Below are 143006 nucleotides of genomic sequence, written 5' to 3'. Positions count from 1 at the left end.
AACTCAGTGTCACAAGGACAGATGGCAAATTACAAAAAGAATGGACTGTAAGATGTTATTATAAGACATTTTCGCTCTATCTGGATATTATTAGGGACACAGCCAAAGAAGTACGATGGCATATCAGGGGCCAACTTGGCTTTGGTATTGTCTTTAAGTTAATACGTGAACTCGTCTAAAAAGAGTGCCTAATTATGTTAATACTGCATTTTTTAAAGAACATAGACGCATACATGGATGATGGACATATCATAGTTATGTTAAATTGTTACTTACTCTTCTTCGATCGGGTAATCAATGGATTCCATTGAGAGATTCTTTTTTGCCTGTAAAGTACGTTGATAAACAAAACGTTATTACACTGGAAGCAACTACCATATAGTTATAACAGTAAAATGAAAGTGTGGAAACGAAATAGACAAACGTCAGAATGACACATCTAGAAGCATCTATATCAGCCAATTTATGAAAAATGACATAAAGCAACCAATACATGACAATTCTAGACAAGTACTAGTAATTGGAAGTACTTACAGGTGTACGCCCCAAAACAGTTGGGCGCCTAATTACAGGCACAGATTCATTTGAGTTATTAGGAGAGTTTGTACTGGGTGAAGGCAAACTATAATCAGTTGGCTTAAGTGATAAACTTGCTGAAGCTGCTGCCAAAGGTACAAGAGACTTGCGAGTATGAACTGCTGAACTACTATTCTTCTGATTTTTCAAATTGCCATTACTTTGTATTTTAGCATTCTGCGATAGTGAACCTTGAGTTCCACTTGAGCTATTATGACTCTTCTTATTTTCTTCACGATTAAAAGGGGCTTCAGAAGATCTAAACTCTGCAGCTGAACCTTTAGAAATCTGCATTTTTGAAGTGTTTGCACAAGTATGTTAGCAAAAAAGGTAAGAACTGATGCAGAAATGCGATCACTCTCTAGAAGTAAACTCGTATCATGACATATAAAACCATTCGATAACGACAGAAGGTATTGAACTGGCTGAAACCAATGGATCACAGTCATCTTGGTGTTAGATTAAGGCAAGCCTGTCAGCACGGCGATTCGGGTAGCTATCCTAGTGTGAGTTGCCTTTGTTTTTAGCTGGGGCTGTACCCTTATCTTGTTAATTTCAAAGTAATCATTCTTTGCCTCCGAAAATACTAATATAACTTGCCTTTTCAAAGAAACAGAAAACTTAGTCTATATACCTGGATAACGAGTTTCTTTTACATCATATAGGTCATAACCATAAACATGTGATGTGTTTGTCATAAAAACGAAAGAGAAACACATGCGAACCCTGACTAATTTCATAGACCAATTTTTACTACCACCTGCGAATATGCGCATAAAACATGATGATTAAATGTATAAGTAGTTAAGTACCATTACCAACCTTATTATTATAAGAATCATCCTCCTCGTTGTCACTGCTTTCACTCACTGTTCCACTTAGTACATCTTCAGCATCAAGGTCATGTTGTGAATCATGGAAACTATCATCTTCGAGCATCTCATCATCAGAATTTTCCTCATCTTCACTGCCACTCCCGTCTGTTTCTGAATACTCTTCTGGAGAAAGAGAACCATCGAGACTATCCTCCTGTGGATGCTTAATGAGTTTCATATTTTAACCAAAAAAGAAAAACAATGAAGCACTTCCCTCAAAATAAAAAACCTAGTCTTTTTAGATGCCAAATTGCCAATAGTACAGGAGAAGTAGAAAACATTGTGAATAGAAACTTCACTTAATCACCCCCACCTTGATTGCTAATCACTAAGGCATTCATAAGGAGAGCTTACCCCAAATATGTCTTCATACTCCTCCAACAAAGTAATAACAATGGCCTGAGCATGGTTAGCTGCTGCAGCAGCTTGCAAAAGTTGAAAGGAACCGTCTCCTCCAAGAGTAAAATCATTCTCAAGCTCACAGTCACCAGCCAAAAGAGGGCGCAAAAGTAACGGTGCCATGCAAGCAGCTACAGCTGATGAGCTCATCCGATTCTCAGATTTGTGCGAAGCTACTGCTTGCATCATCTTAAGTATTCTAAAGTTAAATTTCACATAAATAAAAGAAAGTTAGACAAGGATCCGGCGAGAAGCAATGCTTGATGAATTAATCAAAGTAAACCAGAGAATGAGATGATATCCTAAAAATCAATGTCAAATAGAACACGAACAATTTTATTTATGACCGACGTGGCTAACTGAAGTTCTTAAAATGAACAGACATCTCATGGACATGGAAGATCCTCCACAATAGGGCGAAAAAGTATGTGATCTGTAAGAACTCATACCTCTGCAATAAACGTCGATTAGGCTCCGGGAATGATTCAGATATTGCAGTACGCATAGCATTGATTCTACCTCCATGGCTGGCTCCTAATGAAAGCTTAATAGGTCCATAATGAGTAACAAATAGCGTGAAATTGCTCGATAATCAAGTACAAAACAGTATACATTTGCAACTTCAACAATATATAGTGAAGACATCCAACTCAGTACGCACGAGATAAATCATTCCCATACAAAACAACCGCAAATGCCATGAGAAACTAGCTTTTTGCTAAGGAAAACAACCACTATCAATTGTGCCACACTTGAAAAGAAAAGTATCTCATAAATTAATGCCAACACTCAATTCCTTAAGGTGACGAAAGTAAACCACAATGTGCCAATAGGAATATACACACATCCAAACCATAAATATCTTTCTTATGAGCCTAATGCAAACTATAAGCAAGAAGATATTGTTAATTTTGTGGTCACCCAACTCAAAACCAATTGGCAATGAGTGGAGAGTGACCTAAACATTATATTCTTGGGTGCTAGATCGCCCTACTCGGCTACTCCCGTGTGGGACTATTCTCACAGATATCATATTATTTCTCCTGTCAATAGGAATATTATGGTGAAGATATAGTTTGAAAGCAAAATTTGATTAACCTAGTTTGAACATAATATTTAGCAAGCTATGATGTTTCATATCTGTGCTCGACATTATTATTATGTAGCAATTCTCCTGCTTAAATGAATGTTCTAAAAAAAAGAGATACTTACTACATGCTTCTAACAGTGCATTGCAACAAGATGCAGGTACAGGGGACGATGGTAACTCCCGAAGGACATGCTGGAAAAGTAGCAACAAGCAAATATATTAGAGAGACAAGTTAACTTGAAGAAACTTAGTTTTTTGAATTGCTTGACAGTGAGAGATGAAAACCTTGATGCAGTCAGCAATGACATGTGCGTCTTCCTCTGGTAAAAACTCAGTTTTCCCTAAAAGTATACAACACAAAGGGATAGCTTAATATGTGAATTTACTATCCGAGTATAAAACATGTCGGCCACCTAAGTTCTTTCCTATTCATAAGATGTTATGAAACATATGCAATCAGAAGTACAACCACTGGAAGCTCACCCAGTTCATATTCCTTAACTCGATGTTCAACATCATCAACGTCAGCTGCTTGCCGCAAGATGCCTTCTACTTTGACCCCTGCTTGAGGAGACCTTCAACAGTTAGAGCCGTAAACGACTTAAAGTTTAAACATCAAAAGCACAATCCTTCCATTGCATTTGACAAAACAAAATAAAATGCGTCTGTGTAAATACTATGAACATGATTACAAGATATTTTACAATGTAAGATGAACTCCAAAATTCATAGATCTTCTGATATCTCTTCTCAATGTATTAAAATTTCAGTTTTTCTGTGTATCTAGTAAATGCACACTCAAATAGTTCACAACCTTAGAAACTAAATCATGTATTTCCTAGAAAGTCAGCCACACAAACAAAAGAGAAAAAGAAACTAAAAGAGTTGAAGAAAGGTTCTTTATACAAGGCTTAAGCTTATAATCACCTCCCACGCCGTACCAAAATTAAACAAAGGATGCATTCGTATCGTCATTCTCTCATTTTACATCAACAATTCGCAATTACTACGTATATGTTATTCTTTTCTTAATTTACCTATATAGGCATACAAATATCAAGAATGAAAACCTTGACCACTCTCGATCAGGAAACTCCACAAAATTCCGAACCAGTTACAGAAAATGTCAAAATAAAGATGTCTTACCATACTGCTCTATAAATTGTAGTGCTTTCTCCAAAAATGACGGTGTTCCATCAACATCTTCCAGAGCAAGTAAAATAGGCCTACCAACAACCAAGGACTTCACAGGCTGCTTATCCCTCTCCCCTACTCACACAAATAAAGACACAACAATTAACTTATATTATTCTATCAAATAAGATTATGAATGTTAGATGGAACAGGTAAGATTGTGGTTTCACTTCTCCAAGTAAAGTTAGCTGTCAAGAGGACCAAAATGTTTTCTGAAACTTTGAATCGACTGATATGTTACAGTTATCTGTCAAGAGGAGCAAATCGGCAAGTCGAAAAATAGAGAAGCAGAAAATGTCATAAATTCATAAACCAATGTTTAGCAACAAATATCAGCAAGAGATATGAGGTTATATTTTACACTTAGGTAATTAGTATAGACAGGCAGTCAGCTTTTGACAAATCGTATAGTGGCATCAAAGTGTTCTACTGAATCTTATGAATGTTGCACACTTTAAGCAAATGACATAAGTCTTAACATTGCTAGCCTACCAAATTATGCAAAAGTAGCCAAACACCTTTGCCAATGGTAGCCACAAGTTTCACATATAAATTTTAGTGCTCTAATGTTATGCAGAGAGTCCTAATGACTACATTTCATATGATAAAATAATGGCACATGAGCCATCTAAAACATGCTAAGACTTAATGAAAAGGAGCGCACATTGTTCAAAGCCTCCATCAACTGCATCGGCTTGGTCACTGCGGAATATCGCATTTTGTCCCATAACAAGAGCTGCACTCGGTGCCTGTGCCAAAGCAGACTCAAGTGCAGTCTTCCATTCATAAAGATCCTCTGAAGTTTCAGCCTGCAACACCATAAGGAAAAAAGTTATAAACATCTGAAGAGTTGGTGCATGAACTACTACTACTTTTATGGGCATTTTAGTTACAAAATATTAATAAAGCACCTTGAGAGTGAAAGCTCTCCCATCACGACCAGCAGGAAAAAGCACTGTCAAGAGCTTTTTATCTTCTCTGACAACAACACTGCAAATTTCACCAGAGAATAGCATTAACCCACTGGAAGTTGACAGGCTTCAAGTTTCACCATTCAAATGGTAATCCAATTCAAAACTTAACGAAGCGTGCCAACCTGCCTGAGTTGTTAAGATCAATACCACCGAGGGTCAAATTCACCTCACCTCCTTTTTGAGTAACACTCTGAAGAAAATAGACAATAATTAATTCAACCTCACTTTAAGAAGCAACTGAATATGCTTGTGCACCGGCGTCCACGATAAAACAAAAAATATGGATCCAAGATGAGGAAAAGCTCTGATCATCAACAAGTAGTATTCCTTGGTTATTAAGATTTTGCCAAGAATTGCACAAAAAAGCCATATTTTCAGTTAATAATTATAATCTTGTCGCCGTTGGCTGTTTTAGTTCATGAAGCCACCATCCAGAATCACAACAAGATGGTTATTATAAGGAAACTATAAAACGACGAGCCACATAAACCATTCTTCCTTCATATGCACTAGACACCATGTATTTCATATTTAATTTGCCCCCAATAATGTTTTTACTCTCTAGCAGATAAGATTTAGTTCGGATTGCTTCCTGTTAGTGTTGACATTACTTGCACATTTACTAGTAAAAAAAAGAACAACGTGATCTAAGTTTTCTTCTTAAGAACTTCTTTTTGATAGAAATCTGGACAAAAAACCACGTAATTAGGTTTAGGCTGTGTTGATAATTGCTCAGTGAAGTCCTAACCCACCACAAGTAGAGGTAACAAACCACTAAACAATAGAAAAAGCAATTCAAACTATAACTCGAGCAAACTACCATGTAAGATATCAAAACATTAAAATAACATATACTGAAATGGGAAAATAAAACAGAATTACTTACTGGGTCGCTTCTAAAGAAGACCAATGATGTACGGGTCAAAATAAACCATCTCTTTTTCCATGATGTCCATCCTATGCCTACATGTGCATGGGTTGCAAAATATTAGTTAATAGTTTCTCAAAATATTAGTGGTGAATAAAAGTGAAGCTTACTACAATGCCAGCTTCATATCTCAAAGTATCAAACATAGTTAATTAAGCGTTCACAAACACTTGCACTAAGGCTTGGAGCAACAAGAAACCCACAAACTTGTTCGTTACCTTTACATCAGTTACTATTTTCATGCGGGTATTTCATTTTGCACAACCTCTTTCATGTAAAAGCTCCCTAGAATTTGTTACTGGTATAAAACTATCGTAGTAATTTCCAAGAATTTTTCAATGCATACCTTGATTCGTTTTGTCATGTAAGCTAAAGCTACATACCAATATGTTCAGAATGAAAATCACAAGTACAAGTTGCACATTTAATGATTTGAAAGCACATCCAAACAGGAGGGTCATAATAGGTGTGTGCAAAATAACCTCCTAAAAAAAGGATTACACACCTTTTGATGATATAAAAAGTGTCCCACTCTTAAGTACCTGCAGCCACATAGTTATTAGGACACGAGCTTTGTGTGATTCATAAATCAAATCCCAGAAAACAAAATGACAGAAGATGAAGAAAATGTAGGTACGATTGCTAAGACTAATAAGTATGAAGAGCATGGTTGCCATGGCATCAATCACCAAGTCACATGACATCTAATGTAAAAGCTAACAAAATAAATATAGTAGTTATAGGCACAACAATGGAATTTCTTCCTCAATAAGTATTTTTTCTTCGGTGAAATATCTCTAAACGGCATATTTGCAAGGCCACCGCTTTGGAAAAACAAGAAAATCTTCCGAAGTACATTTTGGGTGCAAAATTTTGGCCTAACTTTTTTGTTTCCTCTTGTTATCCCGAAAAGCCCCATCACCATTTTTCTCCTCTTCGGTGAGGATTGCCGAGAAACTGCCATTGGCAGCACCTCCGACCACCACCACCACAATCTTTCTCTCTCTCCCTCTCTTTTTCTATCCGTCTGAAACCCACAATTTTCTTTAAAATTTTATACCCTAGTCTTCTTTCCCCAAATCGCGGGCGTATTTGCAATCATAGATACCACAAAAAGGAGAGGACTAGTGGAATAGAAAGAAATCGAAGATGCCTTTATTTCAAACTAAACAACTATATCAACTCACTTACTACGTATGCCAAACCCCCATAAGCCTAAGATATCATATTCTCTTTTCCTCGACAATAGAGTAGGGAAAGGCATTATTGAAAAAAAAAACTGGAAAGCATTAGTAGTAGGGAGAAAATACATATTCGGACTTAAATCAACACTTATGTTTCTCGGTGATATTAGACATTGTGTCCACACTTAAATATTACTCTCCCACATAAACATATTGCGAGAGATAATAAATAAGAGGTCAGTATAATTCAAAAGAAATGCACCTCAAGTTAGAATTCAAACATCTAAAATGACAACATATAAATTCTTGACTATTTTGAAGCAATGAATCCAGTAACCCAAAAATTCCCGGCCATTGTGAAGCAATGGAACCAAGAGAAAACAATACTAATTTCCACGAATCAATGTCAGGAAGGAAATTGATCAAATGAAAATTCTTGTTCGACCATTGAAGGATTTTAGCAATATAATATTCGTTTGACCAGACCCACGGTGTCTAGTGAACTCTCTCTGCATCTTTAATTGTTCACTCATTCGACGTGTCATTTAAAATTACTCCTAAACCAATACTATATATAATAATATAAACTATCCTAGCCAAACAACCTCAAAACTAGTTGAACTAGCTAAATAAAAATTACTAAATATTATCACGAAGATCAAATTTGTACTATAAGATGATCAATGATTCAATTACCGTGTTCCCCGTATTCAAGCGCTGCTGATCCGTAGCAGGAGGAGGAGGAGGAGCAGTGTTTCCGCTACCATCTCCCTAAAATCAATTCAGAGTATTTTCACACAAAGAAATTAAAACAAGAATTTCCCAGATAATTCATAAATCAAAACCTGTAGGGGTATGCCTTTGATACCTGGTTATTTTCGGCACTTCTGGTAACCATCTTTGAAACCGATTCACATTCCCAAAGATCACAAAATAACAACAAACATACTAAAAAGTACAAAAACCAGAAAAAGTAGAAATTTCAGGCGAACCCGAATGCAAAATCAACCACGCCACCTGAATTCAGTAACTCAAATCAATAAATAGAAAATAACAAGTTTTCTTAAAATCAAGAACAAAAGAAGAAAGAATGCATGTACTTATTTCAACAGAATCAAATTCAGAAACCAAAAATGAGGAATTAGGGTTTGTGAAAGTGACATTAAGGAGACGAAGAAGTAATACAAACCTTGGAAGGCCAGAGAATGAGAGAGAGAGGAAACGTGAAAAGTGAGATTTTCTGTCTGTCTAAGATTGGTGGTGGGTTGGGTCCATATTTTGCAACAGAAACCCGTTTGTTAAGCAACTGATTATTAACCAGGCCCCGAAAACATCGGACTCTCGTTGAAGTTTTGGTGGGAAAATAAAGTGGCGGGGTACTTTTGTCATTTAATATTTCCTTATTCTAATTTGGTCCAAATTTGTGATCAACTGAAATCTTGAACCCTATATGTGATTAACTGTAAAATCTGGCCCCTATATGTGTTTAGCTTTTCAATTTGGCCTACCATAACTGTTTATCGTTGGTCAAATTTAGTGGTCAAAATTTTCCTTTTTTTGTGCACTTATTTAAAGTTTCTTCCATTTCTTGTCCTCTTTCTTATTTGGTGGAATGCTAGCAGACAGCAAGTGGTCATGGCCGACGACCTAAATATGTACACTCTATGTTGGAGATCGCCAAAAATGATCATCGACCGTCTGCTGGCGACCCTTGCGGTAATGAATCTACTGGTGAACCTTGCGGCAATTAAGAAAGAGAGAAAGGATAATGAAGAAAAAAATTGATTTACGGGCAACAAATGAGAGAAGAAGGTCGACTATCAAATTCGAGTAATGAAAATATAGTTTTGAGGAGTTGAAATAGAACGTTGGACGAGTATGAAGGTCAAAATTTTCAGTTGGAAACAAATTGGGGGGGCCAAACTAAACTTAATTCATTACAGTTTTGGTAGAAGGGTAGTTGGAAAATAGGGAGTAGGGTAGGGAAGAAGAAACCCCTGGGTAGGTAGGGTCAAAAGTGTAATTTTGATTTAAGCACGCGACCCGCATATTCTGTAATTGGCTTTGAATACTCTCTCTTTTAAGAGACTCTCTTTTGACAATGTAAAGTTAACAAAGATCTTGTTTATAATTTAGAAAGTATAATAATTAATTAGATTAATGGACCCTCATAATTTTTCCTTTTGTAACTTTTTCTTTCTTTCTTGTTTGTTTATTTCATATTTGTGAGGTTTCTTCGTCGGTAAGAAAGGCCAATTTGTGTTAGATTCACTGATACTAAATCTAAATGGGCCTTAAGCCAAATCTCTGAATAACCATGAATTCTCAAATTTGTTCAAATTGGTTAAAAGAATACGAGGTTAAATTGCAAGGTTTTCGCTAGCTCATTGCGTATAAAAGCAAATACGTCAAGGATTACCAATGAACATTGATTCTACATATCCTTAAATCATAGTTCACACTTTATGCTTTTAATGTTTGATAACATAGGAATTATTTGTATGTAGTTAGAGAAATTTTACATTGCACTTGAATTTGTTCAAATTGGTTAAAAGAATAGGGAGATTAAATTGCAGAGTTTTCACTAGCTCATTCCATCTAAAAGCAAATCCGCCAACGATCACTAAAAGTACCAATGAACTGTGATTCTACATACCCGTAAATCATGGTTCACACTTTATGCTATTAATGTTTGAAGACGTAGGAATCATTCTTGGGTGGATTTGGGTCTCTCTCTCACCCCAAAAGCTAGCTCAAGAGGTAAGACTTCTCCCACACTTTTTAGCACACGTCTTGCCACTTCCGCAACCAATGTGGGGTTAACCTAACAATCTCCCCCTCACACATTGGCTCTTAACTTCAATAGTTGTTGAGGCTGAGACTTGTTATTCCCCGGACTCTGATAGCAGTTTTGGGTAGATTTGAGTCTCTCTCACCCCAAAACCTAGCTCAAGAGGTAAGACTTCTCCCACACTCATTAACACACCTTCTGCCCCTTCCAGAACCAATGTGAGATTAACCTAACAATTATTTGCATGTAGTTATAGAATTTTTTTTCATATCCTAGTGGAGTTGGGTTTGAATCCAAGATCTATCATACATTAAAATATAATCAAACTTTGTTGAGGTTTAAACAAATATAACGTTCAAAATAAATGTTTGTAATATGTTGCCTAAATATATTAGAACGTTACAGATTTTCCTTTATTGCTTACATCGGACAAAATTTGTCAATTGCCTAGGCTCATGTTGAGATTTCCCTACTCTTTCGTTTTTCTCAGAACTTAGACTCGGAAAATTTGACAGTGGAAGATTAGAGCTTCTTATTTCGTATAATCGGGATTCTGTGAAAATATATAAATATATTTTCTATGACTTTAATTGATTTCCCTTACCCATTTTTACTTCTTTTTCTTTAGGTAAACCATACAACATCCTAAATTAATTAGTACCTTTCATCTCCTTTTTGAGGTTGAGAAATATTTGTGATGTTCATGCAAGTTATAAATTTCATATTTCAAGAAAAAAAAAAGTAATAAGTTTCCGTGATCGGTAACTTTGGTTATTGTCATGAGTTATACGGGTCGATCGAAAAGTCAAAAAATCCTAAAGTTCATAAAGCGGGTAGGGTCTATTTCCAGAAAAGGAAATTAGACAGGAAGACATAATTTAAACTTTTAAAGTCAAGAATACAAATTATTTTTTTGAGTTAATTCAGTTTTGACCCGCAACTTGTGACCAACTTAACGTTTTGACTCCATAAGTTTTCGGTTGTTTGATACGGCCTCCAAAGACCAAAAGGATTTCAACTTCTTTTCGTAACTACCTTTGGAGGCTAAAATGGAATTAATTCCAAACAATTAAAAACATAAACGTCACTTCATTTCTCACTCTCTCTTCCATCTCATCACTTTTCTCCTTCATTTCATCTTTCTCGCCACCTCATCGTCTTTACCAGTGAAGGTCGTCGGTCGGTTGGTCACTTTTTCAATGACTCCATCGTCGTCACCCGGTGAAAGTCGTCGGCCGGTCACTTCATTTCTTCCTCTTCATCTCCACCACTATTTCTTGGTTTCTGACTTTTCTTTCTTTCTTTCTTAATTGTCCGGGTTTCGTCCTCACCAGGGCCGGCCCTAACTTTTAGGTGGCCCGAAGCGAAATCTAAAAATGAGGCCCCTTGCATTATCCGTAAATTCAATATTTACCTTAGGTCCTCACGAAACTACATCGACCCCGAGATCATCCTACAAATTCTACGTAGAAACTAAACATTTTTTTCTTCATTCAAAAACACATACATAATATACTTTTTACCAATTTAATCTTGGTTGGAATCATGACAATGGTTAGTTAACAAATATGGGTGCAATTTTTTTGTGATGTTAAAATGGGCCCAGGAGATATTAGGATGATTTTATCTTTGGTATTCGACACCACTTGTTTTAGGCATCACAGTCTTTTTTATCCCCCAAGAGTGACTTCTTGAAACATTGAGTTTGAGATCTCATATTGGATTAGAAGGAGATGTCTCCCAATAAAGATGGTCATTTAGATTTATCTAGGATAAAATAAAATTTATCGAACTTATTTTGTTAACTATATTACGTATAAAAACAGTTTTATGTTTTACATTATCAGAAAGAATTAAGAAGACAAGAAAAAAAATTCCCATGCGCCAAATTTTTCGACCTCCATGGATGAAAAGAATATGATTTGCTTGTAAATAGGTGTTGTATTTGGAAGAGTTTTGTTTGACATCTCTCATTGACGTAACTTAAGCATGATAGTGATGGAAACCATCCAAAAATAATACTATTTAAATCAATTGTACTTTACAATTAACATATCTCGAAAAAAAACAACAACAATAAGGAATACAAGTGAAATAAATTTAGTGAAGTCAATTAAGAAAAGAGTTAATTCCTATATGGCCCCCTACTTTGTGACCAGCTTCCTTTATGGCCCCCTATTTTCTGTAAATTCAAATTTGGCTCCCTATTTTCAATTAAGGTTGTGTTTGGATGGCGGAATCATGAATCCGCGGATTCATGAGTCCTTGGGATTCATGATTCCACGGATTCATGAATCCAAGTAATATTTTTTGGCTTGTTTGGCAACTAAGAATCCTATGATTTATTATTATTTGAGTATTTTTAAACGTCTTTAGAAAAAATATGATTTTTGAAAAAAATAATGATTTTGAAAAAAAATAATGATTTTGTAGAAGGAAATATTTTTTTGTTGATTTTAAGTTTGAAATTTAGGTTCATTAATCCAAAATCCTAGCAAATCCTAGGGGGTAGGGTGGGATTTTGGTTCAATACAAATTTTGGAATTAGGAATCCTTAGGATTCAAGAGTCCTAGGATTCTTGGTAGCCAAACAGACCAAGGATTCATGATTCCTACCAAATCCCACTTTTGATAAGAATCCTACTTAGGAATCCTGCAACCAAACACACCATAAATGTCATAACTACCCCTCCCATTAATATAATTTTAAAATAAATTTAGTTAGGAAATATTTCTCTCCACCTCACTTCCACCTCTACCACACATGTCTCTCCACCTCATCTCTCTCTCCACCTCACCTCTTTCTTCTCCGACGAAGGTTGCCGGCCGGAAAATTTTCCGGCCGGCGACCTTCAACATAAAAAAAAAAAAAAAAACTTTTTTTTAAACTCTCCTCTTTCTCTTTCTCTCTAAAAAAAAAAGAAAGAAAAAAATAATAAAAAACTCCCTTCTCTCTCTCTCTAAATATTCCGGCGAAGGGGGATTCCCCTTCGCCGGAAAAACCAGACCTTGAAGGTCTGGTTTGAACCAGATCTGGTCTGGTGTCAAACCAGACCGGGATCTGGTTTAAACAACCAGATCCCGTCTGGTTTCATCAACCAGACCGAGTTCTGGTTGATGAAACCAGATTCCGGTCTGGTTTCAAACCAGACCGGGATCTGGTTGTTTAAACCAGATCTCGGTCTGGTTTGAAACCAGACCTTCAAGGTCTGGTTTTTCCGGCGAAGGGGAACCCCCCTTCGCCGGAATATTTAGAGAGAGAAAAGGGAGTTTTTCTTCTTTTTTTTTTTTTTTAAGAGAGAGAAAGAGAAAGAGGAGAGTTTAAAAAAAAGTTTTTTTTTTATTATTTTTTATGTTGAAGGTCGCCGGCCGGAAAATTTCCCGGCCGGCGACTTTCGTCGGAGAAGAAAGAGGTGAGGTGGAGAGAGAGATGAGGTGGAGAGACATGTGTGGTGGAGAGGGATGTGAGGTGGAAATGAGGTGGAGAGAGATATTTCCTAACTAAATTTATTTTAAACTTATATTAATGGGAGGGGTAGTTATGACATTTACATGAAAATAAGGGGCCAAATTTGAATTTACAGAAAATAGGGGGCCATAAAGGAAGCTGGTCACAAAGTAGGGGGCCATATAGGAATTAACTCTTAAGAAAAAGAAAAAATGTAAACCTACATCTGTTCTAAACGTGTGCATTTTGTATTGATTTCAAATAATAACTAATAATTAATACCTTCATCAAAAAAAAAAACTAATAATTAATATTGTAAATAGATAACAACTTCACTAATAAGCACATACTACTAAAAATGTAGAGAGATGAACCTCGGTAAAAAATAAAGTAATGAAATTAAAGAGTAGTGAGAAGTTAAAGTGGAGATGAAACATGAAGAGCAAGGACTACCTGTTACTAGACATGTGTCAAAACTCAAGAGGTTGGAGCCCATTTATTGAAAATGAACAAAAAGAAGTTACACGGTCAACACATCTTGAATGTTGGCGCTCACATGCTAGTTACGGGTTGGGCCAGGTTTAAAACATTTAGTTTGTAGAAAATTTTACAGACGCCCACACAGATGTGGCCCCCAAAATTTGGTGTGCTCGCTTTGGGCCAGGGCCGGCTCTGGTCCTCACACAGATGAACTGGATTTGTGGATCCCAAACCAGTGCGGTTGGTTCAGAAGCAATTTAGATTTTAGTGAATAATAAAGAATGGAAGACTTGATATGGTGATGAAGATGAGTCGATGCAAGCCAAAGAGATATTGAAATTATGGTAGAAATGGAATGATGAAACTGAAGATGAAAAGATGCTGATAGAGAAGAGAGATGAAGGGTAAGTCTCCCTTCTGAAACTTTTGTGGGGAATTTGACAAACTTTTTTTTTTTTTTTGTTGAGAAGAAAGTAACAGACGCAACAGACGAAACCTAAGCACAACACTGGTACAAAGAGACTGGAAGATCAGATAGAGACAGCCACACCCAGGAACCCACATGTATCCGACTCCACTTGGCTAATTGATCTGCTTTGTAGTTTCCTTCTCTGTGAATGTGAGAGTAGATCACTTTGGAGAAATGTGCTTCTAGCTGATGAACTTTGTCTATGATTTTGCTCGTTTGCCAAGATATCTCTGAAGACTCGTTGTTGAGCCATTGCACCAAGTTGCTATTGTCACTTTCGATATGTATATACTGAATGTTCTTTTTCATGGACCATTGGAGAGCTTTCAAGATCGCCCAACCTTCACTTTCTTCCGCATTTTGTCCTCGAACATTACAAAGCCATTGCCGCTAGGAAATTTACTTGGTCATCATGCATAATACAGCCAATCCCTGCTAATTCCTGTGCATTTAGAAAAGAGGCATCGACATTGATTTTTCTATACGGTGGTACTGGTGGCAACCATGATATAGTTCTATCAATCTTTCTGTTAATGGTGTGGATTTGTGGAACATGAGCCATACATTTGATCTGATCTATGATTTTCATGGGTACTATCTGATTGTTGGAGAAGCATTTATCACATCTTGCTTTCCAAATCTGCAAAAGAATGTGAGCAAAAAGACTGCTAGTTTGTTCGTCAAGAGTTTTCCACGATATAATCCAGTCCAAGAGGTTAGTAATCTTGATAGAAAAGAGATTAAAATGGAACCAAATCACCTGAGCCAAATCACAGTGTAAGAGGATATGAATCACTGTTTCGGTATCCTGACAAAATTCACAATTAAATTTATTGCCCACATATTTACCAATTTTCTCTCTAACCGGTAGGCTGTTAGTATAACATTTCCAGAGGAATAGTTTGATTTTAGGCTGTATATGCATATCCCATATGAAGGCCCATTCCTTTTGTTCATAAGGATAGTGTTCAGTACGAAGATAATAATACATAGATTTGATAGAGTATTTGAAGGAGTTGAAGGAGATGTCCTTCGACCAAGGTGACAATGCGAACAATTTGTCGGATATGACAATTGATGTGGAAGATCATCAAGTCCGATTAATTTAGGGATCGTAGAGTTGTAGCTAGAGACCAACTACGATCGTCGAATTACGAAGTAATTCGCGGCTAACTTCGATCAGATCCTACAACGGGTTACACATAAGAGTGTCAAATTGATCTAGGATATGACTAGTGGGAGTGAGATATAATCATGGGAGTGTCCCATAAACATATCTCATAGGCCTAAAAAGAAATTAGGCAAAGATAGTACAAAAAGGCCAAAAACAGGGTTTTTGGGCCTTAGCCGATTCGGGCACTTCTAGGGCTCGGATTGGGCTGATTTTTGGAGGGACGTTTCCTTATGTTATGAACATTAAATCTGCCAATTTTGGCTGGGTTTGGACGTCATATCCTTAGAGAATTGAGAAAATACCAATAGTTGTTATTTTCGACTATTTCCCTAAATCTTATTCCAAAGGGTGTTTTAGGAAACCTAAAAGGAGGTGGATTCTTATTAGGGTTCTATATAAACACTCTTAGGGCAGAGAATAAGGTGTGGAATTTCTCTCTAAGCTTTCTTACTCTACCACATCAAGTAGAGAGGAGAAAGTGAGCTAATTCCCATTAACTATCTATCTAGTCAAAGAAGAAGGTGTTCTTCTTTCCAACCACCATTGGTGTGCTAGCTATACAACAAGGTGGGAGATTAAATTGATTGCTCGTGTCCCAAGTAGAGGAGCTACACTTGAAGCTCTTGGTCTTCTTCAATCAATTCAACTAGTTCGAGGGAAAAGCGATTAAGGTAATCTACTATCTCCATTAGTTTAATTACTAGTTTTGCATGTGATCCTGGGGATACTAGTGTAGACATTAGATGTCTTATTTCCGCTATAAACACTAGTATAAGGGTTTAAATCCCTACAGTATTTACCTGATTTTGTGAGTGACCATCTGGGTATATCCTCCGTCTGTTCCTGTAAATTAATGCTTAAAATAGAATTGCAGATATCACGATTAAAACATTGGGTTAAGATCGTCAAGTTCCACGTATTATTACTAATTAATTGAGAAACTACAGTGAGAGTACTATTAGTGGGGTTACTAATGGGGGGTGGGTGATTGGGGATCCAGTAATCATGCCAGATACTAATCTTCGTGCCTTTATTAATATCCCAAAAGGTTAATTTGGTCACTTTATCTACCTGTTTGGAGAGGGATTTCCAGAGCCACGAGTGGTGATTCTTAGCACTTTTAGGTTTATGATCCTTGGTGAAGTACTTAGCTTTGAGAATTACAGCCCATGGGGAGCCGGGATCTCTAAGAAGGCGCCAGACCAGTTTACTGAGAAATGCTTGGTTGTCCAGGTACGGGAAACGAAAACCCAGGTACGGGAATTTGACAAACTTGGTTGTTCTTTTCTCCCTCTACCTCTTATATGGTGACAAAATAGACCTCGGTGGAAACATCAAAAGAGAAAATTTGGAATCATGATGTACACGTCATTAAATAATCTCGCAAATATGTGATGTAGGAGTTCATTTTTTTTCTGCGAACTTGACTACGTTCAACGTTAATCGCTACAAAGCATTGATACAGCATGAAGATGTGATAAACACCATAACCGTCTAAGTTAAATCATGAAAGAGGCCCAAAGCCCAACAAGATGAAAGAAGTCCAAAGCCCAACAAATTTATTACATTATTTATACTAATAATAATGACCCAAGTTTAATATTTCCCTGGATTTGCACTTCCACTGGATCGAACCTGGGACCTCTGCACCGCAGAATAATGCACTAACCAACTGGGCTACTAGTTGTTGGTCATTTTTGTTTTTGATATGGACACAAGAGTTATATATTAGTATATTACTTCGTTACATGACATCGATACATCATGAATTGAATAACCATCTCAAAGACATTTTAGGTCCTAAGAGTCGTATAAAAACCATTAAAGTCATTCTATGAGGCATGAAAGTTCATTTATTCTTAAATCCATCTTATTTATATACAAGTTCAGTAAATAATAGACTTTCTCTTCTAGGGAATTGAATTCGGGACCTCCGATATGCGAGTGGCAGTCCAGCTGCTAAGCCAAATGGTTGTGGACAAGTTCGTCATCTTTGGGCAACAACTAGTAGCCCAGTTGATAGTGCATGCACTCCGTAATACGGAAGTCCTATGCAAGCTACGCTCGATCTCATGGAAGTGCAAATCCAGAATTTAATGAACTTATATATAGATAAAGTAGTTTCGTTGGGTTTTAAACCAATAGTTTAGCTGGACTTTCGATCTTTGTCTGTAAGGATTTAAATTCGATATACATACGTCTGTAATGACGACCTTAGTCAAATAAAATAAAAATATATATTTTTTGTCTGGCCCCCTACTTTGTGACCAGCTTTCTTTTTGGTCCCTTTTTGTTCTTAAATTCAAAGTTGACTCTTTTTTATTAACTCCGTCAGTTAACTTTAACGGTTAACTTTTTTGTTGCCATATTTACCCTTTTTATATAAATGATTTCTTTAACCTCATCTTTTTTTTCTCTATTTTAAATTGAAAATTTTGGTCAAAGCTCCTTAAAAAATTTGAACTTTGGTTAAAAATGATCAATCAGTTTTTTTAGTCTTCAGCTCTCTAAGTACTTTTTTGATTTGCAACACCTTGCGACAGTTTTGCAGCGCCTTGCTACAGCTTTACATTGCCTTGCGACAATTTTGCAACGCCTTGTGACACCTTTACGACTGCTTTGCGATAGCTTTGGAGCGTATTGCAACACCTTACAACAACTTTTGCAACGCCATGCAACACCTTTGCAATGTCTTACAATGCTTTGCAACACCTTTGTAAAAGATATTGAGTTTTTAACCAAACAAAATACAATAATTTAATTTTTAACAAAAAAAATATAAAATTTGTTTTTAACAAAAAAATTTGTCTTTTTAACAAAACAAAAATTTGTATTTTGGTGCAGTGGTTTGACACCCCTCTTAACCCCCATGAGGTTGTGGGATCGAGTCTCGGTCCACCAGCCTTTGGTGCAGTGGTTGGACACCCCTCTTAAGCCCATGAGGTTGTGGGATCGAGTCCCGGTCCACTTGCCTTTGGTGCAGTGGTTGGACACTCCTCTTAAGCCCTTGAGGTCGTGGAATCGAGTCTCGTGGAAGCAGTTTGCCACCAAGAGTCATTCCATGTAATTTAGGGTATATATAAAGTAATACTTTGTCGGGCTTTAGGACTATGTGTTATTAGGCTTTAGGCCTCTGCGTTATTAGACTTTAGGCATCTTTCATACGTGGTATAAATTAGGCGGTTATCGTGTTTATTACATCTTCATGATGCATCAATGTTTTGTAACGACTAACGTAGATCGTAGTCGAATTCTCAAAAAAAAAATGTTTAAAATTAGATATTCGGCCCAATTTCCTGCTTTAAATATGGTTAATTTCTACAAAAGGTTTGACTTTTTAGAATTAATTTAGTGGCCAAAAGGGAATTCATTCTCAAAAATTTTAAGAACATTAAAGCCACCTTATCTCTCTCACTCTCTCCTCAATTTCATCACATCTCTCATCCATTTCATCTCCCTGCCACCTCATCGTCTTCTCCGACGAAGGTTACCGATCAACCAAATTTTTTAGCGACTTTCAAACTTAAAACAAAATTATTATTTTTTATTTGTTTCTTCTTCTTTCTCCCTCTTCGTTCTTCTTCTTTTCTATCTTCTTCCCTCTCTCTTCTGTTTTCTCTCTCTCTATCTCCGACGAAGAGGATGAGCCTCTTCGTCGGAGTTCTGGTTTCCAGACGAAACTAGAGCTTGTTTCATCTGGAAACTAGACGAGACTAAATATCTGTCCAAGCTATTGGACCAAGTCAAAAAGAGCGATGGTATCTGTTTATAACGCCTCGAATTTTATCTCTAATAGGAAACCCTAATTTCGACTCGAGAAAAACTGAAGCTTCTCTATCGACGTAACTGTTCCAAAACCTATCTTCTTTTCATTAGCCTCAGATATCTTTCTTTACTCCATGAATTATTTAAATTTTTCTTACACCCAATTTAGTTGATTACGTAAGAAATTTAGTTGTCCATATATCCACGACCATTTTATAACACATTTTTACATAATAATGGCAAGAGATTTAAATTTACAAAACACTACTAAGCACACCCTTCAATGATTAGTTTCTCTCTCTGGATTCCTTCTTGCTCATGGAATTAAACCTACCAAACGTCATAACAAAAGATATACTAGTAAGGAATCGTATCGAACAAGTGTTCTTCTAATTCAACTCTAAATTAGGGGAGAAAAAAAGCTTCCAACTTTAGGGTTTCGGATTGGGAAATTATGGAGGTTGAGGTTAGAGATTCAAAAGCTTCGACCACGGAAGGTGTAGTAGTAGTAGATGGTGAAGAAACAAATCAGCTTCGTGTTAAGATGAAAACCTTACAAGCACTACTTGAACAGTGCCAGAGAGCTCTTGAATCTATAGGAACTACTGGTTCTGATGATCTAGATGTTGATGATGACGCTGATGAGAAAGATGATGACGAGGATGACAAAGATTCTAGTACTCAATTTGATGATTCTGAGACTGCTCAGGTAAGAGGGGATTTTGAATTTTGGGTTTTTTTTTTTGAGGTTTTGGTGTTGAATTGTGTGATTTTGTTGATTTTTTTGATGAAAATTGCACAATAAATGGGGTTGATGTATTTATTGATAGATTGGTATCATAAATTTACGGTCTTTGATTGTTTTTCTATTTAGTAGTTTAGTTGAATTCAAGTAGTAAATTTTAAGTAAAGTTTTGGGCTTCAAAATTTGATGGTTTAGATAGTTGGTGATGGTATGAAGGATGGTTACTATGTGATCTTGTGAAGTAAGCATAGTTCTGCCTGTTTGTTAGTTGCAATTGACTAAAGTATAGAAGACTTCCTTTACTGTTTATTATGCAACTAGTTCATCCGGACCGAAATAAATGGATTCCTAGATATTGAATTTTTGTGTAGAGTTTGATGCAGTAAGTGAAAGATAAAATCAGAGGTAGATACCGTCGGGATAGTCCCCCATGGGAAAAAGGTAACCAGGAATATAATATTGCCGTCCTCTCTACTCACTGCCAATTGGTTTTTAGCTGAATAGTCACAGGTATGATGGATACATCCATGTGTCTCTATAAGTGATGAATGAATCGTCTACTCATTGATTTCCATGTCTAGAGAACGGGTTAAGTACTTTATCAAGTACAGTAAGCTGGAAATACAACCGTATTTGGTGAACTTCGGATGACGTGCACTCCTTCACTGGTATCTCTATGTTTTTGAGAAACCTAGAGTTCCTGTCACTACTTTTCAGTTTTACTCTAGATTTTCCTTATGATTCTAATAAAAAGAAAATAGTTACATGATAGTTAGAGATCTTGCTAATCCTTTTATTTTTCTTGGGTATGGGTGGGGAGTAAAGGGAGTCTTGTTGAAAAATGAAAATGTTGAATATGGGTCCGTCAGTAGATAACCCGAAGAGCCACAAGAGAAACCGTTAATTGCGGTCGAAATTTTTGCCCGATCCATTTACGTTATGTTTTCCTTGGTCTTGTAAGGGATGCATTTTTTTCTTGGTTTTAGGGGAGTGTTCGTAGAGGCGGATTGCTATGGTGCTAGTGTGATACACATATTGAAATCCTTGAGAAATATTTATAATCATGATCTGCATACATAGTGAAAATCATCGCATATTGTTCCCCTTGTCTTAGGTTTTGCCACCGAACCACGTAAATTCCTTGTGTTCAATTTGATTGCTTACTTTCATTACTGCTGTTCTGGTTCTCTAGATCTTCGTCGTAACAGATATCTATCGATGTATGTCTACATGTTCCATTAAAGCTTGTTAAATCTTCTTGTTTCTGCCAGTATCTATGTCATTAAGCATCCAACACTGTTTCATGCTTGTTCATTTTGAAAGTGTGAATTTGGTTCTGTCTATATGCAGCTATGTAGTTTTCTGAAGTCCGGAGTTGACTCCCCAAACTTTCTTGAAAAGCTTGGGAACACCAGCGCTTCAGCTCCACAAACCCTTGCTGGTAAGTTTCTGATTGTTCCTGACATACAGTTGGTGCACTTGGAATGCCTGTGTATTTAGCATAAACTCGGGTGTGAACTTAACAAATTGTTTATTTACAGTGGCAGAAGAAGGTGGTTCCTGGGACATTATTTGTGAGAGCGATTTATGGGATGGACAGGATATTGAGTCGGACCAAGAAAGTTTTGTCCTTGTTCGACAAGAAGATATACTAGAGGGTATTGCTTCCTTCACGACGGCATATCTGTTGTCACTAAAACAGCCTAAAGTATGTGAGCTCCTCTGACCAGCGAGCTTTCGTTATTAATCACAAGTCTCTTTTATTCATTCAGTAGTCCAGAGTTCTGCTTGTTCATTTGTGACTCAGTTAGTTAGACACCCTCAGCTGTTTTCATGAAATCATCACTGAGCTAATCCTGTCCCTATTCTGGGCTATGTACTCCCCTCTTATATTCATAATGAGAAACACTGTCCTTTTTTTACTCACGTGGCCTTATAGCTTCTTCTTGTGAACATTTTCCACACTTTCTCCTTCTTCTATGTGCGGACTCAGTTTATTGTTTGTCCGTGAAAATGATTGATGCATGTGAATCTAGTACCCGAACTGTATTACAAAATTTAAGATGACAATTTCACTCTAGACGTTGAAGGGTTTTGGTTCTAATGCATAAGTGTCTAAAGTTTGATCATTTTTCTTTCCAGGAACTAACACCCAATCAACTCCAAGAAGGTAACTCTTAATATCTTATTAAACTTTTTTTGCTTAAAGCTGCCTTTAGTGACACCATCCATAATTTTACAAAAAACTAAGATGAATGAGCAGAGTTAGTCAGAAGTTGACTGATCAGTTGTGAAAGCTGCATCGGCTTTCGAAGGTCGGAAATTACATTCTGTTATTATTTCATTCCAGCTTTGAGCAAAACTTTTGCGACGAAAAAGAGGAAGGGGAAACTGCGGAAGGCATGGGATGGAAGCATAGTTATTTATAATGTAGCATCCTGGGGAGCAACTGCAGTTGGGTATGTTTCCTTTCCATTCTGAAAATTTCATACTTAATATCTTCTAATAACTATTTCTTTAGGGTTGTTGCAGTTTGGAACTTTGAATCTTTAGAGCAAACTAACCTTTTTTGCTACTTTCCAACAGGATATACCAAAACCCAGCACTGTTTAAGGCAGCTTCTGTCGCCTTTTGGACATCATGCCGTGTAATATCGAAGCTTTTCTGACTGATCTCACCAATGTTAATTGTGTATATTTGGTACTTTGTGAGCTCGCGTGATTTTAGGTCAAAAAAGATTATAATATTAAGTGTTAACTAGATGATTAACAGATCAATTTGATCCTCTTAAGCCAACTTGTATATATGTTAGTTCCCAAAATAAACCTTTTCATCTTGATTTATACTCAGTTTAGTTTTTCTTTCATCTCATCCCCTCTTTATTTAGTTGCCAGTCTCTCTTGATCGGTTTTTGTAATCTTTATAAGAGAGGTAGCATATATATAGACCATAAAATTTCTTACATGATGGTGAAAACACACTACCATCTTCTCCATGAACCACCTGCTTTTCATCTGCATCGCCACCATAACAATCAAATCTTCTTCATCTTCAGTTAACCGGAAAAGAAAGATGAAAGATCGCCATCTATCTCTCTTTCTCTAGTTGAAGGTGATTTTTTCCCTTTAGAGTTCCAGATGAGGATGAAAATGAAGAGAGGGCGGAGAGGGACGGCGGTGAAGATACGAGGATGATGGTGATCTCCGGCGAAGGTGGCCGGAGATTTTGGTCTATGTTGAAATTACATATTTATGTAGCGGATCCCAAATTTAACTGTGCACACACGTAAAAACAATATCCCAGCTTGTACGAGCAGAGAGGCCACAAACCAACTGAAGAGAACTGATATCTTTAGTAACAAAACAAACTGGATCAGAGTGATATTACAACCAAACCTTTCCATTCAACACTTTTATCTTACTGTTTATGAAGATTCAAAGAAAGCTGAAACAACTACTGAATTGGTGGTAAACAAGGATTACTAATGACATACATTTGTTTGGTAATATATTCAAGGAAAGAAGAACAAAAGGAGACGGACTCGACAAGCTGCAATGAGTTTCTCTCTCTTCCTGTACAAAATTGGATCAGCCTGTCGTTCCAAGGCTGTATTCTTGTGGATCGGCACGCCTATGTTGAAGCTTGTTCTCGCAATCAATCAAATCCATAAACTGTGTAACTACATATCATGATTATTTCTTGATTCTTCAAGGTTGTACTTCTAAAAAAGTGGTCTGTTTTTCTTCCTCATACTAGTGGAGAGAACTAGTAGTAGTAATTGGAGTCCTTGTGATTAGGAGCATCCTTACAAAGCATTGATCGAACTTCCATTATCGATCTTGGAGGCTCAAGATCTTTCTCTTGTAGTGAATTGCCAAGTAGTTGTTGTAACTGTGATGCAAAGGTATCATCCAGAACCTGCAAGTTCCAAGCTAGTCAAAAGACGGAAGCATTTTGAAAGTTATGAGCTAGTCAACTTATGTAATGGTATTCTGGGTAGTACTTGCTTTTCTTCTATATGTGTGCATTCGGTTCAGCCGAACGACAGAATCTCACTTACCCACATCTGACTCGTTTGATGATGGAATAATAATTTCACACGAGTGAGATATTTATCCTCAAATCAAGCATAATACAAGTCTGACCAAAATCGGTGGAAAACAGCTCAGATGTGATGAGCCAGAAATTAAAGAAAAAAAAACATTTTAGAATCTGACTCAGAGTCAACCCAGACATATGGACAGATTTCAGATGCCAGAACGCAAAAACAACATCGGATGAGATAACATTTTCTTGTAAAAAGTTATGTGAATGACTTACAGCTACTGCAACTCGAGAGCCTTTATACCATGCCCTGTTTTCTTTCCTGTTCTCCAAGAAACTTAGAACATCCTAAATGAGAGAAGAAAAACAGTTTTACTACACTCTTAAACTGATAATATTCCTCGAAAACAAAAGTGACACTCATGACTTACCTGTCCCATCCGATCCCAATATCCACGACAGAGAGCTACAAATACATGAGTCTCGAATACATTATGGAGGTGATTCATTGTACTTGTTAACTGGTCCTTCAACGGCTGCATTCTGCTTCTGACATCTGATTCAACTACTGTTTCCTTTGAGTCTTGGATGACTTTTTTCAGCTTTGTTGCATTCTGCATTCTTGTCTGCAAATGTCAAAGGTAAATACATTATGATCAGGTAGCACAAAGAAGTGATTCTATTATAGTATTATGCATCTACTGACAAAGAACTTTAAAACTTAAATCTCGATCAAGTTTTCCTTCTGAACAATCACCACACTATTACTTGATCAAATTCTTTACTGAAGTCTACTTTCTGTAATGGTAATGAAGAAATGCATACAACGAAGATAAAGTAACAACGAGGTATACTATTTTAAAATGGAACTTACATTCTCTGCAAGTTTTTCAACAACTGCTTGCATATAATTTCTGAACTTAGTTCTCAGCATAACTGTTATTTCGCTAAGGCGCTCCCCGGGGACTGTACTTCCAGCGTTTGGTATGCAAGAACCCCAAGATTTAAACTGGGTTTCTATCCTGGGTCTCAACACATCAAGCATTCTCTTCATCGAGTTCAAAAGAATTCCCAACTGAGACAGCCAATAATGGAATCAGTCACAACAAAGTTCAAGAAACCTCGAGACTCTAATTACACACAACAAAAAAACTCACCTCTTCAGGGACAGTGTAGGGAGTTACAGAACGATTAGCAAGTTTCTGTATGTATTTGAGACCAAACTTCTTAGGCGCCAGATTGTCTTTCAGTGGTGAAAGAACATCAACGTATTGCTTGTCCAAAGACTCAACAATTGCCTTTTCAACCTCTGCAATGGCCTTTTTAACAGATCGCCACATAAACAAATAAACTTTTATTAGTTTCAGAGATTTGGGGTTTAAGTTCTACCAATGGACTGTAAATTATTCAGCCAAATACATGCTGACGTGGATTAACTGCAAGTTGGTTTATATGTTTGAACATAACAAAGAGAAAACCGAGGCATAACCAGGTCCAGGACTCAATGACTATACGCAAAATTTCATGGAATGCCAAGCTGGGGGTACCAAGAGAACAAAAGAGTATTCTACGTAGAGGGATCCTAATTGGACTTACATTTTCAAGGACGAAAGTGTATTCAGGCCATCGACAGATAATGGTATCGTATTCGGTTAATGTTCCTCGCAGCCGCTCATACATGTCATCCACGAAAGGGGTAGTAGAATGTTGAGTTCTGACTCCAGACCACTTCACCTGCAAGTGGTTACTCTTTCATCAGTTTTTTATACCAAAACTCTAACCATAGAGTTACAGGTAGATTAGAAACCATTACAAAAGCATAGCATGTCTTTTCTTGCACACCTTTTATGCGCGCATGTCCTTTCTTAATTCCATTTTATTATATAATATAGAATGAAAGATATAAGATGAATACCTTGTCTACTTTACATGACTCGAGCAGGGATAGACGCTTATCTTGGATCCAGAGTATGATGTACAAATGGAACAACTCTTTTGCATCCACTCCTCCTTTGACAGGACTAAGAAATGTAGAAAACAGGTCAGGATATTACGAGTAATAAATATTTTATTAGTGTTCTTCACAATCCAGAATATTTAAGAAAAGCTACTTACTTAATATTCCAGCTAGCGAGATCCCTCTGAAAATCTGCAGTAGCAATTACAAGCTCCACCACATGAGGTGAGGGGCCAGTAGGAGGGCAGGCAACAAGGAAAGCACGCAATCTACTGCAAAGCTCCACGCTATATATGGATGAAGAGATATTTGGGAGGTCTATAAAACTGCATGATTAAACACATTAACGATAAGATTGCACATATTGTTATTTAGGTAGTCAAGCACATATGTAGTAAAATCATGTAAAATTCTAGTGGAGTCTCTTCACTGAAGCGAATGAAGAAATGTACTTTTCTCCACTTCCAAAATATAAAGGTAAACAGTACCCCAATGGCTATACTCACCTCGGAAGAACATGGGTGTTATGGATCTCCATATCTCTAAAAACTTCGTTTCTAATATTCAAGACCAGAGACTTCATCTTCTGGTAGGCAGTGGAAAGAGTCAAAACATCCATCAGCATGCCTTCACTATTGGCAGCAACAAACTCGTCAGTCTCTGTCAAGTGCCTTCGTGATCTCTTTTTGGCTGCGACCTGGACAGTTACGGAGTAGAAATCAGACGCGTAGTGCCGAAATAATTGAACAATACCCCAATTTATCATCAAACACACGATGCTGGAAAAGGTATGGGGAGATACTTGACCTGGAAGTAGCCGCATAGTTTCAATTGTATTTCTGGAGATAATATGTCATGAAGAAGAGTGTATAGCTTGACAGCAGGCGCCAAAGCGGGAGCTGGAGTTCCAATTGCAGGCCTGAAAACGTCTACTATTCCTGATGGAAATGATTCATCCAGTGATTTATAGTTCTCAAAAACCAACGCAAAAATCTGCTCAATTTGATCTTCAATTTCCCCCAAGATGCGGTTCTGGTAAAGCACTATCAGCCATTAATAATGCACTCGTGAAATAAGAAAGAAGAGTGGTGTAAATGGACCACATGTCCCTCTTTGATAGAAAAAAAAAACGTATCAAATCTCAAATTCTGATGTAGACAAAATTGTAGGATAACATGTACTATGCAGTTAAAGATGCATACCTCTTGATGACTCAACGCGTTCTTACTGCGGCCCTTCATGAGTACAGGTAGCAGCAAATCATGCACCAGAACAAGACAGTCTTCTGTTGGCGTAGCTACATCCATAACATAGGAAAGGTATCTGCACATGTAAACCGAGAACTATGACTATATCGAACATTAACTCCCAAAGGCAGTAGATGGGAGTTGGAACTAGCAATTTCAGCCAAAAGCCTGAAACAAGTGTCCTACACAAAACATATCCCTAATCGGTTAATCCGTACCTTAGTTTAGTATATGCATCTGAAACCCCATAGTATGATGCAAATTCAATAAGTAACCACTTCCATGGACCATCTAGTAGCAATTTTCTTTGCTGAAAATGTTGAATTTTCATTGCAACCTCTAAAACCAAGTCATATGCCACAGTCTCTGCAACAGACCCACACTAAAACAAGAGGGAAATAAGTTAGCATGCATAATTCTGGTGAAATCACATAAAGCCATATCCAAGATTCCCAATCGTAGAAACTAAGAGAACGATTATAAACAATCGAACATCTTTCATGGTAATTGGAGTTGCAGGGCCCTATACCTTAAGATGACCATTTTCATCTGGACCGGTTGAATAATTTATATGAAGTTGTATTCTGCCAACAAGCTCATGTTCTGGTTCACGATAAATGCACCACCAGCGAACCTTTTCTCCCTGCATGTAAATGATACATAAGTTCTTAAAGCAGACAAGTACAAAAATTTACTTTTACAGGCTTGCATCAAAGAATTTCTTACCAAGTCCTCCGCAACAGTAGCAACCTGAGCAACCACGCGACCATAATGCTTTCCTTTGGAATCCTGAACTTCAATGACAAGGTCATCACCAAGGCTATCTGGAAAGCTGGTCGACAGGACAACACAAGCGAATTGAAGTTTTATGCACTCTGATATAGATGTTGAAGAGTCGAGAGAAAATTTTGCAGACAAGATTGTGGAATGAAAACACTTACAATACGTGAGTTTCACCAGATCCAGGCTGCATACGAACTGCATCCTCTTCAGTCGAACTCTTCAGTTTCAAAAGACAAGAATATGCCTCTGTTAACATTAGAAAATGACCTAATTAAACAATTGGTACGAGGGTCAACCATGAGCGGTTCTTATACACTAGTGATGGTAAACGCAAGGATCAGCTAATTGATACTATATTTCCATACAGTATTATTTCAATGAGGAGTAAATATCAACTAGGTCAAGGTAGCTAGTTCTTTAATGGGTAGTCACCAAAACTATTATTGGGCACGAAAACAAGTCGGTTATCTTGTCGAGTAGACAATACAAGAGCTTGCTTCTCAAGAACTCTCAAGAACTACTTGTCTGTCCGCAATAAATTAGGAGAACTATTAATCAACTCAGATTGACGATAACCACCTTGTACTACTTCATATGATGTTGAACTGCTCCGTAGAGTTGTAACCCCGACTTTTAGGAGTGCTGAAACCTGTTTGATATACTGGGTGCTTGCTTGCATATATGCCAAACTATGTTGTGAAAAGGATCCATTTGCAGGTACTCGAGGTGCCACCCGAACTCTCCGTAGTGCGGAAAATCCAGAGGAAATGGTTGACTGTAAATTTGAGAAGCGGTAGCGAACAACTTCCATTTTGATACTTGGGGACTTCAGAGAAGTAAAGCTGCAACCTGTAGGTGGGTCCAGACCCATTTTGACTTTACGAACTGCAAGAAGGAAAAGGTCACCCATTAGAGACATCAATAATAGTTCTTCGATACAGTAAGTTTTAAACCCTGGTCTCCACAGCGGAGAGACACAAATTACCACCAAACTAAAGTCGGCTTCACAACAGGAGTTATGAAGAGCATTATACAGTACGGATGTCCCAAGGTCCAGATTAGATATTGATAAGCACCTTGAACCTTCATTTTCCCGATAGTTTTCTTAGGCTTTGGTGCAGCTCCGTCAGTAACAGGCTTTGATGATCGGTTTGCGAATAGTTCTTCCTCTGACTGTAACAATACCTGCTGTAAACTGTAACAGAAAAACAAATGGAGTAGAAGTATGACCCATGCATTAGAAACAAAGTTTAATACCCATTAAGATTCAAACAGCAAGTCCAAGAATATGATTTTGCGGTCTTAACGAAGTATATAAGATGTTGACAGTTTTTTCAGCGGGGTACTTTTCCTATTTGTTATAGATGATCCTCAACATCACTCCCACTGAGCACAAAACTACTTACAAATTGATCTTGACAACATTGGAAACAAAATGCAGCTTACACTATCTGACTGGCAATCAACAGACTCATTCTTTCACTGTTTACGTGTATTATTTCACAGTAGTTTCTGATAGAGACACGTGTTTCGGATGTTCAATTTCGACAAGCATTTCAAGGGTAAAAGTGAAGATGAGAAAAATTAATATCTAGTTCATGAGAAATTAGGAAAACATAAAGGAATGAATGGTAATATCTAACAATACAAATTGTCTAAAACCATGTCAAAGTGAACTCACCCAAATGCACTTCGCAGCAAGGCACATTCGTTTTCCAGAAAGATGGGTGCTTCCATGCAACCCCTCGCCCACGAATTAAGACAGAGACGAACACATGCATCATAAGCTATCACAGCATACCATGGACCTTGACCACTGTATCAAAATTACAAGAAAACAAGAATAGTTCACACTAAATTAAAACTCTAAAAACGGGAAAAATTGAAAGATTTGTAACAGTTATGTTAAAATATGACTAGTCAAAAGTGGGTGCAGGCTCATTATACGACCAAAGTGCTAAAGGTTAAGTATACCTGGCATGAAACGTGGGAACACGAGCTGGTAATGAACCTGAAGATGTAGCAGCAGCTTCAACACCCACAGAGGCCCTGTGAAACATAAAGGCAGTAATCAAATTGCTCAATTTAGAGCCTGCACTTTACTCGGTACTTTTGTGTGGTAACTATATTCCTTAAAACTTATAATAAGAAGAATCAGAATCAAGACTCAAGAGCATAAACAAACCTGCCAAACTGATCAGGAATCCCGCTTCCAGTCATATCCTGAGCCGTGACTTCAGAAGCTAAGTTTGAGGCTGCGTTTGGCTCCTTTTGACCATTTGACATTACAGTCCTGGATGTACCATATGCTCTAGAGTCTGGAGTTTGCTCCGCATCTTGGTTTGTCTCCTGACCATAAGAGCTGCCAAGTGGAGGAGCACTAGGGACATCATCATCAGAAAACGTCCTAGTCTTTTGGTGACTAATGTTGAAATCCTATAAACATACCAGATAAGCATTAAACGAAAAGTACAATACAAACTAGCACTGCAGATGAAATTTCTACTCACAAAGAAAAATAAATATGTTGCTAATGGTCATGATAATATCCAAATTTCTACAAAATTGATGTCTAAGATAGCAAAGCGTCGGAAATTGATTGAAATCACATTGTAACCCAATTACAGTTAATCGAGACATCAAAACACTTCAAGCGGCAATCCGGGTAAGCTAAACAGAAAACTGGTGATGATAAGTGATATACATTACGAGAATTACTAGCTCGGAATAGTTGATAATTGTTCAATAATTGAAAACATTGCTATTGAAACACAGCTAGAAAGGTGCAATTCCTTAAAAGGCAATTCTATAACAGGAGACTTATATAAACAGCATATACACGACATAGAATAACCGAGAGGGACTAATGAACATATGGTGTTTAAGTGACAGTGCTACAATTATAGGAACAAATAACCAATACTCAGAACAACATAAGAACCTAAATAGGGGAAGATAATATCAGAATACGCATTAAAAATCATACCTTTTGAGTGTGAATTTCCACATTCGCCTTTGAAGGAACACTTGAAGCATACCCCTCTGAAGTGTAAGCTCCTCCGTGAAACTTCGAACCATTATTCGTTCTGTTCTGTGTAGAAGGAAATTCCGCAGAATCGGATGATTCACCATCTTCAGTATAATCATGCAAACTCACTGAATACCTATTACCAACTCCCCTAACTTGTCCTCCTACTGCATTCCCTTGCCTCTGATTAATTGTTTCTCTTGAAGAACTAAAATCAGAAGTCATGGTATCACTAGTATACTGTGTTTGTTTCGAAGAACCTTTAGCATGTCGTGGTGGTGACGAATCTATCGAATCCCCTCGACTAGAAATTTCTTCTTCAGTATCTGTAGTTTCATCCATATCAGATCCAAACCCATCATCATATGTATCTCCATGAACAACCCTAGACCCAGAAATTACCCCTGATGGAAGATGACCACTCCTAAACTTCCCTGGAGAAGGTAATCCAACACCTCGACCTCCATTTCTAACTGGATCTATCCAAGGTCTCTGACCTGACACCATTGCTGGAACTTGTCTCTGCTTAGAACCCGTGCCCTAATTCACAAAAGGAAACCCATTAATCAACTATAATTTCAAGTACAACACAGTAAAAAAGATAACAGATTGACTAATTTTAATGAAGTTATAGTTCCTTACCTCTCTTGCCCATTTAACAGCATTATTATCAAGACCTTCCGTAAACATTATTTCTAGGGTTTCCTTTACAGTTACAATAGCTGATTTCAATTCCTCCCCTTAATATTACCCTAAATCTGAAACAAGAAATTGCAAATCTTTTCTTTCCATAATCAGAAAATACAAGAAATATCAGGAAAAGAAAGATATTCAACTACTACTAACTACTTACAGCGAAAGTTTGAAGAGAAATTCTGACTGAAGAAGAAGAAGAACAAGAACGAGGAGAGAGGGAGAGAGAGTGGGTTTTGTCTTCTGAACCGTCTTGTTTTTTTTTTTTTTGTAATTTTCTCTCTCTAGATTTCTTTACTTGAACTCTCTAGAAAAAGGTAGACTTGAAGTTGGGGAGATTCCTGTGTTGTTCTACTAATATCGCCTTTCAAAATTCTTAATGACGAGATTAAAGAAATGGTTAATAATAATTAGAGAAATTAAATCAAGAATTCTGAGATTAGCAAAAAAACAGAGAATAAGGAAAAAGACTGTACTGTTTTAGTAAAAAGAAAAAAATAGAGTTATTTTCTTTTTGGTCCCCTTGTTTGCGACCTGTTACTTTTTGATTTTTTGTTTTTCGTAAATTTAAAATTGCCCGATTTCTCGTAATTTCCGTTTAGTTTTCGTTCAAGTCTATATTTTTCTTCCAAAATGTCTTGTGTGTGTCAACATGTCTGATGTCATCAATACAGTATTTTAGAAGTTGTTAAATCAACTATTTATTCTTCCCCCTTTCTAAATTTTTTTCTAATGGTCCAAAAAGCTCAAATCTTGGAAGTATTTTCATTATCTTTTCAGAGAAAAGAAGAGTTTGGTGACCCTCACAATGATTTCAAGCTTCAATGGCAAAAATGATGATGATGAAGATGATAATGGTGAAGAAAACTAATGGTGATAGTTGTTGTGAACAAACAAATTTGAATATTTTTAAACTCAATGGAAGCTCAAATCAATAGTGTTTGTTATCGATGATGGTGAAGATGATCATGATGAATAAAATCTATAGGTGATTGTTTTTTATGATGAAGATTATTATGAAGTTAAGGTGACGATAATGATGAAGGTAATCACGGTGAAGAAAATCAATGGGTGATTAATTTGACAACTTCGAAAAAGAGAAGTAGTGATGGCATTAAGCAAGGTGTCACCCGTAAGGACGTTTTTGTAAGAAAAATATTGATCCTAACAGAAATTCTGCGAAATTAAAAAAGTTAGAGCCAATTTTAGATTTACGAAAAATAAGGGGTCCAAAAAAAAAAAATCAGTGGATCAAAAAAGAAATAATCAAGAAGATATAAAATACGAAAAAGAAGGGGCACGTAGACGTAGTTGACGAAAGTCGGTGTGTTTGTAACGGGAAAATGACGTGGCTATTTTGTTTTTATTAATTTCAAAAACGGTCGAAAAACGTTTCTCCGCGGGGAAGTAAACTGTGAACAGGGAATTTTGATATTGTGCTACGCAGCTGTTCGTATGTGTACGCCGGTAGTACTGAGAGAAAAAACCTAGTAGTGATCTAAAATGGTCGTGGGTGGGACCCAAAACCGCCTCACTTGTTTTTGGACTACAATTGGAACCTCACTTTTGCCCTATATCGTCCCAATAGTGTGAACTGGGTGATAGTGTAATATAGTGTGTGGTTTTTTTAGAAATCATTTGTATTCAAATTTTAGAATATTCGTTTTCATTTGATTTCTTGATTTTCTTTGTTTGGATGTCTAGTACGATTGATTTTGTTCTGAGCATATATAGAGTAAGATTCGATTAAGAGTTTATCGTTTGAAATAACGTGCCACATTCAAACAACCCAAATAAAAATACCAGTCTATCTTCAGTTATATTCTATTTTCGAACCATATTAGATCAATCATGTTAGTTCATTTCTCTGAAAAAATAGTACGAATCAATGACATATATAAGGTCTGACATTCGTACTTTTTGATGAGTATAGACAACATACAAAATAAATTCGTCTAATTTTTTCTTCAAACAGATTTATCTTAGAATTAGTTCCCTTAATTATATTTTTTTCGTGGGGAGAAATAATATTTGACCGGTAGGTTTTCGTATACGCAGTGTTGGCGTTATAGCTTTCTCCCTTTTCCTTTCTTAGTTGAAGCCTCTAAAGCTGTTCAACAAAAAAAAAACCTCCAAAGCAAGTGGGTAACCCTAAAATTCAAATTTTAAACAATTTGATTGCTTTTGATTTTGATATTCATGTGTCCCTCTTTTTTAGGCCGAAAGAGATGAGAAGTTTTTGTGGGTGCAAGTAGGTACCCACTAGTATCATGAATTGGATTATTGATGAAAATGAATTTTGAATGACATTTTGTTGTTGTTGACTCACCAAATCTACATGTTAAATATATCAGGCCTATCATACTAAATACTTAGTTTTGGCAAACAAATCAAAAGCTACAAACTGACATTTCAAATATGTATACCTCCCCTTCATCAAAAAAAAAAAAAATATGTATACCTCCAGTGTACCCTGCCGGTTTTTTATCTCATCTCATACGAGTATAAATATAAATATACAAATGCGAGACGGTGAATAAAATTCTTCTTCTTTAGGGTAGAAAGAAGAAAGAAATATATTTAATAAAATTATGGGAGAATAAATGGCACCGGTGTCTCTGAAGTCTTACATATACTGTTCTTTATATCAAATGAAGAGAATATTTGGGATTAATTAATATACTATACAACTAAAGAGTACTAAGGCTCCTAGTCGATTACATTATTTTATAGGAAGGCTAGGATAAGAATAAATAAATTAAAATAGGCCCACTCTATTTTAAGAAGAAAGAGAATGGGATTTATATATTAATACCACTTGAATCCACCAGTCCAATTTGTCTTTTTTTGGGTTTCTTTTCGCTTTATTTATTGCTAATTGGTAATTGAGTTTGTTCCACTTAATAATTGAGTCCTATCTGTTTTCTCTTTTTCTACAACATTTGTTTCTTCCCATCAAATTACGATTTGTATTAAGCATGTGGTAGTCGAAAAGGGCTGACAATAGAGAGAGAAGGAAGGTTGGGAAACTGTTATATTGGCCAAAATCTGGGTAAAAACATACAATTAATGGCGTGTAAAGGTTGCTTGTGGTTACCAGTAAATCTCATGTTCACACAAAATTTGAAAATGTTTCTCACACTTTCTCTCTCATGGGGAATTTGGAATGATGCATGTTGGAGCATGTGCCATCCTATCTCATGAAATCAGTATCTGTCCTATTACCTTTCACTCACTTTTCATACTCAAGGATAGAGTTTTTTTTTAATACACTGACCATTTTTACCATCATATAAAACACATTGATTTTGACTTGGTAAAAGTAAAAGGTATTACTACTAGGCCACCATCTTCATCGGATGAAGATCTATTCGCCCAGTGATCTGCTGGCAATCAGCCGAGACGAAAAGTTCTCTTTTTTCTCTTATCCACCACCACCACTTCCTCCCTCTCCTTTTCTTTTCTGATGAATATCAGCCGAACCGTAACCGTTCGGTGATCTTCATCCGGCGAAGATGGTGTCTGCAGTGTTAGTTTGAGTAACGTTCAATTAACAATCAGTGGAAAATGGCATTCGAAACTTGCCTCGTTTTTATTTCACAAATGAAAAACATGGGCTGAAATATTGGGAGTGATTCCAGTTTTCTTTCTTGTTGTACAGTCTTCAAGCCTAAAACAACCATTGACAGTTGCTGTTTTCCTATAACTCAAACTCAGTCAAATCATCAAATAAAGAGAAATAAATTACTGAAAGATGGTGAATTTTAAGCAGAACTCTCGTCCACGTTACACTCCCCAAGTACGACTTTTATGCTCCGAGGTGAACCACAACTTCCGTCCACTATTATTGCTCTCTCATTTGCTTCCATGTGTGCTATAATCTTGTAGATCATTTCGATCTGTGAAAAGTAAAATGAAGAAATGAGCTCTCTATATAATACCCAGAAATATGAAGAGCAGAAGAGACCTTTACGGGGTTTCAGTGAAATCTTCAGCTTTCCAGGTTAGTGAAGACAGTTTTCTTATTTATTATCCGAAGTGATTTTTATGGATTCTAGGTTTCCCTAGTTGTTTTTTAGACGAGGAATTGAAAATTCCACATTTCCAACTTCCAAGTTACTTTATTAGAAGAGGAATAAGATATCTACCTGTTCAGGGGCATGACAACGATCAGCTATTTCGTCAAGTGTCAAAGGTTCAACAGGCTCCTTGCAGCTGAACAAAACATAGAATGAGACCCGAGTCCATCAGGTTTCATGCTTGTTAACAAAATTGAGTACGGTGAAGCAAAAAAACATCTTTCTATATATTTTAGATGCGACGTTTTAACCATAGTAAAGATATACCTGGCCTCGTTTAATACGGCTAAAACCCTTTTCTGAAGAGCTAATACTTCTCCTGCAGCTTTTTTCCCAGCCTCCACACCTAAATTTGTGTAGAAAATGGAAATAAGAATAAAGACATGGTTGTTCATTAACGAAGTGCTTGGATTAGACACAGAATCTAGTAACAGACAACTCAGAGTTTAACCTCCTATGTCTTCATCCGTGTTCATTATTAAAATGGAGCAACTTACCAGGTTGATGGTAAGCATTGATGTTGACAAGAGAGGCATAAATGCCAACTGCTCGCTCATAAAGCGCAATTAGTGCCCCAACCGATCTGGGAGTCACTTCTTGAACTGTGACAGTAATTGATTCTCGATCATTTGAATAAAGAGCCGACCTTGTTCCCTGTATAACCAATCACATATTCATCTTATGCAAAACAATGACGAGCTAAGGATATAATTTTAGCAACTGGACAATTAAACAAGAAAAGTATGAGTGGATCGAGTAGCTCCATGACTATTAGAAAAAAAACCTGTAGCATTCCAAAAAGGTAGTCACCACATGTTACACCGGGTTCAAGCTCCCAATCATGACCAGGAGGTCTGTCACGCAAGACTTCGATGAAGGTCACAAAAAAGTTATGTACCCCATCCCTTAGTTGTTGAATATAGCTGGAAAACGACATGGTCAATGTTAGCATTTATCAAACATGTAGAAGATGTATATAGATATATATACATAACGAATGGGTAAAATGAAGACTCACGCATGCTGATCTGTGCTCCCTTTATTTCCATAGACTGTAAGACCTTGATTCACCTGTAACAGAATTGGACTAGAACTTAATGACAAAATATTAAGTGTATCAGACTGAATTTTTTATACTGACGGAGTAAATTTCTTGCAAGGACTATAATCATATAAATATAAATTCCGAAAAACAGAAGGCAATACTAGTCTTTATATGACAACAAAAAAATCCTACAGATAACTTGGTCATATCCATACCCGATTACCATCAAGATCAAACTCCTTTCCAAGTGATTCCATGACCAACTGCTGCAAATACCTACTAAAAAGTAACAAACTATCCTTGTATGGAAGTACAACCATATCCTATGACAAAAGAAATTTTATCATTTCAAAATGAATTCTCTGCAACAGAAGTCTGAAACGGAACAGAACACGAAAATAGTGGTAAATATACAAACCTTGGAACCAACTCCACCAGAAGCCCAATACCAACATAATGCCAGTAAAGCTGCAGGATTATTCTTTACCTGAATTGCCAACAAGGGACACAAAATTGAGGATGACTCGACTTTATGTAAGGCAAAGAACAAAAGAGGTACAAGCACTAGATTTCACAGCACGGACCAGTTTCCAACCAGTGGTCTATTCAGGATAAAATAACGTTAGCGGATCTTACCACGGTAGTCCTGTTTGCCTCGTCCATTAGTGACGCACCAGCAAGCATTTCTCTGATGTCAATACCCTGAAGTGAAGTATTAATAGAAATAAGCCAAAAAAAAAAGACATGTAGCAGTTGCAGCAGATATATGGAAGAAAATATACCTGTAGTGCTGCTGGAAGTAGACCAACGGCAGACATTTCAGATGTCCTACCCCCGACCCAATCGAACATCGGAAATCTTGCTATCCACCCCTCAATTCTTGCTGTATTATCTAACAAGGAATTTTCTTGTGTAATAGCAATTCCCTACACAAGTACAAGGGTTATCATTAATAATTGAAACTACAGTTGTACAGCAACTGATCAAAATCAATTAGTAAGCTTTCACACACGATTGGAGCAAGAAGTAGAACAAGATTTCCATGCAAGTAACAGAACGACTAGTCAAGGACTTGCTTGTTGTTTCGAAATGTACTGAACAAAATGTTTTTCTTTCTACGTCAAAGGGGACACTTGAATCAAGCTGGATATTAAACTACAAGACCACCACTTAGTATTCCACTATAATATTACTTCAATTAATAAAAGCTAAATGTTTAAGCCTTAACTTCTCCAAAAGCAAATATTTCTTCTACCTCACCAAATAGTTAGTGTTGACTAAACAATGCAATATATACAGATACTGGTATCTGGTACAAACAAGCACATGAAATGGTAGTCTTCAGGAAAATGGACGAGACAGACAACTATAGAAATGTAATTGATCAAATTAATAAGAAATTAAGAGGTAGTCAGATCCGTGAAATTATTGTAAGGACAAACAAGCAAGTCTTTCATGTTCTCAATGTGATGAACTTGCCATAAAATCTTTACATATCATCTCATCTGCTGGTTACCCTACTCATAATTACCACCCATATAATTTTCTATATATTGTTAGGAGAAAAAACAAAAAGCAGAAATAAGAACCTGAGATGAGAACCTGTTTTGAGAAGTCTAGGCCAGCTTCGCGAAATGCCTTTTGTACTTCCAACAAGCCATTTCTAGTTTCAGGGGTACCTCCACTCTGCTCAAAATGAAGCATATGAGCTTACATGAGCTATGTATGTAAAAGGTGATTCTAACGGTTGAAAGTACGAGTTGTGGAGGAAGGGGCAAAGCTTGTCAAATACCTTTGAAATCACTATAACAAGCGTAGAAGCCAATTCATCCCCCAGCTGAGCAATTTGATGATCAATTCCAGCTGGATCCGTATTATCAATGAATCTTATCTGCCACCATTAACAAGGAGAAAAGAAAAGTAAGTCTGCTGATCAAGAAAATCTAAGAACATGTTTACTCGCATGATACCAGAAAAATATATCCGTGCAAGATGGATAACTATCTACCATACAATAAACTACTAACTTCACATTATAACAATGCGTAAGGGAGCTTTATCTTTTCATGCAACCGCGTATATAACTCCAACAACCCCCACAAGTAAAAAGAAAATGAAATGAAGTAACAAGTAGGAAAACACACCTTCAACGGAGGATTATCAGGAGCCAATGCCTCTGAAACAAATTGGGGTCCCAGAGCTGAACCTCCAATCCCCACAGAAAGTATTTGTGTGAAGCGACCAGCTTGAGATGATGGAGGCTTAATCTGCTTGTCAAACAAAATCAATTAGGGAATAATCAAAATAATGCATGAACGAAGAAAATCATGATAGTCCCACATCACTTGCGAGAGCGTCCAAAGTCTGGATTAGAAGTGCATGCTCTAGCTTAGTAAGTGGTGAGGCTTCTTGGTTGGGTTTATGAAGCCTTCGTCGAGAACAAAACTTCATACTATTGGGCTTGGGCCTTGGTGTCAAAAAGGTTCACAGGGATTAGCATTGGGGCGTCATAGATGGTATCCGAGTTGTCCTATCTCCCACCGTAGGGGATTGTGATAGTCCCACATCGCGTGGGAGAGCATGTCAAGGCCTTTTGAGTGGGTTTGTACTTTGTAGAGCCTCGCCAAGAACAAAACCTAGTACTTGTTCGGCCTCGGTGTCAAAGAGGTGTGGGTGTCAAAAGCGGGGACAATATCGATAAAATGCTAAGGCTTGGGAGTTAGAGATTATCAATAATGCTTACCTAATTTCTACAGAAAGGATGTGAATAATAATAGTACTACCAAAAGTTCAATAATAAGAAACAAAAATAAAAAAGGTCTGACCTTTCCAGTAATTATATCATCAGCAAACTTGCAAATAGAATCAAGAGTGTTTTCAATCTGTAATCGAAGATGAGAATTAGGCGAAAGGGAAGGATTACGAAGCCAATAATGACCAACCATCCTTCCTTCATCAGGATTAGAAATAGCTCCTTTCTCAAGTTCTTTCATATCTTTAAACGCAGCTTGAAATTTTGGTTCCATTTTCTCAACAAATTCATCAGTAAATCCAATCCGACTAACATCAATAAATAACCCTAATTCTTTATGTTGGTACAACCAATCAACATACCTACGCCATAAAACAGATGAATCCTTCTCCAACTCCAATCCCTTTTTCTCTTCGTCATGAACAATCTCATTATTTGACAAACTCGTCGCTGGAACTTCTCTAGCAATAGATTGAATACGCCTTAGATTCTGATTTTGACCTATGATCTTTGAAAAAAACAGTTGATCGTTTCGACGCCACCGCAATGACGACGAAATTGAAGTTACAGTCGAAATTTTATTTAAGATTATATGATCAGGTTTGAAGGTTGATGAAGAAGAAGAGTAAAGACTTGAGATCGACGCCATTAGAGATAGTTTGAAATTGAGGGAAGAAGAAGAATAGGCGAGAAAAAGGGATTTTTGGTGGTGAGAGAGATTCTCAGTTTGATTCCATTGTCTCTCTCTCTCTCTCTCTAGTTTCTCAGTCTGTATCTAGGTTTGGACTTTTATTGTGACAGTGGAAAGTGGTTGGTGGTGGTGGTGCCGTCTGACTGGAATTTTTGAACTGGGACTTCTGTTGTGTTTGTGCCGTCTGACTCTGACTGGATTTGTTTTTATACTCCTTATGACATGTTTGGTTCGTCGTGATTCTCTTGTGATCGTGGGACAGACTGTGCTAAAATTTCGCATGAAAATCTCAGTTTGGCCTTTCTTTGTGGGTACCTAACGAAAATGACCCTTGATAGTTTAGGAATTTACCTAGGACACCTTTTCGTTGCTCTTTTTGTTGGTAGGTCTAAAATGGTAAAATTTAGGAAATAGACATCACCCAACATTTTTTTTGTTGCACAAGACTTTTTTTTTTTTTTTTTTGTGAACTTGATTAATATAAGCATATGTTAAAGAATGGTCTGGCCTTCAGTTATCTTACTAAGAAAAAAGAATGGTCTTTCAACTCAAATCCTGAGTTCTCTACTATGTAGAGCAAAAGATCTGGTGGTTGAACCCTACCACCACTACTAAATACAACTCAAATCCATAGGCTCGTGGTGAATTTTGTTACAAATTTTAACTGAAATCCACTGATTAGAAGTCCTGAACATAGGAATATTGAATCGAATGGACTATGGGCCAGATTTTATAGTAAAATTTAAGATTTCAAGTCTACTAATTTCAACTGAGAACATTGGAGTTGAATTCAGAGGACCTTTAGCCGAATTTTGTAATAAAGTTTGTCATGAGTCAATTCAAATGTTTTTTTATATCAAGTCAATTCAAACGTTTAATGAATGAAAAAAAATCTATCGAAATCAAACTCAAGTCAATTCAAAATTCAATTAGATTGAAGACCATTACCTAAGGTTTGACTTATTTAAGTACGACAGATGTTTTAGGGAAATAAGAAAATTTTTGGGGAATAAAATCAAAGGATGGAAAACTAAAATTATTCCCTCAAACACACCCTCCTTTTTATGTCGTCGGTAAAACTATCGATCGGCGAAACTCGACGGAGTCCATTTCCTCCAGGGTTGGTCCTGAGTTTTTAGTGGCCTGAAGCGAATTCAGAAAATGTGGGCCCTATACTATGTGCAAATCAAAAATCGTATTTATTCTAGAAAGAATATAAGTACCATAAATATTTTCTTTATATATACAACAAAATGGTACCAATAATTACAATCGCTTGAATGTTTTCCTACTTAACTTTTTTTTTGCAAAACACTGATGATTGTTGAAATCAAAATTTTTAGTAAATTCTTCCTCTATTAACAACATATCTGAATTATTGAACTTTCTTGTGGCATAGTAGAGCGATCATAAGATTTAATCAACTTCAACATAGAGAAACTTGTTTCTGCATATGCGACAATAACATCTATAGCTAACAAAAATTTGTAAGCAATCAATGCATTTGAGTAAATCCTTCCATATATTTCAAAAAGTTTGACACTTCCGTCGGTTTTTTATCTTTCTCGCTATAAGGCATTTCAATAATTTGCTTTCTTTTTTTTTTGTTTTTTTTTGTTGGAAGTCGACGACGATCAACGTTAGTCGTTACATTTGCCATTGATACACCTTGGAACCCTTGGGCTACCAACTGTTGACATTAATTTGCGTTCTTAGAATATAAGTCAAGTCCATCTATATCATATAACATATTATACTACAGAAAATTTCAAAAAAACACATAAATCTCTTAACTCACTATCGGACTTTAATTTTTCGAAGTTAAATATACGAGCAACGCCCTATCACTTATCTCTATTGATAACAAAATGAGTATAATATACTAGATAACCCCCACCATATTTAAAAAAAGACAATAATAGTTGTGGTGTGACTTTTGTTTAGATTAACTCTTGTTTAGTTTTGTATTGAGATTATCTATAGCTAAATTAGAGAGAGATTAAGAAAAATCTTACCACATGATAAACTGAATAATAATTAATCTACAAATTAAATTTATGGAGATTTTATAGGCAGTAAAGGCAATGTGGTTTTTTCCTAAAACTTGGTCAAACAAGTCGACCAACAATGGTTAGATGCAATGTCCAAATTTGAGGGTGTTATCACCCACCTCATCTTTTTATTTTCGGTCGGCTAAACGTTGACGGCCGGAGTACAGCCGACAACTCTGACCGGTAATTTTTTTTTCTTCTTCTTCTGTCGGTCAAGAGTGAAACCAGTAATAGTTCGAACACATCGGTAATAGTTCATCTTGCCAGCATGTTTCATCCCCACTTTTGAATGAATTTCTGTTGAAATTGAACTCCTTTCATTGGAATCAATCACCATATTGAAACCCTCTCTCTCATTTAGCCTTTCATCATCTTCTTTCTACTCAAACTCTTCAATAGTCTATCTCTCATCATCTAAACAGAGACAATCCCAACAAAGAGAAAAATAAAAACAAGAGAAGAAAAGAAAGAAGAAATATTTTTTTATTTATAAAGGTCCCTGACCGCTGATTCTGAGGTCGGCGAAAACCTAACAACGTCAAGTTTCGTTAGGTCAAACATTATATGAGGTATTGCCTCTTACCAATACATTATTTTTTACAGTTTTAGAGATTGCCTTTAGCAAGCTTGCCTTTAACAAATTTGGGCATTGCCTATAAAATCTGCCTTAAATTTATAACATACTGTATCTTTAGACCTATAACATACCAATTAGTTTAATGACGAGCAATCATGTGTTATTTAGCTTTTGTGTTGTTATGGCCCCACAAAAATTAATGTGAAAACAGGGAATATGTGGCCCGTTCTTTTAACAATGTTCATTGGTGGCATTTAAAATCAGTTATAAAAAATTTGAGTCCAACTTAACTTGAGTCCAACTTTTTTCTCTTCAGAATGAAAATTTGGGGCCCTTAAAATGTGGGGGCCCAAAGCAACGCTTTACCTGCTTTGGGCCCAAGGTCGGCCGTGATTTCCTCTCACTCCTTATTTTCCCTCTCCCTCTCTCCTCTCTTCTCTCTTTCTTTTCTCCCTCTCTTTTCTCTTTCTTCTTTCTCTAAGTTCTAGCAAAGGGGAGGCCTCTTTGTCGGAATTCTTCTTCTCGAAAATTAGACAAATGTCGTATGCAACTGTAGTATAGTCCAGACGAGTTTTGCTTAGACTCTAGATCCAGTCGAGCTTCGCAAAGGTTTCGGCGAAGGAGACGAAGGGACTCTCTCCTTCGCCGAAACATAGGTAAGGGAAGAAGAGAGGGAGGGAGAGAAGAGGGGGGCGGGAAGAGGGAGAGAAGGAGAGGTCAAGGTCGTTGGAGTTGATGGTGGTTGTGGGAGAGGAATTAAAGGGAAGAAGCTGAAAATATTAGAGTTGTGGTGGTGTTTGGAGGAACAAAAGTCTTACATTTTTTTGTTTCCACCCAAAAGTTTGTACCCAGAAAACTTTTTTATTTTCCCGTAACATCGACCTAAAGTATTTATGACATAGCGCAAATTTTAAACGGATGAGGACCGAAATCCAAAATATTTCCCGAGAATAAAGACTTGGTCAATAAAATTTGACTTCGTCCAAAAACAAAACTGATTACACTTTAACTCCTAATCTTCACCCTCACCTGGCTCTCTACCACCACAACCTCCAATCACCGACCGCCACTGCAATCTTCGTTCTTATTTTGAGTCGACCTGACAGTTGGGTGTGGCTACCACTGGAGTAGGAGAAACATCTAAAAACCACACGTCCAAAAATTATGGGCTTGAGCATATCAATGACACTAGAATGTTGAATCATGCCCCTGCTGACCCAATCGAGGTTTGAAGTGACGGAACATCCTTTGCAAGGAGATGCCATTGAAGGAGATATCCTTCGACCAATAATGTCGTGCGAGCAATTTGTCGGATAGGACAATTGGTGAAGAAAATCATCAAGTCCGGTTGATTTACGGATCGTAATGTTTAGCTAGAAACCAACTATTATCGTCGAATCGCGGCTAACTTCGACCGGATCCTACATCGGGTTACACATAAGAATGATTTGTACATTTTGAGCTAACCCATAAAATCATATATCACATTTGGATGAGTGAAATATGATAAAACACAAAACACATTCTATCATATATATATATAACAGGCTCATTAGGATTATGAAAAAAATTATTATTAATTTAATAAAAAAAATTAGTTCGGATACTAAAAAATAAAACTATTAGATGCACTATTCACTGTGATGTTACGTAGAAATTGGATATTAATAAGTTTATTGAGTTATAGAAAAATGAAAATATTTATATTCGAATGATTACAACAATCAAACATTATGAATATTACAACAAAGAGAAAGTAAGAGAAGCTAAAATGAATTGCAAAGTAAGAAACAAAATGCATGAATACTCTATATATAAATTTCTTCCTTTTGTTTTGCGGATACAATTGTTTAATATTAAAAAAATTGAATAGTGAATGAAATAGAACCAAAAGTTAATGGGAAATTTTCCATTTACACTCTACATGAGAAAAAAGGAAGTAAGAAAAAATTAATTATAATAAAGTTGATGGGAAATTTCTTCCTTTTTTCTTTTTCTCTTCTTAGTTGATTGCCAATTGATTGTCATTCTCCTGTAAAACAAAAAATAGTAAACATTAATTACGAATCCAAACGAAAACGATACTATAAATCTTGAAGATTAAAACTAATAGAAAATCAGTAAAAAGAAAGGTCAAATTGAAAAGAAAAAAAATCAAGAAACTACAATTCTCCACGACAAATAAATGCAAATCAAAACAAATAAATGAAAAGAAAGACAGAACAACGAAAAATTATATCATTAAAACACAAAATCAACCTGAAATCATAAAACTCGGAAGATCCAGACTTTACCACTCTCTAATGTATTCAGGAACTATGAGTCACCACTGATATATATATGTGAATGTTGATCTAAATTGATTTAAACCTGAAATAAAAATAATAATTATAAGAACAAAGAAGAAAGTTAGAACAAAAACCATTAAACAATGAAGAAAAAAAGTAGAGAAATAACAAATGATAAGAAATGGCGTGTAAAATCTAAACAAAGTAGGCAGTTAATTGTTTTATATATACGTGACATAGAAAATATTTTTGAATTTTGAGTAGTTGGTGGGAGGAGAGAAAGATACGTGGGAAGTGAGTGAGTTAGTTTCATTAGATATTTTTTGGGTGGTTAAGAGCTGACCGAGTGACCGTGAGATATTTAATGTAGGAAGTAGTTAGTTAATTTAGGAACAAAAACAACCGTACATGAGGAGAGAATAATGGGAGAAAATTAGGAGATATCTGAGAAAGTTATGAAATAACCGTAAGTAAATATCAGGGGCGGAGGTACATGAAGACCAACCCAGGCTATAGCCTGGGTCGGTCTTCATAAATTTCTCAAGAGGGTAGGGGTAATTTAGGAATTTAGCTTGGTGTAAATTTTTTTTTTGTTTCTGACGGGAAAGAGAAAGGAACTTCCTCCAAATCGACAGGAAGGAGGAGCCGAGAGTTCTAGGGTTTATGACTTACGAGTGATCGAGTTCAACTTTAATATACACTTTCTCTCTCAACTCTCAAGGATTTCTAGTGAGTTCTAGTTCTAGAGTTCATGAGTTCTTCTTTAATCTCCACTTTCTCTCTCAAGGATTTCTGGTGATGGTTTTTCTTCAATCAAAGACAGCAAGGAGTCGATCTTCTGACTTTCTGAGCAACTAGGGTTTTATAATTTTATCTTGAATCTTAACTTAATCTCTCAAGGATTAGGTTAGTAACTTGAACTTATTACAATTTTGCTTATATTTTTGATATTTCTAAAATCTGAATGTTCTGTGTTCTTAGTTCTTACTCATGGAGGTTATTTACTATTTAGTTCATTAGTTGTGAAATTGATGAAAATCATTGTCCATAGTCCATTGATTTAACTTATTAGGGTTTTAAGATTTAATTTTAATTGTGAAATCTAAAATTGATTTCAATTTCATTATAGGATTTGAGATTTCACGCTAGAATTGAAAAATTGGAATTACCTATCTAAGATGTCAATAGATTTTAGAAACATCAGATTCACAACCAATGAACTTAATAACCTTTCTAAGATTTAAATAGGTTTTAAATTTAATTGTCCATTGTCTTGATATAGATTTAACTTTGACTTATTCAGTTATTTGGGTTTAAGATTTAATTGTCCATTTTCCATTGATTAATTGATTCATATTTAGATATTTGATTGACATTAGTTGATGTATGATTCATGTTTAGTGGAAATTTGACTGATATTGATTTATGTTTAGGATAAAATGTCAGAAGCTCCTAATTGCCGAGGCAAAGAAATACAATAGATTCTTTTTTTAAACCAAAAGAGGGAAAGAAAACAAAAACTGACGTATCTTCTGCATCTAATGTTGGTGAACAACCTCCTCCAAATTCTTTAAGAACCGACGAAGAAAGAGTTGAAGATGAAGGAGCGTGTACGCGACAAGTTGAACCTCCACAAGAGTTTGATTCGACTTCTTTTGAACGAGATCTGGGATTACGTCTGCAAATATGGCAACATCCTATTAATAGACAAGATGAGATTCGGCGTGCATATCTCAATGCCGGACCTTATCAACCAATCCTTCAAGAATATCCACAAACTAAATGGGGAAAGCAATTTCTTGCATCATACAAACAAGCCAGTGATTTGACGGAATTCAAAATTTATGACTAAGGAATCATATAACCAGGGGCGGAGCCAGGATTTCAACTTGGCCAGGGCTAAGCTTTAATTTTACGATAGCCAAATGTTTAACTAAAAGTCACTATAAGTAGTATCTTATATTGGATATGTCCAAAGCTTACGTTCCTGGGAGACAGATAACAGATAACATTATTATGGGACAAGAGATAATCCACTCCTTTAAAAAGATGAACGGACCTTCGGGCTCTTTTGGACTTAAATTGGATATGTCCAAAGCTTTCGACAGAATAGAATGGAAATACCTCACGGACATAATGCGAAATCTTGGATATCATGAGCACTGGATCCGGATGATTCGGGCGTGCATCACAAATGCGTCGATGTCAGTCCTTATAAATGGGCGCCCAGGTCCAGTCTTTTACCCCTCAAGAGGTATAAGACAGGGAGATCCATTATCCCCGTTTCTTTTCACTCTGGCCATGGAGGGTCTCAGTCGCAAGCTGATGAGAAATGATAGTCCGGAAAGATTTGAAGGTTTCAAGGCCACGCATAATAACTTTGAGATCTCCCATCTTCTTTTTGCTGATGACTGCATCATTTTTGGGAAAAATAACATTGATAATATCCACATCCTCAAAAAGATACTCCAAGATTTCAGTGAGACCTCGGGTCAGATGATCAACTATGCTAAGTCCAATATTTTTTACTCAAAGAATTCTCATCCCAAGTTCAAGAGGCTTATTATGAAGACCCTTAAAGTTAAATATGCCTCTACTTCCGAGAAATATCTTGGAGCCCAATTATTCATCGGGGCTCACAAAACCAAGGTTTTCAAAGAGTTACTCGACCAGATTCAGAAGAAGCTCAATAAATGGAACCACTCTTTTCTCTCACAAGCAGGTCGTACTGTGGTTATTTCGTCCATAGCTGCGGCCGTACCCCGATATCAGATGCAGTGCTTTGCTATACCTAAAGGTATATGTAAAAGCATCAAGGCCGTCCAACGGAAATTCTGGTGGGGTAAGTCTAATGGTATATGTACTAAAGCTTGGGATACTATTTGCACCCCAAGGAAATTGGGTGGTCTTGGTCTTCATTTACCGGATTTAGATAATACGGCTCTTCTCTCTAAGATGGCTTGGCGCCTTCGATCTAATCCAGAAGCAATATGGGTTAAAATGCTGAAATCGAAATACTACCCGCTTTCCAACATCCCGGGCCCAACTAAAGCTCATCATTCTTGGATTTGGAAAACGATCCGTAAACACCTTGAAAGAATTGACGACCTTACCACGTGGGAAGTTCAATCAGGGACTAATATTAATATCTGGAATGACAACTGGATCCCTGGAATCAACGGGTCCATCAAGAACAATAATAGGTCCAATCTTGTTAATGTTGCTCAACTTATCATCAACGATAGTTGGAATAATGAAGCGTTAAGAGACAACTTTGACGATAACATCCAGAATCTGATCAGATCTATTCCGATTAATAGTCGAGGTAGGGACCGGCCTATATGGAAACTTACTGATTCGGGTAAATTCACGGTAGCTTCGATGTATCAGCACCTCAGTGTCAACAATAGTAATCACAATAACAACAACCTTAACTGGAATTTCATCTGGTCTTTATCGGCTATCCCGCGAATCAAGTTATTTATCTGGAAAATCTGCTCCAAAGCTCTCCCAGTGCGAGAAAGAATAGGTAAATATATAGGCAATAATACCAATTGCCCGAATTGCAATCTAACTGAATCCATTGAACATGCTTTACTACATTGTACTTTAGCTAAGAATATTTGGTTCTATTATAACATCATCTCGGAGAATATCTCTTCTGTTTCTGACTGGATATGCTCGTGGGAAGACAATATTAATCGTAGTTATACTAACAACAATATTCACTTCTCTACCATTTTATGGGTTATTTGGAAAGTGAGATGTGACCACTGCTTCCAACATGAGATTACTGATATCAAGTATATTATCAAAATGGTCGAAAATTTCCCTAAATGCAATACTAACCTCAAAAGTTGTAAACATAGATCACATGCGAATTGGCAACCGCCAACCCAAAACTTTATCAAGTTGAATGTTGATGCATCTTATACCAATCTTAATTCAAATGTGGGAATTAGTCTGATTGTTCACAATGCAGATTCTAAATTTATCGAAGCACAGGTTAGAATCACTAGAGCTAGAAATAGTGAAGAAGGCGAAGCCCAAGCAATTTTATTTGGCCTCGAATGGGCCGCAGAGAATAATCATAAAAATATTATAGTGGAAAACGATAATGTCAACCTCATAAAACATCTCCACAATAGAAAACACTCTATACACTGGCAATCTCTTATACATGTGCAGAAAATCCAAGATAGACTGAAAGAATTTGAAGAGGTGAAATTCCACTACATCCAGAGAGAGGGAAACTCAAGCGCGGACGTTCTGGCAAAATGGTCAAGAAAGAAGAACACTAATAGAACTTGGAAAAATGTACCTTATATGTTAGTTTCGAAATACTGTAATAACTGTTTGGTTTAATCTATGAGAATGTTTCAACAAAAAAAAAAGTCACTATAAGTAGGTTTATACCTAATATACATGTAAATGTGTTATTTAAAGGCAATTTCTAGTGACAACAATAACGAGCATCTCATATTTATGTAAATTTTTTGAAAAAGAAAATTAAATAGTTCACAATAGTTAAAATTTAGCCAAACCTAATCGCGAAAATGATTGTTTTTCCCTTCCCGTAGCTACGAAATGACTTAGCAATATTCCAATCTGGTACCTGACAAAATATAATATTTCATGAAAAAACTTGAGACTAGAAATGAACTGATTCATTAAAAGATTCATATACTAATATAAAACTTTAACATTTCATCAAAAAAAAAAAATATATATAACTTTAACATTTACTTGCAAAATGTGTACCCATTTAAAAGATTTGCTATATATCTCATGAAGTATGACAAAATACGTACAAAAGAAAGGTGGAAACATAAGACTACCAAAAGACACAAAAAACCACCAAGATGAAATATTATCCGACCATCAAAAGAACACCACTTGAGATATATAATCTTGTCACTTGAGTTGAGCCCTACGATCTTTCAAAGAATATAATTCATCTATTATCGAATCATCATCAATTTCTTCAGCAAGTTCTCTCTCAATGTGTAACATCATACAATCTCTAAGAAAATCATCATCCATCTTGGAGCGAAGGTTAGTTTTGACAAGTTTCATTGCTGAAAATGCCCGCTCAGTAGTCGCTGTAGAAACAGGCAAAGTTAGTACTAAACAGATCATTCTGTAAATTAAACTATAACACTCTGATTTTCTTGTTTCGACCAAACGTTTGCATAGCTCTGAAATAGTAGACAAATTCTTAAACTCCGGATGCTGAAGAACGTCAAGTTCATAATGTTGCAATTGACATCTAAAAACAATCTCTCTTGAGCACTGAAATCTAATGGATCAAACTTTTCTGCTAAAGTGCAAACATGGTCAATCTTAAATGCCTTATATTCATCTCTCGGATCCAAAGTTGAACTAAGAATAAGAAGCTCCATCGTACTCTCTGTGAACCTTCTACGCAACTCCGTTAACTAAAAATCTATTGCAGCGTTGAATAAATCCACATGATAATGATTTCCCATCGTAATAGTGTCACGTTGTTGACAAGAACGTGACGTGCCTATTAGATAACGAGCGTTCATATCAGGTACTGTAATGTAATGCTTCTTGCAAAATAATTCCACATTTTCGATGAAAGTATCCCATCCATCATCTCTCAAGTTTTGAAGAAGTGACTTTGTAGTTGTAACTAGATTCATAGCATTAACAATATCTTGAGATTTACATTGAAGGGCTTGAAAAAGCATATCAGTGATTCCCATAATTCTACTCATCAAGTGCAATATGAAAACAAATTCAAATGATGTCATTGATATGTAAAGACCCTTAGATTCTCCACGCAAAAGGATATTTGACGTGGTCTCCATGATTTCTTTTAAAACTGTGCACGTTGCACCAAACATTTTAATCAAGATGTTAATTGAAGCTAAATGAGAACCCCACCGAGTAGTTGCTGGTCGTTGCAAGGTTCCAATTTGGTTGACCCCTGTACTTGTATCAAGATCACCAGTATCTAACATTTTTGCAATCTCGTTTAGTTGAGAAGATCTTAATTCATCTTGTCGTAAGGGAGAAGCACAAAAAAAATTAACAATTGCTTTTAACATTGAAAAAAATTGGTAAATATCGCTTACTTCTTTAGATGCCACAACCAATGCTAATTGTAGTCTGTGGGCAAAGCAATGCACACAATATGCGTATGCACAATTTCTTAGGAATAATGCTTGTAATCCGTTAAAAGCTCCTCGCATATTGCTTGCCCGGTCATACCCTTGACCTCGCATGTTTTCAGTTTGGAGGTTATGACGAGAAAAGACATCTAATATAGTATGCTTCAGATTTAATGCGGTAGTGTTCTTCACATGTAAAACATCAAAAAAACGTTCTCTAACTAAACCATCATCACCAACGTATCGCAAAATAATAGCCATCTGCTCCTTGAAGGATTCATCTTGTGCTTTATCAACAAGAATACAAAATTTTGAATTCCCAACCTCTTCGCGAATCTTCTTCCTCACTCTGTTGGCAAGAATAGATAATATCTCTTTTTGAATCATTGAAGATGTGTATTTTGCATTTCCAGGAGCATTTTCTAAAACAACTTCATCAATGTTAACGTTTAGAGAAGCTAAAAGTTGTATCAATTTAATGAAATTGCCACGATTAATGGAACTTGTAGATTCATCGTGACCTCTAAAGGCACATGCTTGATAAGCTAAATACCGTACACTATCAATTGTTATCTTGAGTCTCAATCGATTTTTCCTTACCATATCTGTAGTTTGCACATTAATCAACTTGTCGATGTGACGAGGTGTGTTCTCCAAATCTCTACAAGCTCTTATTGCCGACATATGTAAGGAATTATGGTCTCCCATATGTGTTAAGAATGCACACCTGCTCCCATCATTAACTCTTTTCCATGCTTTAAAACCCTGAACCGTGAATGACGTACGGTTTGGTGGATTTGTTTCAAAAATGAAACATGGAAGACAAAAGGCTGCGTCTTTTGCAGGGGAATACTCTAGCCAATTAAATAGAGTAAACCAAGAAGCCCGGAACCTACGGAATTGCTTTCCCCATTTAGTTTGTGGATATTCTTGAAGGATTGGTTGATAAGGTCCGGCATTGAGATATGCACGCCGAATCTCATCTTGTCTATTAATAGGATGTTGCCATATTTGCAGACGTAATCCCGGATCTCGTTCAAAAGAAGTCGAATCAAACTCTTGTGGAGGTTCAACTTGTTGCGTACACGCTCCTTCATCTTTAACTCTTTCTTCGTCGGTTCTTAAAGAATTTGGAGGAGGTTGTTCACCAACATTAGATGCAGAAGATACGTCAGTTTTTGTTTTCTTTCCCTCTTTTGGTTTAAAAAAAGAATCTATTGTATTTCTTTGCCTCGGCAATTAGGAGCTTCTGACATTTTATCCTAAACATAAATCAATATCAGTCAAATTTCCACTAAACATGAATCATACATCAACTAATGTCAATCAAAAATCAAATAATCTAAATATGAATCAATTAATCAATGGAAAATGGACAATTAAATCTTAAACCCAAATAACTGAATAAGTCAAAGTTAAATCTATATCAAGACAATGGACAATTAAATCTAAAACCTATTTAAATCTTAGATAGGTTATTAAGTTCATTGGTTGTGAATCTGATGTTTCTAAAATCTATTGACATCTTAGATAGGTAATTCCAATTTTTCAATTCTAGCGTGAAATCTCAAATCCTATGATGAAATTGAAATCAATTTTAGATTTCACAATTAAAATTAAATCTTAAAACCCTAATAAGTTAAATCAATGGACTATGGACAATGATTTTCATCAATTTCACAACTAATGAACTAAATAGTAAATAACCTCCATGAGTAAGAACTAAGAACACAGAACATTCAGATTTTAGAAATATCAAAAATATAAGCAAAATTGTAATAAGTTCAAGTTACTAACCTAATCCTTGAGAGATTAAGTTAAGATTCAAGATAAAATTATAAAACCCTAGTTGCTCAGAAGGTCAGAAGATCGACTCCTTGCTGTCTTTGATTGAAGAAAAACCATCACCAGAAATCCTTGAGAGAGAAAGTGGAGATTAAAGAAGAACTCATGAACTCTAGAACTAGAACTCACTAGAAATCCTTGAGAGTTGAGAGAGAAAGTGTATATTAAAGTTGAACTCGATCACTCGTAAGTCATAAACCCTAGAACTCTCGGCTCCTCCTTCCTGTCGATTTGGGGGAAGTTCCTTTCTCTTTCCCGTCAGAAACAAAAAAAAAAATTTACACCAAGCTAAATTCCTAAATTACCCCTACCCTCTTGAGAAATTTACGAAGACCGACCCAGGCTATAGCCTGGGTTGGTCTTCATGTACCTCCGCCCCTGCATATAACCGATAAGACAACAAACAACCATACATACCAACTATTGGGGTTCGAAGAGCATTAGACAACAACTTATTAAACTCCATCCCAAGAATTGGCACATCCTCTCTGAATGACTCCCCTGACTATAGTTTCTGATCGTTAAGCCTTAACTTCACCAAAAGCTCTTGACATACAGCTTTGGATGGACGTGTATCCACTAATTATTCAACAAAAACAAAGATCTTGAAAATCTAAACTAATTAACCTGCATTTATGTCTCTACAAGCTCTAACTGAGCATCAGTCTTTAACTCTTTATCTTTATGTTCGTCTTGTTTCCTCCACCATCGGTACTGCCTTCAGGCAACCTTTTTTTCTCTCCAGCATATATTCCATCATAGAGGGGAATCAACCAGACATTAAAAAAAGACGGAAGTCGAAAGAAATCGAGATAACAGAGAGTCCTAAATTCATATCCGTGATAAAACTTTAACAAACAAAACAACTGAAGGAGTGTTATAAAGTCCAATGAATTCTTGGTTTATTTGGTTCTTAAATCTCTTCCAAAGAAATAGGGGTTTTCAAAATCTCTTACAACACACATAAAGAAAATTGGTCATCAATGAACTTCTGACCATGAGTGTTCAAAAGGAAGAGAGAATAAAACGTGAGAAACTTGAAAGTGCCCATTTTTTTCTCATACTAAAGGAAGTACCATGAAACATAACCATGTCAACTGTGAAGAAGGAAACAACTAAGCCAATAAAGTATCATGGCATTCATGAATGTTTCTTCTCCTAAAGGGTTGAACATCAAAAGAAAGATTGTTTCAATTCTAACACTACTGAGTTTCCAAGCTCAAGAAATCTATGAATAAACTAAAACTTGCATCCGACTAATGGTATTAAAGTTTAATGTTAGTGGGAGCAAGTATACATTTTTAGTCTTATATGTAGATGATATTTACCTGCAAATAGTGATTTGAGTTTGCTACATCTTACGCTATGAAGCAATGACACAAAATTTACAGAAGGTATGATGACTAAACAAGTTGAAGACATATTTTGTGTAGGAAGATCTAAGTTTTCGAAGATTTTGATAATTAGTGTTTTCGAGGTGTAAGAATAATTGACGAGAAGCTAAAAACCAATAGTGTTTTTTTGTTGTTGAAAGAATAGTTTTTTTTGTTATTTGTTGACTATGTTGAAAGAACAGTTTATATATATAACCATCAACCAAATCATATAATTCCAAAATTTGCTAATTTGCTACAGTGAGAAAGAACTCAAATAAACCATCAACATTCAGCCTAAAAAGTTTCTTTTCCAGACATAAGAAAGAGAATATATTACTCAAAAATTATTCCACATCTTCATATTAAGGAGTCCAAAATCCAACCGTTAGATCTAAAGATGAGACACTTTGGGTATGCCAGGTTCCGATTAATCCAACCATCTCTAGTAATCATAGGAGAATTCCTTGATATTTTTGAGTTGGCAAATTAATAGCTTGAATATCAAGATGATAAATTGAAACATAAAAATATCATGATATTTTGGATGACTAATTGAGTTGGGTAATGAGGCAATTTAGGTCGAGTAATCTCTTTCGGACCCAAATTGTGTCTCTCTAATCATGTTTTTGGAGCTAACTTTATCTTTTGGGACACCGATTTCTTCTTTGTACTTAATTAGTTCATTTTTTTACATAACAAAGTAGATAACTTTATGTTTTGGAGATACATTGTGCAGATACATCTCACTTGGCTACCCGATAAAATGGTCACTAATTTAAGAGGTTTCGTATTTCAACTTATAACTGACATTATTCACCCAAAAAAATTAAGAACATCAAGAATTTAATCGAATTTCACTACGTTTAGTCAAGTTAACAAAGAAGGTCGTTATTATTAAAATATAATAACAGCTAATGAGAGAAAATCATTTCAGGTGTTAGCTTAATTATACATATATTATGTTGCTTAGTGGTGTACATATACATTACGAATACCTCATAATAGTTATAAAGTTATTAACTTTAATTTTGTTGGTCATAATAGGTTAATTCATACCTTTGTGCGGAAGCGGTTGATCGTCCAATTGCCGCTAATCTGCCCACGATCGTCGCCGACTTGCTACAATGTATGTGTCCGAATCACTACTAGAGCAATCGGAATATCCACCCCTTAAATCCTTGTCTATCGATGGTTAGACCATGTAATACTAGAGTATGTTGAATGAGATTATTAGTGTAGTTTTTGTGTATCTTTCAAGAACACAAATGAGACCTATTTATATAGTTTCTCATAGCTACAATTAATCACAAAGATTAATAGCCAACAATTAATCCATTGTAACCGCTATACTAAATAGCGAGTTAATTACGACCGTTTCATTCCCATGAATGTGGCCGTTACAAAAACGGTTTCATTCCCATGAATGTGACCGTTACAACATGATTAATAACTCCCACTCGGCCACACAGGCCATACACATTAACTCGATCACAAAGACCGTACTCATTCATGGTCATACAGACCGTACTCATTCAATCTATACAAGAACGTATCACATATTTCATACAGGAAATAAGGCGTGCGACCACAAAGTAACAAGCAATGTTACGTTAAGCAACCATCTAACTAACATAACACTTTCATGCTTTTTGATACCCCGAATTATCCGACCATCACCGATTGCATACACAGTCCCTATACGCAATATTGTTTCATTTAGTTATACACACAGTATAACCCCTGGCCAGGTCATGGTGGTGATATAGGAATCATTCTCCCTTAGACACTCATGTTAATCCATCTTAGCTTGACTACTTTCCTAACATGTGTCGTTGGATCGACACTTCGTAACCCTTTGGAAACATGTTAAAGTAGCATCATCAAACCTTAACTTCAAAACATAGTTCTAAGTCAACGGGCATCGTCCAATATAGGTTTCACACAGTGACACAGTAGGGATTCTTTTGTTACTCCCTATTGGTCGTCATAAAGCACATACAGTATGATATGTATGCCATAACATAGCTCCCACTTAGATGGGCATGTCACTCTTCTATGTTATGCGAATATTAAGTCTAGATACTACACAAGTGTCTAACCTGAGCCACTCGATCTACATACACAATGTACGATCTGACACTCAATTATTCGGCTTTAAGGTTTAATGTGAAAGTGAGAAATTTCACATTCGACTCCCACTGAGTCTCATCTTAGACATTGATGGGTCATGAAAATGTCCCATCTGAGTCGTTTAATTTAGTCGAGTTAGTTCGTTTCGAGTCTTTATTATAATAAAATGGTTGGTTTTCTTGATTAGGTGTCTTTTGGAGAGTTAGGTGTGAAAAACGGTTAAAAACGAGGAAAAGGTGCATGAAGGATATTTTGGTCATTTGGAGTGAAGGAAATTCTAGTAATTTGGCCAAGGTCAGTGCGTGGTTGAAAAGTAGAGGTCGAGACGAGTCCGTAGGAGAAAACGGAAGTCAAATCGGAGTTCGGATGAGTGAAATATGCAAAGTCAAAGTCAGTCAACATTTGGTGCACATTTGGTCAACACTCGGGACAGTGTCGGGCACAGATTTGGCGCGCGGTATACAAGAAGACACGTGGCGCAATATGGAGGTCGGAGCATCTAAATCGCGTGTTCGCGCTAAGCAGCGAAGTGGGACCATCGTGAATCATCCAGTGTAGCGCGTCTCAGCGAGCTTCGGTAGTCCCTTGTTCACGTCTTAATCTGGACCGTAGCCTTCCGCGTGTCCTAGATTGGACGGTTCCTGTGCATCCCGTGTTTTATACTTATTTCGTGCACCCGTAGCAACTTAACTTGGTAGCGCCCGTCTCCACGTTTCAATCTCAGCCTCTCGCTTCCGCGTCTTCAAGATCCGACGGCTTCGGATGATCTATCCCTTTATTGCTTAATCCCGTGTGAACCGAAGCTGTTTAGCTTACTTGCTACCGACGCGTGTCACGCTCTTAACAGCCCAGATCCGCGCGCTTCCAAATCCGACGGTTTTTGTGGCCGATTCAACTTATTATCTTACACCCGGCTACACTAAAGCATCCGAAACCCATTATAAACCCTAGCCGCCGACCAGATTGTTCTTTTAACCCCTAGAATTCCAATTTTGACCCTCAGCTTTCCATTTTTTTACCAATTTTAACCCCAACTCAAACCCTAACTCTATAAATAAATCCCTTTCTCCTCCATTAAAACCTAGACTTCAACAACCCTCTCAAATGGGTTGTTGAAGTCTAGGTATGAAACTTTGGATCTTTAGCGAACTGTATAGCAGCAGTATTATCACAGTGCATGTCTACAGGTTCATCAACCTTAGGAGTGACGTTGAGATCATGTAGAAAACTCTTCAACCAAATAGCTTCTTGCACAGCTAAGCAACATGCAACGTATTCTGCTTCCATTGTAGATAAAGCAACACAATCTTGCTTCTTACTACACCAGGATATAACACCTCCACCAAGGATAAAAGCATACCCGGAAGTCGATTTAGACTCATCCAAATCGCCGCTGAAATCCGCATCTGAGTATCCTTGTAACCTCATATTTCCACCTTGGAAACATAAAACAAGATTACTTGTACCACGAAGATAACGCAAGATTCTTTTGACTGCTTGCCAATGAGCAGGTCCTGGGTTACTTTGGTAACGACTTACCAAGCCAACCGCAAAACAAATATCTGGCCTTGTACATAACATGGCATACATTAATCTCCCTATTGCACTAGCATAAGGAACTTTGCTCATTTCTTTTCTTTCTTCATCTGTTTTCGGACACTGATCAAGACTCAAAATTAGACCCTTCTCGACAGGAGTATCAACAGGTTTGGAGTTATGCATTCGAAATCGTTCCAAGACATTCCCAATATAAGACTTTTGAGATAACCCAAGAAGTCTCTTAGAACGGTTTCTTATAATTTCCACGCCAAGGACATACCTTGCTTCACCCAAGTCCTTCATCTCAAAGACAGAGGACAACCACTCTTTAGTGGTGTTGATCATCTCCATGTTATTTCCAACCAACAGTATGTCATCGACATACAAAGAAAGAAATGTGATTCCTTCTGATGTTTTCTGAACATACACACAATGATCTTCATCAACCATCGTGAAACCAAAAGAAGAAATGGCTTCATGGAATCTGAAGTACCATTGCCTGGATGACTGCTTAAGACCATATATAGATCGTTTAAGTCGACACACTTTGTCTTCCTGACCTTTCGAGACAAACCCAATAGGTTGATCCATATATATTTCTTCCTCAAGTTTACCATTAAGGAAAGCAGTTTTTACGTCCATTTGGACCAACTCTAAGTCCAAGTGAGCAACCAAAGCTAGAAGCAGACGAATAGAGGCAAATCTCACCACAGGAGAAAATGTCTCATCAAAGTCTAAACCAGCAATCTGGGTAAAACCTTTCGCCACTAATCGAGCCTTAAACTTATCAACTGACCCATCAGCTTTTCTCTTGATCTTGTAAACCCACTTGCTTCCAATAGATTTACGATGAGTAGGGGAGTTGAACTAGTTCCCAGACATGGTTCTTTTCCATCGAGGTCATTTCTTCTCTCATGGCATCCATCCATTCTTTATGATTTGGTGAATCTAAAGCCTCAGTAAAAAAAGTGGGCTCCTCACCATCCAAAGGAGTGCAAACGAATGCTCTCTCTTCGATCTGAAAATATCGACGAGGTACTTTTCCACGCTCACTTCTTCGTACTATAGGATCTTGACTGACTATCTGACTGCTGGACTGATCTCTCCCACTATCACTAAGATTAGTAGGTTCAGAAACTTGAGGACACACCTCTTGTTCTACCTGAGATACAGGGACTACCTCGATCTCTGGTTGATCACCTAAAGCAGACAGACGTCCCTCATCCGAAATTATAGGACTACTCCTAATATTTCGGTCATTTGGTGGAACATCACTGTCCTTGGTGCCTTGGTTAGAACCTAATTTCTCCCACTCACCAAGAGATAGTTCCAAGTCATTTTGTAACTCATACAACTCAAGATCCTTTTTAATTTCACCAATACTTGGGAACTCATCCTCAAGAAAATTAACGTTGCGGGTGTCAACTTCTGTCAAGCCACTGTTTGGTTGTTCACCGAACATTACATAACCTTTAGAATGCTCAGGATACCTTATGAACACCATCTTAGTCGCTCTTGGACCAAGTTTATCAAACTTGTGGTTTTGGTTGTGCACATAGCCAGCCGAACCCCAAGGTCGTAAATGATCCAAGGATGGCACTCTTCTATTCCATAACTCATATGGAGTGGTAGACACACTCTTACTTGGCACACGGTTAAGAATATAAGTTGATGTAAGCAAAGCATCTCCCCAAAACCTGATAGGAAGATTGACTTGCGCCATCATTGACCTAACCATATCCAGTAACGTTCGATTTCTCCTCTCCGCTACACCGTTTTGTTGCGGAGTATAAGGAATCGTGAGTTGTCTTTGAATACCTTTTTCCTCACAAAACCCTTTAAACATATCGGGAAGGTATTCACGATCACGATCAGTTCGAAGTGTCTTTACTTTTCGATCTAATTTGGTCTCTACTTCCGCTACAAAACGCTTAAACATATTAAGGGCTTCGTGGCGATGCGATAATAGGTACACATACCCATATCGTGAGTAGTCATCTATAAAAGTGAGAAAATAAACAGCGCCATGACGTGCCTTAACATTAACAGGCCCACAAATATCGGAATGAATTAACTCAAGAAGAACCGACACCCTCATTGCCTTGCCAAAAGGTTTCTTAGTAGCTTTACCAGCTAAGCAAGGCTCACACCTAGGTAGCTCAACCTTAGTGAGCTGGTCTAAGAGACCACCTTTTGCAAGTCTACTCATCCTATCTTGCCCAATATGACCAAGTCTAGCATGCCATTTAACAGATTCAGAATGAATATCAAAGTTAGAAGCAACCACAAGCATAAAATTATTATCAGAATCATAATCCAAATCAAGTACAAAGAAACTGTCTTTCATGCACCCATGGCCGAACAAATCGCCATGATACATAATATCCAGAATGTTTAGTTGAAAATAAAAGGAAAAACCAAGTTTTAACAAAGCAACAACAGAAACTAAGCAACATTGCACCCCAGGTGCGTAGAGGGTATCATGAAGAAGTAACGTTTTGCCTCCTCGTAACTTGAGTTTGTATGTACCAATACCAAGAACATCTTCTTTGGTTCCGTTGCCCAACATAACAGTCTGTGAACCCACGGGCACACGGTGGTATTCCACAAACCCAGCTCGATCATGAACTACATGCTTGCTGGCTCCCGTATCTACAATCCAATTAGGAAGGTGATTAGCAACTAATGCGTGGCAACAAACATAGGTTTCATGAGTAACAATATGGTAAGGTACCTTTTTCGGCTCCGAGCAGCCTCGAGCGAAATGACCTTTATTTCCACAGTTGAAGCACTTCACAAGTGCAATTTTAACCTGTTTACGGCCTTTTGCCTTTGGTTGCTTAGCCACACCACCTTCAGGTCCATGGTTTTGAGAAAAACGAGCCTTCTTAGATCGCTTAGATCGATGTTTTGCCTTTTTCGACTCGCGTCCATGAGCTACAAAAGCAACATGTGAAGGCGCAATTGCCTTCTGACGCTCCACCTCCATCTCAAGGTGTCTAGCAATCTCAGAAAATGTCTTGACATGCTCACTATGAGCCATGAGGAGTTTAAAATTAGCCCAGCTAACAGGTTCATCAGGAAGTGAACGGATCACATTGAGAACCTGCTCCTCATCGTCAACTTCTCGCCCAGCAGCTTTCAGGTCACGAATCATAGCACTCATGATTCGAAGATGTTCAGCCACACTATGACTTGTATCCATAGTGTATCTCATCCATTTCAAAGTCAAGGCACGAAGCCTAGTAGCAGATGTTTGACCGAACTTGACCTTAAGCTTATCCCACATGTCCTTGGCCGTGAGACAATTCTCAAATTCCCCAATCAGATCGTTATGCATGCAATACAACATAGTATAGCGCGTCGAACGATCCTTTTTAGACCATTCTTGGTATGCTGTTAATTCTTGGTTATACCGATCACTTTCGGTATCCTTAGGTTCAACCATAACAATGGATAAGTTGTCTAAAACATCGCGTTCATTAAGGAGATATTGAATCTTCCTATGCCAGATGTCATAGTTAGTACCATCTAGTTTTTCATTCGTGGACAAGTCTCCAATCATACTCTTAGTTGTCATCTACAATTATGCACAATGTAATGGATATTAATTAGGCACTATTTTTATTTCTAACTAAATTATCGAGATTTCATCATTTGTATCAATCACTCGAAAATTTCGCTAAGCTCATTATCATCATTCATGATATAAACTAGAAATTCCATAATTTAATTACTTCATAGAACACATCTATGGGACCCTTTGATTTCACAAATCATATTCGTAAAATATTAATTTATAAATTATATAGGTCACACACAGATATATAAATCATATAGACATGAACTCTCATAGTTATATCATGATTAAATATGCTACACATGCATATTAAACAAATACACACATGTATTAACTCATTTGAAATAATAACATCCCATCCAAAACAAATTCGGAAACGAGTTACAACAGGATCACATAGATCTTGGTTGTTTGTTATTATTTGGGTTGGTTTACTCTTTAAAAAAATTGCCTATAGTAACCTAATCCTAGTAGCCAAAATTTATTTTGGTTACCCAAATTGAATCATTTGATATGTCAACCAAAAAACAAATGTGTCCATACACAATAATAGGTCCTAACAGTAGAGACCCTTAATTTAATATCTTCTGTATTCATGTATGGGGATCGAAATAAGAGAGACATAGTTGATTATGGACTTTACGAATAATTTTTTTCTTTGAGTCCCAATCAAATCATATTATTATCTGGCTAATGACACTACCCGACAGATTTAATCATAAGTTTACATTCACATTTCAAGTGATTTCCAATTTCAATTTTTCTTTATATAAATAAAATGAAATTGTAATTGGAAACTCCATTATCGACGAACAAGAGGCAGGAGCGAACAATTTCGGCTCGGATACCACTGTTGGTCATAATAGGTTAATTCATACCTTTGTGCGGAAGCGGTTGATCGTCCAATTGCCGCTAATCTGCCCACGATCGTCGCCGACTTGCTACAATGTATGTGTCCGAATCACTACTAGAGCAATCGGAATATCCACCCCTTAAATCCTTGTCTATCGATGGTTAGACCATGTAATACTAGAGTATGTTGAATGAGATTATTAGTGTAGTTTTTGTGTATCTTTCAAGAACACAAACGAGACCTATTTATATAGTTTCTCATAGCTACAATTAATCACAAAGATTAATAGCCAACAATTAATCCAATGTAACCGCTATACTAAATAGCGAGTTAATTACGACCGTTTCATTCCCATGAATGTGGCCGTTACAAAAACGGTTTCATTCCCATGAATGTGACCGTTACAACATAATTAATAAATTTCATTACAGACTTAGTACAAATTATTATCATTTTTTTTTTGTTGAACCCAAATTATTTTCTTTTAATGATAATACTCAAAATACCAAAGTTCATTAATTTAGTCATGCCAAAGTGACCACTAATATGTCTAATAAATCTTTCATTCTTTTGCATTTTAAATTAGAAGTTGACTTCTTGTGGTAATTTCTTCCTGAAATTGGGCTGAATTAGTTAATACATTGTTCACTTAAATTTTGAGATCGTTCCATTGAAAAGGAGTTGGCAAGAAATAAACAACAATTATTTTTCAAAGCACTTTCAAGTAACAGAGAGAAACAATTAATAATTTTGTATTGATAATGGCCGCCGCTTTGAGGGCATAAAGAATAACTTTTGGAGAATAAATTTTCTAGAGAACTCATGTTTTTTGTATATTTTTGGGAGCATATCTTATTTTAGTCCAAAAACGCGATTGATATCTACTAATCTTCATCTTCTCAATCACGGTATCACGTTCACTACTACAACTTCCCACCACCACCACCATTCTAACCACCGTTGGCACCTTTTCTCTCTCTTATCCCCTCTCTTATACTCACTATTTGATATTGTGTCTGCTCCTGAATAAACCTATATTCAAGAAGCTCATATTCCTTATGATCTTAGAAGAATCCAAGCTTCTGATGATCGAATCTTTATAGAGTTGAAAACTCTTCTTGATATCGAAAAATCTTTCAAGAATATCACTAGGCACAAATCGATTTCATCTTTTTCATAAGGGTTTAAAAGCTTCAAGATCATGAATTTCAGATTCGGGAATTATAGTCTTAAATCCAAGGAGGATTGAAATCCTTACGTTGAAGCAAGAAGTTTTGGATTTAGATAAGAAGAATAAGGATGTCTTTGAATCAACAACTAAATTGATTCATGATTTCGCAAAACCCTTCATCAGTTTGATGGAAGCTGCAGGTTGGGATCTTAATCTTGCAGTAAACTCCATTAAAGGCTCTATCAAATAATCTAAAAGGTCTTGTGATGGGACATGAAAATGTCCCATCTAGATCTCTTAATTTGGGCTAGTTAGTCCAATTCGAGCAGTTACTCTGATAAATTACGTGTTTCTCTCGTCCAGGTGTCTTCTACCGAATTAGGCACGAAAATAGATAAAAACGGGAGAAAGGCAAATCTATGGGCATTTTTGTAATTTGGAGATTATGGTGTTCTAAATTTGGCTAATGTTGATGCTCTGATGGAAAGTAAAGTCCCAGACTAACCCAACGACGAAAACGGGAGTCAAATCGGAGTCTGGATGCGAAAACTAGGACGAATCAAAATTTGGTTCAAAACTCGTTAACCAGGTCAATTGGAGGACACGTGGCACGTAAGTGAAGGAAGATCTGACGGTCCAGGTTAATAGCGAGATATATTCTGGCTCCGTGGGACAACACTCTGGATGTGTTTTCAAATCCGATTTGGAGCAACACAAGGCAAGTCGTAAATGTAGGCTGAGGTGATCTAACGGTCCCTAAACAAGTGGGCGAGAATGTAACGTATGTATGGGTATCTCACCAACTCTCGATGTACTCAGCTCAGTAACAAAGATTTTGCACACTATCAGTATTCACGTGAATGGCGCAATCACTTCTCAGACTCCTTCCCGCCTTAGAGCATCTCCAATGCAACACTCAACAAAAACTCAATTAATCCAAGGTGTCAAGTATGAATTAAGTTTCTTTTTCTTAGGTGGCACTATTAAGATACATAATTCAAAATTCTTCTCCAATGCAACACTCGAAAAGACTCAACATTTATTTTAGATTTACTCTTGTTTCTTATTTTAATATATTTTTGGTTCATGTAAAGATGGGGACTATATCTTTGTCTCGGGAGTGTTTTTTTTCCACTTTTGCTTAGATAACATTAACCTAAATTTTACATTCTAGATTTGACTTAATCAATGGAAAAACACGTCCTTAATTTGGGTAAAGTATGTAATTTGAGTTTAGTAAGATTGCCATAATATTAATCCATAATTTAAGAGGAATTTTGGGTCATCATATCAACTACATACTATTTAATTAAAAAGATAAAGACAATATACTTGTAAATATTTATAATTTTTTAATATATGTATTTATGTACGCTTTTTTATATACGTATTTAATTGTAAATAATTTTAATTTTTTCACATCCCTGCTCAGTAGTTTCGTAACAGTTTTTTCAGACGTATTTAATTGTAAATAGTTTTAATTTTTTCTCTATTTTTTTCTTACCCTAAATTGCTATCAAGCACAATCGGAAGGAATCGCTATAATACGTATTTACATTTCTCTTATATACGTATTTACTTGTAAATAGTTTTAGTTTTTCTTTTTTATAAACTTTTCCTGTTTTATATACGTATTTACTTTTGAATAGTCTTAATAATTTTTTCTCTAGTTTTAATTGTAAATAATTTTATTTTTTTTCTTACCCCAAATTGCTATCAATCACAACTAGAAGGAACCGCTGTAACACACGTATTTACTTGTAAATAATTTAAATTTTTCTTTTTTTTATAAAATTTTATTTTTTTATATACGTATTTACTTTTAAATAGTCTTAATAAATTTTTCTATAAATAGTTTTAATATTTTTCGTTTTTTATATACTTTTCTGTTGGATCATCATATAGACAAGTTATCAACTAAATACTATTTAATTAAGAAGGCGAAGACAATATACTTATAAATAATTTTAATTTTTTATATACGCATTTACTTGGAGCCGCTTTTCTACCTCGAAAATGAGTTGTTAGGGTCCCACAACTTTTGGGAGGAAGGACAGCAATTTAGGTGGTACCCTAAAAACTCGTGTAAATGGCTTCCGCTGGCTTCCGCTTTTCTCCCTCGAACCAAACCAGATAAATCATCTAAGTTAATGCCCTCTGGAAACAATAGGGTCTTGCTATTAAACTTGAGGAACCCCAAACGGAATTAGGATTTCATGGGTTATACGAAAAGAAACCAGACTTTACATTTCTCTTATATACGTATTTACTTGTAAATAGTTTTAATTTTTCTTTTTTATAAACTTTTCGTGTTTTATTTACGTATTTACTTTTAAATAGTCTTAATAATTTTTTCTTTAGTTTTAATTGTAAATAATTTTAAATTTTTTCTAAACCCTAAATTGCTATCAATCACAACCAGAAGGAACCGCTATAACACGTATTTACTTGTAAAAAGTTTTTATTTTTCTTTTTTTATATATATATTTACTTTTAAATAGTCTTAATAAATTTTTTTGTAAATAATTTTAACATTTTTCGTTTTTTATATACTTTTCTGTTGGATCATCGTATAGACAAGTTATCAACTAAATACTATTTAATTAAGAAGGTGAAGACAATATACTTGTAAATAATTTTAATTTTTTATACACGCATTTACTTACGTGGTACCCTAACAACTCATTTAAACGGCTTCCGCTTTTCTACCTCGAAAATGAGTTGTTAGGGTACCACAACCTTTGGGGGGGAAGGACAACAACTTAGGTGGTACCTTAACAACTCATTTAAACGGCTTCCGCTTTTCTACCTCGAAGCCGGATAAATCATTTGATATCTTGTTCCAGAATGTTAAAGCGACTATCTTCCAGCTAGCCGAGGAGGAGATTATTCTCCACTTCCACATGAGCGATCAAATAATAGATGAAAAAAAAATGAACGATGTGCAACTTTACGTTAAATGACACCGACGTCGAAACGTGAAACACAGCAAGACACATGCAAAACTTTTAAGATAGAAATAGATGTGAAGAATTTTGTTACCCAAGTTAATGCCCTCTCGAAAGATCAGGGTCTTGCTATTAAATTTGAGGAACCCCAGACGGAATTAGGATTTCACGGGTTATATGAAGAGAAACCAGCCTTTATCCTTAGAACTGAGAATTACTTTGTAGAGATTAACCAGTTGCCTTTCCTAGTTGTCGGGTCACGGGATATCGAAACAGTAAATGTCGATCTAGTGAAACACGAGGGAAAGACGACTGCTCGAATCAGAATTGTGTTCAAGGACTTCGAACTTGATGAGATTCAGATTGACTCGATTGATCCAAGTTCGTTGAGTAGAATGCAAGAGTGGGTAGAGACAAGAAATGTCAAGTTTTATGAATATGACAAACCTAACTATTCAGCACAAGAAGAAGAAGACGTTGAAAGCTCAGGGGTGTTTGAAATCAAAAACAAAAAAAGAAACCAAAAGAGGGCATTAGCGCAGACCTAAACTACATTTGAGCCCAGGTACAAAATCTAACTCGAGGTCTTAATTAACTTGAGTGAATTAACTTGAGATTGTTTGTCTTTGTCTAATGCTTAGTGTCTTACTAGTCTAAATGGCTGATTTGGCCGGATTTTGAGTAAATTTGACCTAGACGATTTAGATTCAGACAAATGATGTAGAAACACGCACCACCTTAGTCATTATTCACACCCTTTCTTGCCATTTATCTTCTAAACACTTTCTTTTGTTCATTATATCTGAATATTGATCCAACACTTTGTGGGATCTGTCGACCTGATTGTTCAGCATACCTATGACCTGTTTCTCCCTCTCCCTACCATCCCGCCCATAGCTATAATGACCTGTGATTCTTGTTGTTTTCAACGAGCAAAGATTCCACAAACTGATGCAACCATAAATGCGAAAACTTAGCGAAAGCCCCACAACTGACCGAGATATGTAATGCTCCGCGAGTTTCTCTTTCTAGAAGTTAATCACCTTGAGGTAGTTACCGTAATTAGTTTATATCCTTGTCATTAAAATAACGGGGATTTTATAGTATGTATTTCTGATAGTTTCATTTGGTTCTCCTGTCCTTTAATATGGTTCCAGAATATCACGACACTCTGACTATATACACGCTTTGTAGGAGACCTGATTGTTCAGCCATAAAGCAATATAGTTGAGAAACTTCGTTTCTCGTCTCAAAATCGTCGATACTACAGAGAGACATTTATAGATCCTTTGTGGTAATTCTGTAATGGTTTTCCTCTCATAAGGTAATAAGAGTGGGAGCAGAAATAAATATATCGACATAAAGTATCTCTTGTCAAAAGAAAGTTAAAGAACATAAAGTGACCACTAAGCATATAAGTAATAAGTTAATGATATTGCATTCCTATAACTAAGACATTGCCGACACAATTGTTCTTAGATTATGTGGTGCAGAAGGATCGTGTTAACTTATGTAATGTTTGACTATGTTTTTCCTTGACAATTTGAGATGTTCGGTTATTATAAACAGATCACCATATTTGTGCACATAAAGAATAACCATCTTATATCCAGTGTGATATTAAAGGAGGACCTGAGTAATTTTGTCAGAAATTACTCATTCAGAAGTTATGCTCATCAAGTACTTAGTTAGAGAGCATAATGCATTGTAATACATGGAAGGGAGCATTCACTTATCAGAATGTGACCGCTATGATTCGTGTGATATGTTCTTTAATCAAGAATGAGTGGTCTCCCAAATGTTTGTATGGCCATACAGTCCATCACCCATGTACTTATGAAATATGTCATGTGGACCAAGTGGGAGAATGTTGGACACGTCTCTTTTGGAGACTAAGGGCGGCCCACAACCCTAATTTCCCTCTGACTTGGTTTTGACTATTTACTGATTTGAATTTAGTAAATGCTTACATGTGTATTGAGAATTTATTTGGGAGATAAAGTTGGTTACAATAACCAACTCACTATCCCATTCTTCGATGGAAAAGAAGTGGGAGTAGTTACAATAACTGAAGGTCCCTAACCCCTCCTATTTTACTGCTTGTGTCTCTCCATCATTAACACAACAATTTACGGAGAGGATTGGGGTTAGAAGACTTTCAGATTTCAGTATCTTAAAGTTCCAATTTTGTACTTAATCAACAATGGTTGAAGGTATGTAACTTCCACACATTTAGAATTCAATTTTCTAACAGTTACAACACACCAACTCCACTTGACGTTAGCTGACCCTCGATCTCAGTCCATTGATTTCATTAATCAACCGCCACGGTGCTTCTGCATCGACGGTTGAAATTAGATGAAGAAGGACTTTGGCATCCCCTTTAACTATAAATACACCTAACCCTAATTCATCTGCCAGGTTCAAAGCAATTTCAAACCCTAACAGTTCGATATACATAGCCGATTTAGGTGAAATCTCCTTCTTCTTCGTTCCTAAGATCGAACCCTCCGAGTCCCTAGCTATTGCAACGCATGATGCTTTGTCCTCTTTATAGGAACCATCAAAATTTATTTTTACTTCTCCTTGAGGTGGAGGACACCAGCTAGTTTCCTGTGTATTGTTAGAATAATTAATGAGAAAGTGTTAGGTCCGGTACATATCTTAAAGCCTCTGTTGTATTCCACAACCATCCAAATCTTAGAGTCTTTTATCTCCAAACACCTCCGATACCCCATGAACACACCAAAGTCATGAAACTATCCCCTAATATTCATCTCATTAATTTATTGACTTCTTTCTGATCTCCAAACACTTAGTATTACTTTTTTTTTTCTCTTTTCTATTACTTTTTCCAACAAATCTTAACAAACTACCAAGTTCTTCTTTCCTTCTCCTTTTTACATTATGTCAAATTCACGATTATATAAAATCGGAAATATAAATCTAAATAGTGAGACGATAATGTAACGTGGTTCGGTCGGATAATCATGACCTACGTCCACGGAAAATAACTTTTTTATTAATAATCACCACATACAATTGTGGGTTGATCGGTTACATTGATGATTTAATTCCTAGAACCCTCTCCTATTTATAGAGATATTAGGGTTTAGGGTTTCTTAGTTTCATCTCACTAAACTAGGAAACTAGATAATATCTTTTTATTCTTTCCATTACATAGTTATAAGAGATATCCTAATATAATAAATTATATAACTTCCATATCTTCTAATATCTTGGTTAGTCTTGATCATTGGATCTTCATCTATACGATCCGTTACGTATATCATATATCCCATTACCCCTCACAAGTCGGAACACAGAACGTTTGAAGTGTCCGACTGGGAGAAGAATGATGAAAAATACTGAAAGAGATATCTTCAACTTGATTTGATTTGAAAGAATTCGACTTCGATGAATAAATTGAACTTTGATCGATTTGATTCAAATATAATTGACTTAAGCTTAACAAACTAACCGACTTCACTGGCTTTGAAAATATGGGGATGAAGTCTTCTTGGTAGATGTGGATGTGGCAGCTAGAAAACAAACCTTATTTAACAAACTAACCGAGTTGGAATTACTTTACCGCAAGTTGAAGTTAGTTATGATAATCTTAATATTTTTTTTTGTTGAAAGATGATAATCTTAATGTTGATGCTAATGTTTATGTTGGTGGAAGCAAGGGAGGCTAGGTTTTTATGTTAACCCAGACTAGCCTAAAATTACTAAGAGAACAAAATTTTCATTTCCGATGTATATACATTCATAAGTAGTATTTCAAAAGTAAAACATTTACCACATAAAATCTTTTCTTCGACTATCATTTTCGTATATATATAACTTTACGACAAAAAAAAAAAATCATTCTAAAACTTCACATTAGAAGAAAAAAGATTTACGTGAAATTTCGTTTATAGTTTAAACAACAAAAACTTAAGAAAAATTAACTATTAAGAGTTTAAATGTATGTGTTATAATGTATGTGTTATAGTGTATGTGTTATAATGTATGCTTTATAATGTATGCTTTATAATGTATGTGATCATTGGCAATTTGGGGCAATGAAATTATTAGAACATAGGATGGAATATTCAGAATTGGGTAAAACGTCACTTAGCAAAAAAAAAAAAAAAGGGATCAAAATAGTATGTGGGTCAGAAATAGGAGGCAAAAATTGGGATCAAAAGTGAAAACTGCACAATGTAAGGGGCCAATATGAAATTCATTCAAGAAATGAAAAGAACTTAAATTTGAGGGAGATGGGACACTTGATGTGGAGCCTTGTGAGCTAGGGAACAAACCACCTTGGCCACCACTAAGGAATGTCAAAAACCACCTTGGCCACCACTAAGGAATGTCAAAAACCACATTGCAATATTTAAGTTTCATGAATTCTACCCCTGGCGGAAGAGCAATGCCTACATTATTTAATTCTATTCTAAATATGATTGAGGCAACAAAACAAATTAAGATAGAATTTTACTTTATATTAAGAAAAGGATTTGAGTTTAATCTTGGGTTTTTTTCGATTTTGAAATTACAGAGTATATTGAGCTCTCTTTTGTTGTTCAAGAGCAAGAAGAAGCCATTGATAATTCTCAAGGATGTCAATGGTATTACCAGACCTAGAAGGTATAAACTATATTCACCCACAGTACAGAGTTGTTTTTGTTATGTTTTTTATCTTTAGTATTTCTCCGGTCCCAAATTTCGTTCAGTTTTCCTTCTTATTTGTTTAGTCGCCATGAATTTTGTTCAGTTTAGGCTGACTCTCCTACTCGGACATCTGGGATGGGGCAAGACAACCTTCTTGACAGCTCTTTTCGGAAGCTTGATAAAGATCTTAAGGTGAAACGTCTAGCATCAACTTCTCCGAATTTTGTACTTCTTCATAGCTAAGTTGTTTACGTTTTTTCCGGTGAGTAGGTTAGTGGAAGTGTTACATATAACAGGCACACCATGGATGAGTTTGTTCCGCAAAGAACTGCGGCTTATATCAGTCAGTTTGATCTACACAACGGGGACATGACTGTAAGAGAAACTTTGGATTTCTCAGCTCGGTGTGAAGGGGTCGGACATAGACATGGTAACCAAGGGCGGAACTATGTAGAGGCAGCCCCTGGCTCATGAAACTTAAATTTTGCAATGTGGTTTTTAACATTGCTTAGTGGTAGCCAAGGTTGTTTGATCCCTAGCTCGCCACACTCCACATCAAGTGTTCGAATCCCATCTCCCTCAAATTTAAGTTCTTTTTATTTCTTGAATGAATTCGATATTGGTGTTTTGGATCGTAATAATTTCTTAAGATTTCACCCTATGTTCTAATAATTTCTTTGTCCCCAAATTACCTAAGATTACATACATTATAACACATACATTATAAACTCTTAAATAGTTGATTTTTCTTAAGTTTTTGTTATTTAAACTATAAAAGACATTTTCACGTAAATCTTATTTTTTCTAATGTGAAGTGTTAGAATCATTTGTTTGGGACAGTAAAGTTATATATATATATATATATATACACGAGAATAATAGTCGAAGAAAATATTTTATGTGGTAAATTTTTTTACTTTTGAAATACTACTTATGAATGCATATTCATCGGAAATGAAAATTTTGTTCTCTTAGTAATTTTAGGCTAGTCCGGGTTAACATAAAAACCTAGCTCCGCCCTTGCTTCCACCAACATAAACATTAGCATCTCTTGCTTGCATTAACTTTTGGTTTTTCATGTAAGTTTTCCAAGAGGCATTTTTCATTTTATAAGGTGGAAATTTCTTTGCACCTGTAGAGACATCACATATAGAAATATTTAACCCCAAAGCACTTGAGGTGGATGACATCAGCTAGTTTCCTGTGTACAGTGTTAGAATAATGAAAAAGTGTTAGATCTGGTACATACCTTAAAGCCTCTATTGTATTCCACAACCATCAAAATCTTAGAGGAGTCTTTTATCTCCAAACACCTCCAACACACCATGAACACACCAAAGTCATGAAACTGTCCCATAATCCATGTCATTAATTTATGAGGTTTTGGACGAACAACCCAAAATTGGGCCCATAATAAGAGCCTCGTGCAAAGTTGGGAAAAAATTGAAGGCATGTCCAAAGCGTCAGAAGAGCACGGGAAAAATCGATAACGCCCTTATCTTTTTCCCAAATTACGGAAGTGCCATTTAAATTTTTCCGGAAAACGCGAAATTTTCTGAAAAATAATCTGACGCACCACCCATCAAGTCTTGCATTCTCCACGAATTTACAAAATTGCCATTATAAAATTTACCAACTAGCCATATTCGTTTTTTTTTCAGATTTATTTCTTATTTCTTTTTTTATTTTCTCCCACACATATTTCTCTCTCCAATCTCAACAAATTTCTCTATCTTTAAAGTTACTTTTATGTTTTTTTTCTCTCTCTCCAATTCCTATTTTCTCTCTGATTCTCTTTCTAAATTTTTTTTACAAACTTGTCATTTGTTTCTCATTCATATTTTAACAAATTTCTTTCTATTTTCATTTTTTTCTCCAGATGTTCTACTTTTTAAATTTAAATTTTCCTCATTTTTGATAGTTTTTCATTGATTTGTTTTCATATATTTTGGATAGTTTTCCATTGATTTGATTCGCTCTGTATTTTTTCTTCTTTTTAAACATACTAGAGTATAACCCGTGCCTACGGCACGGATTTTTTTTTTTGATGAAATGGCACGGAATTTGTTAAACACTTTTTTACATGATCCTATTTTTTCCCATAAACATGTTTTGCCCCTGAAAAATTTGCATCCTATTCTGGTCTTACTCTTACAAACTTACGAAGTAAAAATATAGTGTTCAAGTGTGCCACCACTATCTCATCAAAAAGTAAAAATGTGCCACCACTATATACATTAACCAATATAAAATCAAACCTAACTTTAACTACGTTCAATTACAATAAAATTTATCTATACAATCAAACAGTGTCTTCCAGGATGAACGACATTTGCCAATGAATAAAATGAAATTGATTTCATGTGAAAAAATTTGGTGGTGACGCATTTTTTGTCGATAATTGGATACAAAATTGATCACCGTCCATTTCCACGATGGCCATTTGATTGTTATTAACAAATTCTACATAGTTGCATTGTTAGAGAGGAAAGAAAAGTAGTTATGCACGTGGAGTGAAACAAATTTATCACAAAGTCAACAACCATTGGTTGGAGTAGTAAGAGGTTTAGTCTTCCACCCTATAGGTCAAGGGTTCTAGACACGTTGACAATTTCAAGAAAAAAAAACAAATTTATCACAAAGAGAAACCAATTTAAAAAGAGAACCCATGATAAAGCATGATGAGAGAACTCATCTTAAAATTTCTAAAGAAAAATAAGACCATCAAATGTATAGTTATTATAGATGCAAGAAAATAAAATACAAGAAAATCGAATATCTTGTGATCGATGATTTAAATTTCAGCAGGAAAATCAAACGGAGATAAATTGCCAAACAATGCAAAATAATTGATTATCGACTTGCATAAATGGTATGAAAGTGGAGTAAAGTTTGCTGCAATATTTATGTCTGACCAAATTAATGTCATTATTTTGTTTTAACACCATATATACATATCTACTTTTTTTTTGTTGAAAGTATATACCTATCTAATTGTGAGTACGAAAATAAACTCAACTTACTAAACCTTTCTCCTAAACATGCATAACTACAGACTACTTAAAACATGAATAGATGCTAAATAAATACTTAAACAGGCTAGATATAGAAAATCTATCGTAGGAGCTCCTTTGACATGTTCATCTTCTAAATTTAAAAGACTGTAGTGGCAGAGTGAGAGTAGATCCCGAAGACAGAAGATTCATCAAACAACTTTATCAAAACCTAGAAAACAAAGAAGATTCAAACTACACCCTTAGAAGAACTCAAAAGAAAATTACAACAAATAAAAAAGAATATGAGAAGTATCGTGAACCCCTAATCCTTGAAAAGCTTTAATTTAACGTCAATCGCAAGCTCAAATTCTCTCTTCCTTCACGTCGATAATGGGTCTGATTTCGGTCTCCGATTCTGTGCATACCTATCTCTTCAAGAAGTGAAAGTATTTGGTGATGCAGGCAAAGAGTATTAGATAAAAATCTATTTGTTAGGTGACTAATGGGGAGAGTCAAGAAAATATTAAAGAAGATTACAAAAGGAGGGGGGTTACTGAAGACTGAAAACAAATAATTAAAGAAAACTGAAGGGGGGATGGGGAGAGAGGCGTCAGGGCTTTCACAAAGAAGAAACGAAATTGTAAAAGGGCGCGGATTTTTGAGAAGGTGATTTGGATAGTTAAAAGTTTTCTCAATTAAAATGAACGACCGAGATTAAAATATAAAATGGGGACCAAAAGCAGAAATTTTTCAGGGAGGATAAAAATATAAAATTGACCCCTAGACAATATCCATAACTGAAAAAGGATGTTTGTCCCGTGCCCTAGGGCACGGACACTTGAGAGATAGATTTTAATTAGTTATTATTTTATTGAGAGTGAGAGATTTTTATTAGTAGTTATTATTTTTTGTATTATTTTTTTGTTTATTTTCTCTTAAATTAGTTATTATTTTATTGAGAGAGAGATTTTAATTTTTTTTTTTAACCCTTGAAATTTATTTTGTTTCTTTTTTTTCTTAAATTCGAATTTTTATTTATAAGAAGGAAAGAATTATTGTTTTTTAAATAGGTAACTTTATTTCTAAGAAGGAGTATATTTTAAATTTTGAGAGGGGCTTCTAAACAATATCCTTTATTAAAAAAAGATGTTTGTCCCGGTCATCGTTTTCCCTTTTGTTTTATTATATAGACTAGAGTAAAGCCCGTGCCTCCGGCACGACAGAATTTAATTTTATTGACCACTTTATATGGTTCCATAGTTTGTATTACACATTATAACTAAAAAATGATACTCGAATGAAACAAAAATCACATTTAACAAACTAAAAGGTGAATGACTTTAAAAATTACAAAGAAGAAACTTTTTGTAGCTATTTAAAATGTCGTACATTCAATATCTAACCCCACAATTAATGGAAAAAGCTAACAGTATAAATCTAGTGCCATAATATTGGGCATCTAATGTACAAAATGAGCCAAACTCTACACATAAGTTCTTTGATATCCATGATTTACTGAGTTTTATTTGGATTTTAGGTGTGCTTCAAAAGCTGAAAATAGAGTTTTTAGTCTTGAATCTTTACTTCGTGAATTTGAACCTCTATCGATCATCAAGAGACTTCTTCTGGACATTATGGTGAGTGAGAAACAATTTGTAGCCGATAAAGATTCAAGATGGAGATGGGAAGGAAGACATAATGGTTTTTGGTAAGAGGAGAGGAGATAAAGAAGATGAGGGGCTGATAGTTTGCAAAAAAAATTTCTTTTATGGGAATTAAACCCTTCAATTGGAAACATCTATCAATAGAATCAAAACTGCAGGAATTTAAAGCTAAAATTCTTCCATAAATATTTATAACAATTAATGTATAAAACTGTCCAAATTCGAATAAAAGTTGTTATAAACCAAATTCTTTTATTTACATTTATTATGATTTTATCATAAAAAAAAAGTCTCAATTACGAGTTCTGAAGGGCTTCTAAACAATATGCATAATTAAATAAGGATGTTTGTCCCAGTCAGCATTTTTCTTTCAGTTATATATGGAGTAATAGATTTTATTGAGAGAAAAAGATTTTTTATTAGTTATTACTTTTTGTTTCTTTTCTCTTAAATTAGTTATTATTTTATTGAGAGATAGAGAGATTTTAATTCTTTTTTTAACTCTTGAAATTTATTTTGTTTCTTTTTTTCTTAAATTAGTTATTTTATTTCTAAGAAGGAAATGATTATTGTTTTTTAAATAGGTAAGTTTATTTTTACGAAGGACTATATTTTAAATTTTGAGAAGGGCTTCTAGACAATATCCTTTATTAAAGAAGGATGTTTGTCTCAGTCATCGTTTTCCATTCTGTTTTATTATATAGATTTTCTCTCTCTAATCTTAACTTCTTTCCTTCTCTCAAAATTCTCTCCTTATTATCATGGACAATTATAAGACATTCCTTCCAAAAAGTAAATTATTTTCAAGGAAAATTTATAGGACATTTTTCTTTGTACTGTACACTTTTTTATTTACTGGACACTTTTGCACTGGGAATTATCTTGTGTACCAGGAATTGTTTTATGTACTAGCCATTTGGTTATGTACTAGACACTTTTGTACTGGGAATTTTCTTGTGTACCAGGAACTGTTTATATGTTGGCCACTTAGTTATGTACTAGACATTTTTGTACTGAGAATTTTCTTTGCACAAAAAGTGTCTCGTACATAACCAAATGACTGGTACATAAAACAATTCCCAGTACACGAGATAATTCTTAGTACAAAAGTGTTTCGTACATAACCAAATGGCTTGTACATAGAACAATTGTCGGTACACAAGAAAATTCTCAGTACGAAAGTGTCCAGTACATAAAAAATGACCAGTACATAAAACAATTTCCTGTACACAAGAAAATTCTCAGTACAAAAGTGTCTATTACATAACCAAATTGCTAGTACATAAAATAATTCTCGGTACACAAAATAATTCCCAGTACAAAAGTGTCCAGTAAATAAACAAATGTACAGTACAAAGAAAAATGTCCTATAAATTTTTCTTGAAAATAATTTACGTTTTGAAATGAATGTCCTATAATTGTTCATCATATAAGGAGATAATGTTTGAGAGAAAGAAAGAAGTTAAGACTGGAGAGAAAAATATGTTAAAAGGAAGAAAAAACACAGAGAGAATCAAATCAATGAGAAACTACCAAAAAAATATATGAGAACGAATCAATGAAAAACTACCAAAAATGAGGAAAATTTAAATTTAAAAAGTAGAAAATCTAGAGAAAAATATAAAAAGAGAAAGAAATCTGTTGAAATTAGAATGAGAAACAAATGACAAGTTTGTAAAGAAAAATCTAGAAAGAAAATAACAATTGGAGAGAGAAAAAAAACAGAAAAGTAATTTTAAAGAGAGATAAATCTGCTGAGATTGGAGAGAGAAATATGTGTGGGAGAAAAAAAAAAAATAAGAAATAAATCTGAAAAAAAAAACGAAAATGGCAAGTTGGTAAATTTTGTAATGGCAATTCTGTAAATTCGTGGAGAGTACAAGACTTGATGGGTGGTGCGTCAGATTATTTTCAGAAAATTTCGCGTTTCCCAGAAAAATTTCGATGGCACTTCCATAATTTGCGAAAAAGATAAGGGTGTTATCGATTTTTCCCGTACCCTTCTGGCGCTTTGGACCTGCCTTCAATTTTTCGCCAACTTTGGGTTGGGCTCTTATTTTGGGTTGTTCGTCCAAAACCTCTTAATTTATGTACTAGACATTTTTGTACTGGAAATTTTCTTGTGCACCGGGAATTGTTTTATGTACTAGCCATTTGGTTATGTACTAGACCTTTTGTGCTGAAATTTTCTTGTGTACCGGAAACTGTTTTATGTACTGGCCATTTGGTTATGTACGAAACATTTTTGTACTGAGAATTTTCTTTGCACAAAAAGTGTCTCGTACATAACCAAATGACTGGTACATAAAACAATTCCCAGTACACGAGATAATTCTTAGTACAAAAGTGTTTCGTACATAACCAAATGGCTTGTACATAAAACAATTGTCGGTACACAAGAAAATTCTCAGTACGAAAGTGTCTAGTACATAAAAAATGACCAGTACATAAAACAATTTCCTGTACACAAGAAAATTCTCAGTAAAAAAGTGTCTATTACATAACCAAATTGCTAGTACATAAAATAATTCTCGGTACACAAAATAATTCCCAGTACAAAAGTGTCCAGTAAATAAACAAATGTACAGTACAAAGAAAAATGTCCTATAAATTTTCCTTGAAAATAATTTACGTTTTGAAATGAATGTCCTATAATTGTTCATCATATAAGGAGATAATGTTTGAGAGAAAGAAAGAAGTTAAGACTGGAGAGAAAAATATGTTAAAAGGAAGAAAAAACACAGAGAGAATCAAATCAATGAGAAACTGCCAAAAAAATATATGAGAACAAATCAATGAAAAACTACCAAAAATGAGGAAAATTTAAATTTAAAAAGTAGAAAATCTAGAGAAAAATATAAAAAGAGAAAGAAATCTGTTGAAATTAGAATGAGAAACAAATGACAAGTTTGTAAAGAAAAATCTAGAAAGAAAATAACAATTGGAGAGAGAAAAAAAACAGAAAAGTAATTTTAAAGAGAGATAAATCTGCTGAGATTGGAGAGAGAAATATGTGTGGGAGAAAATAAAAAAAGAAAATAAGAAATAAATCTGAAAAAAAAAAGAAAATGGCAAGTTGGTAAATTTTGTAATGGCAATTCTGTAAATTCGTGGAGAGTACAAGACTTGATGGGTGGTGCGTCAGATTATTTTCAGAAAATTTCGCGTTTCCCAGAAAAATTTCGATGGCACTTCCATAATTTGCGAAAAAGATAAGGGTGTTATCGATTTTTCCCGTACCCTTCTGGCGCTTTGGACCTGCCTTCAATTTTTCGCCAACTTTGGGTTGGGCTCTTATTTTGGGTTGTTCGTCCAAAACCTCTTAATTTATTGACTTCTCTCTAATCTCCAAACTCTTAGTATTACTTTTTTTTCTTTTTTTACTTTCATTCACATTCATAAATACCCATCTCTTTCTCTTAGTTTTTCCAACAAATCTTAACAAACTACCAAGTTGTTCTTTCCTTCTCCTTTTTTTACATTCTTGATTAAATGATCTTGATTTGATTCAAGAATCAATAAAAAAAAAAAGGAAGATGGGGAAGAAGGGTTATGGAGGAATCGAAAATTTGTAAGCAAAAATATGTTTCACAGAAACGAAAGTATTTTCAGAGGATCATCAGGAGGAAGAAACATGAACAGAAATAACAATGAAGATGAAGAAGATCTTCAATGAGCAGCTATTGAAAAACTTACAACTTATAATAGACTTACAATATCTTTAATGAAATTGAATCATCATCAAAATAATCAATTTCATCAAGTTAATGTTAAACTCGTCAAGAATTAGTAGATCAATTAGTACAAGTTATGGATATTGATAATGAAATTTTTGTTAGAAAATTACGTGAAAGAATTGATAGAGTTGGAATTACATTACCACAAGTTGAAGTTCGTTATGATAATCTTAATGTTGATGCTAATGTTTATGTTGGTGGAAGGGCAATGCTTATATTATTTAAGTCTACTCTAAATATGATTGGGGTAAGAAAACAAATTAAGATAGAATTTTTACTTTATTTTAATGAAACAATTTGAGTTTAATCTTGGTTTTTTTTTCGATTTTGAAATTACAGAGTATATTGAGCTCTCTTTTGTTGTTCAAGAGCAAGAAGAAGCCATTGAGAATTCTCAAGGATATCAACATGAACCAATTGGAAAGGAAAAGTACTAACAAAAGTACTTTTATGAAAATGCAATTTAGATTGCTTGGCCACAGGGCAAATTGTGCAGTCATGCGAATGAAATTAAAACGCTTAGATAAGTGTTTGAGACGATCCAAACTGGGATGTCCCAATCGTCTGTGCCAAAGGTCAAGCGACTTATGGAGAGTAAGTGTTGAAGATTTATGACGTAAAACGTATAGATTGCCAACGTCACCAGTTTGTCCAAGCAGACGAGTTGTCAAGGCGTCTGTAAAGACACACTAAGAAGGTGAGAAAGTCGCAAGACAATGTAAAGATTTACATAATTGTCGTACAGAAATGAAATTAAATTTGAAAGTTGGAATATGATAAACGTTTTCAATGTGTAAAGAGTCAGAAAAAACCACTTTATCGATACGTTTAAACAAAAATGTGTTTCCATCAGGAATTTGAACATAAAACGATGGAGGAGCAAGTTCATAAGAATTAAAATGGTGTAAAGAAAATGGGCGTGGTTTGAAGCTCCACTGTCGATAATCCACGAAGTAGGGTGGATGGAAAGGATAGTTCTCCAGAGAAGTGTCGTAGCCGTACGGCTAGGGGTCACCAGTATTTGTGGCGGGGAAAAGAATCGTTCTCAATGAAGGAGAAGGAATAGAATTGATATATGGGTCAAAAAAATTTAGTTGAAAAACTCGAGAGAATAAGTTTTAAAATTTTCGTGATGAAATTATAACGTACCATGAATGATGTCACAGTATTTCTGAAAAGAGAATTGCGGTTGGCAAAACTAGAAAAAAAAATTAGATAAAAATAGGGACACCAAAAGTGATCTTGTAGTTTTGTTTGGTAGAAAATGCATTGTTGAAAACATTTTGAAAGAGAAAGTACCAAAAATAGGCTGAATAAGTGACAAATCAAGTAATATTGTCGCTATAATCGACAAGAATATTTTTGTCGAAAAAAACGTCAAATATTGACATTATGTGCAACAACAAAACACAATGTTGTTGTGTTGCAAGTTGATAGGAAAATCATTGTCAACTACGATAATGTCAGAAGTATAGTTCTGAAGTAAAAGTAATCTAGACTAACGATGTCTGAAAAAAAAATGATCGAAAAGAAGAAAACAAAAATGATAGAGTTACTCGCAACAGTAATCCTACTGTTGGGAAAAATAGTGACAGAACTGACCGTCACAAATCAATTAACTAAGCCAATAGAAAGTTAATGTGGGTAAGGAGGACTGTCACAAATGTAAACTGTCACGAAAGTTTTAAAAAACTCCGGCTAGACAAGTTGCCGGGAAAGTCAGCCGATCTAGGGTTGTTGCAAAACCAAACGTTGGCTCAATCAGACCTGCAAAGATATATTGGGTATTGGAATAACCCTAATCTAGGATGTGCAAGGCAAAATTCCGGTTGATTTGGTCCAAAACTCGATCGCTCGGAGCAAAAGAAACCGGTAATGGTGCTTGTAGTTCTAGAGAAAGAAAGATCCCTAGACCGATTGAATGTATAATTGGCCAGACTAAAGGGTTTTGGGTCTCCTAGATATTCGATTGTGGTTCGTACCGGCAAAGAGTGGACGATTCCCGCGAAAATGAAACCCTATGGCCATGTTTGGCGCCCGGGAATGGGTGGGAATGGAATGTGATTCTCCGGAATCACATTCCAGAATTAGAATTGAACTAGAACAGGATAAAATTGATTTCTAATGAGGTTGAAAAATTCAAAAAAAAACACAAAAATTCGAAAAAATTGGCAAAAAAAAATCAGAAAATGTAAATTAGTAAGATTTTGTTACTGACCTTTGAAGATGGATCATTTATTTGTAACACGAAGATGGAAATCCTAGATTTTGAAAGTGAGACGATCAATATAGAGGAGAAAATTAATCATTAAGCAAAATTGATGATCGAGCGATTATACCGAGAGAGAAGAAATCCTTATGCTCGTCATACCATGTTAAATACTTAATTAGTAGTTTGAACAAGAAATTATGATGATCAAAAGGTATTTACAAATACTTAAAGAAGAGATTTACAATAAATGAGAAAAACTAAAATGGAAATACTAATTACAAATGTAGAAACACTGATTCTAATTAAGAAAACTAATGGAAGACAATATTTTTTGGATCTTCCATTATTGTTGCCTTTTTTATGAATGGGAGGTGCCCATTACTATAGACACCTCCAATGTTACTTCAATATTCTTGATTAGATGATCTTGATTTGATTCAAAAATCAATCAAAATGGAAGATGGGGAAGAAGGGTCATGGAGGAATCAAAAATCTGTAAGCAAAAATATGTTTCAAAGAAATGAAAGTATTTCATCAGGAGGAAGAAGCATGAATAGAATTAACAATGAAGATGAAGAAGATCTTCAATGGGCAGCTATTGAAAAACTTCCAACTTATAATAGACTTACTGTATCTTTAATGAAATTGAATCATCATCATCATCAAAATAATCAATTTCATCAAGTTAATGTTAAGAAAATAGGGTTTGAAACTCGTCAAGAATTAGTAGATAGATTAGTACAAGTTATGGAAATTGATAATGAATTTTTTGTTAGAAAATTACGTGAAAGAATTGATAGAGTTGGAATTACTTTACCGCAAGTTGAAGTTCGTTATGATAATCTAAATGTTGATGCTAATGTTTATGTTGGTGGAAGAGCAATGCCTACATTATTTAATTCTACTCTAAATATGATTGAGGTAAAAAAACAAAATTAAGGTAGAATTTTACTTTATTTTAATGAAAGAATTTGTTGAGTTTAATCTTGGGTTTTTTTTTTCGATTTTGATATTACAGAGTATATTAAGCTCTCTTTTGTTGTTCAAGAGCAAGAAGAAGCCATTGAGAATTCTCAAGGATGTCAATGGTATTATCAGACCTGGAAGGTATAGACTTGATTCACCCACACTGCTGTTTTTTATCTTTAGTCTTTCCCTCGCCCCAAATTTTGTTCAGTTTTTCGTTCTTATTGTTTTAGTCGCCATGAATTTTGTTCTGTTTAGGCTGACTCTCCTACTCGGACCTCCGGGATCGGGCAAGACAACCTTCTTGACAGCTCTTTCCGGGAAGCTTGATAAAGATCTTAAGGTGAAACATCTAACATCAACTTCTCCAAATTTTCTACTTCTTTCTTAGCGAAGTTGTTTACGTTTTTTTCGGTGAGTAGGTTGGTGGAAGTGTTACATATAACGGGCATACCATGGATGAGTTTGTTCCGCAAAGAACTGCGGCTTATATCAGTCAGTTTGATCTACACAACGGTGACATGACTGTAAGAGAAACCTTGGATTTCTCAGCTCGGTGTCAAGGGGTCGGACATAGACATGGTAACTAGCTTATGTTTTCTCCAACGTCTCGCGTTTTAGACATTTTAGGATAAAACATTTGATTATTTCTGAAAAAAAATCATTTCAGATGTTCTTTCTGAACTTACAAGGAGGGAGAAACAACAATCTATTAAACCAGACCCAGATATCGATTTATTCATGAAGGTAAAGAAGCACTACTAACATTGATCGACCGAAGAGAAAAAGAAGAAACATAAAGAACTCCATGTAATTACATAATTTCATCTTGTGAGCTTAATTTTTTTTGGGTTCCTTCAGGCATCAGCAATCCAAGGACAGAAATCCAGCATCGTCACGAGTTACACATTAAAGGTGAGAAAATGGTCATTTTGAAGTAGTTTGATTTGTAGCACATAGTGAAGGTGATCAACTAAGTACAAAATGTATGAATTTGGCAGTTGCTTGGGTTGGAAGTATGTGCTGATACAATGGTTGGTAATAATATGATAAGAGGAATTTCAGGTGGGCAAAAGAAACGAGTAACGACAGGCGAAATGATAGTTGGTCCTTCGACCGCCATCTTCATGGACGAGATTTCGACAGGTCTAGATAGCTCGACGACATACCAGATTGTCAAGTGCCTCAAACATTTTATCCAACTCTTCCAAGGGACAGCGGTCATCTCCCTACTCCAACCCGCTCCAGAAACATTCGATCTCTTTGATGATGTCATCCTTATCTGTGAAGGCCAGACAGTCTATCACGGGCCACGGGACTCCATTGTTGAATTCTTCCAAATGATGGGATTCAAATGTCCTGAGAGAAAAGGGGTAGCGGACTTTCTCCAAGAGGTATGGAAAGTTCACATAGTCTTCATTAGATTTCTTTATTGTATCTGTTTAAATTTGCAATCTAAAGTAGAAAAGTACGCTAGGTAATTTCGAGGAAAGATCAAGAACAATATTGGTATGATAAGAATCAAGAGTATCGGTACATACCAGTTGAGGAATTCTCCCAAGCATTTTGGTCATTCCGTGTCGGAAAAGTTTTAAAATCAGCTCTCCGTGTTCCTTATAACAAGTCTCGAAGTCATCCAGCCGCTCTTGTAAAGCAAAAGTATGGACTGTCAAAGAAAGAGCTCTTTAAAGCTTGTTTCGACCGAGATGTTTTACTAATGAAAAGAAGCGCATTCATCTTCGTCTTCAAAGTCATACAAGTAAGAAAAACACCTACAAGTTTAACAATTTAAATATTTAACTATCTAAATCCAGGAACTAATAAATTTGACCCAAGTTTTCTCTTATTGTTTGGGGTGCAGATTTCCATAGTTGCAGTGATAACCATGACAGTTTTCCTGAGAACAAAAATGGATCATAGTTCTTCTCTTGGTGCACAGAAATATATGGGTCTGCTATTCTTCGGACTAGTGAACAACATGTTTAATGGCCTAGCTGAAATGGAAATGACATTCGTGAGGTTGCCGGTATTCTTTAAACAGAGGGATGCGCTATTTTATCCTTCATGGGCATTCACGCTTCCAACATTTATCACAAGGATCCCCGTGTCATTAGTCGAGTCTTCTGCTTGGGTTATCCTTACATACTATCCGACAGGACTAACACCTAATCCCGAGAGGTTCGTTTCAGTTAAAACCAATTTAGGAGCTTAGGATATGGTGAAAGTCTCTGTTTTAGCATCTCTCTAACGAGTATCATTCGTAATGTGTTTCAGATTCTTTCGGCAATTGTTTATAATGTTCAACCTACATCAAATGTCCCTATCTCTTTTCCGGTTCATTGCAGCTCTGGGACGGAGTAATGTGGTTGCAAGCACGTTTGGTGCATTTGCTCTACTCGTCATTTTTGTTCTAGGTGGTTTTATCGTCTCTAGAGGTAGGTAGCTACTTATCTTTCGGTCCATTGGAAAGGAAAACAATTCGTATACTTTCTTCGTACTAAAAGTTTTCTATCTGATGGAACGAAATAACAGAGGATATATATAGCTGGTGGAAGTGGGGATATTGGGTTTCTCCTCTAATGTATGCCCAAAATGCAATTGCAGTAAATGAATTTTTAGCAAGTAGATGGCATGAGGTATGTATAGAATGAAAGTGTTACTCAGAAAAAATGTTACAAGATTATCGGTTTGGTTGACTAAATATGGCATAACTTGCAGAGGGGTCCATTGGTTCTCAAACTAAGGGGAATATTCACCGATGAGAATTGGTTTTGGATAGGAAACGGAGCACTTATAGGATATAACATTCTATTCAACATCTTATATACTTTAGCATTAGCATATCTAAATCGTGAGTATAAATATTTTATCCGGACTAGGAATTTCCATGTGTTAAATTCTTCGACTTTTATTTACCATTTTTTGTTTTACAGCTCTTGGTAAGCCTCAAGCATCTACTTCCGATGCTAGTAAAGCCGGTAGTGGAGAGCAGAGTTCAAAGACACAACAAGCAAACAACGAAGTTCAAAAGTCTGGTAATGCATCACTCAAATTTCCAATAGATAAATATAAGCCCGAAAATGTCGGGGAAGAAATCCTCTTTACATTCTTATTTATGCACTTTTCAGGTGATATGATTGAAAAGAAAGGAATGGTGCTTCCCTTTAAGCCCCTACACATGACATTCGATAATGTAAATTACTACGTTGATATGCCCGCGGTAAGTGTTTTTACATACTATCAAACAATTCAGAATGGATGGAAGAAGTTTTTTTGTTGATACATTTTATGTGTTTTGGATTAGGAAATGAAAGAGCGAGGATTCCCTGAGGATCGTCTCCGACTTCTCAACGGTGTAACCAGCTCGTTTAGGCCAGGCGTTTTAACATGTTTGATGGGTGTAAGTGGTGCTGGAAAGACTACCCTTTTGGATGTCTTAGCAGGAAGAAAAACAGGTGGATATATTGAGGGTTCTATCACCATTTCTGGTTATCCAAAGAAGCAAGAGACTTTTGCCCGTATCAGTGGTTATTGTGAACAAAACGATATTCACTCCCCTAATCTCACAGTTTATGAATCCGTTCTCTATTCAGCTTGGCTCCGACTTCCTTCAAGTGTCAATTTACAAACGAGAGAGGTAAACTTTCAGAGATCAGACATTGTATATGAAATTTTTCCAACTTTTTCTGCATTCACTAAAGCTAGCCAAATAAACTTATACAGATGTTTGTGAAAGAGGTGATGGATTTGGTTGAGTTGACCAATCTGAAGGATGCACTTGTGGGTGTTCCAGGAGTTGATGGACTCTCGACAGAACAAAGGAAACGACTAACAATTGCAGTCGAACTAGTTGCTAACCCTTCTATTATATTTATGGATGAACCAACCTCGGGTCTAGATGCCCGAGCTGCAGCCATAGTAATGAGAACAGTGAGAAACACGGTTGATACTGGTAGAACAGTCGTTTGCACCATTCACCAGCCAAGCATCGATATTTTTGAGTCATTTGACGAGGTAAGATTCTCACGATAAACAAACAAAAACAATGCCATTTTTTCAATCCATCAATCTTTTTTCTCCTTACGACTTTCTCTTCAACCAGTTATTACTCCTAAAACGAGGAGGGCAAGTTACTTATGCTGGTCCGCTAGGGAGAAACTCGCAGGATCTCATTGACTACTTCGAAGCCATTAATGGGGTTCCTAAGATAAGTCCCGAGTACAACCCAGCAACATGGATGTTGGAAGTTAGTTCAGTAGCTACAGAAAATGGACTAGGTGTAGATTTTGCAGAAATCTATTCTAACTCATCTCTTTATGAAAGAAACAGAGAAGTAGTAGAGAACTTGAAGAAACCAGTTCCAGGATCACAAGATCTTCATTTCGACACCAAGTTTTCTCAGTCATTTTGGGTTCAAACTAAGGCTTGTCTATGGAAACAAAACTGGTCTTACTGGAGGAACCCTCCATACAATGCCGTCCGCTTTTTCTTCACTTTTGTCTGTGCTCTCCTCTTCGGAAGTATATTTTGGCAAATGGGTGGTAAAATGTAAGCAACAATCCTACATCAACGCATCCGAAAAACAATTTCCATTTTATTACAAACTTGACTTTATCCATGCTAAATCGTTTTTTTTCCTCAATGTACCAGTAAGAAGCAACAAGATTTTCTGAATGCTATGGGTTCCATGTTTTCTGCAATTATCTTCCTCGGTGTCAGTAACGCCTCATCGGTTCAGCCAGTGGTTGACATAGAAAGAACTGTTTTCTACAGAGAGCGAGCTGCGGGCTTGTATTCGGCTCTTCCATATGCCTTGGCTCAGGTAAACACCATTCATGTTCTTCAAAAAATTCAACATGTACAATAAACTATATAATAGGAATCCAAATCCACCCCCGTCGGTATTTGAATAATGGAAGCCGTAATCTTGGTGCAGGTGTTAGTAGAGTTGCCGTATATCTTTGTGCAGTCAGCAATATATGGTCTTATAGTCTATGCAACATTAGGTTTCGAATGGACTGCAGCAAAGTTCTTGTGGTTCTTCTTCTTCATGTTCTTCACGTTCCTCTATTACACATACTATGGGATGATGTCAGTCGCTTTGACTCCGAACGTGACCGTAGCATCAGTCCTAGCCGGAGCGTTTTATGGAGTTTGGATGCTATTTACCGGTTTTCTTATCCCTAAAAATGTAAGTAACAAATGTTCTAATCTCACTTTCTTATTTCGTGAACTATATCTAAGTACGAGCTAAACAATTCCTAATATGCAGAGTATTCCGGTATGGTGGAGATGGTACTATTGGGCTTGCCCGGTTTCATGGACACTTAATGGATTAGTGACTTCTCAGTTCGGAGATATAACGGAAACCATGACAACTTATGATGGCTTAGAAGTCCCTTTGAAGGAATACTTGAAAAGTTCATTTGGGTTTGAGCAAGAAATGTTACCTTTGGTTGCATGTCTTAGTGTCGGTTTCGCGCTTCTGTTTGCCCTAGTCTTCGCCTTCTCTATTCGCTATCTTAATTTCCAAACTAGATGAAGTTACACAATACTATAACCTTAATTATAATAGAGTAGTAAAATAGTAAATACCAGCTAGTGGTTCTATTTTATCGTTTTTCTTTTGGATATAAAGTACGTTGAAGTTTTGTATGAACACCTACCTGTAAGTAATTCACGATAACCAAGGGCGGAATTATGTGGAGACCAGGCGGGGCAGTTGCCCGACCTGATCTCCACATATTTACTCCCAGCTACCACCTTATTCCATTAAGCTAGTTCCAATGGTATAGTCAGTGGGTTTCCAACCCAAAGACTGGAGTTCAGAGTCTCTTTGTTGGCCCTCTAAAATCTTTGGGAAGTTTTATAAGGACTCCCCATTTTTGTTAAAAGGCCTCCCCATAAATTCATTGACTTGGTAAATAGTCATTGACCATGTTTGGTTAAAGGGGTCTCCCATGTATGGGTTAAAAAACCCACTTTAAGGGTGTAAATAACCCACATTAGCAATCTTCATATCTCAACCCTAAATCTCTCCAAAACGTTCTTCTTCTTCCACTGAAATTGTCATCCATCACCGATGACCATTGATAACAAGCTAAGTTAGTCGAAATTGTACAACACCCCACATTGTTTTGCGCTCATCTCTAAAGCCACCAAGTATCTTCATTGTTGCAAACATTGATGGATGAAGAAACTTCTAAAATTTTTAGAGAAATAGCAAACGATCTCAAAAAATCAATTTCTCACAAAATCTAGTCTCTTAAGAGGTAGATGAACATTTCCTAACACTTTTTTTTACATGTTTTATGATCTGTTTGTTGGTTGTGTGATTCTTTTTTACGTTCAACACAAACCTCAATTCAGTCTGGTCCTAGCGAATAATGAGAACATGGTACGGTGAAACCAGGCCGAATAGAATTTCTCTTAGTAAAGAGATCTAATCTACATCGAGTTGGATGACCATTGAATATGCTTTGACCAATATCACCAATGGTTTGACTCAATGTCTAGTTAGGGTGACGACCCAGTAGATGAGCGAATTTGGTGTTCACTATGGATAGTGGAGAATTGGTTTTAGCTTATATCCAGCCTGAACGGGTTGATAACCACGTGTAATTAGATTTGCTATTGACCTCGTGTGATGCCACAAACCTTAGCAGTTATCAATATTGTCCTGCTTTAAACACCTCAAGTACAAGTCTACAATTACGGAGGTTTGTTCTTGGCGAAGGTTCCACGAATCCGTCTAAAAGGTCTCGATACTTACTAAGCTTGAGAGGTCATCTATAACCCAGGTTCCAGACACTCTCGTGAGAGACGTGAGACTGTCATACCTCGCCCACTCGACGAAGCTAGTACCTCACTCGATCCGTTCCAGAGACCTACTAATATCATTCTCTCATGCTTTCTCTTCATGTTTTGACTAAAGTAACCTTACTAAGGACACAACATCACACTCGCCCAATAAATTAGGGGGTTCAAACTGCAACATTGATTTTGTGAAGATAAAGTGAGAGTTTCTTTAAGTATGACATTAGAGACGGAATATTCTTGACATATTCTGTCCAAAGGGAGTCCAAAGCTCAACACTGGCAAAAGAGAGTCCAAACAGTAAGTCAATTATAGAAAAGGGGGTCCAAACAACAAATCTTCCGACTTAAGGCAATATGATTATAAAGTCGCTCCAAGTCTACTGATTCTTAATTCGATGGATTCAGAAGATCTGGTGGTTGAATCCTACCGCCATTACTGAATACAACTCGAATCCGTGGACTCAGGGTGAATTTTGTTACAAATTTCATCTGAAGCCTACCGATTAGAAGTCCTGAACATTAGAGCTGAATTCAATGGACCAAGCTGGATTTTGTAAGAAAATTTAGAAATTCAAATCTACTAAATAGCGTAGGAGAAAAATCTAAAAACCACACGTCACCAAAAATTGTGGGCTCTAGCATCATAGACACTAAAATGTTGAACCATGCCCTGACTGGCCCAATCGAGGATTGAAGTGCCTCTGGGCACCTGGCCAGGGTGACCTGCCACCCAGGCAAGCCCGATCCGCACACCAACCTACGCCCAGTAATGATACTAAAAGTGTTCTTTAGGAAAAATAAACCATCCATAGAAAATATTGAACCTCAAACTGTATTAGTTGAATTGGTAAAGATGACACGTAAACATGATTCAACTCTCTACATAGTATATGACTATACGTATACTTCTAGTTTCGCCTTTACCATTAAGAAATCGACGACAAGGTGACACTAGGTACTGCCTTTGCTTATGTATTTGTGATTTGACACTAGTCTTTTTTTGATCCAATAACCTGCTCTTTAAGTTCTTCGATTTTTGTTGTTAATTCATCCCTGTTTTTCTGCGAAGTTCAGTTGGAAACAACATAGATAAGCTTCCCAAGTTCCTATATGTGAAGTATACAAAAGAATCGTGTTCATAAGGTTATAGTATAACAAGATAACCATGTAGTTTTTACCTTAAATATCAGATATCGAGAGCTGAACCAGATTCCATAGGCAAGACCCACAAGTTCCAACACCTTCGGCAACTGATCACATTGAAATGTCGAATCAGAAAAAGAATATAAGTTTAGCTGCTCAGAGTTCATTCAACAACACAACAAGAACGTGTTCCTCACATACTCCTGTTTTCATATATATTAGAAAGAGAGAGAGCATACCAGAGGAATGGAATCGATGGCACTGATGACAGCTAATGCTAGCCACAAAGCAACCAGAGCCCCACCGCCATATAAAAGAATTGGATATTTATCATCGGAATCCAACTGCAGCTAATTACATGCCATCCACAAAATTTGGTCACTTTAGCAAAACAAGTACAGGATAGGCAAAAGAAATATCTTCCTAACTCCTAAGATACGACATAGTGGTATTGTGGTAATAGCTTCAGAGTATACAGATACAATTATTTGTAGTTCATACTAGATCTATTTTTTCAGTCATGAAAAGTGCTCACAAGCCAACACATGTAGAAGTTATGTACTCATGAAAGTAGAAGTTACATTTCACTTCTACTATAGGAGAATATAATGGTCTCTGATAGACTTTTCCGAACCCCTTTACTTTAAAAGTTAGGATTGGAGAAGGTGTCAGTAAGAAGATTCAATCATTCAAGCACTGAACTGAGTTGACTAAGATAATTTTGACAAGAGACTATATCAGTAGGATAACGCTCAAGCACTATAAGATTGATAGGAGAACGAGGTTGGGCAAGTTGAATAGGACAAAGAAAGTTAACCATCTCAAGTTGAACACCTGAAAAACCTATGAGTAGTAAAATTACGTACTAAAATCAAAACCTTTTTTTTGAAAATTTACGTACTAAAATCAAAACCTTATGACCTTCATGAATAGATATATGCTTTCTGTGTTACACATCCACAATCAACACAACTAGGAACTTTTAAGACAGCATAAGCATGTCTGTGCTTGAGTTTATCACTACTAAATAACTAATAAAATGTCAATTGCTATGCAAAGAGGGATCGTGTATACTGTATACAAGAAAGAAGGCTAGAACTTTTAGAACAGTACCAGTTTTTTCTTGTATTGTAAGTGTATTTTTACGTGCACTTAGATGATCTAAACTCTAACTAAGTCGTAGAGACTGAGAATAACCTTAATATCGAGCTTGTCAAGAAAATCAACAGCCAATGGTTGCTCGTCTGTCGGAGATTCTTCTTTCGATACTTCTTCTACAACCTTTGTTCCAACTTGCACATCCTCTGCAGAATCTGCGTCTAGGGTTACAGGAGATTCTTCATTTACTTCTTGTTCTGTAGTTTTTGTTTCAAGTGGCATTTCCTGCGTAGAATCTGTGTCTAAGGTTATTGGAGATTCTTCTTCTACAACTTGGTCTGAAACTTTTGTTTCAAATTGCACATTTTGTGCAGGATTTTCATCATTGGTTATAGGAAGTTCTTCATTTGCTACTTCCTCGGTAGCCCCAATTACTTCCCCTTCCGATGAAGGATCTTCCTCCACAGTTACGACTCCATCGGATTGTTTTTCGAACGATTCACTAACACTAGCGATACGTGATTTTGAAATATCTGCTCTTGACGGAATACCAAAATAATTGAATCCTGAGATAAACATAAACGCTCAAACTGTAAGCAAAGGAAATAAATAATAATGGTAAAGTATCCTTTTCCATATGAATGTCTGAGAGAGACGAGAATGAATGTGAAATCGGTTAATTATTATAACAATATCTACAAAAAAAGTATAGCATGATATCTAAGTAAATATCGCCTATGTTCTTCGACATTCTTTGTTTAGTTACTCGTCTTCATCAGTTCATTGTTCCCCAAATCTTCGAAGCACGAGTACTCAAACCGGTAAAGCATGGGCGTTTTAAAATCATGATGAAAGCTACTAAATGGGTTTAGCTTTTGATATAAAGATGATAACTCATGCGAGCATACCCACTTCGCAAGTACCCGCCATCGTTAATGAGTTTATCCCATAGTTACCAGATACTCTCCTTTCCCTTGTGTACCGCGTGCCCAATTCTTCGTATCCTTTTTGGGTAGGTTCGCGACTCGTACCCAAATTCAGGGTACCAAAGTTTTTAGCCTTAAGTAATCCAATTTTTTTGTAAAATCTATAAACTCGACTAGTTGGGTACTATTTAACTACATGAATTTTGAAGTTAACTTGTCAGATTTTAAGTTCTAGGAAGATAGGATGTATGAGAATAGGTACATCTGTTATAAATGCATCATAGAGAGTATATATTGCCTCGGAAATTCCGTACCAGAATCGTTAATAGCGTATTAAAGAAGTATACCCCTAGCGTATCTGATACTCACGCCCGTACCACATCGTAACTAGGTTACATGGGTTTATCCTACTTTAATCAATTTGATAATGTGAAAAAACGAATGATGCCAACATATTAAGAAAAAAAAGGATTGCATTGCTCTAAATACCAAATGTTTAAGGGTTTAATAGTAAACAAACTAAAGGGGGAGAATTTCATTGCAAATGAACTAACTATTCTATTACCATTATATTAATTCAAGTTAGAATTAAATTAAAAATATTGATGATAATGTTATTATACTCAAAATGTGGAGAAAAATAAAAACTTAACAGAAAATTGAGTTTTTTTTCTTTCTTTCAAAAGAAGAATAAAATAATGAAGAAGAAACCTAGGGTTTTGAACTGAAGCTACAAAGAATTGTTACAAACAAACCTGAATTTCTGTGAGAAACGGTGAGATTCTTTAGAGGAAGAGATGTTTTAACGAGAAGAGGAGAACGTCGGGGAGGTGATAGCTTTAGATGTGGAAGATTTGAGATGACTCCAGATATGCTAAGCTCCATATTGCTGTGGTGGTTGAGGTTTGAGCACTCACAGACTCTCTCTACCTTTTCTCTCTCGCCGTTATTGGCTCGTACCTCGGGGGTGGGAAAAGAACACACTGGTCCATAACCCGATCCGAAACGCCCTGATCCATTGTGCATTCGACTCTCGCTTACCGGAGTCAATAGGTTGATTGTTTCACTCCTTTAGGGGGGGGAGTGGATGGGGACATTTAAAATGTCCTCAAATGTCTGTGTTATTAGTTGGGGACATTTTTAATGTCTCCAGATGTCCGTGTTATTTGTTTGGGACATCTAAAATGTCTCGAAATGTCCGTGTTATTGGTCGAAGAAATCATTTTCGGAGACATTTATGGACATTTTTCCTAGGGACATTTGAGATATTTTTGTGAAGAAATTTGGTTAGTTTTGGTCCACACAAGTCCCCCAAAAACGGAGAAACATTTGGGTGGAGACATTTCCAGTGAAGAACCGATCTAGGGCAAGATTGGACGACCTCTTCCTTCAAATCGAGTTCTAGAGAAATCAATCTAGGGTAAGTGATCAATAATTTTTCCAATCTTCTTCTTCTTCTCACAAAAGCAGTCTTCTTCTTGTTATTTTTCTTCTTCATTACTCTCATTCTTCTTTGTTTTTAGGGCAACAAGGGGTTGAGTTCTTCACCATCATCATCATACTTTTTATAGTTCAAAAATCTACAGATAATTACTTATTTTAATGTTGTGATCTATTTGTTTGATGATATGATTGTTATTATTGAGAACATAGTGATATTATTGAGAACAAAGTGATATTGTCCAAAGTTTCCTGTGTAAATAATAGAGTTCTAGTTAACAACCAATTATTAAAGTTTTCTGTTTTGAGAACAATTTTGTGCTGAATACATTATGGGATTGATTAGCCAAGTTAGATAACATAGCACTCCAAAACCCAATCCTGTTACACAATGATATGATGATAAAAGTGTACGTATCAATGTTTGAGCTCACCATATCATGAATTTTGAGTAGATACAAGTTTGGAGGGATTATAAATTAAGCTACTGCATAAAGAACTCCCCAAACACAAAATGTATTATAACCATTGATCTTTAGCCATAAGAATAAAAATAAGAAAAAAAAAAGTTTACCAACTAAATGAGACTTCAGTGAGTGATGCCAATGCTACTCCACCACCAACTGGTAGAAGGGATGAAATTACCCATATTGAGGGGACCATTAACCATGGGTATGCTAGCTAGCTAATTGTGTATAAATACTGTTGGAGGTGTTGATAGGAATGATTATGAGCATTGATGTCACAATTTAACATAGAATTATAATATTATATACATACACTCCAATTACTTATTTATGTACATCAGTTTTGCTTGGAGTAGGAGCTTCATGTAGTTGAGATTAATAAGTCCTTCCTTAGTTTTTGCTTGTTAACATCAAATAGTAAACTCTAGTTATATAAGAGTCTTTCATGTGATTTGATCTATTTGTGGTTGCTATTTGTATTTGAAAGACTGTTGTCTTTTTTTATTCTTTTTTATGTGTTGCGTATGATCGTATCTTCACGTACGTAGTGAAATGGATACTTCCAATCAAAAGAAAGCAACGAAAGAAAAAACAACCAAAGAAAAAGCAACGTATAAGACTTGGACTATAGAGGAGACAAATATTTTGTTAAAGATTTTAGTAGATGGCGCAGGATACAATTGGCGGGATAGAAGTGGTTCTTTTAACAAACAGTTAGTGGAGACAAAGGTCTTACCATTATTAAATGCTCAGCTTAATTGCACCATATCGTATGTGGAATATCGAAGCCGTTTCAAATATTTTCAGAGGAGATATAAAGATTACCAAGAGCTACTGAAATTTATCTCCGGCTATGGATATGACTCAACAAGTAAGATGTTCACAGCCGATGAAGAAATATGGGATAACTATTTGAAGGTTTGCATATGTCTATTTATTTGAATATTCTCATTCTTTATGTTCGGTATCCACACTAATAAAATATTTTTGGTTATTTTCTAGTCACATCCAAACCATAGATGGATGAAAGAGGCATGTGGTGACTATGAAGATATATGCACCGTGGTTGGAAATAAAAATGCTAGTGGAAAAGGATCAATTGGTTTGAACTATGAAGAGAACGATGCAAGAACCTATCAAGATAGCCAAAGTACTCATGGAGGTTCAACGCCGGGTGATTGTGAATTTGATGATGAGGAAAACTTTTTTATATATGTATCAGTGTACGTTGTAGGGAGATAGGATGTATGAGAATTGGTACATATGTTATAAATGCATCATAAAGAGTATATATTGCCTCGGAAATTCCGTACCAGAATCGTCAATAGCGTATTAAAGAAGTATACCCATAGCCTATCAGATACTCACACCCGTATCACATCGTAACTAAGTCACATGGGTTTATCCTACTTTAATCAATTTGATAATGTGAAAAATCGAATGATGCCAACATATAAGAAAAAAAGACCCATCACTCGAAGGATTGCATTGCTCTAAATAATAAAATGTTTAAGGGTTAATAGTAAACAAGCCAAAGGGAGAGAATTTCATAATCCCACTACTTGTTTGCATTAAGTTTCATTGGAAAGGAACTAACTATTCTATTACCATTTTATTAATTCAAGTTCGAATTAAATCCAAACAATTGATGATAGTGTTATAATATACTCAAAATGTGGATAAAAATAAAACTTAACAGAAAATTGTGACTTTTTTTTTGTCTTTGAAAAGAAGAATAAAATGATAAAGAAGAAACCTAGGGTTTTGAACTGAAGCTACAAAGCATTGTTAGAAACAAACCTGAATTTCTGTGAGAAACGGTGAGATTCTTTACAGGAAGAGATGTTTTAACGAGAAGAGGGGGAGGTCGGGAAGGTGATAGCTAGATGTGGAAGATTTGAGATGACTCCAGATATGCTAAGCTCCATATTGCGGTGGTGGTTGAGGTTTGAGCACTCACAGACTCTCTCTACCTTTTCTCTCTCGCCGTTATTGGCTCGTACCTCGGGGGTGGGAAAAGAACACACTGGTCCATAACCCGATCCGAAACGCCCTGATCCATTGTGCATTCGACTCTCGCTTACCAGAGTCAATAGGTTGGATGTTTTACTCCTTATCTTTCAAAAGGGTAAAAGATCTCTGACAATTGTTTTTTGGGTCCGAAAGAGAGTACTTGGGTGCCCAACTACTAGACATTGAGTTGAACTATGTAATGTGAGTCTAACTGGTGTCTAGCTGGATGACTGTTGAATACGCAGGGGTGGCCCTGGGCCAAAGCGTCGTTTCGGGCTTTTAGGGGCCTCCAAAGACATTAATTTCTTTAAGAAATATACAAGAAGTCCAACTCTCTAAGAAAATTACAAGGGTTCCATTTAACAAATGTTAAGTAAAAAGGACCACCAAATTTGATGATCTTTAAATGAATGGTGGGCCCAACAGGTTGTTTGGCGTGAACTTTTTTTTTATTTTTTTTGAAATTTGAATATCCAAAACATGAAATCCCAATATCCATTTCTTTCTTCAAGCCAAAGAGTCAAACCGGACCCGAGAACACCCTCTTCTTCTCCACTACGGGATGAGAGATCCATTGCCATCTATAGGGGTGGGAATTTAGCCCGGGAGCCCGAAACCCGGCCCGGAACCCCCGAGTCCGACGAAAAAACGTGCTGCCCGAAGCCCGAGACGGGCTTTGCCCGCCCGGCCCGCTAGATTTTTGTGGGCGGGCTTGGGCTCTACTAAGAAAAGCCTTGCCCGAGTACATTACCCGAACACAAAGCCCGAATCACATACCCGACTTATATGGTCCGTTAGATTAGAGATGGATGGTCAGATTTAGATTTTTGATGTTAGGGTTTGTAAGGTATAAAACCTCTTTTTGCATCTCCATTCTCCTCTAATCAAAATGAGGAAGAAAAAGAGGGAGAGGCAGGGAGAAATAACGAGAGAGAGAGAGAGAACGAGAGAGAGAGAGAGAACGAGAGAGTGAGAGAGAAGGAGACTGAGAGAGAACGAGAGTGAGAGAGAAAGACAAAGAAATGACGATTGAAACATAGAGAAATATGAAGATTAAAGCAAAAAAACGAAGATAGTGAGTTGTTGGTTGAAGATAAGCTATGAAGAGTGAAGGTTAACATCATGGAAGATCTACAGGAAATAGATCTTTATCTCTCTTCTGCAAATATTCTCTTTACTCTTATCTTTTCTCAGTAAATATTTTATTTTCAAGTAGATTTGTATATTTGCTATTGGGTAAATCTAAGAAGAAACAATAAGTAAATCTTTTAGAAAGTTTTGATATAGATCTGTGAAAATAATTTCATGAATCTTTCATGTATTTAGATCTGGATATATATTTATCTCTGTCTCTCTCTCTCTGTCTCTCTCTCTATAAAGATAAAAATTGCAGAAGATTAGTATTTGTGTTAAGGTCTAATATTTGTGTAGATCTCTACTTCTTTTTTTCATGTTGATCTTCCTTTGAGTTACTAACAAATCTAGGGTTCATGGTGGTATTTGTGTTTTATCCAAAGAAATTAAAAATTAAAAAAATTTGAAATTTGAAGATGTTCGGCCCGCTACCCGGCCCACCCGATGCCTGTTATGCCCGTCATGGGCTAGTACCCATGGCGGGCTTTGTGCAAGAAAATCTGACTTTTGCCCGGCCCGAGCCCGCCCGAGAAGTCAATTGTTCATTAGAATATGGTACCCGAAACGCCCGAGCCCGGACTAGAGGTGCCCACGGGTACCCGAGCCCGGCCCGTTTCCCACCCCTAGCCATCTACTCATCTAACCTAGTCACATTCTCTTCTTAGATTCTTCAAAGTCATTGAGTTATTGCCTAATTTAGGATAAAACAAATCTTAATTTCTACTATTTATTTACTTTTTCTCTCTCCTTGTTATTATATAGAAATATATGATCTTTAGATGTTGTAGAGTTTATTAAATTCATCTAAGTCTAAATTTCTATTTATTTACACCCTCTCATTCCTATTATATATAATAACAAAATTGACAATATCTAGATGGTGTGGGGTTTATTAAGTTAACGAAAAAGTATTGATGAAAACCTAATCTTTAATCCTAACTACTAGAAGCTTTAGAAGAATTGGTGGAGACAAGAGATGATTCAAAAACAGTTCATGATGCTGAAAATATATTAGAACAAGACTTTGAAAATTTTGAATTCCTTTTGAGCATGGTTATTTGTCATAATATATCGTTTGCGGTAAACTCTGTTAGCAAAACACTTCAAACTGAAGATATAAATATTGATGTTGCATTAGAGAAATTGAACGGACTCATTCGTTATCTTGAAGATTATAGAGAAGTGGGGTTTGAAGAATGCATGATTGAAGCTAAAGAGATTTTCATTAAGATGGGAGTTGAAGCAACATTTCGAAAAAAAACTTATTATTCGAAGAAAGAAACAGTTTGACGAGAATGTGTGTGAAGATCCATCAATGTCGTCTCCAGAAGCATTTAGAGTTAATTATTTCATATACATATTAGGTTATGTTCTTTGTTCATTTAAGAGCAGATTCGAGCAATTTCGGAAGTACGAAGAAATATTTGGTTTTCTGTTTAAGTTAAAAAAGTTAAACTCCCAAGATGATGGTGATTTGAGAGATTCATGTGTTCGTCTTGAAACCTTTTTCAAGCATAATGAGTCATATGAAATAGACGGACTAGACTTATTTTCTGAACTGAAAGTGTTGGAGCGTCTTTTACCAAATGAGATCAAAAGACCAATTGATTGCTAGATTTTTTGAAAGATAAGAAAGGTTGTTACCCGAACACATAGGTTTCTTATAGAATTATGTTGACTATGCTAGTTACGGTTACTGATGAGCCATGAAAATGTCTCATCTGGATCTCTTAACTCAGGCTAGTTAGTCTAATTCGAGCTGTTACTCTGATGAATTGTGTGTTTCTTTTTCTCAGGTGCCTCTTACGGAGTTTAATGTGAAAAACGGTTAAAATCGGGAGAGAGACACACAAGGGGTATTTCGGTCATTTGGTGACAAGGGTTTTCTGGTATTTTGGTCAATGTTGATACCGCGATGAAAAATATAGTCCAAGACGAGCTCGTGGCCGAAAACAGAAGCGAAATCGGAATCCGGATGAAGAAATTGTATGAGGTCAAAGTTGAGTCAAAAGTAGTTGATCAAAATCAGGGAAAATCATCCCAGCGTACGTGGCGAGCAATAGGTAGGCGGATCCGGCGGTTGAGATGGTTAGTGGGCTATTATCGGTCATAGGAGGGTGTACTTTAGGATGACCATTAGGGCAAGATCCTGTGTACCTGATCGTAGTATACGCCCGTGAACTCGAGTTCATCTGGAAAATTTAACGGCTGACGCTCCCATCCTCTTTATCCCGTGATCTTAACATGGATTGTATAACACGTTGGCTGCTCCGCGATGCACTGTATCTCTGCTCACCTGGCACGTGACAGCCAAATATTGGCTGTATCTCACGTCTCTTGATTAGGTAGCTATATTTCTTTCTCAAATTGTCTCAATTGTTATTATCTCTATTTTTGAAAAATGATAAACATAGAGAAGATGTAAGAGAAGTGATGGAAAGAAATGATCTTTTTCTCTAAGGATTGAGAGATAATGGTAATCTCTGATTGAAGATTGAGATTGATTGACGGAGATAGTGATGGGCCTAAAATAGGTCTATTCCCGCAAGTATACGGGGTCAAGTTATAGTATTTTAGTAAATCGGGAAATCGTCCCAAGGACAAGCTATTTTATCTAAATCTCGAATTAAAACCCCCTTTCATTAATTTTGATTTGTTTTTTTAAGAAACTATTTTAAAAAGAAAGCAATACTAAAAGACTAATAAGAATGAAATCAAGATGAGAAGAAGAATCTAGGGTTTTCGATTTCACCACATAAATGGACTACTTAAAACATGCATTAATTAACAAATCCCTTTTCTCATGTATAACTCAAAATCTAACATAATAAACTATTTAGATTTCGGAATGTATTCTTTAATAACACAATTCAAAATCAAGAATGTATGATTGACTATCATATAAAACTAATTTCCTACACTATCATTCAAGATCTAAAAGGCATATCTCATCTAATAAATCAATAAAAGCATGAAATATCTAATTATAATACATGAATGATAATAAGGTTATAGAATCAACATGAAATGACAATCAATAGGCATTGAAGCTCAAAAATAAGGATTCATTGATTTATAACATATCTCAAAATAAGCCCAAATATGGGTTTCCTCTACACCCTAGATACAAAATTTAGCTACTCATGGAATCTAAAATAATATTCATTGAATTCATAAAATAAATGGAATTACAAAAGATTAATGGAAAGAAATCACCAAGAATGTTCACAATCCATACTCCCATGTATCTCCATTTTGATGTCCAATTTAAGCTCCAAGTATATCAAGAATATTGCCCAAAACTCCAAATAATAGCTTAGTAGAAGATACAAGAAGAGAAATTTAGAAGAGAGATAGAAGAAGAAGAGATTTTAGAGAAGAAGGTATGAAGAAATTAGAAGGTTAGAAGAAGAAATTAGAAGGAGAAAGAAATTAGAAAGAAAATCTAGAGAAAAGATGAAGGTGGTAGAGAAAGTAGAAGAAAAGAATGGGGGATTAGGGTTAGAAGATAGAAAGAGAAGTGACTTAGAAATTAGATAAGGAAGCCATTTGAGAGGGTTGTTGAAGTCTAGGTTTTAATGGAGGAGAAGGGGATTTATTTATAGAGTTGGGTTAGGGTTTTGGTTGGGTCAAATGGTAAAAACAGGTAAAGGAAGGGTTACTTTGGGAATTCTAGGGGCTTAAATCAAAAGAAAACCCTAAAGCAACTAATGACCCCGGCGGCTAGGGTTTTAAATGGGGGAATAAGGGGACACGTGTCGCATGAGGAGGAGGTGAAAAATCTGGCCGTTGGGGTGTTGAGAACACGCGGCTAAACTGCTTCGCGGCTGCTGAAGAATCGTGCGGCAACTTACCCTGAGCGTTGGATCCTACCGCGCATAGATCTGGAGAGACGGGAGAGCAGACACGCGTCCCGGAGCAGGGTAATAACATACTTCGGGTAACACGAAATAACTAATAAAGGGGCAGATGTACAGCAGCCGTCCGATCTCAAAAACGCGGAAGGGAGAGGCTGAGATTAAAACGTGAGATCGGGGCTACCGAGTTAAGCTGCAGCGCGCTCCATTGGATCATGCCTAAAAGTGCAGATGCACAGGAGCCGTTGGATTTAGAAGACACGGAGGGTAACGGCCACGATTAAAACGTGGGATTGGGACCACCGTACTAACTTGCAGCGCGCTACACTGAATGATCTCGATGGCCCAACTTCGCTGCTCAGCGCGAATACGGTAACTGGATGCTCCTATATTCGTACCAAGACACGTTTCTGTCGGTAAACCGGGCGCCAGAAACGTACCCGACATTGTCCCGCTAGTCAACATTTTTTACTGAACTTTGACCTTGGTTTATTCCTTCGTCCGGACTCCGATTTGACTTCCGTTTTCTCCTACGGACTCGTCTCGACCTCTACTTTTCAACCACGCACTGACCTTGGCCAAATTACCAGATTGTCCTTGACTCCAAATGACCAAAATACCCTTCATGCATCTTTTCCTCGTTTTTAACCGTTTTTCACACCTAACTCTCCAAAAGACACCTAATCAAGAAAACCAACCATTTTATTATAATAAAGACTCGAAACGAACTAACTCGACTAAATTAAACGACTCTGATGGGACATTTTCATGACCCATCAGATAGCATCTAGGGATTCGGCTGGAAGCAGGGGCGGAGCCAGGATTTCAACTTGGCCAGGGCTAAGCTTTAATTTTACGATAGCCAAATGTTTAACTAAAAGTCACTATAAGTAGGTTTATACCTAATATACATGTAAAGGTGTTATGTAAAGGCAATTTCTAGTGACAACAATAACGAGCATCTCATATTTATGTAAATTTTTTGAAAAAGAAAATTAAATAGTTAACAATAGTTAAAATTTAGTCAAACCTAATCGCGAAAATGATTGTTTTTCCCTTCCCGTAGCTACGAAATGACTTGACAATATTCCAATCTGGTACTTGACAAAATATAATATTTCATGAAAAAACTTGAGACTAGAAATGAATTGATTCATTAAAAGATTCATATACTAATATAAAACTTTAACATTTCATCAAAAAAAAAAATATATAAAACTTTAACATTTACTTGCAAAATGTATACCCATTTAAAAGATCTGCTATATATCTCATGAAGTATGACAAAATACGTACAAAAGAAAGGTGGAAACATAAGACTACCAAAAGACACAAAAAACCACCAAGATGAAATATTATCCGACCATCAAAAGAACACCACTTGAGATACATAATCTTGTCACTTGAGTTGAGCCCTACGATCTTTCAAAGAATAGAATTCATCTATTATCGAATCATCATCAATTTCTTCAGCAAGTTCTCTCTCAATGTGTAACATCATACAATCTCTAAGAAAATCATCATCCATCTTGGAGCGAAGGTTAGTTTTGACAAGTTTCATTGCTGAAAATGCCCGCTCAGTAGTCGTTGTAGAAACAGGCAAAGTTAGTACTAAACAGATCATTCTGTAAATTAAACTATAACACTCTGATTTTCTTGTTTCGACCAAACGTTTGCATAGCTCTGAAATAGTAGACAAATTCTTAAACTCCGGATGCTGAAGAACGTCAAGTTCATAATGTTGCAATTGACATCTAAAAACAATCATCTCTTGAGCACTGAAATCTAATGGATAGAACTTTTCTGCTAAAGTGCAAACATGGTCAATCTTAAATGCCTTATATTCATCTCTCGGATCCAAAGTTGAACTAAGAATAAGAAGCTCCATCGTACTCTCTGTGAACCTTCTACGCAACTCCGTTAACTGAAAATCTATTGCAGCGTTGAATAAATCCACATGATAATGATGCCCATCGTAATAGTGTCACGTTGTTGATAAGAACGTGACGTGCCTATTAGATAACGAGCGTTCATATCAGGTACTGTAATGTAATGCTTCTTGCAAAATAATTCCACATTTTCGATGAAAGTATCCCATCCATCATCTCTCAAGTTTTGAAGAAGTGACTTTGTAGTTGTAACTAGATTCATAGCATTAACAATATCTTGAGATTTACATTGAAGGGTTTGACAAAGCATATCAGTGATTCCCATAATTCTACTCATCAAGTGCAATATGAAAACAAATTCAAATGATGTCATTGATATGTAAAGACCCTTAGATTCTCCACGCAAAAGGATATTTGACGTGGTCTCCATGATTTCTTTTAAAACTGTGCACGTTGCAACCAAACATTTTAATCAAGCTGTTAATTGAAGCTAAATGAGAACCCCACCGAGTAGTTGCTGGTCGTTGCAAGGTTCCAATTTGGTTGGCCCCTGTATTTGTATCATGATCACCAGTATCTAGCATTTTTGCAATCTCGTTTAGTTGAGAAGATCTTAATTCATCTTGTCGTAAGGGAGAAGCACAAAAAAAATTAATAATTGCATTTAACATTGAAAAAAATTGGTAAATATCGCTTACTTCTTTAGATGCCACAGCCAATGTTAATTGTAGTCTGTGGGCAAAGCAATGCACATAATATGCGTATGCACAATCTCTTAGGAATAATGTTTGTAATCCGTTAAAAGCTCCTCGCATATTGCTTGCCCCGTCATACCCTTGACCTCGCATGTTTTCAGTTTGGAGATTATGACGAGAAAAGACATCTAATATAGTATGCTTCAGATTTAATGCGGTAGTGTTCTTCACATGTAAAACATCAAAAAAACGTTCTCTAACTAAACCATCATCACCAACGTATCGCAAAATAATAGCCATCTGTTCCTTGAAGGATTCATCTTGTGCTTCATCAACAAGAATACAAAATTTTGAATTCCCAACCTCTTCGCGAATCTTCTTCCTCACTCTGTTGGCAAGAATAGATAATATCTCTTTTTGAATCATTGGAGATAGGGGTGTACATATATTATCCGAAGCGACCAAACCAAACCGATCCAAACCCATTTCGGCGGTTTGGTAACTAATCCAAGAGCTGCCCGGATTGGCTCGGATGCTACATAATCAAAACCGAGTGGATTGGTTCGGCTTATGGATTCCCTTGGCGGATAACCGACCAAACCGAACCAACCCATTGTCTTATATCTTTTACTTATTATGTGTATATAAATAGTTAAATATAATAATATATAGTTCTAATCCTCTTATACTTCAAGACAAAAGACCAGGGTTCCACTCTTCAACTCAAAAAAATTTCTGGTTCTTCACGGCTGGCTCTCCAAGACTCCAAATAAGTCGGAAAATGGGAAATTGCAGCAGGTCGAAAAATAGGAATTGTGTATATAAAAAGTACAGCAGGTGGTTCGGTTATCCAACCGAACCAAACCGCTCATATAGGGTTCGGTTGGATAACCGAACCGAACCACACCCGGTTTGGCTCGGCCAGCATTTTTCATTAACCGAAAGTTTCGGTTCGGCCTTTGGATGGGCCGAAAAATTCGGTTATCCAACCGATGAACAGCCCTAATTGGAGATGTGTATTTTGCATTTCCAGGAGCATTTTCTAAAACAACTTCATCAATGTTAACGTTTAGAGAAGCTAAAAGTTGTATCAATTTAATGAAATTGCCACGATTAATGGAACTTGTAGATTCATCGTGACCTCTAAAGGCACATGCTTGATAAGCTAAATACCGTACACTATCAATTGTTATCTTGAGTCTCAATCGATTTTTCCTTACCATATCTGTAGTTTGCACATTAATCAACTTGTCGATGTGACGAGGTGTGTTCTCCAAATCTCTACAAGCTCTTATTGCCGACATATGTAAGGAATTATGGTCTCCAATATGTGTTAAGAATGCACACCTGCTCCCATCATTAACTTTTTTCCATGCTTTAAAACCCTGAACCGTGAATGACGTACGGTTTGGTGGATTTGTTTCAAAAATGAAACATGGAAGACAAAAGGCTGCGTCTTTTGCAGGGGAATACTCTAGCCAATTAAATAGAGTAAACCAAGAAGCCCGGAACCTACGGAATTGCTTTCCCCATTTAGTTCGTGGATATTCTTGAAGGATTGGTTGATAAGGTCCGGCATTGAGATATGCACGGCGAATCTCATCTTGTCTATTAATAGGATGTTGCCATATTTGCAGACGTAATCCCGGATCTCGTTCAAAAGAAGTCGAATCAAACTCTTGTGGAGGTTCAACTTGTCGCGTACACGCTCCTTCATCTTCAACTCTTTCTTCGTCGGTTCTTAAAGAATTTGGAGGAGGTTGTTCACCAACATTAGATGCAGAAGATACGTCAGTTTTTGTTTTCTTTCCCTCTTTTGGTTTAAAAAAAGAATCTATTGTATTTCTTCGCCTCGACAATTTAGGAGCTTCTGACATTTTATCCTAAACATAAATCAATATCAGTCAAATTTCCACTAAACATGAATCATACATCAACTAATGTCAATCAAAAATCAAATAATCTAAATATGAATCAATTAATCAATGGAAAATGGACAATTAAATCTTAAACCCAAATAACTGAATAAGTCAAAGTTAAATCTATATGAAGACAATGGACAATTAAATCTAAAACCTATTTAAATCTTAGATAGGTTATTAAGTTCATTAGTTGTGAATCTGATGTTTCTAAAATCTATTGAAATCTTAGATAGGTAATTCCAGTTTTTCAATTCTAGCGTGAAATCTCAAATCCTATGATGAAATTGAAATCAATTTTAGATTTTACAATTAAAATTAAATCTTAAAACCCTAATAAGTTAAATCAATGGACTATGGACAATGATTTTCATCAATTTCGCAACTAATGAACTAAATAGTAAATAACCTCCATGAGTAAGAACTAAGAACACAGAACATTCAGATTTTAGAAATATCAAAAATATGAGCAAAATTGTAATAAGTTCAAGTTACTAACCTAATCCTTGAGAGATTAAGTTAAGATTCAAGATAAAATTATAAAACCCTAGTTGCTCAGAAAGTCAGAAAATCGGCTCCTTGCTGTCTTTGATTGAAGAAAAACCATCACCAGAAATCCTTGAGAGAGAAAGTGGAGATTAAAGAAGAACTCATGAACTCTAGAACTAGAACTCACTAGAAATCCTTGAGAGTTGAGAGAGAAAGTGTAGATTAAAGTTGAACTCGATCACTCGTAAGTCATAAACCCTAGAACTCTCGGCTCCTCCTTCCTGTCGATTTGGGGGAAGTTCCTTTCTCTTTCCCGTCAGAAACAAAAAAAAAATTTACACCAGGCTAAATTCCTAAATTACCCCTACCCTCTTGAGAAATTTACGAAGACCGACCCAGGCTATAGCCTGGGTTGGTCTTCATGTACCTCCGCCCCTGGCTGGAAGGGTGATGAAGAGATTCAGTTGAGATTTTTAGTGAGAGAAATCTCAGTTGAAAGAGGAAAGTACAAGGGTGTTAATGAGAGATTGAGCAAGATTAAAAAGAGATGGAAAGAGAGGATTCGGTTTGAACCGGATTTTGTTATATAGAGAAGGAAAGAAAGAGAGATTGCCGTGAGTATATCTTCTCTCTTCTTATTGTACTGATAGTGGAGAGAGAGAATAAAAGCTTGAAAGGGAAAGACATGGCTGGAAACATTCGATTCAAGAAGCAAGAATAGAAATGTTAAAGAGAGATCCAATTTATCTCTTTCTTATCTCTATTTCTCTCAAGATTACTGGTTGGATAATATTTGAGAGAGAGAGATAAAGGGATTCGATTGATTTTTATTCTTGGACATAAAATAACAAAGAGAAATCCGGCCATTATATAAGAAATGAAGCTTTATCAACTAGGAGATCTCGGCTTGGGGAGCAGAGTTCTTCTGCTTCTCCTTCTCTTCTCTTGAGCTTCATTATATATCTTATAGAGAGAGAGAGAGAGAGAGAGAGAGAGAGAGAGAGAGAGAAAACATCTCGGCCATTAAAAGACTAAACCGAGAGCTAGAGAAAGGAAGGAAGTTTAGAGTTTCTGTTGCTTTTTATTTTTCTTCTTCTAATTCTTCTCTTTGTGAGAGAGAGAAGATTAGATAGAAAGAGTTAAGAGAGAGAGAGATACTGTAGAGAGAGAAAGAGATTGAATTAATTAAAATTCGGAAATGCTACGTTCACGGACAAAAAATGACGAAATTCCTTTACGGAATGACGTGGCAATCATGTTTGAATATTTGACCAAAATCTGGGCCGTTCATCTGTTAACGGCCCAGATTCAGTTCTCTTGGGATACCACGTCATCCCCACTTACTCTTTCACCTACTTTCGAGAGAGAGAGAGAGTACGGGAGGGAGGAAAAGAATGGAAGATTAAAATTTTTCTATTGATTTTTCTACTGATGAGATTTCTACTGATTTTATGATCTTTTCAAACTGATTTTAGGGCTTTTCCCCACTGATTTAAACAAATTAGGGTTTTGTGTTACTGATTTTGGGATCTTTTTTCTACTGATTTTAGAGTTTAGGGTTTTTTGTTACTGATTTAAGGGTTTTCCAATTGAAACCAATAACCCATCTTGAAGAATTAGTTTACAAATTAAGATTGTTTCAAGTTGATCTTGTTAGATCTCATTGTTCAGTTCATCTAAGTTGGCAGAGATATAAATTAGTAACATATGAGATTGGAAGAGAAAGAAATATGTAACATTGATTTAAATATTTGTTGTTCAATGAGTTTCAAGAAGCTAATCCAAGCTTCAAGGTGTTTTAATGGAGTTTTAGAGAGAGAAAGTAAGAGAGACGTTAGAAGAAAAATCCCTTCTCTCCCTCCGGTATTCTCTCTCTCTCTCTCAAAACATCACTGTCAAAAATAATTGAATCTGGGCCGTTCATATGTAACGGCCCAGATTTGGTCAAATCTTCAAAAAGTGAATGCCACGTAATTCCGTAAAGAAATTTCGTAATTTTTGTCCGTGAACGTAGCATTTCCGATTAAAATTTCATTATTTTTATCTTCTTCTTCTCCTTTCTTTACTGTTCGGTTAGAGAGAGAAAGAGAGAGTATATTACTGTTTTGTAGAGAGAGAAAGAGAAAGTTTAGAGTGAGAAAGAAAGAGAAAACAGTGAAGAAGACGAGAAAAGAGATTGGAAAATCATTTTTCCACAGGGAAATCGTTTCCGAGAAGATGAGAAAATCGATTTCCCTAAGGGTCTGTTTGGTCTGTTTTCCTGGAAAATCGTAAAAACAGAAGGAAAACTCTTCCCTTAGGGTCTGTTTGGTTGAAAAGCAGGAAATCAGCAAGAAAAGTTATGATTCTTCTTCCATTTTCTCTCTTACATTTCGTATTTATTTTAAATCTCGATCATGATTAGCTAAGACTCTCCATCTAGGATTTTACGATGAAACCCATTTTGATCTTTTAGAGATATATTTTTGTATAATTAATTCTCTTGATTGAGTTTAAAAGTTTAAGTTGTTTTAATTAGTTAAACTTATTTTCTTTTCATTGCCTATATTTTTAGTTTGATACACCATGCTTAGATTAAGTTCTTTGATGGTGTATGCTTATCGATTAATAGTCAATAGTTTAGAGATTTGTTTTTCGAAGTAAAACAATTACCATTCATGATTATCAATCACGTTTTAACGAAAACATCTCCCGGAATTAGGATAGTTCATTATCCTAAATTATGAGTTATAAAAAAAGAGAATTAACCATTTTAAGTATTTGTTTCTAAAAGTGATTTTATGTGGTGGAATCCTAAACCCTAGACTCCTCTCCCCATTTGAGTTCATTTTCATTTCCGTAATTTTATTTTATTTATTTTATTTTAAAAACCAAAACCAAATCATTATAAAATCTTATTACTTCCTAATTTTAGAATAGGTTTAACTAGTCTCTGAGGAACGAACCGGTCTTACCAGAATTTATTACAACTTGACACCCGTGCACTTGCGGGTGTAGACCTATTTAGGGTAACCTTTTAGGCCCATCAGTTACCTCTGCAGGAAGAAGTTTTTCTAAGTTGAAGTTGATTAAGTCTTATATTCGATCTACTTGTCGCAAGAAAGGTTAAACGGGTTAGCTATATTATATATTGAGAAGGATATGTTTGACAGTCTTGATTATTCGACAATTATTAGTGACTTTGAATAGAAAAATTTCAGAAGAACAAAATTTCAGTGATTGTAATCATCAAAAAAACTATTTTGTTTATAAATATGATGAAAATATTTTGCAGTACTTACGATTTTCATGTAATACATTTTACAATTTGATAGAAAGATCCACATCTTCAGACCTCGCTTTGAGCCACCAAAAAGTCAGGGTCGGTCCTGATATACGCTCTGCCCAATATCACAGATGGTTTGACTCTATGTCTAGTCAGGGCGACGACCCAATAACTCGACGAATTTGTGTTCACAATGGGTAGAGGAGAACTAATTTTAGCATATATCTAGCCTAAACGGGGTGAATAACCATACGTGTAATTGGATTTGTTATTGGCCTCGTGTGGTGCTCCAAACTTTAGCAATTTCGATATTATCCCACTTCAAACACCGCAAGGCCAAGCCCACAGATACTGGGTTTTGTTCTTGGCTAAGGCTCCACGAACCCATCTAAAAGGCCTTGATACTTATTAAGTTTGAACATTCGCCTATAGCCCAAACTCGAGGCACTCGAAGCACTCGAGCGAGAGATGTGAGATTATCATACCTCGCATCCTCGACGAAGCTAGTGCCCGACTCAATCCATTTCGGAGACCTACTAATAATATCATTCTCTAAATCTTTCTCTGTGTTTTGACTAAAATAACCTTACTAAGGACACAACATCTCACTTGCCCGGACAACTTGGTACCGTAATAAAAGACTTCTCTTGGTGGCATTAACGGAACAAAAGCAAAATTTGATGGGCGTGCTCTTAGTAATACCCTTGGAGAAGCCCTATGCGCTTCAACTAGGCCCAACATATAATCCCGATGCTATATTTTTTGACCGTGCGTCGTCCCTCGTTTTCTTCAACTAGCAGTCTAACCTTTTTCTCTCTCTAAAAATCTTGTTTCTCAGTCTTCTCTAATGGAGTCGCTAAACAGAGATCAGTACGTTTACTTAGCTAAGATTGCTGAACAAGCAGAGAGATATGAAGAAATGGTTAGTTTCATGGAGAAACTAGTTGTTGGATCTTCATCTGTTAATGAACTAACAGTCGAAGAGAGAAATCTTCTTTCAGTTGCTTACAAAAACGTAATCGGATCTCTTCGTGCCGCATGGCGTATTGTTTCTTCAATTGAACAAAAGGAAGAAAGTCGTAAGAACGATGAACATGCAGTACTTGTTAAATCTTATAGATCCAAAGTTGAATCTGAACTTTCTGAAATTTGTTCTGGAATTTTGAAGCTTTTAGATGCTCATCTTATTCCATCAGCTTCTTCTGGTGAATCTAAAGTTTTTTATCTTAAGATGAAAGGTGATTATCATCGGTACCTTGCTGAATTCAAAGTCGGCGACGAACGGAAATATGCCGCTGAAGAGACAATGCTTTCTTACAAATCTGCTCAGGTATTAGGTTTTTCTTGCGATTTCTCTGGTTACTTTTAGGGCTAGTGTATGTGAGATTTTCATTGATTATGCTCTTATATGTGATTATGCTATAAGTGAAAGTAAAATCTAATATTTTATTTTTTTGCTTTCTGATGCCTGTGAATCATGGAGATTGATGATTTTAATGTTTGATTTTGAAGGATATTGCGGTTTCTGAGCTTGCTCCAACACATCCTATCAGATTGGGACTGGCTTTGAATTACTCTGTGTTTTATTATGAAATCCTCAACTCTTCTGAGAAAGCTTGTAGCATGGCCAAACAGGTACTATCACTTTGTTTCCTTACCGGTTACTATTATTGGGCATACTTGAAGTTGCATTGTCATTATGAGATTTCCTTGGGATCTGATACTTATCGTGTTCGTTCCTAGTCTAATGTTTACTAAAATTGAACTAATTGATTAGCTTATACCTTGAAAACTAAATGGGTTCTTAAAGTAATTGAATATAAAAGTAGGTAAACTCTTCTTGAAGTTGTTATTCGATTAGCTTTGGATGTCATCGTTCGACATATTCTTGTCATAGATCGAGGTGCAAAACGGTGTCACACTTCTATAGTTCTATATTTAGTATGGGTGAGGAAAAGAAAGTGTGAATATTATAGCATTCAAAATATATATCACTCATGAGTTTGATATTTTTGAACTATCTGTTTTCTCCTTCAATTCCTACTTTTTATTAATTTTGAGGTCATCGAACTCAAATTAATTGGCATTGAGTGGAGAGCATCTATACATTATACTATTGATTACTACAGTACCCTTTCCCTATGTCGGACTATTCTTTCTCACTTGCCCTCTTACGAAAGATGAAATTTCGGTAGGCATGGAAATGAAATATTTCTTTCGATGGAAATTTCAGTAAGCATGGAAATGAAAATATTTCGGTCATCTCGACTGAAATATTTCGAAATTTAATTCCTTGCCTCTGACATGTGGCGTTTTTAAGCCCAACGCGTGTTTTAAAGTTGACATGAAGCACATGTAGTTTTTCAACATATCACGTGTGGCGGTGTGGGCTGAGCTCTAGTACCATGTTAAGTTTGTGATCATCCCACTCAAAACCAATTAGCAATGAGTGGTGAAGATCTAGACATTATATTGTCAATTGCTATAATACCCTTTCCTAGTGTGGGACCTATCTCACACTTATAAAGTGTTTCTCTTATGCATGTTTTCTATCTATATGGACATTTATAACTTTTCTCTTGTTGTCAATGATTTTATAACTAGTTATCAATTAAATGACCCTCTCTTGTTTTATATTCGGATCCAATATAGATCTACAGACTACCATACTCTCCTTGGCTCCCACAGACTAATCTATAATTAATTTAGGATCAATGGAAAATGTAAACTAACAGAAGCAATGAGAAATGCCAAAAAACCTCTATCAAAAGCCTTCTAACTTCAATCATTGTTCTTCAAAACAAAAAAGAAAGGTATAGAAGGGGAAATTTGTTATATCTTTATGCAAGTGATGTACAATAATACCCTCTGGGTGGTGTTGTTGATTAAACACATTGAAATAGAAAAAAACTCAACTAGTACTTCCATATTGAAATGGAAAGAAATTTTGGTTTATTCTGAACTCTTAAAGGGGGGAAAAACTTAAAGACTTCCGTTATGGTGATTCACCCGGAACTACTACACTATTATTGAAACAACCATGATCGTTAAGTTACCATTACGCGGACTATGTATTAAATTTTATGATTTAAGCTTTTATTTGAGTACTCAAATAGCTATCGTGCCGTGTTCTCATTTCACTTACTTTCAAGATTCAACTGTTCGAACCATATAGTAGGCTTGAATTGTTTCAGTAATAATACCATCAATTTCCATGAATCTGTCTAATGGTTATTATGGGGTATGATATGTGCAGGCATTTGAAGAAGCGATAGCAGAACTGGACACCTTAGGTGAAGAGTCATACAAGGACAGCACTCTCATTATGCAACTTCTCAGAGACAATCTAACTCTCTGGACATCTGATGCTCAGGTGAGTAATGAACCGTATGAATAACAGTTATGTTATTAAACTAGGTCAAATAATATGAGAGTTAGTTCTTTAAGTCTTAAGAACTAACCAACCACATCTCTGGGGGTTTCTCTTGCAGGATCAGTTGGACGAGCCATAGACGAGATATAGACGGGGTTATATATAGCTAAGCTGCCAATGTGGTTACCGTTATCCTGGCTGAATGTGGGCTTGAATTTCATTTATATTTGTGTGAACCAATTCCAGTTGCTGTTTCTGATTATCAAAAATACTCATCTTGTAATGAACTGATGTGGAATCAACTCTTTTCGAAGGTGGTTTGTGCTACTTTAGCCATGATAAAAGTCTGTGCTTTGACTGCATCGAAATTTTTTCCCTGTCATATCAGTGGGAGAGAAAAATGTGGCGGACACCTTGAGATCAAGCTACTATCACTCTGTTCATGCCGTACTCATGTAAAGATGGGATAATCCGGCACAAGCGTCAGTCTTAACCTGAATCTACCAAGTACTTCTGCAACTTGAGCAAACTTGCCACTTCCCTTGGTGGCGGAATCGCCCATGAAACTTCACCAACAATTACCTAGGAAAAATATAAGAGACTGTACAACTATACGCTCACCTTTGGTGAAGAGGAACTCCGGTTACCAGAGATTGTGAAGAGGAACTCCGGGTACCAGAGATTTATAAGTGCAACTCGTTCCACGCTTCACAAGGCGCTCCCATTTAAACTGACCTTAAACTAAAGTTACTTGACTTTGAACTTAGTTATTGACGAATGAAGACCGCTCCTTTTGTTCAAGTACTTATATAGTGCGGATTCTTCTCAGGGACCCTCTAGGCATACCACTTCTCTAAATGTTCTAGAGTTATTTCGAGAATTCTCAGTGCTAGCACTTTAGGGAATGTTCTGCCGTACTCTAGAATTCTCCATAGATTCTGAATGATCCAGGACCAACTTGTCCTCTAGAGACCTCCACCCCGACGGCCCGACCTAACCGGTAAACGTCTTCGTTGCGAGATTTATTTGTGGCCGCGTCTGCCTCTTTGTGTTTGTGTCGTGCTACACCTTTTCCCTCTAAACCAACCCGCTCCTTAGAAGATGGCTTCCCTCGATCTTACTTCCACCATCGTCGTGCCACTGGTGGAGTTCTCCATAAGATTCTAGATTATCCCATTCTCTAGAATGTTGCCAAAGCTTATGAGCGTTACAAGAAGCTTTTATCTCAAGAAGCTTTTATCTCAATTTATCTAGGTTTTGATGTCTGTTACGAGTAACGACTTCCCTCAGTTTGACCCTACTTGTAACTACCCGATGTGAACAGTTCTAAATGTTTAATTGAGTCCTTGGTTGTCCGATAGGTCCCGTGATATCTAGTGCTTCTCCTAATTCGACCAAAACACCATACCATAATCGACATATGCAAGATGTAATTCTGCAAGTGAAGGGGGTTCATATGCATATTGATTGTCCTTCAATGTAGGTCTGTAAACGGTAGTTTATCGGATCGGATATAGACATATCTGTACCGACTCCGATAAGATATCCCAATATCCGTATCCGATAATTATTCGAATCCGAATCCGATAATATTAACGGATATCGGATAATATCCGATATTCGTAACTTTAACAAAATTTCAAATTTTTCCTTTAAATTTTTAGCCATTAGATTTAAATAATAAATCTCAACCATATATTTAATATATTATGAATAAATTTAAATTTTTATTATTTTTTTATATTACTTATCCGGTACGGATATTTATCGGATCGAATATTAGTGTATCCGTATCCGATATCCGATAAGCAGATATCCGATATCCGAAATTTCGGATATTTTTGTAAAATTCGAATACGGATGCAGATCGGATGTCGAATATTCGGATATCCATTGACAGACTTACTTCGATGCTTATGTCTTATGAATCAAAGTTGAGACGAGGTAGGGCCCGTATCCAGAGCCGTGGCTAGGAATTTGAGGGCCCTGGGCGAAGTTTGATTATGGCCTTTGGTATAATAAAAAGAAAATTACAAGCAAAAAAATTGAATCACGCGCCGATTAAAGACTTCTAATGAGCACGATTAACTTAAAATGATAAAACAAAATCTTTGTATAACGTATAGTTTAGATTCTAAGCGATTTTTTTAATATGATATCTTTTGTATCATGATTTTCTCATAAGTATTTATGTATTTTTAGAATAAAAAGAAAATACTTAGATCTCATTTCTTAAAAACACGTCTAAAGATGAAAAATATGCACCCAAATAACAAAACAATTTAAAGAAATAGTGTGACGGAGCATAAATAGGAATTGATTTAGAATTAAACCTCTCAACCTCACAATTATAAGGAAAAGGAAAAAAATGGATGATGGTTTCGAACCTGCGTCTCAAGTGTAGAAATCCACAAACTTGACAACTAGAGTTGATGAAGTTTCACGTTGAAGTGTTTAGGGTTATTTATATATAATCTGAGTGCGACCTTCATAAGAGGTGGGCTTCTTTCGGGGTGGGGGCCAGGAAGGACAACCTGACCGCCTGCCCCCAAGCTCTGCCTGTATCTTAGAGCACCTCCAATGCAACTAATTGAGGAATACCAAAAACTAAAATGGTCTGGTAAACTTTTTTACCAAAGAACATCTTGAAGTTCAATTTCAGTGAACACGTAATATTATTTATTCTTGTCCTGGTGTTTAGATCATATTATGCAAACCAGATATGTCTGTGATTATTAACACCAAAACACAAACTGCAAATCTCTATATTTTTGTCTGTTAAGAAGGGGGGACATATAGAATAGACAACACCAACTCCAAGTAGTTTTTTAAACTAGTATTTTAGTTGAAGTTCAAAACAGAGAAAGGGGGAAGCAAGTCTTGCCAAAGCCATCGACAACTTCAATCCCTCGTGCTGTTCTTGATCCACTCCAAGTACTGCAGACTTCCTCCCGTTATAGGCATGGCTATGACTTCCGGTACACTAAACATACACCCCCGCCAAAAAAAAATAGACAAATAATGGGTCAGTAGATGTTTTTGATTTCTTATGTGTGGCATCAGTTTAAATCTAAACCCATTTCGGCACGCCTAGTAGCCGTGCCCCTACCTGCGTGTTTGTGTCAGGCCTAGCACGGCACAGGATCTAAACGTGCCATGCCAGCTCGGCTCAGCCCATTGGCCACCACTAAATTCATGGGCACGCAAGAAATTCAATATCAACTACTTAGATATAATATGGGTTGATGAGAGATCTAAAGTTCATGAAGTGGAAAGCTCTTCACTTACTCGTATTCATGGTTGGCTTTTACATGCTCTTTAAGAGCATCCAGAAGGGATTCTCTGGTCTTGATTATAAGTAATTCCTCCGAATCTGTCTGAACCTGTAAACAGATTATGTAGCACTATTTAAGCTTACTTATTAAACCCTTCTTGTCAAATATTAAGTGGAGATATATTTAGTTACCTTTCCTTCCCACTGATAAACTGATTCAATCCCTGCATCCACATACATGCTGTCAATATTAAGATCTAGTTCAAGGTGGCATATACTCAAAGTGAAAACGAAACAACGTTATAACAAGATAAATGACTACAAAAGGAGAGATAAACTAACAAATAATTGTACCAATAAGCTTATTCCATGAGTTATGTATCATATGAAGGCATGAGGACCTTATACCAAACAACATTTTCAAGATTTAGACTAGTTCTGCCTGTAAGTTGGTCAACGTCCTCGAAGAATTTGGTGATCTATATTCTAATTGATGAAAGAGAGTATGCTTTCCCGGTTACCCACAGCGAAAACACAGATTATAAGGAAGTAATCTAATGTGCAGCAAAATGCAACGAACAGGTCTAAGAATAGCATCATTTTCCGTTACTTCTATACTAACATGGACGAGATAAATGAAAAGGGGGCCATCTCGACATTTCTTAAGAAGTAGGAGGCCACTCGGGTAGCTGACCTTATTTTTGGGGGCCATATGGCCAATAGCAACTCGAGTACAAAACCTCAATACAAAATGTCCCATTACCAAACTAACTACATGTTAGTATAAAAGATGTCCATCACACCATTTTTACTTTCGTAGACACATTTTTAGTTTAGGGTAGAAGTGAGGTACTGGGGTATCCTCACTTCTACGATCGGTTTGCATCTAACATAGTTGATGAAGAAAGATCTATAAACGGGTGAACCCATAATGAGTTTCTCTTAAACCCTTAAATATCAGTAGTCAGTCAACTTCAATAAGCATCAGATGGATTCGCTAACTTACACAGAGAACAAATAATTGAATTCGACTGACAATTAAGACATACCTGGGACACGGTTGACACATGCTGCTAGTTTTTCCGTTACTATACTCTCAGCGAGCTTCTTACCTGCATTATAATTCAATCTATGACAATGTCATAAACTCATAAAGCTCCCCAAAGTTGTTTTCACAAGATTGACAAACATTAACTCAACTTTTTAGATAGTTCAAACGGTTTTTGTGATACAATAAGAGTAGTCGATACTAGAGTTGGTTCAAGTTCTTCTAGTATACATCTTCTGCTCAAAGAATTAAAATTTCGAATAAATATTTCCATTTCCATCTTACCGAAATTTCCACCAAAACCGAAACCTCATTCCTTGCCTCTACCAAGTGAAGTTTCATTCAAAGATCAACACCTCTAAATATACACACACTATCAATTCGTAGAGTAATAACTCATTGCTTTTCGTTTTCTTCGAGGGAAAATGCTTCACCAAATCATTAATAGTCTAAAGGCCAATTTTCACATAAAGTTACTCAATATATGATGCATAATTCAGCTACATTTCACTAATTTCTCAAACAAAGCAAGATCAAGTTCTTCACAATTCAAGGTTCAATAACCATCCAACAAATGAAGAAACTATTTTAATCAATCCGAAGTATGAAGATGTCAGAATCTAGAAAAAAAAAAACCCTAAACAGATACAAAATGTTCTGAGTAATAAAATTGCTAATTAACAAGTAACAACAAATTTGATCTTAATTTAATCAGAACCCTAAAAAGATACACAATTTACCTAAAGTTGAAGGTTTTGTATGAAGAAAAAATTAACCCAAAAAAAAAACGAACCTGCTTCTTTATTAGGTACAGTAACATAAACAACAATACTAGGTACTGTATTAGTGTTGCTTTCCATGATTCCACCACCACTATGAATACCTTTCACTGATGATTTTCTACCAAATCCAGACCTGAAAAACAAATACCCATGTTGTTTAATCAACTAAAACTCCATTATCAACCAAATCTAGAGAGAGAGTGAGAGAGTAGAGAGAGAAAGAGAATACCACTTACCAGGGGGTTTTGAATGAAGAAGAGAGAGATGGGGTTAGATTAGTGAGACCCAAACTGAGCATACAAAGGGCTCCAACAAGAGGAAGACGACGACGGAGCAAAAATGAACCTGAAACGATGATTCCTCTGCTACAGATATTTGATGCCATTAGAGAGGATCTCCTCCCTCAATTTACTCAACCAAACTGGCTCCCTTCCAGGAAAGGGTGCCTCCATACCCCGTCTTTTCTTGGCCCACTCCTCTCTTGGCTCTCCCGTGGGGTCTTTGACCGAGCTGTCCGAGCCCCACGGATAAGACAGTCCGAGAGAAATCGGACTAGTATGAGTCTGTTGGCCCAGTCCGAGTGCATTTGGATTTTGGATTGCCCAGTCTGTGGGGACACTAAGAGCAAGGGTAGGCCACGATAAATTTACTCGAGCACCTATAGACTCTCCCTCCTCTGAAATTGAAATAGAGTAATCGTTAAGGGCAGTACAATTTTTTCATTTTCAACCCATTTTGTGCCCATCAATGTCTGGGCTTGGGAGATACTAGAAGAGCTTACCGAGCTTATGTTGGGCTTATTAGGTCCATTACTATTAAGGATGTTTCTGAGCGCTATTAGCATCGCTATAGGCGCCACTTGTGTTGGTCGAATGCGGTGAACTTTTGAGTGTCAGCGATCTTAATCGAAAAGGGAAAATTTTATTTGTGCAACTAAAGTGTTATCCACAGACAAGGTTATATACACGAAGCACCCAAGTACATTTTTACAATTTATACACACATGATATTCACGCATACCTTCTTCTTCCCCAATTTTGATCAAAAGATCACACCCGCTGAAGAACCTCACCTCTTTTTTTCCTTCTCCTTAAAGAAAGGCGAGAGACAAGGAGAAGGTGGTGGTCGGTCGATGAGATCGTCAGAAAAGATGGGGAAGAATGTGGTGGTCACCGGTTGGTGTTAACAAAATTTGATTGGTCATAGCAAATAGAGTCAAGTGATGCGTGTCTCAATAACATAAAGAGTGGGTATGGTTAAAATTACCAAGGAAAAGTCAGTTTGGAGTTTGAAAGGAGATGGGTTAATGAAGTGCCTATAGCATTTTATGTAGGAAAGTTTTGGATGGTCCCAAATTGTCAAAAAATAATCAAAAGATAAAAAAAAAGGCAAAAGGGTCGTAATAGTTTAAAAAATTATTAAGTTTCAACGGGAAAAAGTTTAAAATTATTAAATGTAATATATCTTTCATGTAGGAATGAATACTTTGATGATCTTATCCAAAAAAGAAACACAAGAGAATAAAAGTTTGTAATTGTTGAAAGAAAATCATCTAGTATGGGAAATTCGTACCAATCTTATTGATCAATTGGGTCAAATCGTCAATCTACAACAACAACAACATAAAAAAGAGTAAAATTAACCATCATTAATATGTTCTTAAACTATATGCTAACAATATTACTTACATAAGAATTGCCCTCATTAATGGGACAATGAAATGGTTACAACTTTTTATTTCAACCTAATGGGATTCAAGAAATAAGGAAGAAAAGAAAAGCACTTTATTTCACAAAGGCATTCATCATTTTACCTCTACCTTAAGTTACATGACTAAACAACATGACCATTTCTTGAGGTCTGGGATCTTCTAGGTTCCCTAGACAAGGCTAATGTTTTTGGTCAAAGTAATCATGTGTTTGACCAAGTTGATCTCATCCTTTGACTAGTAAGACTCTCTCCAAGGCTCCAATATTCCCTCGAGTGAGGGAATCAACTCTGCAAAAAAGAAACCTTGCAAGTGATTAGGTACATTTTCTTTCAATTATACATGAATATAAAAACTACCAAACACTTATCTAAAACATAAGTGGTCATAAGTACACAACATTCCAATACAATAGTCTTTGTTTTAATTTTGTTTCTCATTGGTCCGAATTATACTATTTTTGGTTATAAGTACACTTATCCAAACACTTATCTGAATCTCATTCGTCTGAATTATACTAATTTTAGTTAGCGTTACAATAATTAGTTTAGGTTATATCTTCTATCTATTACATTGAATTAACTCAGAAAAATTATGCATCACAAACTAGATGAAAACAAATATCTGAAATATGATTAATAGGATAATGATTATAGTAAATTATACTAAGTTAAAATAATATTTAAACCAATTAAAGTGATTCTAAACTTTTTCATTCTCTAATAATAAAGCTTTTAAAAGTTAAAAATCACCATGCACATAAAACTAAAGTTTGATTAGTAACTAAATTCATTCAATATTGTACTTAAACCCCATAAATCACACCTTAAAAGTCCCTTTCCCTTTAATACCAAATCAGTTTGGGACCACAGAACATTACCATGAACCAACTTTTAATATAAGCTTTTCTAAATGCTTTATTTTACTTAGGGCCATAAGAAGGAATCAAACAAGACAAAAAGGTTGATTTTCAAAATCATATTAATTGAAGACATGGGTCATTGCTATCTAGAGAGCACTTCCTACTACAAAGAATGATAATATTGAATCTCCTCTTTGTTAAGTCTCAAGTTACTTGTGCGGTAACTTCTGTGTGAAGGCGGAGTCAGAATTTAAATTCAAACAAAATTAACTTTACATTACGAAATTTGAACTTTTGCCGTATAAACACATAGTACTTTGCTACCTAACAAGAATTTTTTTGTTATTACAATATTTTTGTATTGTATGTACTAAATTTAAAATATTTTATAAAGAAACCGGAGATAGGGATGGTCATATCCACCACCACCACATGACACACGTTGAGTTGGTAAAAGCAAGCTACTACAAATTAAGGTGTAGAAATGGAAGGATGACTTAAGGAAATAGTGAAGGTAGAGAGAGCGGGAGTTGAAACAATCGAGATGAGCTCGAATCTCAAACAAATTAAAGAAGAATAACAAGAAGCTAGGAAGATGGAAAGTTGAAGGGAAGATGGAAAGTTGAAGGGAAGAATATAACAGTAAAGAAGACAAAGAACTAAACAGTAAATCTTTAATTTTGGACTAAGACTGGACCATCTCTTCTTGACTCAATCTCTCTCAAGAGAGAGAGAGAGAGAAAGAAAGTAAAGTCTAACCAAGAAGACTCTTTCCTTGTGGTGATCCACCACCACCCTTCTTCCATGGTCTCTCAAAAGCGAGAATATTATCTACATGTGCCCCTTTCTCTTACTTTCTCACTCCCTTACAAAGATTTTGTGGAAAATGCTATTTGGCCTTTGTATTCTAACCCCAATATATGGGCGAAAAATTAAATTGACGTGAAATGTCAGGATTTAGAAAAGGGAATGTCTTGTCAGTTTTTGGGCTATCTCCGGCCAAGTACCTTGGCAAGTACCGGGAGATGCTACTATGCTAGAGTGCCCAGCTCCGTGCCCACTAAAATGTCCAACTGATGTGATTCAGACAAAGTCTTTTCAAAGGTTGACTACGGTGGGGATCGCTTTTATTTCTAAATGGAGAAATTTGGACATTTTAGTGGGCATTCTAGCTGGGCACTCTATCATTCCCCGACAAGTACCACCTTTGAAGGTTTGTTTGTTTTCAGACAAAATGTTCTGCATTTTCTAAATCAAATCAGTTTTGAGTAAAACTCGTGCGTAAATAATAAAAAAATATAATACAACTATTTATCGATATTGTCGTAATTTAAATAATTTTCATGACAATAACACGAAAAAGCAAATAAAACATTTGCTGGACACATAACAAATATTATCAAAAAAGTGAAAAATTGAGGGCAACAAAACTATTGTTTCAAAAAACACTAAGCATAACATGAAAAGAAATGGCGGGGACAAAAGATCGAAAAACAAAAAGCATGAACATGGTAAAATAAATTTTAGAAAAATTCAAAGCATCCCATCTAAAAGACGAGGAGCAAAAAGGATTACAAAATTGTGTCTTACAAAAGAAGAAGAAAAAAAGGAGGGTCGATTTTTTATTTTAAAGAAAGGGGATCTTATCTATCTTTCCTACTTTTATGTCTTCAAATCTCACTTGAATTTCATTGGCATCTTCCACAAGAATGAATCCAAGAAACTTGAAAGAATCCAAGGTTTCTCGCGTTTACATTATACAACACCACTTCCTCTCCACCTATGGTATTGTATTTTTCTTTAGACAATTTCGATTAAATTAAATTTTATCTCGTTTTCTTTGTTATCATATTAAAACAAATGATTTTAAATGATTAGATTGAGTAGTATGTCCATTAATAGTTCATTTTTCTTTCTCTCTATAAAAGCGACTGCATTTATATCAACCGTGGTTTCCGCATAAAGACAATTGTTTTTTTAAAAGAAGATTATGTATAAATTCCTTTGTTTGGTTTACTTAATTAACTAACTGGTTATTTATCAACCAGGATTTGCCCAATAAAGAAAAAGAAAGTGCAGGACTAAGTACAATAATTATTTATTTGTAAAGTCAAATTAAAGTTCAAATTTTACTAATGACTGATACATTAATTAACTAAAAAACGTTAAATAACTTAATATAATCTAACCACGTCTTAACACATCCAATCATTAATTTATCATTTCTCTCTATGAAGTTAGTAACAATCATAAAATGTTTAGCATAATCACTAATTTCCGGACTAACTATATTATAGTAGGTAAAAGGGTAAATATGTATTGTCGCAGAACTGAATAAACTTTAAGCAATTAGTTTAATTATATGTTGTTTATGGTCATGTTACATACTATTTAAAATATGTATCTTGAATTAAACAGATTATGTATATTTTTAGTAAAATGGTCTATAGTAATATTAATTACTTTTAATCAAACAATGAATCTTGGATAGTAAAACAACCAGGAGAGGACATTTCATTTCTTGAAGCATGATAAATTTTTTTGCTCTACTAAAAGAAACTATAGTTTGAAATTTTGAGCTAAATGACCCAAGAAATTATGCAAACAACCAATGAAATTTTGAATACTATATTTGACTCATGATGGAGTGACTTTAAAGTCAGACATTATATTATATTATATTATATTATATTATAATTAAAATATGTCATATTGACAAATGTGTAGTAGAGCGAATAAACAATCACGCATTCAATTGAATCTGGTAAAAGCTACTAGCATTCATACTATTTTTGTTGTAATTTTGGGCATAATATATTTACTACACATTCAGTATTTTATTTTTGTAATAATTTGACTTCGATGTACGATAGTTATTACAAGGCGTTGATACATCAACGATGTGATAAGCACGGTAGCTGCCAAATCAAACAAGAACATGCCTAAAGTTCATCTAACCTATGGCCTAAAGTCCCTCTACATTATTTATGTCCTAATAATCCCAAGTTCAATAATCCAAAATTCCACTTTCTCTGGGGATCAAACCCGTGACCTCCAAGGACCTTTGGAGTATATGTAACCACATTGGTTAATTCCATTTGGGATCCTAAAAATGACCAACTTACTAAATGATCTTCTAGAAATGACCAGATTGGTTAATTCTTTTTGAATTTTAACAGTTTGTTTTGTTTCCTTTTGCAGTTTTGTTTCCTTTTTCTCTGTTTTTCCTTTCTTATCTTCCTTCCCCTATCTTTCCGGTGTTTTCGTCAGATGACCCATTTGACAACTCTTATTCTTACCTCTCTAGCCGACCACCACCACAACGGATGGGCACCACCATCACTATCTCACTCTTCTTCCTCCTCCTATATCTTCTTCCTCTATCTATTTCTCATATCTTCCTCTTTTGTCTCTCCAGATACGGCATGGTTTCACGTGAACTGGGGTTTTACCTTCGCTGAAATCTTCACAAACTCAATACCGATATGGGATTTGGGAGTTAACACAGTTGTACTTTTCGCACGGGTTTTTAGATCTCAAACAAACTACCAGACAAGGTTTAGATCCGCGACAAACGATTCATCAGGGATGCTCCAGTCAAATCCTAGACGAATATGATATCTGAAAGGATTTCGTCGAATGAGATCTCTCCTTCACCGAAATAGTTAATAATGCAGTGTTTAGAGAGAACCAGGAGGTAGGAATAAAAAAAGATAAAGGTGGGAGGAAACTAGAGAAAGTGGTGGTGGTCGACCAGAGAGGAATAAAAAGAAAAAAATATTTTCTTCTTCTAGAGAAGGTGTTGCCTGCAAATAAGAGATCAAAGACAGGGTCACAAGGAGGTCTACACTTTCAAAAGGGGTAAAAATGGAAAGAAAATGTCAACAATTAAAAGTTGACTAATGAAAATTTTCTAAAGAGAAAATATTGGAAGTTGGTCATCTTTTGGATGGTCATTTTGGTGAAATTATGTATATTAAGGGAGTATTTTGATGAGTGGCTTATGTTTAGGTTGCCAAAATGAAATTAACCTTAAGCAAAAAATATATGTCATCTCTGCCAAACTATTTAACATAGGGAAATGATAGAGTGACTTAGAAATTGGTACTTAGAGGGTGACATATTTCCTCATTTAGAAATAAAAGCGGTCCCCACCGTAGTCAAACTTTGAAAAAACCTTGTCTTTTAGTGATTCCACATCAGCTGGGCATTAAAATGCCCAAAAATTTTGGGCTCTCTAGCATCTCCCTTTAACATAATAACAAGATGAAGGCATAGATGTAATTTTAGTAAAAGAATTCGGGACACCAGGGTCATTTTAGACTAGGAAATTGGGGATATAATAGTCTTAAACACTGTTGCCAAATTTTTGCTAAGTGAATTGTTAATTTGGCAATTCATTTTTCACAACTTGCCAAATTTTGGCAAATTAGCAATTACTTGTAGTAGTTTGCCAATATATCAAAGAATGTCATATTAGCAACCCTTTTGAGTTGCTCTTAAGAGAGGGACACTTTGTTTGGGTTGGGCCTGGCTAAAAAGCCCACCATAACAATGGTGGATGTAAGAAATGAGAAAGAAAAATTATTCATTGGGGTACTCAAACTAAATTGTACAACTCCATTGATTTTTAGAATTATTTTTACTAAACTTGGACACAACTTGATGTAAAAACACTTCCGTGAAAGTAATAGTCGTTCATCGGAAGTATTAGTTTCATAGCGAAAAACCAAATCAATTTTTTTTTGGAATTATTAATTATTGTAATTATGAAGTCTGAACTGTTTCTGTCTAACAGTCAGAAATAATAATAACCACTGTTGTAACTCTCGCGCTTTTCACTCGGTTTTTGATGAACTGGCAGTTTGCGTTATTCATGTGAATTTTCAAAAGTTCCAAAGTACTGAACTTCATTTACTTGTCATTATACAGTTAACATAAATAAATTTATTTTCTACTGTATATTCGTACAACTTGTTAACTACGTTCAAGTTAAATATACCTATTCAAGAACTAGATTCTTATTGTGTCCTAAACTGAATTACAAGAACATCAAGGGTTTAATTCGACAATATTGTTACAGTATATTAAATAATCATGTGTCCTCTCATAAAAACAATATTGTCCTTAACCTAAATAATCCAAGGGTATATAGACAAAAGATTGGATCTAAAAATACAATTAGGGTATGGGAGGGGATGAAATCATGGAATACCCTCGAAAGTTTTGGTAATTTTTGCTGAAGAAAGGGTATAACAGTAAAGTGTACCCGTAAAAAAATACCAAAAGAATTGTACTTCGGGAAGAAAACGGCTATTTTGTCACCCAAAGAAGGAAGCAAAACTTCAGCTTGATTGGCCACTCACATTATTATATTTGTAGGAATGCCACTTATACCCCTTTCTTTAAACTCAATTTGTTGGGTTTTCAAGATAAAAGACCACAATACCCTTTATTCCGAAGTAAAATACTGCATCATTCTAAATGCAAAATTAGATTCAAACTTTAAGATCTAAGGGCGTGATTAGTCTTTTTTGATTAATCCAAATTTGTTGTAAAATATTAATTAGCAATGTATTCCTTATTCAAATAACGCATAAGAGCACTGATACACTCACATTAACATGTCAAATTAGGGATCCAGTTTGAAGTTTCTTTAAGAGATATCGAAAAATGATCGGAATAAAACAACACCAATCCATACAGAAGAAAAAATTGGACAAATTGTGTTCATGAGTGTAAATAAGTTCCACACTCCACTCCTTGATTCATTTAAAATAGAAACAAATATAAGACAAACTCTATTACATACGCGTGTATGTGTACATAACTCATCTTTATGAAAAAGTGTATCATTAAAATAAAAAAAGTATATCTGTTTGTGAGAAATAAAGAGGGTATTTTAGATAATATAAAAGTAGTAGTTTATTAACTAAACGATATTAAGGGTAAACCATACAAAATAACCCCCACTATATCACGTTTACTTTACGAGACATCTCGTATCTACCATGAATAGTAACACCGTCGCTCTTAAGAGTACTATCTTGCATAAACCCCTTACTGTTAGATTAAAATAACGTTTACAATATTAACGACCAAGAACTAGGATTACGTAATCCTCAAGATGACAACAATATAAATTAACTACAAGATTTCTATATTTCGGGAAAATTGTTTAAAGAAATAACTACATCATCAGCAATTATATAATTTATTAATATAAAAGAAAAACATTAATTCTGTTTTAGACCTCAATTTGTGACCAATTTGGTGTTGTAGACTCGTATGCCCGTTTTGCCAACCCAAGGACATAAAAAGTTTCAATTCTTTCTACAAATACTCTTACGAGCCAAGATGTATGTAATATGTTTTGAAGTTTTGGGAACCTCTAGAGGTATTTCTGAAACGAAACCAAACTTTTTTAGTCCTTGGGGACCTAAAGTAAACTGAGGGACACTTATGAGGCAAAACCGGTAACTTAGTTATAAATTAGGGACTAAAACGAAATTAACTCAAAACAAGAAAAACCAAACAAAACTTCATTAAAAAACCACCAAATCACCAAATCAGAACTCAAAACAATTTTCTCTCTCTAAATTCTTTTGTGTTTTTAAGAATTTTCTCAAACCCATTACTTTTCTCAATTTTGTTGAGTGAATCCTCCATTAATCTTCTCTTCCAAATCTCTCCTTTGCCCTAAAAATAGGTTACCATTTTCTACATAAGTCCCCCTCCCCTCATCTTGTCTGTCTCATCAACTCATTTTCAGACCTTCTCTTTCTCTCTCTCTCTCTGCCTCTCTTAACTCTCTCTCTATCTAACTCCACAAACCATTTCTGAGAAAATCTGTGTGTGGGTTTTCTCTATTTGATGAGATTGGTGTGGGGAGAGTGAGGACAGAGAGAGAGAGGGAGAGTAAATCAATGGCACCTAGTTTTGATTTTGCATCATCTAATCTTCTTTTATGTGGTGAAGATAATAATAGTCTCATGTGTTTTGAAGAATCTGATTATGGGTATGTAAATGATGATGATGATTTTGATAGAGAAGATTTAGAGGAGAAAAATTATCAAAACCAAAGCTTTTTTAGTGGTGGGGATTTTTGTTTGATGGGTGGGTTTCCATTACAGAGTGATGAATGTATGGTTTTGATGATAGAGAAAGAATCTGATCATTTACCAAGAGATGATTACTTGATGAGATTAAGAAATGGGAATCTAGATATCAAGGCTAGAAGAGAAGCTATTGATTGGATTATAAAGGTGGGTTTATCTCATTAATTATTTCCTTGATGTTGATTGATTTTACCAAAAATGGTTATTTTGATTTTGATTTACTTTAATGGGTATTGAGTTTTACCTGAAAGTTGATTAATCTTTGGGTCTTTTAATGGCTGATGATTCTTCACTTGATTTTGAAGTTTTCTTCAATCTTTGGGTTTAAGATTGGTTTTAAAGTTTCATCTTCCTCCTTTTTGGTGTTTGATTCTCAAGGGGATCTAACTGATTTCTTAGTTAGATTGGATTTTAATGGATCTAGATTCTCCTATCTATCTTAATGTTGTTTCTGAAATTGAAATTTGCAGGTTCATACCCATTATAACTTTTCACCTTTGTGTGCTTGTTTAGCTGTGAATTATTTGGATAGATTCCTTTCTGTCTATGAACTTCCTGTAAGTAATTTCCACTACCCATTAACACTCCATTGTTTCTCTCACTACTTTCTCTCTCTGGTTTGATGATGTTGATTCTGCAACTTGTAGAGAGGTAAAGTTTGGATGATGCAGTTATTAGCAGTTTCTTGTTTATCATTATCAGCAAAAATGGAAGAAACTGAAGTTCCCCTGTCACTAGATTTACAGGTGAAAAAGAAATAAAACCCAAATCTTACTAATTGAAGATTCAATCTGAAATTATTATTATTGAATTGTTAAAAATGGGTGTGTGTTTGTTTTATAATCAGGTTTGTGAATCAAAATTCATATTTGAAGCTAAAACAATTCAAAGAATGGAACTTCTTATTTTGAGCAATTTAAAATGGAGAATGCAATCAATTACCCCTTTCTCTTTGATTGATTATTTCCTTCATAAGATCAACAATGATCATCATCAATCTCTACTACCAATTACTTCAAGTTCTCCGTTGATTTCTCGATCGATTGAACTCATTTTAAGTACAATTAAAGGTTTGTTCTTCTAAATTCTAGTATCTATTATTATTATGAAAGACTTAAAATTGAATTAAGCAAAAAAAATCTAATCTTGTTGATGAATTTAGGTATTGATTTATTGGAATTTAGACCTTCAGAGATTGCTTCATCAATTGCTATATATGTATTAGAAGAAACCCAAAAAGGGATTGACATTGATAAGTCTATATCATCATTCAATCAAGTTGTAGAAAAGGTATAATAATCTTTAACATTTTTTGAAATTTTTCATTTTGTGATTGATTAAATAATTTAATGGGGGTTTTTTATTGTGTTTTATGATATGGGTTTTGCAGGAAAGAGTGATAAAATGCTTAGAATTGATAAAAATCAATGAATCAAAATCTTCATTAGTAGTAGTAGTGCCTGAAAGTCCAATTGGGGTTCTTGATGTTACTACATGTATGAGTTATAAAACAGAGGAGGAATTGATAAGTGTTGTTGTTGGGTCATGTGGGGGGAATTCATCATCTAGTAATAATTCATCATCAACAAGTCCAGAAGCAAAGAGAAGAAGATTAAACAAAACAACAACTCAAGTATGATGATTTTGAAGTCATGAGAGATGTGGTGGTGGGTTTTATCATCAAAGTCTATCTATCTATATACATACTAGTCATGGAAGTTGTGGGTGTGGGGGTTTTCAATTCTTACCCAAAAATCATTTCAGTTTTTTAGGTTTGGTTGAATGGGATTTTGGTGTGGTTTTGAAGGTGGCCCCATCTTAAAAGAATAACATATATCAAAAAGGCTGAGTTTATATTACCCAAATGAAGAGAGAGAGAGAGAGAGAGAGAGAGAGAGAGAGAGAGACAGAGAGACAGAGAGAGAGAGTTGAATAAGTGATGGTGGTGGTGGGGATTGGATTCAATGAAACAACAACACTAGGGATAGCCCATAGAGAAAGGAGAAGAAAGCAGAGATATTTTGAAATCTGTTTGGGAAGATACAGTTTGTTGTAGCTTCATCTCAAAAGAAAATATACAAAAAAAAATATTAAATAAACAAAAATCAAGAAAAAGGAAAAAAAATACTTAAGTTTAGAGTGGTGGTATTTTGCAAATGTTGCTCTTTGGTTTTTTATTTAATTTTGTGAAAAAAAATTAGGAGACAAAAAATTAGTGAAATCATGAAATATTGGGGGAGTTTCTTTTAGTATATTTTTATGGGTACAATATTTAGCTAAGGAATTAATTAATTGATGCCATTATAATTGGATACTATCTATTTCTTTAATGGGTAGTTTCAGGTGGTGCACTGTCACAACCTACCCCATTGTTTGACTCTGTGTCTGGTATGGAGTTCTACTCTCTCTATCTCTCCTAGTCCTTGGGGTCATAAAGAATGAAATTGGTCTGATTCACAACAGATAGGACATTGGGAATGCAACATACAAAGAGAAAGACCTTCAAGAGAGGGAATCTCAAGTATTTATAGGTTGGTGGAAGAGAAGAGGAATGGGGACCCCTATTCAAAGTTTCACCTACATTTCTAGTCTTTTTTTTTTTTAATTTATTTATTTTTATTTTGTGGGAGCAAAGTTTCACCTACATTTCTAGTCTTTTTTTTTTTTAATTTATTTATTTTTATTTTGTGGGAGCGGGTAAAGGCACTCGGTGGAATCGCTATTCGCGCTCGATGTCTGTTAGCACTCACTCACTACGGACGGGGTACTTACTAGGGAGGCCCCCAGTCAACACACCCTTTATCATCATCGACACTTTATCATGCAAACAACCTTGTTACCAAATCCATCATCATCAATCAACAACGAAGAGTTAAAGAGATAAAGAACTTTGTTTTAGAGAGAGAAAGAGAGTAAAATCTTAGAGGTCAATGGTTTGAGGCACGTTGTCAATTTAAAAAAAAAAATCAGTAAATAATTATGGGAAGAACTTTGATCCCAAACCAACCTTGATCTATGATGAAGAGTTAGAGAGAAAAAGAACTTTGATCTAAAATCACCACTAAAAATACTCACTGGAACCCTTCTCACTGACTAGTCTCGTATTCGGACCAGTCTGAGAGGTTTCGGACATGACAGTTGAAGACCTTGCCTAAGGTTTCGGACTGGTAAGTCCGTGACCTTATGCAAACTTTCAGACTGAAATCCAAAGAAAGGGCTTGGACTTGACCAGTCTGAAAACTCACGAACTTATCCGAGCTCCAAACCTTACTTAGGGTTTCGGACGGATCGATAAATGTCAGGGTGCGAATAGATGTTTGGGGTCAAAGAATATTGACCTTAGTCAATCTCATTTCCCGTGTGCTACAAACAATTTTTTTAGATATTTTAGCCGCTCTCTTTCTCTTCAAAATTTTTCATCTTGCCCATCCATCTTCTACTATGGAATTTTATATTGACTTTTTGGATTTTAGAAGTAGATATATTACTGGACTAACAAAAACTTTAATTTTGTTGAAAGTGGCTCCAAAAAACTTGACGGAACACTATTACAAAATGTTAGAAATATTAATACAACTAGAAATACAAATCATACAAGTGTCTATAGCATTTTCAAGTCTAGTAATATAGTTAACTATAGTTGTATGGTAGTTTTTTCCTTTTCAAACATTTGAGTATTTTTTTTTTTTAATTGCTTAGAGGAATAAATTGAGTCACAAAAATATTTTTTTGCTAAAGAGTCACAAAAATATTGTATAGTTCATATGGTGGTACCCTACAGTACTACAGGGGGAAGTGTGGGCCCACTACATTAAGTTTGTTTACTAGTTTTGTACATAAAATAGGTTTTCTATATTAGGGTACTTTATTAACATCATACACACCATAATCTTATTCTCACGTGCATTTACAAATATAAAACCAACTTTACTCCAATTATAATGTACCCAATTTAGTCACACTAGGAAAAACACAAAGATATGAAGTATTATAAAATGCAATTTCACTCCCTTAAGTCTAGGGTTGTCACTCATCATTATCCTGAGTTCTACCTAATTTTGGTATTGTTATAATAAACCTCGTTAATTAACCTCACATATGTGTATAAGCCAAACCAATTATTTTGTTAAAGTATTAAACCAAAGATTTTAGCCCAAAGTTTATTCCAACAAAGTTATTATGATTTTTAAGGCTTCGGGGATAGGAAGAAGAGGTTGTATTATGTTATTTTGTTTTGTTGTTACAATAACTACGGACTATGTTCGCCTATTTTATTTTTTACCGTGATAGTATGTCCAATTAGTATCTTAGTCAAATTTGCCAGTCGAAGTTTGTTGTCAGATATAATTTAAAGAGAGAAATCCAAGTACTTTTTTTTTCTAAATCCTATCAAGCCAAGTACTTCAGTCGGGATTCAAATGAGAGAAAAGTTGAACATAATTTTTAATTTATAATACTACTTTTTTTGGTCCCACATCTGTGGTCAGTTCTCTGCAAAATTCGTATTGTATAACAGAGTAGTCCTTGAGGTACTCCAATATCAAAGTACGTTTTTTTACAGACTGTAAAAATATGTTTTTTTTTTTTACAGTAACATTTTTTTATATACACGAAAATGAATATGAATAAATTTAGTAAATTTAGAAAGTAAAAGCAGTGGATCCCTAAAGTGTACATATTTCAAAGAGGAGTGTATATCTGCTCCCATGTGGTTAATGATGCAATCTATCTCATACAATCTTTGACCGTCCATACCACCTCTAAGTTTCTCAAAAATAGTGTTAAAATTTATTACATATGTGTCACAAACTGAACAATTCGTTGTGATTACAGAAAGAATCAGCGATCGGTTTAAACCATTTTCGTATAGTTTTAGACTATGGGAGGTCTAAAATCGATTTTTTTCTAATCAAAGTACTCGGATGTTTGTGAAATTTTATAAATTTCTATAATGCGTTATGATTCTAATGCATTATGACAAAATCGTATTTTGTTCTTTAACTCGAATACAAATTCGTTTTCTTCTAAATCATTTTTTTTTCAATGGTTTTATCACCCAGTTAGATGTAAAAGTTTATCATTTGTTCATAATTAATCTCATGTTTCCGCAAAGATTGAATCAAAAAAGAAATTGAGCATATCATTACAAGATTTTACTTCATTAGTAGTTTCTCTCTCTGGAACAATAATTATTGCATGTATCAAAAGGCAAAATAATATTGTTTTCCGTTTGGCGACTTCGTTCATACATTTATAGTACGACCATCTTATGGCGACTCTTTTGATATATAGTTTCACAAATTTTGTTTCCGATCAAAACGATTATATTCGTATTTATGATTTTCTTTTTCTCTATAGAAATATCGTATCTTATGAATTATCATATTACATAAATATGTGTTCACAATACGCTATTTTCCCGTACGGCATTTTTCTTGTGCTTTATGTGCAGAACACGGATGAACAAAAAATGTCTTTAATGTATTCTCTTGCTTCAAACATCATTATGGAATGTAAATCTTGATAATGACTTTCTATTTTCTGCGCCCAAACATAACTTAATGCTTAAAAAATTTAGCATGATTATTGTGGCATTAAATTAGTAAGATGAGTTGAAGTTATGGTATTTGAAATAAGATACATGATCAAGATGATTAACCAATAGTAAATGATGAGAGAAAAAGTGAAAACAGAGAGATGGTGACAATGACCTTGAAATTGTTGTACAAACAAAAACGCCCATCCCATTTCCACCCTTAAACTATATCTTCAGTCAGTCACACAGAAATCCGTCAGTTTGAATTCCACCCTCAACTCTCTTTATCTCTCTCTCTCTCTCTCTCTCTCTCTCTCTCTCTCTTGGTTTTTATTTAGTACTATTGTCACTGAAAACCCTGTCACTGAAAACCTTGTTTAGTATAAGAGAGTGAGAGAGAGATGGGTATACAAGTAGTGTATTGGTTGGAGCAAGGGGCTTTTCTCACTTATTCCTCTCTGTACTTAACTATGAATTTGCAATTTATATTGTTGGGGGACTAACTTTTGTGATAGGACAAAATGTGCACTAGCTAGGTGCAATGGCCAAACTACTAGCTAGTTTCTTTAAATCGTTTCTTTTTTGTTGAAAATTCGTTTCTTTAAATCAGTTTACCCAAAGTTTTTCTTTGCACGAACAAAACACAAATGAATCACGTGCGAGTAAGGTAAATGAAGCACTCTCTTCTACTTTCACTTGTAATATCTAAGAAAACGTTAATGCTCTTTCAACAAAAAAAAAACGTTAATGCTAGGCTGACAAAATCTTTTTGTGACTACACAGTACTAGAGACATGTCATTAACCATTACTTTTATAGTTTTTAAAATTAATAACAAAAACAATCTCGTAAAATATAAATTACAATGAACGATCAAATGACTAACTAGGTATCAAATAATGTGTTTATAACCACTTGCCTCGACCTATATAAGTAGTTGTGGGAAACAAACGAAGAAATGGTAGATGAAGCAATTAATTCATTTGGCACAGTTATTTTGTTAATAGTAAACCCCAATGTGGGGAAATGAGAGTGAGTGCACATTTGACCTAATAGAAGTTCTATATTACGAGTGGATGGACATGAGAAAAGAAATGGAGATGATGGGTAAGAGGTAAAGGCTAAAGAAAGGGGGTCTAATAGGTCAGAGAAATTTCAGAGAAGTGATTTTATTTGTCTATTGGTTTGGATGTGTATTTTTGAAGAAATTTATTAGTAAACGACACTAGAAGTGAATGGGATGGCATTCTCTTATCTCAGACAACTCACATGCCTCCCATCTACTACCACTTCATACTTCTTTCATTCTTTTGAGAGATAGAAATACAAATAGAAGAAAGAGCATCAAGTATGCAAACAACATTATGGACATTACGAAAATGACCAGGCATGGAAATTTCAGACATATTTAGGACGAAATCCTAAAACAAAGACTTGGATTGATTTGTCAACTTCCTTTTGAATGTGATGAAAACCAAGAAGTAATTCCGACGGTAGATTTAGAATTTCCTCCCGATTTTATCTGAAATTTTTTTTTTCTCGCTATCACTACGTTTCTCATTATATTTGACAACCCAAAAATGGTACAATGTATAACGTGGTTTTAATTTTCTTGTGAAATTTGCCTTTATTTTGTTCGGAAATGCTACTATTACGAACAGATATTACGGAACTTTTTTACGGAATGACGTGGCACTTTAAGTTTGAAATTTTGACTCAATCTGGGCTGTTAACAGGTGAACGGCCCAGATTCAGTTTTTTTTCTCTCCCTCTGGTATTCTCTTTCTCTCTCTAAAACTCCATTAAAACACGGCACCTTGAAGTTTGGATTAGCTTCCTAAAACTCATCAAACAACAAATCAAAATTATACAATTCCTTCTCTTCCAATCTTAAATACCCTCCTACAGTCCTACTACTAATTTTTATCTCTACTAACTTAGATGAGTGAACTATGAGATTTACTAAAATAACTTGAAACAATCTTGTTTTGAACCTAAACATGTTAAGTTTGTGGCCATCCAACTCAAAACCAATTGGCAATGAGTGGAGAGGACCTATACTTTATATTCTTGGATGCTAGTTACCCATTCTCCTATGTGGGACTATTCTCACACGCCCCCTCACGTGTGGCGTTTTTTGAGCCTAACACGTGTTTTTTTTCTTTACGGGTGACGTGGAACACGTGTGGCTTTTAAGCCTATCACGTGTGGGCCTAGCTCTGATACCATGTTAAGTTTGTGGCCATCCAACTCAAAACCAATTGGCAATTGGTTTTGAGTTGGATGGCCACAAACTTAACATGGTATCAGAGCTAGGCCCACACGTGATAGGCTTAAAAGCCACACGTGTTCCACGTCACCCGTAAAGAAAAAAAACACGTGTTAGGCTCAAAAAACGCCACACGTGAGGGGGCGTGTGAGAATAGTCCCACATAGGAGAATGGGTAACTAGCATCCAAGAATATAAAGTATAGGTCAGACCAATTCTAAAGATGTGTTATGGGTTTCAATAGGAAAACCTTTAAATCAGTAACAAAAAAACTCTAGAACTTAAAATCAATAGAAAAGAAATCCTAAAATCATTAGTACAAAACCCTAATTTGTTTAAGTATAAATAGCATAAAGCCTAAAATCAGTCAACAATATCATAATTTCACTACCAAAATCTCTTCAAGTAGAGAGAGTTTTAGGGAAAAATCAGTAGAAAACTTGAATCTCCCATTTTTTCCTCTCTCCCGTACTCTCTCTCTCTCAAAAGTAGCTGAAACTTGAAAGAATAGATGGGTGACGTGGGAGCATCAAAATTGAAAATGGACAATTACTAGATGAACAGCGGGGATCTGGTCAAATTTTCCAACTTGAGTTGACACGTCATTCCGTAAGGATATTTCGTCATTTTCTTTCGTTAGAGCATCTCCAATGGGACACTCAATCTCTAACACTTAGAGTGTCACATATGACTCTTTAGAGTTTTTGTTAAAAAATCATCTCCAATGGAACACTTTGTTACACACTCTATTATGAGTTGGACACATTTATTATAGAGTGTCTAGAGAGAGAATCTCTAAAATGAGAGTGTCTACTTGAGACTCTCTAAGTGTTACTTTATTATTTCAACCAATAGAAAACTTTGCTTTTCAACTACTTTTTATCTATTGAATTGAAGAGGGACATGTGTATTAAGTAAGAGATTTTAGAGATCTCCATTGGAGACCAAACAAATGTAGAGTGTCTCTATATTGACACTAGGAAAGAGAATCTTTATTTGACACTTGACAACTAGATTTTTAGAGTGTTTATTAGAGTGTCCCATTGGAGATGCTCTTACTGTAGCACGTCCGTATTTTGTTTGTACGTAGTAAGTGATGTAAATATAGGCAGACCAAATTCGGTCGATTTAGTTGACAGCGACACTACATTGGGGGATTATTTAGAACTAAGAATTACTTATTTCAAAAATCAAACTTTAGTAGATCTGATTCAACCGTGTAAGTCGTGAAATTTTTTTACATGTTTATTGGCGAGCTATGCTATGAAGCACCAATAGAGTTAAGCGTAGCCTTTTTTTTAGTATTAAAATTACAGTTGGGTAAATAAGAATTCTGATTAATTAACATGGGAATTAGCAACTTTTGACCAAGTAATTATAATCAAAGTCTTAATGACTCTAAAAACATGCACAAAAAGAAAAGAACTTCATACTCTCCCAAAGTTCCATCCCTCTCTCTCTCTCTAACCAGCAGCAAACTTCAAAACTAATCTTGTCAAGGATAATTAAAGAGCTTGTTCAATTCTCTAACATGTTAAAAGTTTCCTTTTCTTTTTTTAAGAAGAAACCAATGACATTATGAGATTTTAATTGGACATTGATGTCTCAAATTCATCAAATTGAACATCTGTCTCCTTTGGAACATCTATCTATTCTTGTAAAAAGAGCTCTTTTTCATTAATGTTGTTTCTTTTACTTGGAATGGACAAATACCACAATAAATAACTTTGTTTCCGCAGGGAGTAATGTTTTTTAGTCAAATGACTAGTATAAAATGTACTCATTTTCATGATAATTATTGGTTTAGAGTCATTTTAAATGTCATTATTTTGCAATGCTCACATGATATTTTAGGAATTTGGGACTGGGCTTTAGTCATCAAGTAAATCCTATGGGTCATCTCGAATAAATTTCGATAACCCAAAACTGTATTGCAGTGACATGGCTGAGATTTTGAGGTCCCGGTGCGAACTTTAAATGGGGGGCCCTCAAGAAATAATATGAAAAAAAGTTGACAAATATAGTTTATAAAAATACTTACAAAATTGTTTAGGCATAATACTTTGAAAAACATCATACTAAAAAAGTATTATGCAAGAAAATGTGCATGAACGTACTATTTAGGGAACTAATTTACTTATAATGCAATTATGTATGAGAAACGCAGTTCTCGGCTACATTGAACAATCATGATGATTTAATTGAATATTCAATCATGCGAATTTCGAGAAGTATTCATAAAACCAAATAAATGTTCGATAAAATGAGATATAACAATAAATAAAAATTTAGTTTTTTGCATTAGTACATATAGAGAAACAAAGAAAACAAAATGTATGTATTTCAGAGCGAAAATAATCAAAATATAAGTTATCAAGAAAAGTTCATGTGTATAACAATTGCCTAAAATCTCCAACGGATTAGAATTGCTTCCAAACACCAGTTAAAATTGTTAGGATAATATGACTTTATTTTCGGATATATTAAGTGGGTTAAAACCTAAAATTCATAAATGAGTTGATATTGATATGTGCAATGGATGATTTTTTTTAAGAGGAATGTCTTTATTTTGTGGTTTTATAGTTTTGATTTCAAAGAGCTGTGCCCTATGACATAAGTTAATCAAGTAAGGAGACTATATAGGCAATTTAGAAGTATCATTGGGCACTAGCCCAAACAGCTTGGAGTGCCCATATCTACTAAAACGTGATACAAAAATAATTGTTGGTGAAGGGACTCAAACTCAAGAACTTATGCGCACTTGTTCCACCTCCGTGCCAAGATGACAACCTGTATAGTTTTGAAGTAATATTAGGCTCTTATATCATGAAAGAAAAGAGAATTATAATGATTTGTATTGATTTTCATAGTTATTAAATAAGATCATTATAAGGAGTAGTACAAGAGAAAAGTTTAAGCAATTGAACAATGTGGGACTATATTGGACTATATTTCTAACACAAACATTCTTCCTTCGGTGTTCGACGAACGTTGTATTGCAATTGAACAATCCCTCAACTATGCATACTGTTACTATCGCTCCTAATTACTAGCTGACGAACCAAGTCTAAAGAAGAGGTGGTTAAAAGCTACTACCATACCTTTAAATTCATCAAGTTGGGGAAGAGGGAGAAGAAGTGGGTGGTAAATTCTGTTAACAAAACTTGTAGTAGTAGTAATAATGTTCACAAGGTAGAGAAGAAGAAGAGATTGATTCGGTACGAATACAAACTTCGTGTCCTTGTTCGAGAAAACCTGGTGGTAGTGGGCTTACAAGTAATAATAATACAAGTATATTCCTCCCTGAGCTGATATTATTTGAGATACTAAGCAGACTTCGGTATTTCAACAAAAAAAGAAAAGCAGACTTCGGTAAAGTCACTTATGAGGTTCAAGTGTGTATGTAAGTTGGTATTCCTCAATTGAAAAAAATAGTTTATTTATCAATTTACACCGTGTCTGATCTAAACCCCCTCGTCTCTTTATCGTTGTTCCAAAACCGCTACTACCAAGAAATAGTGTTGAGTTTGCTTATCAACGAGATTTTTATTTGACACCTGCCTTAGATTGTCGAAATAGAAGAACATCCAAAAAAGACGGAAAATTTTCCTTGTTCGCTTGAGTTTAACTCCGAGTTGACGGTTTCCGTCCATGAATGTAAATCAGATGTTTTAGAAAAACGGAGTGTAGTCCAAATATTGATTTAGGGTGTACGTCAAAATCTTCCTTAATTTATTTGTAGTAAACAAAGTTCTATTAATGGGAGATAATTAGGAGATAATTACACCACATGAGTGTATGAATCATCAGACTCAAATAAACCATTTAGCAGGGGCGTGGCTGAGATTTCGAGGGCCCTGTGCCAAATTTTAAAGAGGCTCCTTATACGATAAATAAAATTAAGAAACCCTTATTAAATTATAAGCAAAAATGATATTAAACTGATAATCCATCCAAGGCCCTTATATGTTGTTTATTGTGTTAAAAAAGTTGAGATAATTTTAGATAGTAAATAAAAATAATAGAAATTTAGAAGAATTTTTTTTTAATAAAATTAAGAAACAAAATAAGTAGAAAACTTTACCAGGAGACTGAAAATTTTGGAGATAATGTTGTCTTCTTTTAATTTTTCTCTATATAGTGAACTTTGCAAATTTAGATTAGTATAGATTGTGATTGGGTAGCACATAGATGAGAGAAAAAAATAGAGTCGTGATTCAATGAGCTCAAGCTCATATGATGAAGTATGAGCTTGAACTCATGACCGTTAGATCTTACAAGATTATCTCACAAATCAATTTTACAACTAGATTCTCCTTGATTTAAGGAGTAGATTAAACCAAATATCCTCCCATTTATCTCCCTCGTCCTTCTCTCTACTTTCTTAGTCTCTCTCTCGTGTTTCTACTCTTATGGCTGATTTAATTGCCCAAAATATAACTCTCTCACCATTAAAATGAGCCGTTTCAGAACCAATGTCTTGACTCAATCATTGGATACAAAAAGGCCAGCGCTTTGGGGAAAGCTAAATAGTTTCTGGGGTGTGAAGACTTGGTCAAAAATTGGTCAATTTTGTTTGACAATTTTATTTAGGGGGAAAGCAAAATACTTCTCCACCTCACCTCACTCTCTCTCCACCTCACCTCACTCTCTCTCCTGCCTGGCCCCCTACTTTACAAGAAATACTCATATGACCCCCTTCCGTTATAACACCGTTACTCTCTCTCTTCCATTTCTTTTCTCTCTCCTCCAGCATGTTTTCTCTCTCTGCCACCTCGTTAAACCAGCCACATCATCGTCTTCACCGGCAGGGTCGCCGGCCGGCCAAATTTCCGGCCGGCGACCTTCAAACTTTTTTTTTTCCTCTCTCTCTCTTAAAAAAAAAAAAAAAATTTAAATTCTCTCACCTTCAAATTTTTTTTTTAAGAGAGAGGAAAAAAAAAAAGTTTGAAGGTCGCCGGCTGGAAATTTGGCCGACCGGCGACCCTGCCGGTGAAGACGATGATGTGGCTGGTTTAACGAGGTGGCAGAGAGAGAAAACATTCTGGAGGAGAGAGAAAAGAAATGGAAGAGAGAGAGTAACGGTGTTATAACGGAAGGGGGCCATATGGGTATTTCTTGTAAAATAGGGGGCCAGGCAGGAAGCTGGTCACAAAGTTGGGGGCCATTAGGGAAATAACCCTTTTTTTTTATGAAATACGGCAGTTACAAGTTCAAAACCTTCTTCATAAAAAAAAAAATTCAAAACCTACTATTTTATTTTTGATTTCTATATACAAAACGAAAAAAAAAATATACAAAACGAAATGAGTTATTAAATTTGACGATTTTCGTGATCTTTTCAAATTAACTTCTTCAAACAATGTTTTAAAACAAATTTGAGGAAACGACGATTATTTATTATTTTCTATTGTATTCATAAACGACTCTTGAAGATTATGAAATATACTACCATGTGTATAAATTTTATAAATTTTATTGAATGGGTATGAAAGAAATATGTATTCAAAGTTAAAAAAATCAAATAACTAGTAGAATTTTTTTTTTTTTTTTTTTTTACGATTCAAGTACTCTCCAGTGCTTAGATCATTTGAAATTGTTAACTATTTTTGGGCCAAAAAAAAAATTCATGGAATTTTATAATGGGGCCCTGAAAAATTATCACGTGTCCCTCAAATTCTTGGCCACCATCCTCATCAATTCCTCATCAAACATTACTACCTTGATGCAAATCAGACCTTGAGTCAGATCTCAACTGACTTACATTAAAAAAAACGAAACTGCCTTCATCTTACAAGTAATTTTAATTTAGTTCAACAAAAAAAAAAAGTAATTTTAATTTAATTAAGGGTACAGATAAGAGAGAAGTTGTAATTTATTAATTGATGATATTAAGCAGTCAACAAATTTGGTGGTTTCTTTATAGTTGCTTAGGAATTTGAAGAAAAACTCATCTTGATTTCTTTGAGGAAGATAAGATGAAGAACTCAGAGCAAGAAACTGTCTTAGCTTCAATTCATTGAAGATGTGACTACTAATGCTGATCAAGTTCCGAAAACAAGTCCTTTCTGAAATCCTATCTCCTAATGCATATTTGCAGAGACATGGACTCCATGGACATACAGATTTTGAGACATCCAAGAAGGTTTGGGCCGAGCCTCAAACCCGACCCGACCCGTATTGGTCAGACCGACTATTCTCTTAAAATGGAACTATCTGATATAAAGGCTTTGGAAGCCATTTATCCAACAAAGATGAAAACTGATTCCGTCTGAGCCTCCAAAAACTTCCCAAGCATGGTTTGGACTGCCCTGCCCTGCTTCTATTGAGTGAGCCACGGGTCTTGCTAGACTGGACAACCTAAAAATAGCGTAGGTCCCCAACATGAGACTGGGTTGATGTAAAAAAAGAAATAAGCTAGTAGTTGGGGTGCATTATCCAACATGGATGGCCATTAGAGTTTGTGAAGTAGATAAGCTTTGTGCAATTTTTTCATTGCGAGTTACTTTTTAAGAGATTAGACTTAATAGGTTATAACAGATATAACCTATTACTCTCAAATTTAATTTCTCAATCTGTGAGCTGATCTTTAACTTAAATAGCTCTAATCAACCAAAGAAGGCATACAACTTTGATCACTAATTAAAATCCCTAAGGTTAATGATGATTGTGGTGGTGACTTGTGAAGATGAAGATTGTGACAGTGGTTGTGTAGGTTGGAAAAGATGACAATGATGATGA

General features: G+C 35.6%; 11 protein-coding genes across 21 annotated transcripts in view; 5 read left to right on the top strand and 6 right to left on the bottom strand.

Annotated features, from left to right (window-relative positions):
* Positions 1-8581, bottom strand: part of REN1 (Rho GTPase activation protein (RhoGAP) with PH domain-containing protein) — an 11501-nt gene extending 2920 nt beyond the window's left edge. The window contains exons 1-17 of one of the 10 annotated variants that reach the window (XM_086652260.1): positions 8410-8581; positions 8089-8237; positions 7917-7991; positions 6542-6578; positions 5995-6071; positions 5231-5298; positions 5046-5124; positions 4799-4943; positions 4087-4209; positions 3424-3501; positions 3226-3281; positions 3063-3132; positions 2300-2384; positions 1806-2049; positions 1399-1605; positions 535-864; positions 277-326 (exon numbers count right to left, since the gene is read on the bottom strand). In XM_086652260.1, coding sequence (XP_086508386.1) covers positions 277-326; positions 535-864; positions 1399-1605; positions 1806-2049; positions 2300-2384; positions 3063-3132; positions 3226-3281; positions 3424-3501; positions 4087-4209; positions 4799-4943; positions 5046-5124; positions 5231-5298; positions 5995-6071; positions 6542-6578; positions 7917-7991; positions 8089-8118 — 1754 coding nt within the window. In that variant the 5' untranslated portion in view covers positions 8119-8237; positions 8410-8581. Of the gene's footprint in view, positions 1-276; positions 327-534; positions 865-1398; positions 1606-1805; positions 2050-2299; positions 2385-3062; positions 3133-3225; positions 3282-3423; positions 3502-4086; positions 4210-4798; positions 4944-5045; positions 5125-5230; positions 5299-5994; positions 6072-6541; positions 6861-7531; positions 7641-7916; positions 7992-8088; positions 8298-8320 lie in introns of those variants that run through there. The other 9 variants (XM_086652266.1, XM_086652264.1, XM_086652261.1 and 6 more) reach the window with 9 other exon arrangements.
* A 10826-nt stretch (positions 8582-19407) lies between these two features.
* Positions 19408-22941, top strand: LOC147565758 (uncharacterized). Its single transcript, XM_086652259.1, has 6 exons — positions 19408-20056; positions 21443-21533; positions 21634-21800; positions 22235-22262; positions 22443-22551; positions 22679-22941. The coding sequence occupies exons 1-6, from the start codon at positions 19802-19804 to the stop codon at positions 22758-22760; spliced, it is 732 nt and encodes a 243-aa protein (XP_086508385.1). The 5' UTR covers positions 19408-19801; the 3' UTR covers positions 22761-22941.
* A 484-nt stretch (positions 22942-23425) lies between these two features.
* Positions 23426-32312, bottom strand: LOC147565757 (pesticidal crystal cry8Ba protein). Its single transcript, XM_086652258.1, has 23 exons — positions 32005-32312; positions 31794-31909; positions 31110-31691; positions 30309-30559; positions 30098-30172; positions 29805-29939; positions 29200-29318; positions 28703-29008; positions 28282-28369; positions 28067-28172; positions 27870-27983; positions 27559-27722; positions 27296-27416; positions 26901-27125; positions 26600-26790; positions 26252-26419; positions 26052-26157; positions 25733-25870; positions 25294-25455; positions 25011-25211; positions 24568-24762; positions 24413-24484; positions 23426-24010 (listed from the first exon to the last, which is right to left on the bottom strand). Exons 2-23 carry the CDS (start codon positions 31839-31841, stop codon positions 23858-23860), a joined length of 3720 nt encoding a protein of 1239 aa, XP_086508384.1. The 5' UTR covers positions 31842-31909; positions 32005-32312; the 3' UTR covers positions 23426-23857.
* Positions 32313-35405: 3093 nt separating this feature from the next.
* Positions 35406-40702, bottom strand: LOC147565756 (glucose-6-phosphate isomerase 1, chloroplastic-like). Its single transcript, XM_086652250.1, has 14 exons — positions 39794-40702; positions 39113-39235; positions 38761-38859; positions 38571-38654; positions 37751-37894; positions 37605-37670; positions 37387-37455; positions 37184-37291; positions 36942-36994; positions 36708-36846; positions 36421-36577; positions 36191-36269; positions 35993-36059; positions 35406-35743 (listed from the first exon to the last, which is right to left on the bottom strand). The coding sequence occupies exons 1-14, from the start codon at positions 40367-40369 to the stop codon at positions 35609-35611; spliced, it is 1899 nt and encodes a 632-aa protein (XP_086508376.1). The 5' UTR covers positions 40370-40702; the 3' UTR covers positions 35406-35608.
* A 6674-nt stretch (positions 40703-47376) lies between these two features.
* On the top strand, positions 47377-49692 carry LOC147565755 (uncharacterized). The gene has a single exon (XM_086652533.1). It carries the CDS (start codon positions 47377-47379, stop codon positions 49690-49692), a length of 2316 nt encoding a protein of 771 aa, XP_086508659.1.
* A 32036-nt stretch (positions 49693-81728) lies between these two features.
* Positions 81729-88755, top strand: LOC147565754 (ABC transporter G family member 39-like). The gene is made up of 20 exons (XM_086652249.1): positions 81729-83098; positions 83196-83284; positions 83402-83486; positions 83566-83725; positions 83814-83890; positions 84005-84058; positions 84145-84537; positions 84621-84902; positions 85005-85321; positions 85418-85578; positions 85676-85779; positions 85862-85994; positions 86077-86178; positions 86272-86363; positions 86448-86780; positions 86867-87157; positions 87246-87691; positions 87794-87965; positions 88080-88334; positions 88416-88755. The coding sequence occupies exons 1-20, from the start codon at positions 82631-82633 to the stop codon at positions 88683-88685; spliced, it is 4284 nt and encodes a 1427-aa protein (XP_086508375.1). The 5' UTR covers positions 81729-82630; the 3' UTR covers positions 88686-88755.
* Positions 88756-90748: 1993 nt separating this feature from the next.
* On the bottom strand, positions 90749-97184 carry LOC147565753 (uncharacterized). Of its 2 annotated transcripts, XM_086652256.1 has the most exons (6): positions 97146-97184; positions 93884-94197; positions 92302-92768; positions 91344-91454; positions 91140-91211; positions 90749-91022 (listed from the first exon to the last, which is right to left on the bottom strand). In XM_086652256.1, exons 2-6 carry the CDS (start codon positions 94152-94154, stop codon positions 90951-90953), a joined length of 993 nt encoding a protein of 330 aa, XP_086508382.1. In that variant the 5' UTR covers positions 94155-94197; positions 97146-97184; the 3' UTR covers positions 90749-90950. The 2 variants fall into 2 exon arrangements, with proteins under 2 accessions (XP_086508382.1, XP_086508383.1); XM_086652257.1 differs by lacking the exon at positions 97146-97184 and having other exon boundaries at positions 91344-91448; positions 93884-94173.
* Positions 97185-103438: 6254 nt separating this feature from the next.
* On the bottom strand, positions 103439-106500 carry LOC147565752 (uncharacterized). The gene is made up of 4 exons (XM_086652523.1): positions 105638-106500; positions 104394-105056; positions 104064-104257; positions 103439-103971 (listed from the first exon to the last, which is right to left on the bottom strand). Exons 1-4 carry the CDS (start codon positions 106498-106500, stop codon positions 103439-103441), a joined length of 2253 nt encoding a protein of 750 aa, XP_086508649.1.
* A 4535-nt stretch (positions 106501-111035) lies between these two features.
* LOC147565751 (14-3-3-like protein G-BOX factor 14 kappa) lies at positions 111036-114013 on the top strand. The gene is made up of 4 exons (XM_086652247.1): positions 111036-111626; positions 111809-111931; positions 113553-113669; positions 113788-114013. The coding sequence occupies exons 1-4, from the start codon at positions 111144-111146 to the stop codon at positions 113806-113808; spliced, it is 744 nt and encodes a 247-aa protein (XP_086508373.1). The 5' UTR covers positions 111036-111143; the 3' UTR covers positions 113809-114013.
* A 2312-nt stretch (positions 114014-116325) lies between these two features.
* Positions 116326-119295, bottom strand: CUTA (Nitrogen regulatory PII-like, alpha/beta). Its single transcript, XM_086652248.1, has 6 exons — positions 119010-119295; positions 118785-118906; positions 117993-118055; positions 117136-117167; positions 116958-117052; positions 116326-116652 (listed from the first exon to the last, which is right to left on the bottom strand). Exons 1-6 carry the CDS (start codon positions 119156-119158, stop codon positions 116571-116573), a joined length of 543 nt encoding a protein of 180 aa, XP_086508374.1. The 5' UTR covers positions 119159-119295; the 3' UTR covers positions 116326-116570.
* Positions 119296-127898: 8603 nt separating this feature from the next.
* On the top strand, positions 127899-130598 carry LOC147565749 (cyclin-D4-1-like). The gene is made up of 6 exons (XM_086652246.1): positions 127899-128608; positions 128932-129018; positions 129109-129207; positions 129309-129531; positions 129624-129751; positions 129852-130598. The coding sequence occupies exons 1-6, from the start codon at positions 128270-128272 to the stop codon at positions 130098-130100; spliced, it is 1125 nt and encodes a 374-aa protein (XP_086508372.1). The 5' UTR covers positions 127899-128269; the 3' UTR covers positions 130101-130598.
* Positions 130599-143006: the final 12408 nt, after the last annotated feature.

This window comes from Eschscholzia californica, unplaced genomic scaffold, assembly GCF_041429995.1.
Source record: "Eschscholzia californica isolate CP2 unplaced genomic scaffold, dmEscCali1.0.p SCAF_1, whole genome shotgun sequence".
NCBI lineage: Eukaryota > Viridiplantae > Streptophyta > Magnoliopsida > Ranunculales > Papaveraceae > Eschscholzia > Eschscholzia californica.
Note: the sequence above shows the minus strand (reverse complement) of the source record. Positions and strands in the feature narration are given on the sequence as shown.

Bases quoted from the DNA above. Each gene is read 5' to 3' on its own strand.
- LOC147565758 (XM_086652259.1), top strand. From the start codon at position 19,802: ATGGAGGTTGAGGTTAGAGATTCAAAAGCTTCGACCACGGAAGGTGTA. The intron at 21,534-21,633 runs GTAAGTTTCTGA...GTTTATTTACAG, and splicing joins AGCTCCACAAACCCTTGCTG to TGGCAGAAGAAGGTGGTTCC. The intron at 22,552-22,678 runs GTATGTTTCCTT...ACTTTCCAACAG, and splicing joins TGGGGAGCAACTGCAGTTGG to GATATACCAAAACCCAGCAC.
- LOC147565757 (XM_086652258.1), bottom strand. From the start codon at position 31,841: ATGTTTACGGAAGGTCTTGATAATAATGCTGTTAAATGGGCAAGAGAG. The intron at 27,723-27,869 runs GTATAGGGCCCT...CTCTTGTTTTAG, and splicing joins ATGAAAATGGTCATCTTAAG to TGTGGGTCTGTTGCAGAGAC. The intron at 25,456-25,732 runs GTAAGTCCAATT...TCTGTTAAAAAG, and splicing joins ACACTTTCGTCCTTGAAAAT to GCCATTGCAGAGGTTGAAAA.
- LOC147565756 (XM_086652250.1), bottom strand. From the start codon at position 40,369: ATGGCGTCGATCTCAAGTCTTTACTCTTCTTCTTCATCAACCTTCAAA. The intron at 37,292-37,386 runs GTTTGTATATTT...CTTTTGTCATAG, and splicing joins CTGGTGGAGTTGGTTCCAAG to GATATGGTTGTACTTCCATA. The intron at 36,578-36,707 runs GTTTTTTTTCTA...TTGGTTATACAG, and splicing joins ACCTTTTTGGAATGCTACAG to GGAACAAGGTCGGCTCTTTA.
- LOC147565755 (XM_086652533.1), top strand. From the start codon at position 47,377: ATGAACGGACCTTCGGGCTCTTTTGGACTTAAATTGGATATGTCCAAA.
- LOC147565754 (XM_086652249.1), top strand. From the start codon at position 82,631: ATGGAAGATGGGGAAGAAGGGTCATGGAGGAATCAAAAATCTGTAAGC. The intron at 87,692-87,793 runs GTAAGCAACAAT...TCAATGTACCAG, and splicing joins TGGCAAATGGGTGGTAAAAT to TAAGAAGCAACAAGATTTTC. The intron at 87,966-88,079 runs GTAAACACCATT...ATCTTGGTGCAG, and splicing joins TTCCATATGCCTTGGCTCAG to GTGTTAGTAGAGTTGCCGTA.
- LOC147565753 (XM_086652256.1), bottom strand. From the start codon at position 94,154: ATGCACAATGGATCAGGGCGTTTCGGATCGGGTTATGGACCAGTGTGT. The intron at 91,455-92,301 runs GTTATTCTCAGT...GCATGTAATTAG, and splicing joins TTGACAAGCTCGATATTAAG to CTGCAGTTGGATTCCGATGA. The intron at 91,212-91,343 runs GTATGCTCTCTC...CAATGTGATCAG, and splicing joins CCATCGATTCCATTCCTCTG to TTGCCGAAGGTGTTGGAACT.
- LOC147565752 (XM_086652523.1), bottom strand. From the start codon at position 106,500: ATGTCAGAAGCTCCTAAATTGTCGAGGCGAAGAAATACAATAGATTCT. The intron at 104,258-104,393 runs GTTTGGTTGCAA...CTTGATGAGTAG, and splicing joins ATTAACAGCTTGATTAAAAT to AATTATGGGAATCACTGATA. The intron at 103,972-104,063 runs GTTATCTAATAG...ACGCTGCAATAG, and splicing joins AGTACCTGATATGAACGCTC to ATTTTCAGTTAACGGAGTTG.
- LOC147565751 (XM_086652247.1), top strand. From the start codon at position 111,144: ATGGAGTCGCTAAACAGAGATCAGTACGTTTACTTAGCTAAGATTGCT. The intron at 111,627-111,808 runs GTATTAGGTTTT...TTGATTTTGAAG, and splicing joins TTTCTTACAAATCTGCTCAG to GATATTGCGGTTTCTGAGCT. The intron at 111,932-113,552 runs GTACTATCACTT...TGATATGTGCAG, and splicing joins CTTGTAGCATGGCCAAACAG to GCATTTGAAGAAGCGATAGC.
- CUTA (XM_086652248.1), bottom strand. From the start codon at position 119,158: ATGGCATCAAATATCTGTAGCAGAGGAATCATCGTTTCAGGTTCATTT. The intron at 117,053-117,135 runs GTAACTAAATAT...ATCTGTTTACAG, and splicing joins TTTATCAGTGGGAAGGAAAG to GTTCAGACAGATTCGGAGGA. The intron at 116,653-116,957 runs GTAAGTGAAGAG...GTGTATGTTTAG, and splicing joins AAAGCCAACCATGAATACGA to TGTACCGGAAGTCATAGCCA.
- LOC147565749 (XM_086652246.1), top strand. From the start codon at position 128,270: ATGGCACCTAGTTTTGATTTTGCATCATCTAATCTTCTTTTATGTGGT. The intron at 128,609-128,931 runs GTGGGTTTATCT...TGAAATTTGCAG, and splicing joins CTATTGATTGGATTATAAAG to GTTCATACCCATTATAACTT. The intron at 129,752-129,851 runs GTATAATAATCT...TGGGTTTTGCAG, and splicing joins TCAATCAAGTTGTAGAAAAG to GAAAGAGTGATAAAATGCTT.